Source organism: Marmota flaviventris, chromosome 17, assembly GCF_047511675.1.
Source record: "Marmota flaviventris isolate mMarFla1 chromosome 17, mMarFla1.hap1, whole genome shotgun sequence".
Taxonomy (NCBI): Eukaryota; Metazoa; Chordata; class Mammalia; order Rodentia; family Sciuridae; genus Marmota; species Marmota flaviventris.
This window is the reverse complement of record NC_092514.1, coordinates 67,396,974-67,541,152: the sequence shown is the minus strand read 5'-3', so window position 1 is coordinate 67,541,152 and position 144,179 is coordinate 67,396,974. Positions and strand designations below refer to the sequence as shown.

Sequence of the window (144,179 nt, the reverse complement as noted above, 5' to 3'; positions counted from 1 at the left end):
TGCATGCAAGGTGTGAAACTGCAGGCTTTACAGACAGTTAATTCTCACGACCTCCGTGATACTGACATAGCACTCATTTTGAGCAGGAAATGGTCTGAAACGTGTTAAGCAACTTGCCTAAGATCATTACTAGTCTGTGCCAGAGCCAGCGTGTGGACCCCCCCCCCCCAGGGCTCTTGAGCAGGTGCTCCCAACCCCCAGGCCCTATTTCACTGCCACCCTTCTCTGCCCCCTAGGAGATGTGAAGGCTGGTGTTTCCCCGAGATGTGCCCATGAGCTCTGACGCACAGAGAGTGGGTCCTTCGTCCCTCAAAGACATCAGACTCCAAGATTTACCCCTGTCTTCCACAGAGCTGGGCTTGGGGAAGGATGACAAGCCCCATGAGAGGGAGAAACCAGTAAACCACACTAAAACACCTCTATTTCCCCCGATAGTCAAAGCAACAAAATATAACGACATGAAATAAAAATTACAAAACCGCGTTCTGACCCCTTGCTGCGAGACTTCGCATCAAAGCAGCTAGTGCATAGGAACCCAGGAATGCTGACATGCTCTCACACCTGACATGGTGCCCCCCGTGTGAATACCTTGGGGAGGGCACAGCCATCAGGAACTGCCTCGCGCAACTAGACCTGCATCCTCAATGAGAACCCTTTCTCAGAAACCTGAAAATGAACTGGGCATTTTGGCAGATGCCTGAAATCCTAGTGACGTAGGAGGCTGAGGCAGGAGGATCTCAAGTTCAAGGACGGCCTCAGAAACTTAGTAAGACCCTCTGCAATTTAGCAAGACCCTGTGTCAAATTAAAAAAAAAAATTCTGGGGAATGTAACTCAGTGGTAAAGCACCTCCGGGTTCAATCCCCAGTACAAAGAGAGAGAGACAGAGAGAGAGAGAGAGAGAGAGAAAGGAAGGAAGGAAGGAAAAGAGGGAGGGAGGGGAGGAGGGAGAGAAGGAGGGAAGGAGAGAGGGAGGAAGAGGGGGAGGGAAAAAGCCTGAAGATATTTGACAGTTCAATGAATCAAAGACCCTTCTTTTAATTTTTCTGTTCTGTTCAGGTTACCATCCCCCCAAGTATGGGATAGTAACCTGAGGCTTAGCTCCCCATGGTCACAAAGTGCCTGTCATTGTGCCAAACACCACATTCTCATAGAGCATGCCCGTTCGTTGACACATGCTTTTGTACCTTTGTGCTACAGAGGACAGAGACCCTGTTAGCCCACGAGGCCAAAAGCATTTAGTATCCTGTCCTTTACGGAAGAGCCTGCTGAACTATCTTAAGCCAAATTCCCCTCCACCATTTCTACCTGGCTTAGCTCTGAATATTTTAATTAGAAATTATTAAATTTTTCAAAAAAAATCAATTTTAATTTTTGAAAAATTTCCCTCATGTCTAAGGTCCATGACTATGTCCGTCCAAACTTCCCATCATAAATCTTGTTACAAGACTATATTCGTGGATTATTTCCCATGTGCTAAGTGTATTGATTCATTTCACATCTGCAGCCACCTTAGGCAGGAGGGAGTGTTATTATCCCCATTTTACAGGTAGAAAACGAAGGCCCAGCAAGGTGAAGGGGCAAAGCTAACAAACAGCACAACCAGGTCTTGCACCAGAAGACGTGACCTCAGTACCTGTGTTCTCACCACTGCCTCGTCCTGCCTGCCCAATGGCGCTGTTCTTCCCCAAAGCATCTAGGCTTCTGTGTGGTCACCTTCTTGGAGATTAAATGACCAGCACAGGAAGTCAAGAGCTTACCCTTCCTGGAGACACCTAACAGTAGACGTCTTCCTGTTGGGTTGGGAAGAGAAGATTCCTTACAGGGGGACAAGCTCCAAACAGGTGCAGGTGGGCTGTCTAGTGAGGACTTCACATCAGTGTCCCCCACCTGGGTGGGCTTTCTCTTCCAAGGCACAGCCTCATACCTAGACCCCCTTCAGAGTTAACTGTGGACAATCAAGGGAATGCAGGGGAGAGACTCCGGCACTCCAACCGCACGCCCAAGGTTACAAAGAAGAACGGTCGATTTGGTTCACGAAGGACAATAAATCTGATTTATATACAGCTTTGCAGGAGCTCACTAATTACACAAAGCAAGAGCGACATGAAAAAAAAACACCCTGTCTTGTTCTCATAGGACTTTGGTAAGGCAGGACTGAGAGGTAAGAGGGAATAATAGTTGGGTCAGCCAACACTTCCTGGGTAATTGCTTTTTCCAAGTACTGCACTAAAAGCTTTGGGGATCTATCTCATTTAACCCACACTGCTGTTCCACTCTAAGACTCCATGATTATTAAAGATCAGAAAATTGAATTTTTGACAGATTGCACCAGGGCCACCGCATGCCATCCTCCCTCTCTCATTTAGGCAGTTGACCCAGCAACTCCTGCAGCCCGGACCTGTTCTCCCAGGCTCCCCCCACCCCATGCACAAGGTCATCCTCCACACTTGTTGAGAAAGAGCAAATGCATTCTTACCCTGTCCTACCTGCCGTTTATTTCTTCTATGCTCTTCCACGAATTTACAGTAGTCCCCCCTCTTTACCCTGGGTTTCACTTCCTGAGGTCTCAGTTACCCAAAGTCAACCAGTCTGAAAATACTAAATGGAAAATTCCAGATAAAAAAAACAGTTCATGATTTTTAAATTGAGCACCATTCAGAGTAGCACAATGAGATCTCACACAGCCCCACTTCTTCCCTCCTGAGACATAAATCATCCCTTTGTCCAGTGTGTCCACACTGTATGTCCTACCCTCATATAATAAGTCACGTAGTAGCCATCTTTTTATGAGATCAACTGTCCTAGTATTATGCTACTTAAGTTCAAGTAGTCTTGATTTTAATTCATAATGGTCCCAAAGTGCAAGAACAGTGAAGCTGGCAATTTTAAGCCAGTATGTTGGTATAATCGCTCTAATTTATTATTAGTTATTGTTGTTGACCTTTTAGGGCCTACTATATAAATTAAACTTCAGCATAGCTATTTATGTATTAAAAAATAGTATAAATATAGGTTTTGATAGTACCAGGTTTCAGGCATCCTCTGGATTCTTGGAATATAACCTTGGATAAGAGGGGACAACCTGATATCAAATGCTAATGATTCGTCTGACACTGCTTCTCGGGAATGTCTACTAGTTTTGCCTGCCACCTTCTAGAGCTACTGTGTGAAAATCAGGACATCAGCCTCCTGGCGGCTGAGCAGGGCAGGCAGCTCCCACAGCCAGGGCCCTGGAAGGGAGACACTCGAGCTTCGGCAGTTTGCAGGCTCCATCAGAGGGAGACAAGGAGGATGGGAGGGGAGCAAGAGGTTCGCCCAGAGCAGTGGAGTCCAAGGTGAGGGAGACTCTGCTCCATAACAACCCTGGGGCCGTGGGCAAGAGCCTGGCTCCTCCTTAGATGCCTGGGTGTGGTTTTCAGGCCTGACCACAGCAGGTAACAGGCTGAGCCTGGGAGGACACACAGGAGAGAGCTGCCCGCCCTGCCCAGGCCTGCTGAGGCTGCCCGTGCGGGGGAAGGAGAGGGAACCAGGACATGCGGTTCCTCCAGGGCTCAGCACCCAGCTCCTGTTGCTCCTGGCCCTTCCCCCGCCTCCCCCAACCTCAGGGCCCACGAACTGCTGGAGACAGCCTGCTTCCACGGTGGGAAGCAAACCAGGGGCATCTGCCCTTTCTCGGTTCTACCATAGCAGGCTCAACTCTTCCATCTGCCCTGGTGACTTGAATCACTTGGTTGCTCCAACACACACCTGCCCAGCTCCCCGTGCCCCCAGCCCCACTGAGCTCCTGCCAGGAGACGTCAAGGCTGCTCTGGCGAAAGGCAAAGCTCACAACCGGCCAAGGCCTGGTGTCCGGCACATCAGGGCCTAATGTCAGCTATCACTGTTTCTCCCTTACCTTCTTCCAAGGCTTGGTTCTAAGGGTCAAGTCCAAACTTCTGTGCACACCAGCATGGTGATCAACTCTGTGTGTGTGTGTGTGTGTGTGTGTGTGTGTGTGTGTGATGAATTCAGGAAAGACTTGGCTGAGGCAACCTCTTATTCAAGGACACACCCTCACACCCACCTGGGAACCAAGGCTCCCTCCAAGATGCCTCCCTTTCCCTGACGGCAAGCAAGCCCCCTCCAGCCCTGAAGGGCACACCCTCCCTGCTCCCCACAGCCCTGGCCAGGGGAGAGCTGCTGTTAGCCAGCTGCCCAGAGCCAGGCCTGGGGGCCATTTGGGATAGACGGGGAGAACTGCCTGGAACAAAGCCCCTACGGTTTACTGTGGGCAAAGAAGGAAGCAAGACTGAAGTCCAGAGAAATGGGGTTCTTTTATTTGTGATTCTAGAAATGATAACTCTCTTATTGTCTGTTAATTAAATGTCCCCGTCTGTTTTCCCACTGTGACCTCCCGATATGATGCATGCCCCCTGTACCTAGGAAGGGCCCTCAGAACCCCTGCCCAAAGGCTCAGAGGGGACAGGAGAAGGAGAAGCCGGTGATCCCGGGGAGACGGGGCAGGCCTGGGCCAGAGAGAGCTCCGCTGTTGGGAAGCTGCAGCAGGGACAACGGACAGAGAGGGCCTTCCCTGTCCCTGGGGTTACACCTGCAGGGGATCCCGGGTCCTGGGCAGGGAGGGAAGGGAGAGGGGCAGGGCTTTGGGGATGGAGGAAGCTCAACAGTGGTGCCCGTGGCTCCAGACCCTGCATGTCCCTCTCCATCCATCTTCACACGTTTCCTGGGCACCCTCTACTTCTGGGCTTGAGCCAGGCTCAAGCATAAACAGTGAGTGCCACAGCGCCCTGTTCACCAGGTCTCCTTGGCCTGCTGTCCCCAAGTCCAGCCAGCCCTGGTCACCTCCCGGCTCCCTCTGCACTGGCCCCTGCCCTGCTGGATGGAGCATCTGTTCCTGACCATAGGGTCACTACCCAAAACCTGGCCTGAAGCCATCTCTGCCCTGAAGGTCCACCCTCTGTTGTGGCTATGGGGAGGGACCATCCTGCTGCCATGTGGGGTGGCAATCCGAGTGCTTCTCCCAGGGACCTGCCATTGTGATATGCGGTGGGAGGGGTCTCAACCTCGGACACGTGCATGCATTTGGCAAATATCTGAGTGAGTGACTGAAACGTTCAGCAGCTGGACTGGGGTTGGAGGCGCCTCTAGGAGCAAGACAGATGTGGTCTCTGCCCACTTACCCACCCCCACCCTCGAGCATGAGGTCAATGGGGAGGACAGACACAGGATCTCCAGGGGGAAGCCAGGGATTCTACAGGGGCATGTTGGCAGGGGGCTTGGTTGTGCCTGAGATATCCTGGAAGGCTTCCCTGAGGAAGTGACATTTAAATTGGAGACAAGGATGAGTCCACTGTGGAGGGGGCATCTTCCAGGCATGGAGAACCAAATTGGAGAGATGGCAAGGGACCCCAGACGTGGTTTGGAGGCAGACTGGCAAATGTGCTGGAGTAGATGGGATCAGGATGTTTCCAAACAGCTTTCAAGTTTCTGGCTTGAGCCACTGGGGCGGGGGATGACGGGGGTGTTTGTTGGGACAGGCTTCTTTCCCCAAGAAGCCTGGAGACCTGCCCACCACCATCTCTGAGCAAAACCGACTTCCAAGTCTCAAACCACAGATCCAGCAACAAACTTTTGAAACGAGACCCATATACAAATTGCAAATAGCCTTTGCTTTTCTCATTTTATTAATAGCAGGTATTTTCCAACCAAGTTGGCTCCTGATAACCACGCCTGGGTCTCAGATATCCACACACTCGAGAAGCAAAACAAAATAAGGGGGAAAAATACCTCGCTCCCAGCTCTGCTTTGTTTTGTTTTGTTCCTAGTTCTTGCTGACTAAAACTAAACGCTGCCATATGTTCAGAAAATGTCCGACGTTTGCATGTTTGGGGTTTCTTTTTTTTTTTTAGTTAGTTAGTTTTATCTGGGCGAGTCACAGAGCCCTCAGCTAAGTCACCCTGTAATCTGCACTTCATGAATAACTGTGTATTTGAGCAATTGCAGTCATTGCTAAGGGCTGCTGGGTAGACAAGAGGTTTGGGGGCTTTTTCCAAATTGTTTTTTCTGGAATGCTGGGAAAGTGACTATGTGAGTTGACTCATGGGACCCAGTGTCTTTTGGAAACTGTAACTTTCCTTCCAGAATAATTAAAGATGAGAAAGGAAGCCACTGGTAAGCAATGTGAATCCCAGCACCCACAGCCTGGGTGCATCTTCTGAAATGATCTGGTTGGTTGGTTTTTTAATTGAAAAACTTGGGAAGACCTAAATCTGCATGGAGCCTACTCAGGCACTTAGGACTCTGCACTGTGTCACTTACTATTTATAGTGTCTTGCTGGGTTGGTGCATTATCACAAAGTCACTGCAGCTGGTTAATACTGTTCCCCACTTTTCACTTGTGACCGCCGACTGGTAGCTGTGGCCATCTACCAAATCTGCCATCAACCATGCTATTGGAACTGGAAACCTCGGGGTCAACCTCGAGATCTCACTGTCTACATGCCACCTGTCCCTCCTGCCTGGGCCACCATCTATTCCTCCCCCCTTCTCAGCACCTTCCATATTAATCCTGTCCCTCATCTCTGTGTCCCTTCCACTGCCTGAGCATCGTTGCCTCTTCTATGCATGTATAATAAATGGCCTGGCAACAATTTGCCTGTTGAAACACAAATGCGATTCTGTTTCCTGACTCCTTCAGTGGCTCCCCACTGCCTGTACAGAGTAAGAGCCAAACTCCCTAGCAAGACTCATGGCACCCTTCTCCATGGGTGCCAGCCCATCTCCTGCGCCTGCCCACGCACCTCCTTCAAATCTGACCCTCACGTCCACGATTCCCACTTCACACAAACACCTCTTCTACCCTGGACGCTGGCGCTCCCCCAGGCCTTTGCACATAATCTCCCCTCTGCTGCGACTTTCCTGCCTTTTCTTAACCCCTGGGAGCGCCTGATACCCTTTACCTTCTCTGGGAAGCATTCCCCAACTCACAGGCAGAATGAGCGCCTCTGTATTCCGCTCACTCTCATAACATTGATCACAATGGACTGTGGTTGTGTGTGGTCTGCCTCTGATTTCCTTGAGGGTGGAAATCACACAGGATTGACCACTGTGTTCCCCGACGCCCAGTTCAATACCTGGTCCTCACCGGCTGCTCGTTAACTCTCTGGCAAAGAAGTAGGTGAATTAAAAGGGGAAAAAAAATGACACTCGGGCTTTGGAACATCAGATGTGGTTTTGTGCTGATGCAGAAGCTGTTGCCAGGGATGGGAGAAGATGCTAGAGAGAGCACAAGGTGACTCAGAGGTGAATGTGCCCGTGACAGAGGCAAATGGGGTGTTTGGAAGCTGCAGCAAGCAGAAGGGAACGTCAGCAGCCTACCCTGCAATTGGCAGGCATCTTCCCTGGGCAGCACTGTGTGATTTGGGTAATTGAAGCACCTCTGCCCATCTTGTAAATCACAGTCTGGAAATGGCCACATTGCAGCAGGCTGGCTGGGAATCAGGAGGAGAGCTGGGCTTGCAGGACTTCCCCAGTCAGGCTGGTCAGACCGTTTCCCAGGTCTCATTTTATTTTAGCATGAGTATATTGCCTGCCTGTTGGGTATCTGGCCTTTTGCTCTATGTTCTGATTAATTTTTTTAAGTATTAGATATTCTCCTTCCACTCAAGAAATTACTGTCATGCTGAGAAAGCAAACATATGCACCTGGAATTATTAGAAACTGCCAGACTGGAAAAATTCAACACTGGATTATGAAAAATCAGTTGGGAGTAAACATCAAGAGATCAGATGAATGGCTGGTTAGATGGATGGATGGATGGATGGATGAAGGAAAGATAGATGAAAGGAAGGAAGGATAAGTGGATGGATGGATGGATGGATGGAAAGAAGGAAGGGTGAATGAATGGATGAATAGAAGGAAGGAAGGATGGATGTTGGGTGAAATGATGGATGGATGGAAGGAAGGATGGATGAATAAATGGAAAAATGAATGGATGGATGGATGGATGGATGGAAGAAAGGATGGATGAATGAATTGAAGGATGGTCTGGGTAGAAGGATGGATGGATGGATGGAAGGATAGAAGGAAGGAAGTATGGGAGAGAAAAGGAGAGAGGAAGGGAAGGGGAAGAAAGAAAATGAATGGGAAGCTGGTGTGCTTAAGAAGAGTTTATGGTGTGCAGTGGTTGGTACAGAGCTAAACCATAGAAAAAGCATTAAGAATGCTTTTTGATTGTTGAATAAGAGACATAGAACATGACACAGGAAGTGGAAAGGCAGGGGGGGAAAAGGATAAAAGACATTGCAAAATGAAGGGAACTTTGACCAAAGTGACAATGAGCACAAGGTTGAGCAGAGAGTGTGGCTGGGGGAGAAGAGGAAGGTGGATACGTAAGCACCAGTGTAAGAAAGGACGTCTACGGAGCTATCGCCAGGTGCCAAGCGCCTTCCTTATGCTGTCTCCACCGTTCTTCACACACACCAGACACACAAACAGGTAAGTACTACGAACAACTCAAATCACTATCCCCAGCATTAGGCAGGGATGTGTGTGTGTGTGTGTGTGTGTGAGAGAGAGAGAGAGAGAGAGAGAGAGAGAGAGAGAAAGAGAGAGAGAGAGAATGTGCTACAGATAATGAGAGAGAGATAATCTCTCATATTAAAGAAGTGAAGCTCAGAGAAATTTAGTGACTTGCTCAAGGCCACCAAGCTAGTAGACAATGAGGATTGAGGATAGGATGAGAACCCCGACCTGCTGTGTTCTCACCACTGCACTGAACCAACTGGAAAAACTGAATAGATGAAGGAACATCTTGACCTCAATACTGTGGAAGTTTTTCAATATCCTTAGTCACTCTGCAACGTTAGAAATCTTACTCTTTTTCTACTTCCCTAAACCTTAGGTGACTCCATGCAGTTCACACACTCTGCAGTTATTCATCCAGCTGGACAGCCGGGACAGCCGGCGTACCTGGAAAACACCGAGTTCTGCTTTAAGAAATCCACACTTGCAAGTCTCCACAGAAGCTCTCTACTGCCCGGTGGTATCCCACCCTGTGCCAACCACCCCCAAACTGAGCTGATGAGGACATCTTCTTTCCAGTCTCCTCCTCCTCCTGCCCAGGTCTAGGGAGATTTTTCTCTCCCTTGTAGGTGACCTTTCTGGTCTTTAAATCTATTCTATGTGCCGATGGCTTCTGGGTGTCCATCTCCTGCCTGACCTCTCTCCTGAGCTCCAGTCTTACATGTTCTCCCGCCTACTGTTCACCTTCCCTCGGGAGATCCACAGATGCTGCCACCTAAATGTATAAACAGGACTCTTAGTCGGACCCCACTTCCCAAGTCTGACGGCTCCTCACGTCTCCTGTTCAGCCCGTGATGTCAACGTCTAGCCGACTGCTCGAGCCAAGCTCCTAAACACCATCATCACTTGCTGTCTTCCTCCATCTCTCAACTTCCTGTCTATCTTGACTCTGTTCCTTTTTATCCATCGGCACTGCCACCTCTCTTTGACCCCTGGCTTCTGACCTTGCCCTGATAAAGCCCCTTCTCCACACAGCAGCCAGAGTGATGCTTCTGAAATGTAAATTGCACCCCTGGGTTGAAACCCACCAATGGGTTGCCTCTGCACGGAGAGTAAAGTCATCAGAAGTCTTCACACATGGCCTGCAGGGACCCCACATCTGTCCCCCACATCTGACCCCCCTTTTCTGTCTCCTCCCCTCCTACCTCTTCTCTGCCTCTTCTCCCCACTCCTCACTTAGCTTCCGCTCAGTTACCCACCTTTTCTTCCTTAGAAACTCCACACTCATTGGCTGGGCGTGGTGGCCCACCCTTGTAATCCCAGCAACTCAAGAGGCTGAGGCAGGAGGATCACAAGTTCAAAGCCAGCCGCAACTTAGCAAGACCCTGCCTCAAAATAAAAAGTGAAAAGAACTGGGGATGCGCTCAGTGGTTAAATATCCCTGGATTCAATCCCTGGTGCAAAAAAAAAAAAAAAAGAAAAGAAACACCAAGCTTGTCCTTCCTCAGGGCCTTTGTCCCTGCTGTCCCCCAACACAGAGTAGTCACCGTCTTCTTACGTGGATGGACTGATAGGCAACTGAGTGTTCTCTGAACTTCGAATTTCTTCAGACTAAGTGGATATATTGAAGATCATGATGCTTCAAGATTTGATGCTTCATCCAATGCTCTGAGTGACCCGAGGCTTCAGCCCAGATTAAGACACTCGATATTATTTTAAGGACAGATAGTGATGAGGGAGAGGAGACAACTTTGGGAAGATTGTGGGTATTGATATTTTTGGTCCTCAAATGACACCTCTTGAGCCTGCACAAAATGTTAGTCCTGACGGGCAGTGACAACCCTCCTCACCACTTGAATGAAAATGAGATGGAAATACAGGAAGGAGGGGACGGGAATGCGAGGCAAACAGGAAACCAGGGTTATTTTTTACCGTAAATTAGCCAAACTCCCACACCTGTGCTGAGCACTTCCTCTGCTGGGTGTCGGGAGGTGCAGCAAGAAAGCAGCCCCGGGCCCTCCCTTTCTCCAAGAAGCTCATGGTCACCCTGCTGGACACTGGGTTGGAAAGATCGCAGAGGGGCACAGCAAGGCACAGAAAAACCATGCTTCATCCTCCACCCGGGATTCCTCAAGGGTCATCTTAAAACTCTAACAGGGAACCGTGTCACTCTTCAGCGGTGGCCACACTGGGAAGGAAAAGGCAGCCCTTGCTGCAAATCAAACCTGAGTCACAGGGCAAAACCGCTCTGACATGAAATGATGGGGGAGAGGACCACAGGACCACACCACCGGGCATGCTGCGTGTTCCTGAGCCTGGCACGGGCCGGCTGGCAAAGCTTCGGATGATCACTTTGCTCTCGAGTCCCTCCGTGAACTTTCTTTATCCAATGGAGACTCTTCTTGGGAGATGTTGAAAAGTGAATACCTGCTCAAATCCAGACTGCGTTTTTAACTTCATTTAAATCACTATCATTATGCCCCGTCTTCCATAATGATGTACCTGGGTAGGCCAAAATGGCTCACAGGTGCTGGCCTTTAATGAGGATCTTGGTCCCAGAGATGTAATTTGACCAGTCTGCCGGGAAGCTCTCCCCAGCCCAGCCGGCCCCGCCCCCACCCACACTGAACTCTTTGCCCCTCAGGACACACACTGCTGGGCTCTCCCCTTTGTCACCGCACTGTCCCCTGACTGCCTTTCTGCCTGGATCTACCAATAGCATCAGAGTCAGACAGTAGCAGGAAGACAGAACAAATATCTTTATTCATATTCACGTGAGCAAAAACCACATAAATCAAAGCCTCATAAGTCATTCAGTTGAGGAAACACATTGCTTTCGGATGGAGTGGCCCTGAGTTTCCACCACGTTGAAGAATCTGCACCTTCCTTCTGATCTCCTGCCACACACAGAGGAGCGTGAAAAACTCCCATTGTTCTCAGTGCAGCAAGGATCTAGAAGTGAGTGTAAGCTGTGTTTCCCTGTAGGCGTCCCCAGGGGCCAGGTGGCCACAGAAGATGAAGAGAATACAAAGGTCCCGATCACTGGGAAGTAAGAGGCAATTTTTGGCGAAGCATGAGGGTCTGTCACTCAGACAAACCCCCCATGGGCTTGTGCCTAGGTCCTAGGAAGAAAGGAGTGTTTTTTTCACATGACAGAGGCCAGGGGAAATTCAAAGATTTATTCATGAGCACATATGAATACCATTTTGGGGACACCCGGGAATAAAGGGTGGGATGTAATAGGCAGGGTGCTAAGCGGTAGACATCATAGTCGAGATGCTTTATCAGGATTATGAACATGAGCCCTTTCAAACCCCCAGGCAGGTTGGCTCAAAGATACCATCAGTTTCATTAAAGTTCTCAAATATGTCCTTTTTTTTAATTTGTTCTAATTAGTTAGACATGACAGTAGAATGCACTTTGACACGTCGTACATAAATGGAGTGTAACTTCTCATTCTTCTGGTTGGACATGGTGTGGAGTTACACTGGTCGTGTCGTCACATATACACATAGGGTAATAGTGTCTGATTCATCCTACCATCCTTCCTAGCCCCATGCCCCCTCCCGTCCCTTCACTCCCATCTGCCTAATCCAAAGTACCTCTATTTTTCCCTAGCCATCCCCCTCTTATTGTGAATTAGCATCCACACATCAGAGAAAACATTTGGCTGTTGGCTTTGGGGGGATTGGCTTATTTCACTTAGCATGATATTCTCCAGCTCCATCTATTTATCTGCAAATGCCATAATTTTATTCTTCTTTAAGGCTGAATAATATTTCCTGGAGCTCCCCATGTGGATAGGACACAGGAAAACAATGAAAGTGTGACAGTGAGGAGTGTGACACTTGCAGCCCAGGCAGGTGCAAGGGGGATGTGGTGCTCACCTGGACAGTGGGTAATCAGGAGGGTACAAAGGCTGACTATGAGGACTGGGAAGGAGGTGACAGAGATGGGAGAAGCGGGGAGAGTGGCAGGGCCACAATGTCAGCTCCCGTCACTCACTCTATGTCGAAGTAATTTGATGACATATTTGGGGCCTCATGGTTGCATTGTTGTTGAAAACATTTTCATTCTTCTTCCTAATACCCCCCCCAGCCCTCCCTGACGACTTCAAAACTTCTCTTTTTTCAACCAAACTTGCCCTCCAAGAGTGCCGCTGTCTACAGCTAAGCATCGAGTCGACAGCCAGGTTAAATTAACTGAATGCTAAGAGGAACGGGGATAAACCCATCTTCCAGATGAGCACTCCACACTCTGAATCCTAAGGGCCTTAGGTTCTTTTTTGGATAATGATAGCTGATAAGGAATTTATTTCTCCCTCTGCTGAGGAGAACTGAGAGGGAGAGGTCTTTGAGCCTGTGTCCCTTGGCCCTCCCAACCCAGCCTCGGTCCTTCTAGATCTCTCCTGACCTCACCCCAGAGCTCGTCTGCAAAGGATAGTCAACAGTGCAGGTCCACGGAGGACACCAGCCTTTCTCAGGACCTTTCCAGGAAAGGTCCTTGAAGAACACAAATAGAAAGTGTGCACCCGTGTATTCAAAGAGGCTCGCTCTGGGAACAGAGAGCTCCCAGCCTGGGACTGCAGACCCAGAAAGCCAGGAAGGCAGTGCCAGGTTTGGAAGAGGGTAGAGGAACCTGAGCTCCGACCTCAGCTAGAGACCACCTTGGGCCAGTCCCTTCCCCTCTCTGGGCTCTAGGGCTTCATTAGCAGCGGGGGAAGCTGCGTGAGTGAGTCTTCTCTGGGCCTGGAATTCATTCTTTGAAAGGTTCATCTGGGGCCTCCAGACTCTGGAAGTAGCTACGTGGCTGGACAGCGGTGCCCAGGGTCCTCAGGCGCAAGCTCGTCTCCCTGTGAATAAAGCCTCTGACCTGGGTCCCTTCTTACCTCTCTGGGCTTCTCTTTAAGGCAGAGCTCAGCATCTGGAATGTGAACAGGCAGGACTTCGGGAGAGTTCGCTGCCCTTTTCAGTTTGTCAGAATCATTACACCCCTTTCTCACTTGGCCTCTGGAAACTGCAAACAAAATATATTCGTGAGCTAAATGACAAACTGGTACAGTGAACTGGAGGTTTACGTCCACCTAAAACTCACAGGTTGGAAGGCTAGCCTTCAGTCCCATGGAATTGGGATGGGAGAGGGTAATTAGAACACGAGGGTGGAACCCTGGTGAATGGAACCAGTGTCCTTACAAAAGGGACCCCAGAGAGCTCACACTCTCTTTTTCTTCCAAGAGAAGTTGCAGTCAGTAAACCAAAAGATGGCCCTTGCCAGAACCTAATTATGCTGATACCCCATTTCACATTTCTAGCCTCCAGATTGTGAGAAATGAATTTCTATTGTTTTATAAAGCCACCCGGTCTTTGGTACTTTGTTATAGTACCTGGGCAGACTAACACTTCCTTCATTTAACCACCTCCCATTCTCAACACTACCCGGTCCAGAAATTAAAATATACATTAAGTATTTGGTTAATTGGGATGAACCTCCTGTGTGTTGTATGCCACTTGCCTTCTAATCCCTAAAAGCTAACTCCAGTCTCAAACCAAAAGAAATGCAGAATGGCACAGTGATGTGGCTGAACTTGACCCTGAACTGCTGTTTCCATCAGCTGGACGGGTCTACCCTTGATTGCACCGTTCTGCTGACTGGGGTCACTGCTCTTAGGTACTCACTTACATTTGAGTCTGGTCTGGTGTTGTTTTAAGAGAAGGAAATAAGTTACAAAACTTTATGGGCAAAGATAATTGAGCATGTCCTTCCTAACAAGTCTCTTCATCACTACTGGGTTCAAGGGGACTCCATCCCAACGTTCCCCACTACAGTCACATCCCTGCCCTCTTGGCCTTCAATGTGGCCAGCAGCTAAACTTTGAAATCCTCCTCTTCCACCTTCCACTAGAGAGTTTCTGAAGCCTGAATTTTCCTTTAGAACAACAACTTGAAGTCTATGTGGATGAAGGACAGGCTCTGCTATCTTTATGCGTGCTTCTGTTGGGAACTGGTCAAAGGGTCATGCACAACTCTTAGGTTCTTTTTTGGATAATGATAGCTGATGAGGAATTTATTTCTCTAACAATTTTCCTTCCAGACTTTTACAAAAATCAAATCTCAGACCAAATTGTCCTATCACATGGACATTTATTCAACAACACTTTATTGGCACCAAACTGTTCCTCTAGTCTGAAATGAAGTCCCAGGGCTCCAAATTTGGGCAGCTGTAAACATCCCATTTATAAGAAAGGTTTGGTCAAGACAGAATATTCCAGAAGCAGAATTCAGTTGTTCTCAGCTGAGGTGACCAGGAAGTTAGAGGCTGGACACAAGGCCATGCAGTGACCAGCCTCAGATGCCCACAAAAGGGTGTGCGTCACAACCTTGTATAATTTCCACTCCCTGGGTGTGCAATAAACAATGACCCTAAAGCATTTTAGCCAATAGGAAAACCTGAATACTTTCATTTCTCCAATGAGAGCTCATTTCTCATAACCATAATGCTGACCAACAGACTATTACTGTCACCAATAAAAGTGTTTCCAATATCACTCTGTTATCTAGCAAAGCATTTGATGCTGATCAAAGTCTGAGTTAATGGAGACACTGACCATAGCTGCCTTGGGTGGACCCTCTGATGTGGATAACTAAATACCCATGCATTTTGAGACCCCATTCAAATGGCATCCTTCCTATGAGAGGGTTATACCTAGACATGGGGGCTGGTTAAGTTAAAATATTAACTAGCGAGGTGACAAATACATATGTAAGTTATACTGACTAATTTAAAAAGTAAAATGATATAGAGGAAAGAACACATTTGAGGTGGAAGATGAAGAATGCTCTTGCACACATGTTGTGTCTAAGTGTCCCCATAGAATATGAAAGTAGTTGCGGAAATAGATAGTTGGATACATGGAGGCAGAATGTGTTATGATTGGGTAAATACATAAGTTTAAATGCCAAAAAAAAAAAAGCAGTCTGTAAAGAAGTTGAGCACTCAGAGGAAGTTGGGGGTGATGAATGGAGATTCCAGAGAACACAGGATAAGGTTGAGACGGGAGAGAGAGGAAGAGGGTCAAGGGGGAGCAGCAGTGTGGGAAGGAGGCCCAGCGGAGCTCAGCAGCCCTAAGGCAGAGATGAGGCGGGTGAGGAATGAGGCTTGGTTTCCAACAGAGCCAGGAGGTAGTCAACTTCACGCTAATGAGGGTGGGCTTGCTCAGGGGTGCACCAGCTTGCCCCCAAAGCCTATGTTTAAAGCCCTCAGGCAGGTGTAGTGGTGCATGTTCATAATCCGGGCAATTCAGGAGGCTGAGGCAAAAGGATCCCAAGTTCAAGGCCAGCCTCAGCAACTTAGCAAGACCCTGTCTCAAAATAAAAAAGACTAGGGATGTAGCTCAGTGGTAAAGTACCCGTGGGTTCAACCCCCGGTACCAAAAATAAAATAACAAAAGCCCTGTTCTCAGTCTGGACGCAGAATCCCCATAGTGTGACATATGCTCTTCTCTTTCCTAACCATGACACCTACCTTGTGGGTCTCTGTTACTCCTAACTTAGGGCTTGTTCCCACCTGGCCCAACTAAGAGCTCTGATTGCCAGAACCATTAGGCTTTCTCATCTCAAACTACAAATTACACCCCAGTTCACCATAAATAAGCACTCTCTCCTGGGATGTTCACCCATCCATCCCAGTGGACGACTGCGTCCCAGGAAAACTGGGAACACAAACCTACACACAGGGGCAACTTCTTTTTTTAGAAGCCTACTCACTGCCTTACTGCGTAGTCATCTGTGAAAAAAAAAATATTGGAAAATACTCAGAGAAGCACAAATAGAATTAAAATAGCCATAATTTGTATTCCTCCACCAGAAGTAGCCACCACATTAGCATGTTAAAATTTACTTCCAGACTTTTCCTGCACACGGATGACATCTTTTATGAAAATGTATCCATTAACATAATAATATACCCTGAATGCTTTTCCATGTCAGGAAATATTCTTCCGCTAAAATAGTTTCAATGACTGCATGATACAGATTAATTTTTCAATTTTTTCATTTTTATAAAAAAAAAACTGGGCTTATTATGCCTGCAAATACATCTGTGCAGTAATCTATTATTACTCCTCGATACAGAATCCACGACCAAAGCATATAAGCATTCATAAAGCTTCAAGACATTGCCAAATTGCCCTGCAGAAATTTTGGAATATTTTTTTTGCCTCACATCAGAGGTATATGAAAGAATGCTGCCCCTTGTTCCAAAATCATCCAGTATTGGGAAGTTCAGCCGCACCAACTGAGGCTGGCTATTTGCATTGCAGAGGAAATCATGATTACAGAGTTGTCAAGAGCATAGGCTTTAGAATCAGATAGTTCTGGACTTAAGCTTGTGGTTCTGCTACTTATCCTGTGCAAGAATTTCAGTAGGCTATTTAAAAAGAAAAGTTTTGTTGAGGCATGGGCTCCACATGATCAACTGTCCACATGTAAATCATACAACTTCAACCACAAGAAGGCTGACGGGCAACACTCATATCAGACAAGATATTGAAGGCCAAGTGTAGAGTTGGCGAGTTTTGACATATTTCCATTTACGAAACCATCACCACCATGAAGACTGTGAACATATCCATCACCCTCAAAAGTGTCCCCATGTCCTTTTGAAATTCCTCCCTCAAGGCTTTCCCCACCCCCACTCCCAAGCAGCCATTGTTCTTTCTATCACTTTAGATTAGATGGAATTTTCTAGAATTATAGGTGCAATAAAATAGGATGTACTCTTTTTCATCTTATTTCCTTCACTCAAAATGATTGTTCTGAGATCCATCTGTGTTGTCCTGCCTATCTGTTGCTGGGTAAAGTATCAGGGTATGACTCAGCCCATAATTGGGCTCCCATTCGTCTGCTGATGGACATTTAGATTGCTTCTAGTTTCTTCTTACTACGAATAAAGCTGTGATGAGCATGTACATAAAGCTCTCGATGTAAACACATAACCTCTTTCTTCTCAGGAGTTACCTAGAGATGGGATGGTTGGATGTACACTAAGAATATCTGACTTATTAAGAAGCTGCCAAACTGCTCCCCGGGGCAGCTTTACATTTCCACCAGGAGGGCAAGAGTGCTCCAGCTCTTCCTCAGATCCTTGTCCATATTCTTGCTGAGGCCAAACATTTTAATTTCAGCCATTCTAATGGGTGGGTGGTAGAATCCCTTGGTCTTGATTTGCATTTCCCTAATAACTAGTGTTGGATATCTTTTCATGTGCTTATTTGTGATCTATGGATTTTCTTGGGTGTGGTGTCTGTTCAGAATGTTTGCCCATTTTTAAAATAGGGTATTTTCTTATTATTGAAGTCCTGAGAGTTCCTTATATACCTGGATACACATCATTTGTCAGATTTGTTTTGCAAGATATTTTCTTCCAGTCTGTAGCTTAAATTTCCAATCTCAATGTTTAAAGAGACTGGAACATTTAGGAAGTGTTTAATATGTTTTTCTTTCTTTTTTTTTTCTTTTGAGAAAAAAAATCTGCACTTAATGGATTTATTGCAAAATATGCTTCACGAGCACAAGTTGATTGAGACAGTTTCCCTCTTCTGAGCCAGTTTTCAGGATGATGTCCACTTCAATGGCTCTGTTGCAGGCCTCCTCTTTCCCCCTTGTCCTCCTCAGGTCTTCTGAATAGAATAAACAGAAGCTTCCTTTTGCAACATAAATCAGACCCCGCCAATCCCCTGCTCTGCTCAGAACCATCTGATGACTTCTTAAGAATAAATTCCAAAGTTCTTTCATGGCCTGCTGAACCCTCTTCACTGGGTGCCCGCCTGCTTCTCCGCCATCCTGTCCCCAGCTCTTTCTGCCATGGCTCCACGGTCTCCCTGCTTGTCATCTGAGTACACCTGGAGCCAGTCCTGCCTTGGGGCTCTGCACTAGCTGGTCCTCTTCTTGGAATAGCCACATGGCTCCCTCCCTAGCTTCCTTCAGGTGTCCTCTCTAATGCCACCTTCTCAGAAAGGCCTTCCCTGACCACCACATTAGGAACAATGCCCCCTCTATGTCCCTCTGCCCCTCACCCTGCTTTGCCTTTCTTTCTAGAACCCGTCACCACCTGATACCTTCGATTTCACTGTTTGATTGTACAATGCCCATCCTTTGTCTCATGGCTGCAGCACTGCAGTCCTTCCGGCAGCGCGAGTCATGGAACTGATATTTAATTAATATTTGTTGAATGACTGAATGAACCACATAAAGGAAAAAGCACTATATTTCCAAAGTCTCTCCATTTCCAAGTTCAACTCTCTGAGTCCCTCCACCCAGCGAGCAAAAGGAGGAAAGCTCAGACCTTGTGCTCGGAGCCCAGGACTCGCACCTTCAAACTAGAGGTGAGCTGACCCCAGGGAAGGTGCTTATGGACAGAGGAGCTTAAGACACATTACCAGGATGAAGTAAAAGTCAGACATGCCCCCCGCACTCTGCCTCTGCAATCAGAGTTGATTGAGACAGTTTCCCTTTTCTGAGCCAGTTTTCAGGATGATGTCCACTTCAATGGCTCTCGTGCGGGCCTCCTCTTTCCCCCTTATCCTCCTCAGGTCTTCTCTCTGGAACAAACAGAAGCTTCCTTTTGCAACATAAATCAGGCCCCGCCATTTGCATTCCACTGTGCCTTACAGAGGTGAGAAAGGTGATTTGGGAAGCAGGAAAAAAAGATCAAATGCTCCTTTTTCCAAGTGGAGCAAAGCAGCCATCTTCCCTGGAGAGGCCACACTCTTTGGGGTACCTGCCATCAACACCGGACTCCACATCTTCATCTGGAAAAATGAGTCCCTGGAGCATTTCAGAGCTCTTTGCAGCAGTGCATAGGCAGCGGAGGCCATAACAGCCCCCAAGCACATCGTGGGCTCCCACACGTAGGGTCTGGCCACCTCCAAAGGAAAGGTAATTGGGATGATGTCCATTTCAGTGGCTCTCCTGCTGGCCTCCTCTTTCCCCCTTGGGTCTTCTCTATGCAGTAGTCAGAAGCTTCCTCATGCAACAAGAGTCAAGGGAAGTTCAAATGTTAAAAGATGTGGTGGCAGATGGTGGAGAGAGGGGAAGAGATGGCAGAGGATGGGCGGCCCTCAGTTTCCTTATCTAGACAATGGAAGGATGAAAGCCGCTAGATCTTCTTTAGCTAAAAACTGAAACTCAGTGAGGAAGGAATGCAGAATCTATTTCTGAACGTTCATTCCTGGAAGGAGCCTCAGCAGGAGGTTGCCTCTCAATGGCGTCCATTTGGGGTTCCTCTGAAGCAGACCCCAAATCAGGTATCCTGAGATAACTGGTTTATTTGAGGAGTGATGCTAAGAAGCTGGTGAGGGAGGAAGAGTGAGGCGGGTGGGAAGGAGGCTGCCAACTGTGTGTAATGAGCAGGTCATCACTCCTGGCACTGGGGGTGTTCTGAGAGCTGTTCTCAGAGAGGTGAGGAATCTGAGGATTGTTCCAGAAGATTTTTTTTCTTTTTTTACTCCCCAGCAGGTTGAGTCTGCTCTGCACTCAGAGATGCAGGAAACCGTAAGTATGTGGGAATGTGCTGTGATGTCCTTCCCGGCAGGCAGAGGGGACGTGGACAGACACAAGTCTGTTTTTGAGGGTCCCCTTCACTGTGAGACACTGGAGATTCCACATTATAAGATTCATTTCCTGGGAGGTTGCAAGGGAGACTGAAAGGAGACAAATTGGAAATTAAAACAAAGTGTGGCTTCTCAAGGGTACAGAGGGAGCTTATAACAGGGCGACTTTCCTGCTTCAGGGGGATCAGGGAAGGAAGGAAAGAGGAAGAGAGTTCAGGCTAGGAGTGGGAGAGTGGGCAGAGGTGGGCTAGGGGTTGATAGGCAGAGGGAAGACTGTGGTTTCAGATAGAGGAGCATATAAAGGAAGGCACCACATGTGCAAATGTCCAGAGGCAGGAAAGAACATGAAGCCTTAGAAAACCTGGCAATCTCAACTGGACCATGGAGCCAGAGGCAAGAAATAGTGAGAGACATAAGAGAAGAGGCAAAGGAGGAGAAGTCTTCCACTCCATTGAGAGATCTGGGCTTTTTAGCATTAAAGCAAAGGGAAAATACAGAAGGGTCCTGAGCCAAGGTGTGGTGCTGTGTAAGAGTGTTTGGAAGAGACCTCTTTGCCTCCAAGGTCAAGAGCAGGCTGGTGGAGAGCGGGGCCTGCTGCAGCTGATCAGTCGTCTGACACAGAGGTGGTGCGGCCTTGGGATGGTTTGGGCAGACGTTTAGCTCCAACTGATAGAACTTGACCTTGCTTGGATCAGGGAAGCAAGGAGACCAGAGAGTCAAGGAGGTCTCCCAGGTTGAAGGTCAAACAGCAGGGAGGATGGAGGTGTGTTTGCCGGTACAGGATCCCCGGATGGGGAATAAATTCAAGGGCAGAGGCTGAGCTCAGTTTGGGATAGTCGAACTTGAGGAAACTGAGAGATCTACACCGGGCTGCATGGCGTCTGCGAAAAATTCATTTCCAGGGCTGGGGATATAGCTCAGTTGGTACAGTGCTTGCCTCACATGCACAGGGCCCTGAGTTCAATCCCTAGCACACACACACACAAAAAAAATCATGTCCACTCAAAATCTGTGAACTTGGAAATCTGTGAATTTTGAAATCTATGAACTCTTAAATTAGTTCTTTGTAGATATAACCAAGTTAACATGAGGTCATGGTGCATTGGTGGCTAGTTCAAATGATTAGTTTCCTTATAAGAAAATAGAGACGTGGCTACAGACATCCACAAGAGAAGGTGGCTCTTTGAAGACAGAGGAGGAGACAATTTATGTTGTCACAAGCTACGGAATACCCAAGGATTTTTTGCAACCATATAAGCTTGAAGAACCAAGGAAGGATTTCCTAGAGGCTTCAGAGTGAACGTCGACCTGCAAACACCTTGATTTGGGGTACCTAACCTCCAGCCACGAGCAAAGTCAGTCTTACAGATGTGCACAGAGCACGCATTTCTGTTCTTCAGGCATCAGTCTGTAGTAATGGGCTACAAAGTTCCAGGAAACAGATACAACACGGAAGAGGAGACGCCAGGAGTTGGTTCACTATGGATCCAGAGCTCCGAGGATAGACCATGACGGGTCCAGGGACGGCAAGTCAATAACAAATGGATGGTCCCTAAGGTTCTGGAAAGGGGTGAGGTGGCCTGAGAAAGGACACACGGAGTGAGCAGAAGAGGGTGTCGACAGAACTCTAAGGAAGGCCAATATGCCTGGTCCGTGGAAGATAACAGCAAAGGAGAAGGAACTTGGGAAAGTGAGGAGGGAGAAAGGAATCCCTTAGCCCTGGGTGACCAGCATCAGGAAAGGGTCCTGTTTGGAAGAGGCAAGGGGGAAGGGAGAGGTTGGGTGAGGAGGAGTTTAGGGAATTGGTGGAATCAGGGTAGGACTGAGCATGGGAATCTCAAGAGTCTGAAGGATTGGAAGAGATCAGAGCCTGCGTGGGATGTGGGGAGAACTGCAGTCACCAGAGAGTTCAAGAAACGGTGGTAAGGGGTGGCAAGTAGGGGCTGGGAAGCAGAAGACAGGGCTGAAGACCAGACTTCACATCTCAGGACGTGTGGAATCTCTACGGGCTGCCCAGCCGCCATCATGAGCAGCAAATCAGACCAGCCTCAGGGCATCCAAAACAAGCCACGGCCTGCTCATGAGGGCTGGGTGATTCTCCAGCATGAGAACTCTTTGTGGACTTTCCAGGAGACCCTCCTAACACCCTGGTGTCCCCCTCCCTTCTTTTCAAGACGGACAGTCGACTTGACTGAGTTGGATTCACTGGCGTTATTTGTATTAACAAGCCCATACAGATTCGGGAGTTTCCGCCTTTTTCCAATTACAGCCTATAAAACACTCATCAGCATGGATTGGCTCAGTCTCCCGGCTATTACCGAAAAAGTAAAAATCCTCTGCAAACAGTTCTCACTGCATGTTGATGATGGTGTTTGGTGAGGATGATCCTAACACCTTCCCGCCCAGTGCCCCCAAAGTAATTACACACTGTTGGTTGGGGTGAAGAAATCTTGTTTTCTAATAATGGAACAGAGGTTTCCCAGAAGCAATTACCCCATGCCACTAGTAAAAAATAATCTAACAAATTGATATTTGATTTATGAAACTGCTGTGTGATTCTGTCACAACAAGTCCTTATTAGGGAGAAAAAAAAAAGAGGTGTCACTTATATGTACCAAATGTACTTCAGAGAAGCTTTTCCCTGAATTCTAAGATTCCTAGAAATGAGAGCATGTGTCTGTCACCGCTGGTTCTGTGAAAGCAATGGGGGCCCCGAGGGACATTTGTTTTGGCCCCAGGGGGATTTCATGGGTGCACGTCTGTTGGATCTCAGGACCTGGGTACATGTCCCACAGTGTCTCCTCTGTAAAGGTACTGATGACTTTCTGCAGGGTGGTTCTAACCAGTCCTTTTCTTCCTACTCAACTTTGCTGAGCATCTACAATCTCAGGCATGAGATCCCTGCTACTGTCATTTGAAGGTGTCTCTTGAAAGCTCCTGTGCTGGAAACTTATCCACAAATTCTTGTGTTTTTGGTGTTTGCAGATGAGGCCTTTGAGGTGTAATTAGGATTAGAGGAGGTTATGAAGGTGGTGGGTGCCACGACGGTATCAGTGGCTTTACACAAAAAGGAAGAGAGACCCAAGCTAACACGAGTGCTATTGTAGCCACGTGAGACCCGCCATGTTTGGATGCACCAGATGCTGAGCAGGTGAAGCACATGGTCTTGGACTTCCCAGCCTCCAGAACTCAAGAAATGAAGTTCTTGTCTTTATCCGTTCTCCGGTCTCCAGGATTAAGTTATAGCAAAAGAAAATGGACTACATTAATACATTAGTATTGCCAACTAAACTAAGCTAAGTTTCAGTGCCTCCCACCCCCGGGGATTGGAGACCCCCCCTGGAGGGCTCTGAGCATCCTACTCTAACCCCCTCTCCCCTGTTCTCCCCACAAGCTCTGAGCTTTCCTCCTCCTCTTCTTCACACAAGGTGACTTCCCAGCCAGAGCCAGACACATTTCATACCAAGAGTTCACTTCCTTGACTCTCCTGTCTCAGGACCCATTATCCTGCAGGAACATACATAATGGTAGGAGAATATGTTCTTGGAACACATAAAGCTCCAAGCAAAATTGTCCTTTCAGATGGGTAGCCATCAGTTCTCCCATTTTCGCCATGATTTTGTTCAATTACAGAATTTTTTGTGAGCCAAAGTGATACATACCCACCGTAAAGTACCCTGTTTCATTTTTTTTCTCCACATTAGCACTAATGTTCTACAGAGCACAGTCTTCTAAATAACCATTATCATGTACCATAAGCACTGTTTGGTCTCCTTCATAGCATTTTGCCACATCTAGCTTCATTCCAAAGTTATCAGGGTTTTTTAGGTCCATTTTTCTGTACCAGTCTGAGCACCAGTATGTAATAAAGGTTTAAACAATACTCTTACTAAATATATAAGATATTTTAGATTCAAATAACTGAAAATGTTAAAATAGTAGCATCATAATTGCCACAGTTATAGGATTTCCAATACCCATAAACGACAGATTGGTTTTGGAACTAAACAATAATGACATCATCATTAAGGATTTTTCCAGCAAAGGAGGCATCAACATTTGGCAATAATTGAAAAACCCTTACTATCCATTCAGCCTACTAGATTAGAATTACACTGCGAATTATATTTTTAATTTGGAGATGAGAGTAATTCCAAATTATGTGCAGTAAATGAGATTTTATCAAATACCATATATTCAAATTCCTATAATTCCAGCTCAAACAAAATAAAATAATTCTGAAATTTTCTCCTTCCTCTGACAATAATTTCCACCTGTAAGAATCTCAATGTTTAGGCCTTGATCAAATTCTACCTACCTCTTCTTAAAAAAAAAAAAAGATAAAACAACAACAAAAAAAAACTTTTCTAATCTTCCCAACATAATTCAATCTGCTTTTTGCTTAAATCCAGTAGCATTATTGGACCTATATTACAGTACAGTTTTATGTGAAAGTTTCTGCTTTTATTATATTATCCTAGTCCTCTTTACAGTAATTATTATAATTATTATTTACAGACAGGGACTGTTTTACCTTTATAGCTATTGAGTACCTAGCAAGACCTCACTCAACAGAGGAAGAGTTGAAAATAAGTTTGCTTTAAGTTGAACTAAATTATAAATCAATGTTAATCACTTGTTGTCTTCAAAAGACATGGACTCGAGGCTGGTTCTTTTGGTTCAGTCAGTCATAATTGAAAAATCAAATATTTTCCAAGAAATAAGATTCAGCACATATCATAATCCATTTTCTTTTCCTATAACAGAATATCTGAGACCGATTAATTTATAAAGAATAAAGGTTTATTTAATTCATGGTTCTGGAGACTGAAAGGTCCAAGGTCAAGAGGCTACATCGGGTGAGATCCTTCTTCCTAATGGGGACTCTCTAAAGTCCAGAGCCAGCTCAGGACATCATGGTCAGAGGGAGACATACAAGAGACCAAGCTAAGCTGATTTTAATAACAGACCCATGCACTCTTAAGATAACCTATCAACCCATTTAATCATTTATCTGTGAGTGCATTGATTGATTCTTGAGGGTTGAGCCTGCCTGACCTAAACATTTCCTAAAGGTCTCACCTGGTCCTACCTCTTAATATCTCACCATGGAAAGTAAATTCCAATAGGAGTTTTTGTGGGAATGCTCAAAACATAGCAGCACAATATTAGTTCCCTGTAAAAAGAGAAAACAGAAAAACCCGGGTTCACTTTCTGGGACAATGGAATGGTCTTATGAAATAAGGTGTCATATACATACATGGAGAGAGAGAGAGAGAGAGAGAGATTTATTGCAAGGACTTGACCTTCTATGAGATTGTGAGACCTGGCTAGGCATGTCCAATGGGGCAGCCTGGCACTTTGGCTGTGAACTCAAGCTGCCATCCACAGGTGGAATTTCTTTTTCTTAAGGGAAGCTTTCTGTTTTGCTTTTCCAGGCTTTCAACTGTTGACTTGGACCTCTCGGCCAGCCAGCCCCAGTTATACAGGGCAATCGACATTTATTCACGTCCATTTATTCATGTCCATTGCTTGAGGACTTGATTAACCAGTGTAAGAGACCTTCACCAGCAAAGTCTAGATTCAGGAGACTTCTTAAGAACTGGAGACTAGCGATCACCAGAAGCCATGCTGACTCTACAAAAACACCATCACAGTGTTCTAAGTGGGATGGCAAAAAAAAAAAAAAAAAAATGCTATTTGAACAACAGCTTGAAGAAAGAAAGAAGACAAGCAGAGGGAGAAACAATTACAGGGCCCCCTCCTGAACAGAGAGGGCCTGCTCAAGGTACCGCAGGGAAGCCCGCGTGCCTGGACTGACAGCAGCTGGGAAGAAGGAAGGGGAAGATTAAATGGGAGATGGAAAATTATATGGGTCCCAGAGGTCACATGAAAATGTACGGATGTTTATAATAACTAATAGAGGAAGCCATTAAAACTTTTAACTAGCGGAGCAACATAAATCGACATAAATTTTTTAAATAAATATCATTGTGCTGTGCAGGATGCTCAGCTAGAAAAAATATCTAAGGGAGAGTGGGCTGTGGTTTCACTGGGACACTGGTGGTGCAAATGAGAAACTTAGAGAGGTTTGAGAAACTCTTTGGAGATGGACTAAGGTAGGCATTCCTGCTTAACTGCAGGCATTCACTCTACCTTCTTACTTGTCTTGAGTCCTAGTTTTGCTAAGGTAGAATATGCCCCATGCCATTCATGGAGGTATAAGAAGTGTTTGCCCACAGCCTCTTTATAATGATGACTCTAGTGACGTGACTTTTTACCTTTGCCCCGCCCACCTTCTTCCTGCCTAAAATGGGAATGCAATTTTAGATACAGCAGTTACCCTTCAACCGTGGAGATACAGCATGTGTCTATGCATCGGGTGTGTATTTCTGCTGCAACAAGCGTGATCACATGCATATACATTGCAGTGAGAAGTGAAATCCTTTATACATGAACCGATTGTTAGGTCTGGACCTGACTTATTAGGAGCAAAAATCCCAGAAGTCCTTTCTCCTCTTCTCTTCAGTAAATAGCATCTATTCATCTTGTTTTTTTCAATAGGACCCAATTAGGCCTTGATGTAGAGATGGCAGATTAAAATAGTATGATCCATCCACCATGTTCACAATTCCTTTTGTGCATTTACATCTCTAAGGAACGAGATGAGAATAAACAAATTCCTGGCATTTTCTCAAATTTGGGCTCTGGCAACTATCTCCTAATAATTTCCAGAAGAGATGGTGGAAAATGAAGCAATGGTTCATTCTGGGTCAGCTTCCATGGCCAGTGATTGATGTTGGCATCAGAATCATTCCACCACAAGTGCCTTTAGAAGAGACACGAAGGTGTGGGTGTAACAGCATCATGCCCGTGCATTGGGAAAGCATGCAAGACACCAGAGAAGTTTGCAATTTGAAACTTTTTGCTTTTGCTTTCTTTCTTGTTTTGGCTTTGTGGGTTAGTCTTGTTCGAACGATATCTCCAGCTTGCTTCATTGAAATGAATGTCAACGTGGCCTGGGGAATTACACGACTCAAGAGTTTACGTATAGCATCTCTTGCTGTGAAACTAGGAACAGTAACCCAAGGGGACTGTTTGCTACACCAGATGTTTTGTTCTCAGAGCTCTGGTTGCCAAACTGTCCTTTCATATACCAAGAAATGACTGGCTTTCAGAAAGAGCAAAGCCCTCCTTTGGAAAAATTGCAGATTGCATGCAGGGCTAAACCTCAAACCAGCACATCAGGAACTTTAAGGATGGCACCTAGAACCCGTAGGCGGTTTTAAGGACTAGTGGCATCTTCTCACTCATTAGAGTCCATGATACTATTGTGGCTCCTGGAAGCCAACAAGAACAAGGCCTAAAGAGTGATCCAAAGGCAGCATCTGTTAACTTGATTAGTTCAGAGCTTCTCATAAAACCAAATTAAACTGTGGAAAATGCAAAGAAAGAAAAAAAACTGTCCATCCTATCCCCTTTTACTGGGGAAATCAAAACTATCCATATGGTAGAATGTTTTAGAAATAACACAGAGTAACATTCAATGGAAGAAAAAACATCAGCCATAAATTCTGAAGGTCTGAATGGCAATAAGAACAGAGTTGGGTGGGGTACAAGAGAGCTAGTTTGATTTTAATATTGGGAAACTGCACATCTGTGTAAGAAATAATGATTTGGCGACAGTTGAGCTAGAATTCTTTTCAGCCCCCAAACAGAAACGTGAATACAACAGCAGACAGTACAGGAAGTACCATTTTCAAAGTGGAGAGGGGGAATCAATATTTAATAGACCCTGTTGGGGTTTCCCACTTCAAAGAGTTGGTTCCTCCCTCACACCATATACAAAAACAAATTCCAAATAGATTAAATACGTAAAGGCACAAAACTACAAAAGCATTAGAAAAATATTTTTATACTTCTAATTCTAAGAAAGCATACCTCAGCAAGATATAAAATGGAGAAAGTAAAGATGAAAAGATTTGACAGATATGAATATACAAAGATGAAAATTCTGCACTACAAAAGATACCATAAGCAAAGTTTAAAAACAAATCAATTATAGAACAAGGAGAAAAATGTTTGCAGCAAAACATAATACATAAATAAATAATTACCTAGAGTATAGAATTGCTGCAGTCAATTTTTTTGTGTGTGGGGGAGGGTGTTAGGGATTGAACCACAGGGCACTTAACCACTGAGCCACATCCCCAGCCTTTTTAAATATTTTATTTAGAGACAGGGTCTCACTGGTTTGCTTAGGGCCTCACTAAGTTGCTGAGGTTGGCTTTGAACTTGCGATCCTCCTGCCTCAGCCTCCCAAGCCGCTGAGATCACAGGCATGTGCCATTACACCCCGCACTGCAGTTAGTTTTTAAAAATGGCCAAACATCTCAACAGTAACATAAAAGAAGATGCAGATTGTGAACAGACTAGAGGAAAAGAAACATGATCATGAGCAAACTTGAAAATAAGCTCAACTCATTTAAATTCTAAAGAGACAGCAAAAAATTACAGCAAAATAGTGCTAATGCCCAATGTTACAAAGAAAGCAGGAGAAAGAGCACTTTTACAATGCCAAAGTGATTATAAACACCTAAATATAGAGACACACAGATACCCCGATATCTGAAATCAGAAATTCTAAGAATCTATCCTCAGAAAATATTAGTGCCAGGATTACAAAGATGTGTCCAACAAGAATAAAAACTTCACTTCAAATTTGTTTGTAAAGGGCAAATAAAATAAAATAAATCTTAAATGTTCATTTAAAATAAGATAGATCTTAAATGTGCATTAACAAACTGGTTTAAGACTTTATGGTAAGGCCACACAATGAAACATGCCACCTCTTATAAATGAAGTGGGTTGACTTAGACACTCTTTAAATTGTATTATTAAATGCAAAGACAAGTTACAGGATATGACATATTGAATTACCTAAAAACCATAGGTCTGACTATGTACATGAAGACACACGTTTATAAAGAAGTCCAAAAGGATATACGTATTTAACATTTAACAAGGGTTTTTTCTGGGGAGAGGACGAGGTTGAGGGGAAGGACTGGAAAAGAATATTAAGATTACTTTATAATTCTAAACTTGAGAATTGTGACCAAAAAACACATCCCTGCATTACTCGTGTGCTTTTAAACTTAATTTTTTTACTCTTAGTCTTGAAACCAGAAAGTAATACGTGATCGTTGTTGCAATATTAGAAAATACACAAAATAATAAAGAAAAATGTTTTGAATCTTATGGACTTTCATTATTAGACCTTCTCAAGTCTTATTTTAATGAATATACATACACAGGTGCACACATATACACTATTTTTAATCCTAATTTTCCACTGTAAATATTCTTCACATATATAATTTCTGATAATTACATAATATTAGATTGGGTGAATTTTTCATAGTTTATTTAATCATTCTTCCATTGTTTGACAGAAATGTTAGCTTTTCATATATATTAAAATATGTGTATGTCAAACAATGGAAGAGAGAGAGAGAGAGAGAGAGCGAGAGAGAGTGTGTGTGTGTGTGTCTTTGATAAGATTCTACATCCATTAGTCTCTGACAACTCTGGCTCCTTTCCCTAGAAGTAGACTTCTTTTTTTAAAATTTATTTATTTATTCTAATTAGGTATATATGACAGCAGAATGCATTTTGATTCATTGTACACAATTGCAGCACGACTTTACATTTCTATGGTTACACACGATGTAGTGTCACACCATATGTGCAATCATACATGTACCTAGGGTAATGACGTCCATCTCTTGCCACCATCTTTTCTGCCCCCCAGACACCCTCCCTCCCCTCCCTCCCCTTTGCCCAATCAAAGTTCCTCCATCTTTCCCATGCCTCCCCAAATCCCGTTAAAAAACAAAAGGCCAAATGTTCTCTCCAAGAAGTAGACTTCTTTTAGTCAAAGGCAGAAAATTTTTAAGTTTTCTTTTTCTGTACTATTTCAAAGCACTCTGTATAATGTGCATGTAGGAGTACATCACAATGAATTTCACTCTCAAGTGCAACTATAATGCACCAATTTTTAAAAATAACTTTAAAAAGCAAAAGAAATACTCCATACATTTTCTACATATAATTTCGGATAAAAATAATTGAACAACCCTAAAATTATTTATTCAAAGACAAGCCCCACCGCCATACTAAGCTGCCTGAGAACCGAGCCTTGGCTAGCCCAGGCCTGGCGATTGTTACAGAATGGACGAAACCTTCTAAGCCTTCTTTCAAGCATCAAGTTCTGCAGAAATACATGGTTTCAGCTAATTATCAGAGAGTGAGATTCCTAACATGATCCTTCCCTGTACAGGGAAGATGACATCAAACTTAGAAAGTAGACAATTAAGTTAAATTGCGCCCATAACTCAGGTGACCTTAAACTCGTCATCTGACCTCTCTGAGCTCCAATTAACATGCTCGCAGAATGAGGCTAATCACTTCTGTCCTTCAACAGGGATTCTGGGAGGACCCAGGAACTAATCTTTGAGGTTGAGCTTGAGCACTGCAGACCGAAGACACTTCTTGCAATAAAATGTAAAAGGAAATGTGTTTGTGACCGTCAATGGCTTCCTTGAGGAATCAGCTTCATCAGACTCTTGGGAACACTTATCACTTTACCAACCATCTGGCACAGACATCCCAGCAAAGCCAAGAGTGACCAGAACGGAACCTTATTCTGAGTTCAAGGGACACAGGGCTACATTTTTGGAAAGGAAACACACACACACACACACACACACACACACACACACACACACGGTTTGGGGATTTAACATGCATCTCGTCTTCAGGCCGCCTCTTGAGGTTCTGTAGTGGAAGCTTATGGGAATGGAGGTCCAACAGCCCACGACCCCATCGCTGTGTCCTATTAATCGGGAGTCATCGATGTCTGAAAGTGGTTTTGTACAATGTGACCTCACCCCTGGTCACAGATGACTGGTCAGGAAATGGGCAGCTTACCCAGGCTGGTCAAGAATATTTCTCCAGGAACTTGTTTAAAGCCAGCCTCACTCTGGACTGAAGCTGTACCTTGAACCCCATGATGGAATAATAATCTTCCTCATTAGTTATTAAAAATGGGAATTTTTTTGTATTCCACTGACTTCTGTCCTCGCTCACAGAACAGAATTTACAAGTCATGGTAAGACTAAAATCATTGCCTATTACGTGTACCTGGCTCCTCTCTCTTTCCGGGTCTCTCTCCTCTGCTTTCCCTCCCTCGCTCTCTCTGGTCACTGTCTCTGTGATCAATCCCGTAAACAAAGGGTAGACACATTCACAAAACACTGATGCTTGTCATGAAGCATTTCCTCCCACTGTGGTGCAAATTTTAAAAAGTATGGATCAGTCTTTCTAATCCACATCCCCCACCCTCAACCAGCTCTTTAAATTTTGTAAGCCAAAAAAAACAAGCTTGTGGTTGAAGAAAGTGGCATGCAGAAGAGGTACACAGATCACATCCTAAGCCAACCGCTCCCTGGGACGCCGCGGAGAACACGCTGTGGGCGGCTTTTCCTGAACACTCGAAGCAGAGATCGGGTCTTTCTAGCTGCCACCCAGGCAACAGAAGCAGGACCTGTGGCAGTTCACCCTGTGTCACCAATGTGAAAAGCCCCCAAGTGAGTATTGTAAAATAATGATTTTCAGAGTTAAATATATGCAGATATTGTCCCTACCACCCAGTATCACCCCTCTACCCATTAGTATCTGAGAAGCTAATCTTGGGGAGTAGGCAGGTGGGATTCTCTGGAAAGAGAGTAGAGGAATGAGAGGGGACATCATTCTTCCTGGTCCCCTCCTGGGTTTCCTGCTCCAAGTTCCTGTTGTTCTGAAGTTACGTAAGACCTTCCAGCAGGCTTACAATAAATCACCCTTTGTTTTGTTATTGCTAAAGTCGGCTTGAAGGGAAGCTCTGATACTTTCAACAAAAGAAGTCTAAATCCTACTGATGGATGCCGTTACCCCGTTTTTCAATGAGAAAACAGAAAGTCGTTGACATTAAACAGCTTGCCCAAGATCAATTGTTTTCCTCCTCAGGTTTGTCTAACTCTGAAGTCCAGATTCTTTCTGCTGAGCTGAGGAGGGCGGGCTGTCATAGCTGATGGTGGCTGAATCGCCAGGGCGCACGTCTCTGCTGTCTTCAAGAAGTCATCTAATAAGAGAAACCCGCTTCTCATCCATTATTCCAATACTCTTGCCGTTCATTTGTCCTTTTATGTTTCTGGTCAGAACTTGAGCCCTGGCCCCAGGCATAGCCCCTGAAATCTCTGGCTGATGGCAGATCAGTGAGAGAAGGATTGGGGAACAGGAGCTTTTGTGTATCTCCTCTTGCATCTGAGGCCAAACAGGATGCCGGCTACTCACCCAGGTATGATTTGTGTACTTAGAGATTAAACAGCAAGTGGCTAACTTCAACCCGGCCCGTCCGCCAAAGACCAACACGCTCTATCTTCCCACCCATTTTTTCTCATGCACAGGAATTTCTGAAATGAAGGAAGTGTGCCTCGTCATTGAACAAAATTTATGTATTTAAATTTTATATATTTTTGTGAAAAGTGCAAGAAAGTATAGATCATCTGTAATCCTATAATCCTACCACTCCAAGTGTTAAGAATTTGGTACATTTTTTCCCCTGTCCTTTTTCTTATGTATCTGTTTCCTGCAAAGCTGTTATCAAAGTATCTAATTTTGTAACAAGTTCCTTCAAACATTATGTCATAACCATTTTCCACTTTACCCACACGTTATTTACACCCATTAAATTTCAGGGTAGGTCAGTTTTGAGACTGCAGCGTAATTAGGATGGACATTCTTTGCACACAGTTCCTCACTACCCTGTGACTACCCTTGCTTTCTCCAAAGGCCAATATGCTCATTATCAGGAGCTGAGCCAAGCATCCCCTGGAAACCAGGACAGGACCTAGGAGCAGGATAGAAATCCATACACAGCGCTTTGATCCTCGTAAAAGAAATGCAGGGTCACAGGAGGATGAGATCTGATCACCGTGCAGAGGCCACAGTTTGCTGTGTGACATGGTGAGGGTGTCAGGCCACGTCGGCACCAGACCTTGCCAGACCTTGGCTCTTTCCCCTTCTGTCCCCTTGGTCCCCACCATTTCCAGTCTAGTTCCTCCCTCCTCCCCAAAGTCGCAGAACTCTCCAGCACCTTCACACTCATTCCTCCTGCTAACGCTAGCCAGAAGAAACTTCCATGCCTCACAACCGGCCGCTCCGGCTCTTTCCCCAGGTTGCACATCAGAGTTCATCTATTCTGTTTAACCAACATTGATTAAGCCTCTACCTTGTGTTCTGTGAGGCTCAAAGAACTAGAAGTATCACAGTAAGAATTGGATTTTTTAAAAATTACCCTTCACATACCGCTTACCTCCTAGGAGAGTTCTCATGTACATTTATTGGAAGGTAAGGGTGTTTCCAAATACCGCTTTATTATTAAGGTGGGGTAAAACTTAAAGTGATGTAAATAGTTGAGGAGAGAAGCTTCTAGGTTCCAAATGGCTGAACTAGATCTAAACGCTAGTGGAGTCAAAAGTCGGCCTCATCTCTACTCAAGCTACCTTCCTCTCTCACAGAGTTTATGACACATAATAGCTGCTCATTGATGACTGCAAGTTAAGAGGGAATTGAACAGGGACTGTCTTCGTACCTTAGCCCAGAGCTGAGTAAGCTCTTGAAGCTATAGGTGTTCACACCAATAGAAAACCAACCCCAAATCCAATTTGTAAATAAGAAAGTGTTAGCTGAAAGAGAGAAACACTGGGGCCAGGCACTGGGGCACACGCTTGTAATCCCAGCAGTTTGGGAGGCTGAGGCAGGAGGCTCACAAGCTCAAAGCTAGCCTCAGCAAGGGCAAGGGCCTAAGCAAATCAGTGTGACCCTGTCTCTAAATAAAATACAAAATTTGGCTGGGGATGTGGCTCAGTGCCCTCAAGTTTAATCCCCACTACCAAAAAAATAAATAAATAAAAATAGAGAGAGAGAAGGAGAAACACTGGGTGGTGCAAAAGTGGTTCCATCATTCACCCAGAATCTGGTCATTTTCATTCAAGCCAATCCCTATTGTTCTTTTTATTTTATTTTATTTTATTTATTTGTTCTAATTAATTAAACATGACAGCAGAATGCACTTCGATACACAAATGGAGCACAATTTTTCATTTCTCTGGTTATACACAAAGGAGAGTCACACCATTCGTGTCTTCATACGTATACTTATGAAGTATACATTTGAAGTATACATTTTTCCTACCCTCATGTCCTCTCCCTCCCCTTTATTCCCCTTTGCTCTATCCAAAGTTCCTCCATTCCTCCTGTGCCCACCCCCCTTATGGATCAGCATCCACTTATCAGAGAAAATATTTGGCCTTTGGTTTTGGGGGATTGGCTAACTTCACTTAGCATGATAATCTCCAACTGCATCCATTTACTTACAAATGCCATGATTTTATTCTCTTTTAATGCTGAGTAATATTCCATGATGTATATATACAAAGTTTCCCTATCCATTCATCTATTGAAGGGCATCTCAGTGGGTTCCACAGTTTAGCTATTGTGAATTGTGCTGCTATAAATATTGATGTGGCTGTGTCCCTCTAGTAGCCTGTTTTTAAGTCCTTTGGGTATAGACCGAGGAGAGGGATAGCTGGGTCAAATGGTGGTTCCATTCCAAGTTTTCTGAGGAATCTCCATACTGCTTTCTGTATTGGATGCACCAATTTGCAGTCCCACCATCAATGTGTGAGTGTGCCTTTCCCCCCACATCCTCGCCAACACTTATTGTTGCTTGTATTGTTGATATCTGCCATTCTGACTGGCATGAGATGAAACCTTAGTTTTGGTTTGCATTTCTCTAATTACTAGAGAAGTTGTACATTATTTCATATATTTGTGGATCAATTGTAAATATTCTGAGAAGTATCTGTTCAGTTCCTTGGCCCATTTATTTATTGGGTTATTTGGTTGTTTTTTTGTTTGCTTATTTGTTTGTTTTGGGGGTTTTGTGGGTTTTTTTTTTTCTGGTGTTAAGTTTTTTGTGTTCTTTATATATCCTGAAGATTAGAGCTCTGTCTGATGTACATGTGGTAAAAATTTGCTCCCATTCTGTAGGCTCTCTCTTCACCTCCTTGATTGTTTCTTTGGCTGAGAAGTAGCTTTTTAGTTTGAATCCGTCTCGTTTATTAATTCTTGATTTGATTTCCTGTGCTTTAGGAGTCTTGTTAAGGAAATCGGGGCCTAATCCGACTTGATAAAGATTTTGGCCTACTTTTTCTTCTATTAGGTGCAGGGTGTCTGATCTAATTCCTAGGTCCTTGATCCACTTTGAGTTGATTTTTGTGCAGGGTGAGAGATAGGGGGTATAATTTCATGTTGCTACCTATGGATTTCCAGTTTTCCCAGCACCATTTGTTGAAGAGGATGTCTCTTCTCCAATATATGTTTTAGGTCTAGTATGAGATAACGGGTATATGTGTGTATAGATGGATAAATGAGTGTTTAATCCATGGAGATTAAATTTCAATATAAGTCTTGGTGGGTTATTGTCCACTTACCACTGAGCTACAAGAGTATTTTCCTCCAATATTTTTTATTGGTGCATGATAATTATACATGATGGTGGGATTCCTTGTCACATATTCTTACACACTCGCAATACAATAATGTAATTTGGCCAATATCATTCCCCAGGATCTTCTCTTTCCCTCCCTTCCTCCCTCCCTCCCCGGGTCCCTTTCCTCTATTCTACTGATCTCACTTCGGTTTTCATGAGATTCACCTTCCACTCATTATTTCCTTTTTCCTCCCTAGCTTCCACATAGGAGAGAAAACATACAACCCTTGACCTTCTGAGTTTGTCTTCTTTCACTTAACATTATGTCCTCAAGTTTCATCCATTTTCCGGCACATGACATAATTTCATTCTTCTTTATGGCTGCATAAAGCTCCATTGTGTATCTCTACACCTGGGCTGGTTCCATAGTTTGGCTGTTGTGAATTGTGCTGCTATAAACATGAATGTGTATGTATCACCGAGGTGTGATGACTTTATTTCTTTAGGGTAAATACTGAGGAGTGGTGTGTCTCCGTCATATGAGAGTCCCATTCTGACTCTTTTGAGGAAACTCCATACTGATTTCCATCATGGTTGTACTAATTTACAATCCCATGAACAGTGTGAAAGTGCTCCTTTTTCTCCACATCCTCTCCAGCATTTGTTATTGATTATATTCTTCATGGTTGCCATTTAACTGGAATGAGATGAAAATCTCAATGTAGTTTTGACTAAGCTGCAAGAGTTCTTTATAAACTATGGACACAAATCATTGATCACACATACTTGTTGCTAATACTTTTTTTTTTTTTTGCATCTGTAACTTGCTTCTTTAATTTGTTCACAGACTCTTTTGGAGAGGAAAATTTTAAATTTTGATGAAGTTTAATGCATTAATTTTTATAATAAATAATTAAATTTTATAATAAGTGGCTTTTGTGACCTGTTTAGGAAATCTTTGCTTCCTTCAGATTTTCTTCTGGTTTGGATTTGTGCTTTTTGCTGTTGTTCTTGTTTTTGTTTTTCTAATTATTTTTTATAGCTTTAAATTTAGTTCTACGATCTTAGTTCTTTTTAAAATATATAATGCAATATGCAGGTTGAGTTTCAATTTTTACATGCAGATGTGTGGTAATTCCATTTTAATTTGTTGTTACTGGTTTTTAAGTTAAAATTGTTTAGAAATCAAATACTGTATGATATGCATTCCATGAGCCTTCCTTCATTCCTGCAGATAGCGTTGATCAAATGAAATGTATATATATTCTCCATTGTTGGCTACAATGTTCTCTACATACCTTAGGTCAAATTCATTGATTATATTATTCAAATTTTGTGTATGATTGCTTATTTTTATTCACTTTTTTATCAGTTACTGACACAGATGTCATAGAAGTTTCCAACCATTGTGGTTCCACTTTTGTTTTGTATATTTTTATTTCACATTATTAGGTGCATGCAAATTTATAATTTTATATCTTTTTGGTAAATTGAACCTGCTATCCATATGAAACGTCCTTCCTAGCTAGATCTTATTAGTTTCTCTCAAGGCAGTATCTTTTGGTCTTTACATAGCTTCATCAAATTTCTTTTGTTAGATTTCTTATAGTATATGTTCCCTTCATACTTTTATTCTAATCTTCCTATATTGTGTTTTTATATGCCTGTTTTAACCAGCTTAAAGATAGGCCTTCCCAATTTAACAGTCTGTGTCTTTTAATTGGAGTATATAGTCCATTTACATTTGATGTAAATGACGAAAAACATCAGCAATCATATTCATTTTCTGGGGCTGCCGCAAATAGTATGTAAGCTGGATGACTTAGACCATAGATGTTTGTTTTCTCACATTCTAGAGACTAGAAGTCTGAGATCGAGGTGTTGGAAGAGTCGACTTTTCCTAAGTCACCTCTCCTTGGCTTACAGGTGTCCATCTTCTCCCTCTGTCTTCACATGGTTCCTCTTCTGAGTCGTGGTGTCTGGCATCCTCTCATTATAGAGAGACAAGTCATATTGGATCAGGGCCCACCCCAATGATCACATTTCACCTTTATGACTCCTTTAAAGGCCCTACCTCTATATATCATCAAGTTCTTAGACATTGGGAGTTAGAACTTCAACATATGAATTGGGGGGACACAATTCAGCCTATAATAGTAGTAAATATGCCATAAACTGGATTAAACTACCATCAGGTGCTATATATATAGGTTCCACGTATTTCTTTTTTGTCTTTTTTTAACCTTGTTTTGGATTGGCATTTTTTTATTATCCATCTTTTTTTCTAATAGCATGAAATCATACGTGCATTGACTACTCATATAGAATTTTTTGAGAAATTACAACAGGTACCCTTGACTTATTAAAGCATAACATTAGTTGATGCCTTTATCCCTTCTGGACAATACAAAGACTTTAGGACACCTTCTATTTTTTTTTTAATCTTATGTTTTTGCAGGCCTATATTTTAGTTCAAAATATTTTTCAACCCCACAATGCATTATTATTGCTTATACAATCAGTTTTAATTTACACTTACTCACATTTTTTCCCTAGAACAGAATTCTCTGCTTCACTTATTTTTCTATCTTTATGCAATGTGTAAAAACAGGTGAGTTTATCCTCTAGTGAGATGGATAGGGACAAGTCTGAAGTTCCAAACTCTTTCTAAAGTTTTAAGAAAGGAAATACAGAAGTCAGATGAAATGTTGGTATTAGGAAGTAAGTCTGGAAAAAGGTAAGTTATTAGAACACTCCTTAAAAACATACTTCCACCCTACAAGATGACACTGGTTAATTTCTATGATGTTTATTTTGCTGTGTTGGTAGAAGAAAGGTTGATGGTTAGCTGAGTAATGTAATAGCAACTGAACTCAGAAGTTTGTAGACACCTGTCATTCCCAAATCTAGGTTCCTGGATTAAAGGAGCCCATAAAAAATCAGAGCAGAGGCCCAGTAATCACACTAGTGATAGCAGAGCGCAGGTCCTCCATATTTATGAATTCTGAAATGATAAGATTCAGCTTCTAGTATTGTAAATAGTGTCAGCCCCTGCTCATGGGCTTGTGAAAACCTGTCAAGAGCTTTGCAACTTGTGAATATTCAGTCTCCATTAATGTAAATGAGCTGCATGTTGAGGGCAAAAATATCCCTTCCTCTGCCAACTCCAAGTCTTATGTCTCATTACTAATATGATTCTAGTAGTGATACCAACAGGTGCAGCCTGACACAGTCTTCCCACAACAAGCATTTGGGAACATTCTACAAGGGGCCATGCTCTAAGTCTGGGGTATTAAAACCAGGGTATCAATTTTGCTAAATCAGCATCAATCATGGTATTTTAGAGGCATAATTTCAGTGTGAAGGGAGGGAAGGCCAACTCACATCACGAGACTGGGCTGCCTTCAGGCTTTAAGATCAGTTAAATAAAAGGTCTTTGCCCATCTTCAGGTTTTTTCCTTCTTCCTAAATAATGACCAAACAAAAGACCTTCTCAAAGATACCTAAAATGAGGAAATTTTCAAAATGTCAAGCCTATTCATAGAATTATTATTATAAGTTAACATTTATTCTGTGATTTCCAAAGGCCAGACATTCATTGTATTCACTTAGTGTGCATTATATTATCTCATTCAACCATTGTAACAATCCTGCCATACTCACTCTGATTATCCCCATCCAAAGCCCTGCAAGGTTGACCTGCTCGCCCAAGGTCAACCATACAGAAAGTGCTAGAGCCAAGGATCAAACATGGCTCCCTACTCCAAAGTTGGTATCTTTAACCACTATGCCATGCAGCACATTAAGATGAGCTTCCGACCAGGATTATCTACATAATCAAATTAATTACGTAAGAAATTATTAATATTATTAATTATTTATTTAGTAAATTAATTCCCACTATTTTATCTCGTCTTACTACAAAGTTTTGTAGGACAGGCACTCAACATTTGCTGCATTTTCCGAACCAGGATCCAGGGAAGTTCTCAGATATGTCCCATGTTCTCCTTCCTTCTCCGCTAATGCTGTATCTCCCACCTCTCCTGACTTCTTTCAGAGACAGAGTCCACCTGAATGGAGAAGGACAAATATGAGGAATAGCTTTTAGGAGAATGATCCTATCATTAAAAAGTGTACAGGAGCCAGGCACAATGGTGCACACCTGTGATCCCATCAGCTTGGGAGGCTGAGACTGGAGGATCCTGAGTTCAAAGCCAGCCTCCACAAAAGTAAGGTGCTAAGCAACTCAGTGAGACCCCGTCTCTAAATAAAATACAAAATAGGGCTGGGGATGTGGCTCAGGGGTTGAGTTCAATCCCTGGTACCCCCCACACCCCCCAAAAATGTTTACAGGGTGGAAAAAAGTTGAGACACACTGAGATCTACTTAAATTGCCGGGCAATTCACCTGATGCATTAGTGTTTGTAGCAAAAGGACGTATTTCAAACATTGACCTTTTGGTCTTTCCTCCATTTTTAACAGCAAAGCTATTTTATGCTCATTCCTTTATGGAGGAGAAGGGTAAATGTAAAGAAGGAAATAGAGAAATAAATTATATTTTCCTGGCTCTAATGTTTTAAAAGCCTATGATGTTAGAGGCCTGGAAAGAATTCTCAGTTTGGACAAGATACTTTTTGTAAAACATCTTGAATAAGAGTAAGACTGTGCAGGATCCTGCAAACAGGAACAAGGAGGTCTATGGTGTCGTGCTCAGGCCCATGAGGGAGGGCCCAGATGTCATGTCCAATATCCGCATAACAATATTGTGCTCGCAGTAGGTAAATATCATCCCAGGAACAGGAAGTTAAATTAGCTGAGGTCAAATTTTTCCACCTTAGTGGGACAGGGACTTGAAACCGAAATTAGATTGAATTTCAAAAACATACTGTAGGTTGTTTACCTTGTACCTCAAGCTTCTGGGCTGAGAGTCTCACCTGTGACAGAACATGGAGGACACGGGGCACAGACTCCTGCCTCAAAGGAACTCTGGGGAACGAAGAGGCTGCAGGCCCCAAATGTGGGGGGACAGCCAAACAGACAGGTCATGCTTCACGGCGGACTCAGCCCAGATGAAAGGACAATTTGTCTCTTTATGAACATCTCAGAGTAGGGACGTCAAACAATTTCGAAACACTTCTTAAGCAAAAGGCCAAGATGTTACATAAAGTTCAAAACCAGTTTACAGCCGGAGGCCCAGGCCTGACACCAAACCCCTTTCCAAATGTACTGGGAACCTCGTGTCCCTGGAGATAAAAAGCTACGCTTTTGAGCCTTGGGGACTCAATGGCATTGTTCACTTTTCTCTCTGAGAGGAACTAGATGTGCTCCTGTCTTAGCCAACAAACTGAGAAGGGGCCAGACCCCCTGATGTCCCTGTGCTGAATCTGGTTCCCGCTGAGCGCACGGTCTGGCTGTACCGCTGTGAGTTTGCATCCTGCTTCAGGCACACCCTGAACTCGGCTGATGCTTTGGAGACGGGGGTAGGGGGTGTACGAGAGGCGCATCTTGCCTTCATAAGATGTTCTTGACCTTTCTGTGCAGAGCACCATCCAAGGATCAGCAGAAACAGCAACATCTGGGAGCTGGTTAGAAATGCCGGACCTCAGGCCCCAAGCCAGGTCTGCTTCACAGGACTCTGCGTTTCCACACAAGAGTCCCAGGTGCTTCAGAAAGCTAGTTAAAGCCCGAGAAGCACTGGTCTAGGGAACCAGTCTCAGGCTTCTGGAAAAACCCAGGCCTCCTCCATTGCTCCAACAGGAAGAAGTCCTCGTGGTGGGAGCTCTTGAGATCACATGATTGGCAGGGAGGAAAGAGCAGACCTGGAGTTAGTCGACTGAGTTCAAACTCTGTATTTATGTATTGGCTACTAACTGGAGCCTTAAGCAATGTGCCTTCTGGGCCTCGATTTTCTCATCTGTAAAATGGACAATGATGGTAATAGTGGATTTTAATCCCCAGGGTTGTGAGGATGAGATGAAACAGAATACATAAAGCATTTAGAATACTGTCAGGCACAACAAACCCTCAATAAATGTTAGCTGTTGGTATTTTTAGAAGATTTTTTTTTTCTGTTGTTGTTTTGTTTTGCTTTGTTTTGGGGTTTTAGTATTTTGGTGGTGGTGGTGAGGGGGGGTGGGGAGAGTCTTTCTGTTTTTGCTTTTGTCTTGTTTTGCTCTTTGCTCATTGGATGCCTCACAAAAGCACTGAAACCATCTTGGTGATTCCCTCCGTGTCCTTCCTTCTGAGGTGTGCAAGAGGCAATTTGGATGACTCCCTGCTTCTGCAAGGCCCTTGCTCCATGGTGGGCGGCAGGGCCGGCTGGAGGGAGGAACAGCATAAATCGCTCTTTCCCAAATTTAGTGGACTCCAGAGGCATCTTCATTTTTTTTCTTGACCATATTCATGTACACCCTTGTATATTATTTTTTATTTAAATCAATGTACAATGAAGTTGTTTTCAAAAGCCACATCCTAAAGCGACACATAATGCCTGTGACATCAGCAGTGTAACCTGCTAGCTGTATCTTTTTTCTAATCCACGTCAAAGTGAAACCATAACTATGGGGAAAAAAAAAAAAACATGTTCACATATGCCTAAAAATGGTACTAGAACTCCATAAGTTTCTCTGATCCTGTGTTAGCCCTCGGCTGTGGTCCTAAATGTCTTGACATCAAATCTCTCCACCCAAGTGATTTGAGCCAACCTTTTGCTCCCAGCTCATCCAACTCAGCAGAGGACCAGAGCCAGCAAGTGACTTGCCCAAGATAACACAGCCAGTGCCGGAGAGAAAGAAGCCCAGGTCCCTGCTCTCCCAGCAGTGTCCTACTCTCCAGAGAGCACAGAGACAACAGCTGTGTCCCTCTTCTGCTCCCTGCTTGGTGACGTCTGTCTCCTTACTGCTTAGATTCCTCCTCCTTTTCTATCTAATGCAATTGCTGAGTCCACCCAGCAGAGCTAGAAGCAATCGTCCCTCAATGTCACGGCTTTCACTTTGTGGCTTTCCCACCCTGGAGCCCAGCGGCTCCCAGTGTCCTGGAGGTTTTTCTCGTGTGACAGAAGCAGCAGCTTGATTGTCCTTCCACCCTGCTTGTCACAGAGCGCGTCCACACAGGAGCCCCTTAACCATCCCAAGCTCCCCCAAAGCCAAGGTGGGGACGAGCTCCAGAGAACGACGGCCCCCCGCCCAGGGTTTTCCTTTCCGTGTTTCCTCCTCTATGAATTATCTAGCGATCGTCTGGCGACTCTTGACAACATTAGTTAACATACGAGGAAAGAGAACAAATCAGCAGGATCCGTTCTGTTTCGTGGAGGGCATGATAATGTCCTAGGATGTTGTTATCGATATTCAACTCAGTCGATATTTTTGGAGGGCTCCAGACAAGCCACATATGCTGGAGCTACAAGGTCACAAGAGTCACATGTGACATCTTACAGCCCTTTCAAAAGAGGTGACCATAGGGTCACCCTGCAAAACAGTGCTCAGCTCATACTTATCTGAATTATATATTCTCAGTGGGCAATATTGTCTCTCTGGGGCAAAAATGAAATAAAAAATAATATATATATATATATATATATATATATATATATATATATATATTTCTTAAAAGCAAAAAAAATATTTTAGATGTTACAACCCTCCCCAACAAAAGCTCATTCCTTAGTATTTCATTTCTTTTATTGGGGCAAAATTTAATTGTAATTTGGCCAGGCGCAGTGGCATATGCCTGTAGTCCCAGCAGCTCAGCAGGCTGAGGCAGGAGGATCACAAGTTCAAAGCCAGCCTCAGCAATGGCGAGGCACTCAGCCACTCAGTGAGACCCTGTCTCTAAGTAAAATATAAAATAGGGCTGGGGATGTGGCTCAGAGACTGAGTGCCTCTGAGTTCAATCCCTGGCACAAAAAGAAAAAAATTAATTGTAATTTTAGTTGATTTAATAATTTAATTTTTTTGAGTGGGTAATAACACCAAAAAGACAAAGAAATGCTGGTCTAAATGAAATCCAAAGATGCTTTTCCTTTGTCCTAGAAATTCTGCTTCCATTGTCTATCCTAGAAAGAGTCCCTAAAAGAAGCAAAAGAGCAACGACTCTTTTGCAGTTCACAAGTGCATCATCGTTTTTAATAGTAAAACAACACCTAAATGTTCATCAAGCGTAAATGGTTCAATAAACTATGGAATAAACTACAGTGCATCTGTGTTGTGAAATACTGAAAGGAATGAGGTAGATCTGGAAAGAGAGGAATTGACAGAGGAAGGTTTCCAGATCACGTTATTGGCTGGAAAAAGCCATCTGCACGATTCAGTCTTTCCTGAAGCAATTGGTTCCAGAATACCCAAGGAGCTTCTCCTACCAAAGCCCCTGGATGCTCAAGTAGCTTCTACAAAATGATGTGTTTGTATGTGACCTGCACATATCCTTCCATTGACTCTAAATCACCTCTAGATTACTTATAATACCCAATACAATGTCAGTGCCATGTACCTGTGCAAATAGTTGAGGTTCTATATTGTTGAGGGGACAAGAAAAAACTCTCCAATGCTGATGCTTCATTATTTTTTCCAAATGTCTTCTACCTGCAGTTAAATCTGCCCATGGGAAACCCAGGGCTCCCTGGGCCGACTGTAGATCCACACCACACTTACATTAAAACAAACACACAACAGCACTAGGAGCTTCTATATGTACATGTGTAGATATAAATGCAAAAGGAAATCAGCGCAAGGTTTCACACCAAAGTGACAAACTCAGGTTCCCCTTGAGATAAGAAGGATTTGACAATTACCTTCAAATTGTACAAGGGTGGGGGGCTTTTTTTTTATCTCTTTCTATGGGCTTTGTTTTTGGTCTTCTGCACCAGAATAGCAATGAATAAATCCTATAAATAATAATAATAAATAAATATTTATGAAAAGAAGCCCTACACCACTCCCTTAGCATTAGGAAAGATTTCTCCACTTGAAGAAAGAAAATATTTCATCTGCACCAGAGAAAAGCTCTGCCGCTTGATTTCCAGCACATCTGGGGGTTGAAGCCTGGGTGCTTCAGATGGATTCAAGTTGTATCTTCTTAACCAAATTATAGAAAAGTGACACAAAGATATGCAGAATTTTTGAAAAAAATAATCTCCTTAGGTCTGAGGTAGTAAAGCACTCAACAAGTAAAGAGAAATGCATCTTACTACCAAAAAATGAAACACTGGTGGCCGTCCATTCTGGAAGGTGGTTTGCAATACGTAGGGATGTGTTAAGTGCTTACCTGTCGACAGGCCAACAAGTCATGGGGATTTTGCAAGGACACTTATTGTTGCTTGCTTCAACAGAGAGAGAAGTCAGAAATCACTGAAAAGTTTGTTCATAGGGGGTCAGATCTGCAAAATATGGCTGACATACGGCTGTCCCTCCCTTAGCCTCAGATTACATCTACTAAGACCTCCAGGTCGTACTAAGCCCTATGCACAAGCACTGCAATACTTTGACAGATAATCTGATAACAAGACGGCTACCAGGTGAATGACAGCAGGTAGCATATACAGCATGGAGACGCTGGACAGAGGGTGATTCACCTCCTGGGCTGGATACAGTGGGACACTGTGAGATCTCACTGTGATACGCAGCAAGGTGTGTGCTTTAAAACCCATCAATTGTTACTTCTGGAATTTCCCATTTAATATTTTCAGACTTGGGTTTGCCTCAGGTAACTGAAACCACAGAAAAATGGAACTGCAGATAAGGACGGCGAGTGAGATGGTGGCACTGTGCACAAAGGAACACACTGCATTCATTCCAGGGATGGTCTGCATTTACCAATATGGAAAGAGATCAGTGAGATATTACTATATTAAAAAGTAGGTTAGGGAAGTGCACAGAGAAAACCATTCAATTTAATTCACATCTATTAGAAAGGTACTTAATAAGGTATCAACAGAGTTTACCAAGTCATTTTGACTCCTTTTGTGCTGTCCTGTACAGCTTGAATTTAGAAGAGTCTGTGATTTTTGTAGGAAAAAAAACAAAAGATCCATTTTAAATAAAAATAACAAATAGATAACTACAATGAGACATAACAGATAGAAGAGGGAAAATGAGTATTTTCACCCAGTAGAACAGACCAAAGGCACGTCATGGAGCATCAATGATATAAATCCTGATCCTGGCTCCAACTTGAACGTGCTACGTGACTTGGACTCTCCCCAAGCCCCTCTTTCCTAAGTTGTAAAATGGTGATGTAATCCCAAAGGCTTTTAGTGAGGATTAGATAACTATTATAACAACAATAGCCTTACATCAAGGCACATCATCACAGAATTTTACAGACCATGGATAAAGAGAAGATCCTAAAAAGATTTCAGAGGAGAACAATAATGGTTGGAGGAATCATGATGATGTCGACCTCTCAGCCTAAAACTTGATGATAGAAAATAACAGAACAAGACAGCTCTTATGCAGCCATTACAAAGTTTGGAGAAGATGTTTATGTAGAATTATTAAAATATTTCCAAGATACATAATTTTTAGTGAGCAAGATGCAGAACAATGTGAATTAAAAAAAAAAACACGAAGAAAAGAGGAATGAATGGGAAGGCATAGATTATTCCTGGACAATATACAGAAACTGGTAAGAATAATACATGTACCTGTACTATTTGAAATTTTTTGCCCTGGTTGGTACTGCCTACTCAGATGAAAATGGATGGGGAAAAGGTTACATACAACCTGGGACAATATCCATAATAAATCACCCAGGAAAAAAAAATTACATAAAATTTATGAATGTGATGATTCCAACTACCATAGTGTCACTGATTCTAAGATGCACTGTTTCCCAGACATTAGCATCTCTGAAATCAGGCCATGTCCTACCATCCACGGTGTGTGATCCATCTTGTGATAGATCATATTGGCAGAAATGTTTCTTATTTAGAGTACATAAAATAGTGTATACTTTACAAGTAATACATCTTAGAGTTTATAATATATATGTATTTGTCATCCGCTGCTGCATAACAAATGACCCCACAACTTAATGTTTCAAAACACCACTGATTACTCCACAGTGTCTGTCTCTGGGTCAGGAATTCAAGCACAACTTGGACTCTCTCAGAGTCATCGAGACACCACAGTCCATCTGCTACCTGGGACAGGACCGGTGTCATCTCAAGGCTTGACTGGGGGAGAATCCATTTCCAAGCTCACTGGTAGTTCACAGTTTGCTTGGCTGAGAGCCCCAGGGCTTCTCTGGCCATTGGATGGAAGTGACCCTCATTTCCTTGCCACGCAGGGGGTCCCTGCATAGGACAGCTCACCACAAAACAAGAGAGGGAAAAAGAGACAGAAGTCACAATTTTCATGTCCCAATCTCAGAAGTGACATCCCATCACTTCTCCCATTTTTCTTCCCATTAGCTGTAGGTCGCTAGATTCAGACACACTTCATGACACATGGGAACCAGCAGGCAGAGGTCTCGGAAGTCCTTGTAGAAGCCACCTGCCACAAGATCCTATGTATATGGACAAAAAATAAAGATTAAAAAGTATCTTTTCCATGTTGTTAGTGAAAACCTAACACAAAGGGGGAGAGGCCAATGTTCATACGTCACTAGTTACAGGCAAATCTAGCCGTGTGCTTCCTCGAGGGACTGAGAGAAATCCCAGGGACCCTGGAGCCTCTGTCCAGAGCCAGGCCACACTCCCCACACTGACTTGGGGTTGGAAGGAGCAGTCACATCCTCGGGTCTGTGGGTGACCCTGTGCAGTCACGGGGACAATAGGCAGCCAACGGGAAAGCATCACGGATGGAGCCACCAAGCCCTCCCTAAGCCCTTGTGTGAATTGTGCTTTGAGATGGAGGCAGAGAACACTTGAAATCCTCACACCTTCCAACCTCTTGATTCTCTGCCACAAATCCCTGACTCTGAATGAAGCCAGCCATTCATTTTCTCTGTTCCTGCTCCCTGGCTGCCAGAGATTACTGGAAGAACTTCTGAGACCCTGCTAATTGGTTCCTCCACAAATCAGGCTTCCCAGCCTGAGCGGGGCACAGTCTGAGGCTCCTCGAGTGAACTTCCACTCTTCTCCCCTGCAACAGCAAAAAGACATGTGTGTGTGTGTTTGTGTGTGTGTGTGTGTGTGTGTGTGTGTTCAGGTAGATGGTGGATGGACGGACGGATGGATGGATGGATGGATGGATGGATGGATGGGTACAGTTAACAACAGAGAATAGATAGACTATGTTCCTTGTGATATACAGACGAACACTATGTATGTCAATATATCTATCAATGTACAAAGTCAATATGAATATGTAGATATAAAATCAGATAATAAGTGTCCAGAAATACAATAAATGCCTCAAATACTCCATATTCCTTCATGAACAAGACTTCCTCAAAACTATTGCTACAGCCTGGCACGGGGGGGGGGGGGGGGGGGCGGGGGGGGGGGGCACGCCTGTAATCCCAGTGGCTTGAGAGGCTGAAGCAGGAGGATCATGGGTTCAAAGCCAGCCTCAGCAAAAGGGAGTTCTAAGCAACTCAGTGAGACCCTGTCTCTAAATAAAATATAAAATAGGGCTGGGCATGGGGCTCAGTGGTCAAGTGCCCTTAAGTTCAACCTCTGGTACCTCGCCCACCCCCCCGAAAATAAACTGTCCTTGCTCTGTTTGGAAGGCCCCTGCAGGAGCCCTCACTGCCTGGACCGGTCTTTCGTTGTTGCTGTCTCCATCCAGCCGCCTTTCCCTCCAAAGATCTTCTTTGAGGCCCTCAAGGTATTGAGGTGCCCCAGGGCAGCGTGGTGAACTCGGAGTGTTCCGGAATATTTTCATATCTCCAGGGAAACTCGAGGAGAGTTGACATCTGTTGGGCACTGAGGATTTCTAGTTGGAGGTAGTTTACAGCTTCAGCATGAGGTCACTGCATTCCTTTAGATGACATTCTGTTTTGGCAAAGTTGGGTTTGGGGACAGCTGATGTGACTTTTAAAATAAATAAATAAGCAGGCGCCACATGGAAATCAACACAGAAAAGGAAATGAGGGTGGCGATGTCCAACCTGGCTCTAATGTTGGAGAAGTTGTGGAATACAAGACAGTGACACATGTCACTGGGAAGTACCCTCGGGGTTTAAGAATTAAATTAAAATATATTTTCTTTCTATTTGTATGTATTTTTAAAACAGTTACTAAGGCCGGGCACAGTGGCACATGCCTGTAACCCCCGAGGCTCAGGAGGCTGAGGCAGGAGTTCAAAACCAGCCGCGGCAAAAGCGGGGCTCTAAGCAACTCAGTGAGACCCTGTCTCTAAATAAAATACCAAATAGGGCTGGGGCTGGGGCTCAGTGATTGAGTGCCCCCAAGTTCAGTCCCGAGTACCTCCCCCCCCACCCGCCGCCAATAAAAAACAGTTACTAAGTTGTTAGGATGTGAATACTTATTATGTTTTTTTGAGCTAACTTCTTACTAAACAGAACTGATTTTTTCCTCCCTCGGGATACTTTGAAATAATGACTAAGACACTAAAGGCTCTGGTCTCTGGGATTCCTCTAATATCTGGGACTACTGGATGAGGGTTGAGGCCTCATGAGGACTCAGGAGGACAAGAACCTGGACTGCTCGTTAGTCCCACGGTCGGGGCTCACCATAGAGCAGATGCTCATTAACTGCTTCAGTGTCTGTGGGCGTCTCTGTTTATTTCTAACTCTTTGCACAGAGATTTCCAACCTACCCAACTCCACCTATCTCAAAACAAACACGTGGACTTCTCCTTTGTCCTGGAATGTCCTTTAACGTTATATATCCTTCGTGTTTTGGTTTGGTTTGGTTTGGTTTGGTTGAGATGGGGTCTTGCTATGGTGCCCAGACTGATGTCAAATTCAGGGGTTTGAGGGACGCTCCCACCTCAGCCTCCACAGTGGCTGGAACTCCAGGCATGTGCCACCATGCCTGCCTCTCGCACGTGCTTGGGGCCTTACCCCTGGCATCCAGGAGGCTGAGCCACACGGAGATGATGGGTGCAAGATGGAGCTGCCTTCTGTCCTCTGCTGCCCCCTGGAACTCCAAGCCACCACCACTTCCCCATGTCCAGTCCTCACACTGTTCCCGTCTCGGCATTTCTACTGAACACTGCCTGGTTCAGGCCTTGGCTGCCTCCATCCAACCTACCCTATACACCCTGCTTCCTAAAACCCAGCTGTGTCAGAAAATTTCCACAGCCTCCCACGACTCTCTCCAGTAACAGCCAGCCTCCTTGGCAGGGCTGGTGAAGGCTCCGCTGACGGACTTCCTCCAACTTCAGCTTCTTCCATTTCTTCCTGAGGACCACCTGCCCTCCCCTTTGCACATATTTCTGCTCCCGGGACACACCATTCCTCCTCTCTCGGGCGACACCGTGAGTTCCTGGGAGACTCAGGTTTGTGATTTGCCTTTATGTAAAAAGCATCCCACGCCCAACACAGTGCCTTGTCTCTGGATGGGGTACTTCATTTCTACCCCACGGAAAGGGTTCAGTTCCGGTTCTACCTTGGGACTCTCTGCCTTCCCCCAGGACTCCCCAGGGGAAGAGGAGGTGACTTACCTGATTGATGAGTTTGGCAAAGGAGTTTGCTCAGGGCAGCACCCGGGCCCTCTCTTGGAAGAACCAGCCACCTGGAGGAAACCTGTGTTCCCTGTGTGTTCTCCTCTGTTCTTGGCCTTCCAGAAAGATTATTGGGACAGGATCCTTTGTGCAAGGGAGGCCTCCGGTTTGGGTGAGTGATGCAAGTTTGATCCCAGGGACCATGAATAAGCCCGTTGGCCAGATCTGAGCCATGCCCCATGACACAGAGCTTTATGAGTAACAAAGGCAATGTTTTTATCTCCATCTGTTTGATTCTTGAGTCTATTTTTAACTCTTTACAACTAAGGCAGCTTAGAGGGGTGTTGTTCTTTTTGGGTCACCTCAAAACCCAACCTGTCATAGACACTCCATGTGCCCTTTCTGTGTCTTGGTTTAACTGACTTGAATTCCATTCCAGAGACTGATTCTCCATTGGCCCATCCTGAGTGAGGCTGGACATCAAAGCCTTCCTTTATGAATAGTGGAACAGTAACGTGGCATCTTTCAACAGAGAGAAGTTCAACATGGGAGTGAGAAGCATCATTTGTTATCTCACAAACAGCAGGAGATTGGGAAGAAAAACAAAAATAGATGCTCTATGTCAAATTCTTCTTCGTCTATAAACTCTTCCCATCTCAAGAAAATTTATAAGTCTCTAGCTTTCTTTCCCTTTAGTCATCAAATTTAACTTCCTAAGAGTCTGTTTTTGTCTTTGTCTTGTTTTGTTTTGTAACTATTCTAAATTTGAAAAAAAAAAAAATCGTCCTTATTCTTCATGTTCCAATCGCTCAATTTAAGCCACCGCTTCTAATTTATTCCTTTCTTCTACTCTAAACTTTTATCTGGGTCAATTCCATAGATGACTAGATCTCCTGCTTCTCCAAGAGCCACTCGGGGATTCTGTGTTTCATCTGAAAACACGCACCAACTTTTCTCATTCTTCCCTGAAGCTTCTTCTCTGAAAACAAACCTTTCCCTTCTGCCCTCCAGAGTGCCCAGGAGACCCACATTTCTCCATTCTTCTCATATCCTGTCCATCTCTTTCCTCCGCTGACCCCTTCCCACCTCCCAGTGAACAGCTCACCCTCTCAGCTTTAAAGAACCTCTCCCCATCAATCTCCAGGATAGGCAAAGAACTCAAAAACCCTAACACCAAAACAACAAATAACCCAACCAATAAATGGGCAAAAGAACTCAACAGGCACTTCACAGATGAAGAAATACGAAGGGTCAACAAATATATGGAAAAAAAAAATGTTCCACATCTCTAGCAATTAGAGAAATGCAAATTAAAACTACAGGGAGATTCCATCTCACTCCAGTCAGAATGGCAGCTATTAAGAATACAAGCAACAGGGAGGAAGAGCATGAGGAAAAGATTAACATTAAACAAAGATGAGTGGGGGGAGAGAAAGGGAGAGAGAAGGGAAAGCATATGGAAATGGTAGGAGACCCTCAATGTTACACAAAATTACATAGAAGAGGATGTGAGGGGAAAGGGGGGGGAAACAAGGGAGAGAATTGAACAATAGCAGATGAGGTAGAGAGGGATGATGGGAGGGGAGGGGAGGGGGGGTAGTAGGGGAAAGGAAAGGTAGCAGAATACAACAGTCACTAATATGGCATTATGTAAAAATGTGAGTGTGTAACCGATGTGATTCTGCAATTTGTATTTGGGGTAAAAATGGGAGTTCATAACCCAATTGAGTCAAATGTATGAAAGATGATATGTCATGAGCTTTGTAATGTTTTGAACAACCAATAAAAAAATAAAAAGACTACAAGCAACAATAAATGTTGGTGAGGATGTGGGGAAAAGGCACACTCTACATTGCTGGTGGGACTACAAATTGGTGCTACCACTCTGGAAAGCAGTATGCAGATTCCTCAGAAAACTGGGAATGGAACCACCATTTGACCCAGCTATCCCACTCTTCTGTATATATCCAAAGGACTTACAATCAGCATACTATAGTGACATGGCCACATCAATGTTTAAAGCAGCTCGATTCAAAATAGCTAAGCCATGAAACCAACCCAGATGTCCTTTGACAGATGAATGGATAAAGAAAATTTGGTATATATACACAATGGAATATTACTCAGCCATAAAGGAGAATGAAATTCTGGCATTTGCTAGTAAATGTATGGAAGTGGAGACTGTCATGTAAGTGAAATAAGCCAGTCCCAAAAAACCAAAGGCCAAATGTTCTCTCTGATATGTGGATACTAACACACAATAAGGGGGGAAGGGAAGAATAGAAGCTCATTGGATCAGACAAAGGGAAATGAAGGGAAGGGAGGAGGATGGGAATAGGAAAGAGAGTGGAATGAATCGGACATAACTTTCCTGTGTCCACATATGAACACACGACCAGTGTAGCTCCAATTGTGTTCAACCACAAGAATGGGAAGTTGTACTCTATGTATGTATGATATGTCAGAATGCATTCTACTGTCATGTAGAACTAAAAACAACAGATTGAAAAATAAAGAACCTCTCTGTTCTCACTCATTCTGTGGCCCACCTGAGCTACCTTCCCTTCCCACCACAAACCCACATTCCACCCATTGCCCCACATCCGGGGACTGCTCCTGAGCTCCATGGCCTTCTGCTTGCAACCCAGCCACTCCGCGGAGGGAGCTGCTCTGGGACTTCACCAGCAATTTCTTCACCATTACACTCTCAAGTCTCTTTATTTCAGTCCTTGTTCTTTTTTGACGTCTTTGCAACATTTGACCCTGCCAATCACTTTCTGACCCTTAGCTTCCTGTTCTCCTTTCTCTCAGTGTTGAGGTTCAGTCTGGGGCCTCCACGAACCCTGGGTTCTGCTTGGCATCCTTCCTTCTGCATTACTGACAGAAGAAGTGCCCAGGCCCTACCATGCGCAGCAAGGGGTTCCCCTCTGATAGCAATTGATATTCTGGGAGTAGCTGAGTCTACTACTGAGATGGGGTGATTTATCAAGAAGAGAGATTTACTTTCAATTCACAGTTCTGGAGGCTGGAAGCCCAAGGTCAGGCAGCTACACAACGTGTTGGCCTCAGGCTGCATGGTAACGTGGCAGAAAGGAAAAGGGTCGGCAGGTTTGTGTGGGAGGAAGGAGGAGCTGGGCTCACCTTATAACAACCCCCTCCCACCAGAATGACCCACTAGTGCCTCTGAGGGACCTCATCACCTCTTAACCCTTCCCCCTCTTCCAAACTACCACAGTGGCCATCAGACTTCAACACGAGTTTCTGGGAGGAAAAACCACATTCAAGCCACACCAGACAGGCATCTTATCCATCCCTGATCCGTGGTAACGGAAGACCTCCAGGGGGATCTAAGAAATACCTTGACTTGCTATAAAAGAGGTACGTACTAAGAATACCATCTCCTCCTGACCCTTCCTTTCTTCTTGGGATGTTGTCACTTAAGAATAAGCAGCACTGAGCTGTGCCATCTTGCCATCATGAGGGAGAGCCAAGAGCCAGGAGGCCCACACTGAGCTGTGGCTTCAGAAGCTGGTCTTGCACCTCCACAGACTTGAATGACAGCGGGTCTGCTTGGAAGTGTGCCAGGACTGGTTACGTTTCTATTACTTGCAGCCAAACACGTGGAAGTATCCCCCCTACAGCCCTCTACCTCATCCCCTTCCCTGAAAGCATCGTGCATTCCGTGCTGACCTCAACAAAGTTCTTATTGTCCCATCTCCCCACCCCCAGCCTCCTCAGGCACCAGACCTTTCCACCTGGATTTCACACCATCCTCCTCACATGACATGTTCACATCCAGACTCACCAGCTCTCCCCTAGAGTCAACAAGCTCGGAGTCGTCTTCTCAAAGAGGAAGAACTCCTTTGAGATTTGCCGGAAGAGTGTGGATTCCAAGAGCTTCCAGGTGGGGGTGTAATGCAGAAAGGTAAAACAGAATTTAAGATTTACATCTTCACATGGCTCAGCTCTGCCTGGGTGTGCTACGTATTTCACAATAGGTTTAACACAACGTGGAGAAGACGCAAGGTGCCCAGCAAGTAGCCAAAGAGAAAGACGAGAGAGGACAGTCAGCAGACCATGGATGACGCCTCCCGAAAGAGTTGGGCCTCTAGTATGTAAGGAGTGGAGGTCCTCAACTAAAAAGTGCACCTTCAGATGCACACTTTGCAAAATTAGCTTCAGCAACAGCATGAAGAATGAACCAGGGGTGTAAGATTCAGGTGAGTAAAGCAATATCAAAACCCTCTAGTCGGAAAATAATGAGGGCAGAATATGTGGAGACTCTGTGGGAAGTAACGGGGAAGAGAATTAAAAAATAATTAGGAGAGAATTCGCAAGACCGCAGGACAGATCGAATATGGAAAGTGAGGGAAAGAGTCTAAAATGAGAGATTGGGGTTTAAAGAGTTGTTAATGGCATAGTCGTAGAGGAGGAAATGTTGGGATTATTGTGGAGTGTTCTCAGCTTTCCCTGTAGCTAGGTGCAGTCACATGACTCTGTTCCCACGGAGAATATGTGTGAGACTTCTAAGAAACCTACTTAAGCTTGTGTGCCTCAAAGGGAGGTAGACTCTCTTTACTCTTTCACTTTGCTACTTTTATTCTGCCAAGGCCAGGGATGTGATGGCCAGAGCTCCAACAGCCATTTTGTCCACGTGTGAGCTTGAAGATGGAAGCCATTCAGGAGGATGGCAGAGCAGTAACATAGATGGATCCTAATCACTACAGACCAGACCATCCCTAGACTGGGAACCTGCAGGCTCATTTTACATCAAAACCATTGTTGGGGTTTTTTGGTTTTTATGCCCCTAAGTATAGTCCGAATTGATATAACAAATCATTATCCATGTATAGGTGATGCCTGCCACAAAAGATCCCCTCTTATTAAATAGGCTACATTAGACCGTGAAAGTGGTGAAGATCTTCCAGAAAGCGTCAATAGAATAAGGAAAGGGGAATAAGCCCAGATGTCTGGGGAACCTCAATGCAAAGAGCAGATGAAGAAAAACCCGCCAGGAGATTTGGATTGATACCTGCAGCCACTTCTACTACATCATAAAAAGGCAAGATCAAAACCACCGACCAATCCGGAGGCCGAAGCACACCAACTGGAAAAAGAATTGCACTGAGCAGGAAGAACGTGTCAAACTTGGAGTCGTGCCACTCCAGGGAGTGTGATTCAAGAGCGTACCGGCCGCCTAGCAGCAGGAGTGTGAGTGGTGGACAGCCTCCAGCCTGAACCTCATTATGGTGCTCCTCCGCCTTTAAGGCTAGAACTTCCTTGGACTCTCCCAAGAAGAAGTGAGTCATGGTAGTGGTAGCCAAGATCACTTCCTCCCGTGGCCGCCCTTCCAGGGATTAGGGAAAGCCCAGCACAAATGTCCCACCCTGCGCAGGACTCCTCCAGCAGACTCCCTGCTCCCATGAGGCGCTCAGTCACATCACGTGGCTCCTTCTTGCTCTCCTTATTCTATTCCAGCATCTGCTCACCAGAGAACTCCCCTAGCGCAGGGAATAGTAAGGAGCTACATGAGTGGATGTATATTATATGATTTGGTTAAATAAGCGTTGAATCATTTGATTTCAAAATGAAGAGGTGGGAGGTGAGCCATTTCCTCGACCAACAAAAAAAACTATCAAATACAGGTCATCTCACTCAACGCGTGTCCTTCAGGTAATGTGCTCGGTCCTCCCTGGTTGTTGTTGCTTTGTTCTTTGTGGTTTTTGATCTGTTCTATTTCGTTTCAGTCTCAGTTGACCCCAAAATAAAACTATATTCCATCAACGTTTCTTCCAAAATATTGTTCATTTCTACTCTCTTACTGTTAAGGTTTGTTCATGAGGTGTCTCCCCAAAGCTCCTGTGTTAATGCAGGAATATTCAGAGGTGAAATGATTACACCTCTACATGTGTGACCTAATCAATCCATCCTCGTTCCAATGGACTACCTGTCGGCTTGGGGGAGAGGGAGGAGCATGCCCAGGTAGGTGCAGCCCCCTCCCCTCCCTCTCCCTGCTTCCTGCTCACCAGGAGTGGAGATTTCCTCAGCCTCGTCCTTCCACCCTACTGTTCTGCCTCACCTTGGGCCCAGAGCAATGGAGTCAGCCAACCATGCACTGGACCTCAGAGACCCTAAGCCAAAAATGAACTTTTTCTCCTCTAAGTTGCTCTGGTCGCTATTTTGGTAACAGCAATGGAAACATGATACACTTTCCTCTCGAATTTTATCTTGCAGTCAAATATTCCATAGGGAAGACAAATAAGTTTGAATCAATGACGTCACAAACCCAGGAAGTCATTCAAACCCCTTTGGTGGGTCATCACTACCTACAGACCCAGCCACGTAATGGTATAGAGAACACATGGCTCCACACAACTCCATAGGATTAAAGCTCCATGGGATAAGACGGACCTAAAATACAGGTACTAAACCTGTGCCCAGAATAAGTGTCCATCTGAAGTCAGGACGATGCTTGTTAAATACAGAGTCCAGAAAGATTGTCAATAGGATTCTTGTCTCTGAGATTCCAACCATTTATTTCACAAAGACAGAGGTTCCTGTTCTCTTTCTCCCTTTCATGTCAATCATCATTTAGCTCAAATTACTCTCCCAAGAAAAGCACATATAACTGCAAATCTGTTGCCATTTCCTTCTTACCAGAAAGTCACAGAACAAGAAAAAAAATCTGCTGTCCCCAATTCCAGAAAGCCACTCTTCCTGGTACACTCTGGAGACTGGTGTTCTCTTCCAGTGGACTCAGCAAAATCCCACCCCTAGACTCAACCTGGCCTCCCACCTGTTTTTACAAATAAAGCTTTATTGGAACACGGCCACTGCCACGGATTTACATACCGTCTCTGGCTGCTTTTGTACACAATGACAGAGATGAGTCAGTACCACAGAAACAAGCCAGCCTACGAGGCCGAAAATATTTACTATCTGGCCCTGGACAGAAAAGATCTTCCAACCTCTGTTCTGGTTATAAAAAATCTGTGTGTGCGCTTACATTTCAGGTGTGTATCCATTTCACTGACATTTTAACACGTCCACATCACTATTGATCAGTGTCCATCTGAAGTCAGACGATGCTTGTTAAAGATCATAGCACACACTCGCCTTTTCCTTGGATGAACAAGGGATTATTGTTTTTTTTTTAATTCGTCTGATTTTAAAACATTACTTTCTACCCAGATGACACAGAAGCTTGAGTCCAACCCTTGATGTGCAGCTGCTTTATAAGCTCAGACATCAAGCTTCAGAACAAAAATGAGTCCCCCAAAGAGACAGAAATTGAACCCCTACAGCCTTAAGAGAAATGAGAGAGAGAATTGTGTCCTGACGCCCATGTTTTCTGTCCTTTCCTCCTCTCTAAATAAAAGAAGATGACAGCCTTTTGAAACGCCTTCCATCCTCCGATCGTTTGACGTCACAGATCTTCCTATTTTTAATAGAACAACATCTTCTAAGAATTCCCCAGTGAATCATAGCAGGGGGAGGAGGCCGCACTGTCAGAAAGGGAAGCTGGGCGTCCACCGCCCCGGTGGGCCAGGGCAGCGGGCAGGTTGACGAGAGGCCAAAGAAAGTGCCCAGGGATGAAACGCAAGACCCGTGACTCACTGGGGAAAGCAGGCGAGAGGCCAGGGACTGCTCCAGGGCAGTCCAGTGGTGACAAGCTGGCAGACAGCACCTCTGTCCCTCAAGGTGCTTCACCAGGCAGGGCCCCCCACCTCATGGTGTTCTCTGCAGCAGCGGCCACCTGGACATTTCACGTATCCTCCCCACTGGGCCCTCAGTTCCACGCCTGTCCCCACTCTCTTGGGCTGCAGAAGCTGTGACAGCATCAGCATCGGCCTGTCTGGATGGCCAGCATCCCGGGAGCAACTGTCCCGGCTGCCTTCTACAGAGGACATGACCTTGCCCTAGTTCCCAGTGTGCGGGAAGGAGAGCCAGTGCCCTTCAAGACAATAGGCACCCAGACCTCCCAGAGCAGCCTGCTCTCGTGTTCCCTTAACCAGGTGGTTTCAGGGAACAGAACAGGGGGATTCGGGGACATGTGTTTTACTGTCCCCCTTTTCTTTAAGGACAATCCACAGGGAGAGTCCAATTTCAATCTGTTGCCCTAGCCGGTGAGTGAGGGCAGAAGGTGGATTTCTGGTGACCAGCTGCCCTGGGCCGGCTCTCAGCAGGGAGCTCTTTAATTTTCCATAGAGCGTAAATGGGCACAGGTCTCTTTCTAGAGGAGTTCCCCCTCTGTCTGAGCCGCCTTCTCGGACTCCTTCCTTCTCTAAGTGGATAAAATCACTTGAGTTTTGTGAACCCCAAGTTCAGCCGTATCTTCAAGATGATGAGTTTGGCACTTGACAAAATGGTCTCTCATTCTTCATCTGCCAAATACTTTTTCACTTTCCTCTTACTTCAAAGTAGTGTGAAGATTTTTGCATGAAAAGCATTAAAAATACTTGCAATGAAGAGAGAAAGGGAGAAAAAGAAAACAGAATCTCCATAAGTCCTAAAATCCAAAGAAGCCACTGTAAGATGTTGCCGTGTGTTTATTTTTACACACAGGGGTTTGGTGGTACTCACCCCCCATCCCACCCTCCCAAAGATGTGTCCACCCAGAATCCATAAGTATGACTTTATTTGGAAAAAAAGGATTTGCAAAGACAAATGTAGTTAAATGAAGGCCCTCCTGTCAGTCGGTTTCCATTGCTGGGAAACACGTGAGAGAGTCAACCTAGGAGGAGAAGGTCTCCTTGGGGTCATGATTTCAGGGGTTCCAGCCACAGTCGCTGGGTCCCCTCACTGGGGGCCTGCACTGAGGCACAACGTCATGAAGGGGGCGCTGTGGCAGAGCAAAACTGCTCCCCTTATGGAAGCCTGGAAGCAGAGGGAGGAAGGAAGGGGTCAGCAACATAACATAACATACCCTTGAGGGCATGCCCCCAGCAACCCACCTCTGCCAAGGAGGCCCCACCCCCTAGAGTTCCCACACCTCCCCAAGAGCACCACCAGGGGGGACAGAGCCTTTGGGGTCAACCCAACAGGTATCAAACGAGATGATTCTGGATTATCCATTAGGCCCTAAATCCAATGACACATGTCCTTACCAGAAGAGGAAAACCTTGAGACAAAAGAGAAGGCCACCTGAAGAGAGAAGCAGAGTAATTGGGGTGATTCTGCCACATACTAAGAATGTCCTAAGCCTTCAATGGCGGGAAGAAGCCAGGAAGGTCCTCCCCCAGAGCTTCCAAAGGGAACTTGGTGCTCAATTCAGATGTCCAGTGTCCAGAATCACGAGAGAACCGATCTCTGTTCTTTGTGGCCAGTTAGTAGCATTTTGTTACAATAGCCTTAGGAAACTAATATAATACACTTGTTCATTAAAGATACTGAACAATTATGAGCTAGATATTAGACCAAGGAGCTGGGGAATAAGATGCCAAACTCTTCACAGATGTATGAATATGTTTTTAATGGGCCACCACAATTGTTATCATTAACATTTTCCCCATATAATAATATAAACATGCTTCATGATAATAAATAAATACAGCTTTGTCTTACAGATAAACCACTAATTTCTCAAGCAGTTCTTAATTTTCCAAACCTTGAGTTTGTTTCAATTTCTCTTGCTATACAGCAACCACCATTCTTTATCTAAATGATTATGTACACCTTTAACCATTTTCTTAGTTTTTGGAAATGAAATTCAGTGGTCAAAGTTTGTTCCAGTTATCTGCCCAGCTCTTAATCTCCCAGTTCCAACTCCACCCTTCTTGACCCTGCCTGGTTAAACCAGAGCCAGACCCTGGAGCCTTTCTCCCTGACTATTGGCACAGTGACAGGCTTTGTCACTAGAGGGCACCAGAGGGCAGGAAGACCCAACACCCCCCCCACACCCCCTCCCCAATCCTCCATTTTATGGGAGCCCAGCCCCAACCACACTCTTGAGCCACACTCCCTCCCTCACACTTCCACCCTGGGCCTGTGTCCACTGTAGCTGGGTCATGGCCACAGGTCTCTCTCCCCGTCCCACCTACACATCAACATGGCCTGCCGTGGTAGACTCATTCTTCTACAAAAGGTCTAAATTTAAGCCTTGGGTTCCGGTGGGTGCAGCTTCCCAGAACTCAGTTCCTTCACGGTCCACTCTTCCTCAGCCTGGATTTCTATTTCTGTTGCTGTTCTTGCAGCTGCTACTTCTTCTAGACTCCTTAGAAGCCCCTTATCACATTCACTAGTTAACCATTTATTAAATTTTTCCTTCTCAAATAATTGGTGGGCGTTCAGTCCCCTAACTGAGCCCCGACTGATATAAAGTCCCATACCCATTTACATGACCAAATTAACTTCCGGAACTGTTGCTCCAATTTATAAGTTCTTCCCCAAGTCCTAATCATTTCTGGATAGTTTCATTCTTCTTGTTTGTTTGTTTTTTTGTTTGTTTTTACAGTGGAAAGAAAAGGGAAAAAATGTCCCTCATCAGTTGCCTTAATTTGCATTTCTCTGATTTATTGGTAGGGAAGACGAACAACAAAAGCGACTGGAGTGTATATTGCATTGAAAGGAGTCACATCAAACCAACAATGGTTACTTTCTTAGGAAAGACATTGGCATAGAGGAGAGAAGGCAGGAACTGGCAGCTACTCTAAATCCTGTACAGTGACCAAATGTGTTACAAGGGGAAAGTACTCATGGGTCTTTTGTGTATAATTAAAAATAAATACATCATGAAAATAAGCCACCGCTGGGCTCCCTGCAGCTACACATGGCTCGTCCCCCATCAGATCTGCTGCCTTCTGCTGTGGTTAGATCCAGGTTGTCCCCACCTCAACTCAGGCTGTGGCTTAATTGCCCATTGTCCCTGTGTTGAGGTGGGGCAGGGGCTTCGGAGGCCTTAGGGGTCATGAGGGATCCTCTCTCAGGAGATTAATGTTTTTCTAGAGAGTCTGGGTTGGTTTTCTCTAGACTGGAGGCAGGTTTGGCAGGACTGGATTAGAGCAAGAGGAGGTGGTTAAGAAATGAGTTCAGCTTCCTCGGCTCCCTCTCTCGCTTCCACTTACGCCACCATCTCTCCCCACAGCTCCTCCCTCCTTTCTACTCCACCATGTATGGAGGAGTAGGTGGCCCTCCCCAGCAGAGGACCAGATATGGCCGCAGATCACGGATAGGATAGAATGTGAACGGAGATAAGCATCTTTTCCCTAGGACTCACACAGACTCAGGTAAATGGAGTAAACTTTGGCAAGGGCTTATCCAGACACCAGAGGCTTCCGTGGCGGCCGGTGACTTGTCCCTCTAGAACCCCAAAGGGAAGTGAAGGCTCAGCATGTGCACCTGTTGTGGTAGCTACACTCCCTGTATTTTCTCGGATAAGAGAGCCATGGTTTCTAACACCCTGCCTCACTGTAAGACCACATGGAAAGTCAGGAAGTGGACCCTAAATCCAGATCGTTATTCACAACGTGTGGCCACACATCTAGGGAGGAACACAGGGAGCACATAGAGGCCGTCAGGTTCTCTGCCTTTCCTGGCTACCAGGTGGACACAGAGGAAGTGAAAGGTAGGACGTGGCCTAATTCTCGAGAAGAGCCTGGCTCGTCAGCACAGGCTTGGCTGCAGGCACTGTCTGTACGTAGAGGACTGATCACCTCTCACTTTTCAACCTGCGTCCAAAATAAAGAAACAAGAATAGCACTAAGAGAGTTAAGATGATCAGTTAAAATTTTTTTTTTAATTTTAAAAAATGAGAATTAAGATGATGTTATGGCACTCATACCAATTATAATTGATAATTTTATGATTCTCCATGAGACAGAATCAAATTAATGCAACCAATTAACCAGGTGTGGTGGCACATGCCTGTAATCCCAGCTACTCTGGAGGCTGAGGCAGGAAGATCTGAAGTTTGAGGCCAGCCTCAGCAACTTAGTGAAACCCTATGGGGGGTGGGGGGGTGGGGAGGAGGTACTGGGGATTGAACTCAGGGGCACTCAACCACTGAGCCCCATCCCCAGCCCTATTTTGTATTTTATTTAGAGACAGGGTCTCACTGAGTTGCTGAGCGCCTTGCTTTTGCTGAGGCTGGTTTTGAACTTGCGATTCCCCTGCCTCAGCCTCCCAAGTTGCTGGGATTATGGGCATGCACCACTGCGCCTGGCTCGAAATAAATTTGTAAAGTGTTGGTTGTGTAGCTCAGTGGTGGAGAGCCCCATAGGTTCAAATGCCTAGTCCCACAATAAAAACAAACAAAGTCAGTTTAATTTGATAAATATTACATTATCATATAGTATATACTTGACGTTCTTCCGGGCAGGTAACAGAACTCTGTTGGGCTGAACTGCGTAGGGAGTGAGGAACATGGCAACTGGTGGGCACAGAGAGATTGTCCCCCAAGGTGGAAGGATTGGAGGGGCGGTGAAATAAGGGAACAAGCATGGTGGGTGGCGTTTGTGGGAGTCTGGACCAGGGTGCAGAGGGAGAAAAGGAGACCACAGGTGCAGGCTTTGTGACGAGCAGGACCCATGGACCTTTAGGGAGCAGGAGGACTGCTGGCTGCAGACCTGGACAATGTGATTCTCGCCTCTCCGTCAAAAGTCAGCGAATGAAGACCTGTGCTCATGCCAAGGCTTTCTGGAGTCGTGTCTGTTTATTTTAGCTGCATTGATGTTCTGAGACTGAACTTCGAGCCACATCAAAGGTATTTATTTGTGTTACGTTTGTTGGATGTTTGCCTCACGCACTTGCTGTGAATTCACATCATGGATTAGGAGTTGCTGAGCCACAGCTAATGGACTTTAGGATGATTTTCTAGAGACCCCAAAACGTCCCCACTTCGCACCGTCTCAGAATAGCTGTGCTGTCAAGGTGGCAAAAGCCGAAACAGGAACACAATGTTGTCACCAGCCTGGCAGCCAACACTCTCGTGGCACAGACACGGGCACGGGCGCTGCTCAGAGCGTGGATCTCTTCCCCTTCTGAAATATAAATTCAGTTCATTGTTCTTACTCATATTCTTTGTCCTTTATCATATTCTTGTTCTCTAAAAAGGAATAGCCAGGGCACGGTGGCACACGCCTGTAATCCCAGCAGCTCCAGAGGCTGAGGAAGCAGGAGGATTGCAGTTCAAAGCCAGTCTCAGCAACTTAGCAAGACCCTCTTGTCTCAAAATAAAAAGTAAAAATTTATAAAAGGGCTGGAAGGGGGCTGGGATTGTGGCTCAGAGGTAGAACACTCACCTAGCACGGGCAGGACCCGGGTTGGATCCTCAGCACCACATAAAAATAAAAGGGCACTGTGTTGTGTCCATCTACACCTAAAAAATAAATAAATAAATTTTAAAAAATAAAAGAGCTGGAGGTGTGGCTCAGTGGTTAAGCACCTCTGGGTTCAATCCCTTTTTAAAATTATTAACAGAAACATAGAAATTAAATAACTTAAAAAATCAAATAATAAAAAATGTTAGTTGATTCTTATTAAATTAAATTAATTAAATACTAAAATAATTGATTAAACAATAAAAAATAGAGCATTTTTTGAACCTAGTCTGGAAATTGAATCCAGGCCCTCACACATACCAAGCAAGCACTCTGCCATTGAGTTACATCCACAGTCTCTTACTTTTTTAATCTGTATTTTTAAAACAGGGTCTCACTAAGCTGCCCAGGCTGGACCCAAACTTGCAATCCTCCTGCCTCAGCCTCCTGAGTAGTTGTGATTTTTGGCATGCACCATCAGGCTCAGATAGAATGAGTTTACTGCCGGTTGACCCTTATTAACCTGTTTCATCTTAACATCAAGACCCCTACCCCATCTCAACTGTCTCTTTAAGATAATAAAATATGAAAAATGTTTGAGAAAATAGAGGTGTTTAACCTGATTTAAATATTATACAATGTATACATGTATCAAGACATCACATGGAATCCCATAAACATGCACAATTCTTACATTTCTATGTTTCTATTAATAATTTCAATTTTAAACAAGAAACTAAAATAGCCCAGAATATGATACCATGAAGTCAAATTTTTAAGGAAATGTCGTAAGAATACAATATAATAGAACATGCCCAACATCTGTAGATCACCACCCAACTTGGTCACATTTTAACATCACGTGATATATTCTTCAGATCTGTTTTTTTAAGAAAGAGATCATTCCAGATTCTCTCACTTGGATCCCATAGATAACCACAATGCTGAATCCGTTGCTTCCTAGACTGACTGTTCGTGTTCCTCTCAATCTCATAAGTTGATGCCAAAATCCCTAACAAGAGGATATTTGGAGGTGAGGGCTTTGTGGGGTAACTAGAGCATGAGGGTGAACCCCTCATGAATAGGATTAGTGCCTGTTAAGAGGATGAAGAGACCAGCGCTCCTTCCCACCCTGTGAGCATACAACAAGAAGATGGTCATCTGAAAACCAGGGAGAGGGTCCTCACCAGACTGAATCTGCCTGCACCTTGATCTTGGACTTTCCAGCCTCCAGAACTGTGAGAAATTTCCCATCCAATGGTATATTTGTTATAGCAGCCCAAATGGACTGAGACGGTGTTCATCATTCTCATGCATATATTTACAGTTTTACTACATACTCATCTATTAATACCAAGAATCATTTTGCCAGCTTTGATGCTGATCTACATGGGTCCGCACTGCTATGCATACTCATAGACATGCACACGTCACAAATAAGTCTTTATATCCTCATATAGCTTGAGGATGTATCCATGTCAAAAACCAGAGTTATACTTCTTTCATTTTAACTTCTGCATCCAATTATGTGACCATACCATAATTTACTATTTGGTGGACGAACATCTACTTTCTTTCTGCAATTCTTTGCTAGTCGTAGCCAGACTGAGGGAAAAAATTCTTTTGGATGGAAGTACGCATCTTTTTGTTTTCTATTTCATTTTGTTTTTAACATAGTTAATTGAATACTAATAATGAGGTCAATAAAGCTGATCGCTTTTTTTAATGTACAGGTCTGTCGGTCATAACACCTGCATAGACTCTCGTGACCACCACCATGAGGGTATACAACAGTTCTCTCACCCCAAAACTCCCATAATGTTCCTCCTTTGTGGTCACGCCTGGGTCACTGTCCCCACTGCCAGGCAACCAGAGTTCCATGTCTAGGATGTCACATAAAGGTAACCATAAACCATGTCACCTTTTGAAACTTCTTTCTGTCACAGCGTAAAGCCTTTCAGATGTATCCATACTGCTGTGTCTATCAGTATTCTGCTCCTTGTCATTGCCAAGTCACACTCCATTTTATGATGTGTGACAGTTTATCTATGTGTCCATGAAAAGACATTATTTCTTATTTTGTCAACTATTAATAAATCTTCTATCAAACCTTCCTGGGGCAGGCTTTTGTGCATGGATGAGTTCTTGGTTCACTCGAGTAAATACCTACTAATGGGCCACCAGGTCACATACAAGAATATATTTATCTTCCAAAATGACTGCAGCTTATCAGTCATCCTTCTGTCATTGGCTTCTAGTCTAATTCTAGTGTGAACAGAGAGCATGATTTGTATGACAATGATTCTTTTACCCTTCTTTAATGCTTGCTTTACACCCCCAGTTAACAGTCTACACTGGTAAATGTCGTGTACGCTTGGGAATAACGTGCATTATGAAGCTTTGAGTGGAGTGTCCTGTAAATGTTATGAGCTGCAGTTGCCCAATGGTGTCCCTCAGTTCTCCTATGTCACTGCTGACTCTCTGTCCATTTGCTCTATTAATTGCTAAGAAAACAACCTCGATGTCTTCAGCTGTTACATGTTGGGATTTGTCCATCTGTACTTTCAGTTTCATGAGCCTTACTTCGTGTACTCTGAAGTTCTGTTGTTAAAAGATAGACACACTTAGGGTTAGTATGTCCTGTTGGCAAATCGTCCGTGTTTTGTCCCTGGTCTATTCCTTTTTCTAAAAAAATCTCTTTTTTTCTGATTTTAATATACTCATCCTGTATTTGTTTTGGTCAGTGTTTGCTTAGCATATCTATCCTTTTACTTTTAAGCAACCTATAGAAATATGCAAATATGTTATATTAATATTATAATTTTATATAATTACAAATTACCATATACAATCCATATCAGTTTCTTGTAGGCTGCATACTTTTTAATTGATTCATTTTGACAATCTTTGTCTTTTTTATTAGATCTTTATAGTTATACATATAAACTCATGCATACATGGAATTCAATTTCAGTTGATCATCTCTGATAATCTCTGACTTTCAATTGGTTTGTTTTAGACCATTTACATTTAATGTAATTATTGGTTGCATGTAGGTCTACGGATTTATCATTTATTTTGTTGGTTCCCTATTTTTTGGTGTTCCACTTCAACAGATTTATTGTTTTTATTATGTCTTAGTTTATTTGTTTGTTTTTAGTGGTTGCTCTGGGGGATCACAATATACAAACTTCATGTTTCTGTCTACTTAGCACTAATGTTTTTACCAAATCAGGTGGAATTTAAAACCCTTACCAACATATAGGTCCCTTTACTTTCCACCCTTTATGTTGCAGCGATTATATGTATGTAGGTACATATACATACACACACACACACACACACACACACACATGCACACGTACACACAGAAACATACATATGTAGGTAGAAACTCCATGAGACAATGCTATAATTTTTGCTTTCAATAATTGTATGTATTTTAAAGAACTTAGGAAGAGAAAAATAATCAGTTATATTTACCTAGATATCTACCAACAGATATTAGATTGCTCCTCCCTCATTCCTGAGATCCCAGATTTCCCTCTGGTGGGTGGCATCTGCCTTCCATCGGGAAACTTCTGTAACATTCTTTTAACATTTCACTAGTGACAAATTCTCTTCATTTTTTTTCATCTAAAAAAAATGTCCTATTTCATCTTCATTCCTAAAAGAAATAGATGCTGAAAGGGAACTTTGAAACTGTCTAACTCAAAGTGCTAATTTGCACATAAGGAAAGTGGGGCCCAGAGACATTAAACAATCTGTCCCGTGTCGTCATGGTAATTAACGATTGAGCCAGGACCACAGTCTAAGCTCCCTCACTCCCAGTCCTGTGCTCTTCCTCTTTCTAATCAATGTCCTGCTTTGCTACCCCAATTATTTGGTTTATACTGGGAATAAAAGAGCTTGTGCAAAAAGAGCTTGATTATTACATGCTTATAAAGGGAAAGTAAAATTATCATTTTTTTAGAACTAAAGGGAACCTTAGAGATTATTGACTTTGGCTTTTCATGTTTCAGAAGAGAAAAATGAGGCCCAGAGGAGTTACTTCAGTCTTCCAAAGGAAACTTATTAATAAGTACAGCTACAAGTTTTTGTAACAAGATACCCACCATCCCTAAAGAATAGGCAATAGAGGTATTTGTTCACTTGTGGTCTGCAGTAGTGATAGGTTGTGCTGTGCCCAACACACACGCACACTCTAGCCCCCTTATAATGTTAGGATTACAAGTTGGGTGACTAGCATAAACGGAGTATCCTAAACAGACAATTTGGCAGCAGATATATGACTCTGTTCTCATTAGCACTGTCTTTTCAACCAGGGATTCCTGAAATTCAGTGTGTATCAGATGCTTTATAAGGTGACAAAAAGCAGTTTATTGACCCAGGTGCATACCTGTAATCCTAGCAACTCAGGAGGCCAAGGAAGGAGCATCACAAGTTTGAGGCCAGACTCAGCAACTTAGTGAGACCCTATCTTAAAATTTAAAAATACCAAAAGGGCTGGGGATATAGCTCAGTGGTAGAGCACCCTGGTTCAGTCCCCAGCACCAAAAAAATAAATAAATAAAAAATAAAAATAAAAAGTCAGCCTATTAAAAATACACAATCTTGGCCCCACTTCCAAAGATTTTGATTCATTTGATCTAGGGTACAGGCCTGTAATTTGCATCTTATAAACAAACCAGGTAACTTCTATCCAATTATCTGCTTCAGATTCAGAAATATTTGGTCTATGTTAAGGCATTATATTTTGGTGATCACAGAAAATTCTGGACTTTCTCACTTAGAATAAGAAAATTGTACTTTCTAACTCAGAATAAGGTGTTAGATGCAACATCAGACCAGCCAGTCCTAGGTGTCTTAAGCTCACTCTCCTCTGGTCCTGCCATTCACAGTTATTGAGTTGCCTCTCTCCTCGGGCTGCTTGCTAAGACAGCTAGCAGGTGCAGGTAACAATGTCCTCACACTCATCTGCACTGCAATAAAAACTCCAAGGAACACAGAAGTTTACATGTGGCTTTGCTATTTCTCGGTGAGTCTCTTACCTACAACTCCTTTAACAGCTCCATTGAGATTCTGCTTGGTTTTCTAACCAAATATAACGGTTACTTATCTGGGGCCAGATTTTATAAATCCAAGTTCTTATTTTAAATAACTCTCTTTTCCAAACCACTCCCTGCCTCCCACAGAGGAATACACTTGCACAGACCCACAAACACCATTTCTTCTATGGGATTTTGTCATTCCTCATCTGTGTACCCTGCTGTGTGTGAGAACCCGTGAAGACAGGAAAGGGAAGAGAAAATTGTGCTCGTGGAGTTATAGTATGGTGCAGAAAATCAACCACGCAACAAAAAAACAACTAGTCGTGTTTTAAGCAGCACGTGAACATATGCAAGATAAAAAATAGAATCTAACCTTCACAGACGGAGGAACTCTTGTGTTTAAATGTTGACTTTGTTGTTTTCATGATTTAATTCCTAGAAGTAGAGGGCTTGGTATTTAGCGAGACCGAAAAGAAACACAAGTGCCCTTTGCATTTGCTTCTCTTAAAGCAGGCAGTGGTACGCACTCCCTGATCTGCTTCCTGCGCTGCCTCATTCTTTTTCTTAATTGGCTCATAGGTACAGACAAATCTTGTCTCTCTAATGATCGTAGAAGATGCTCAAAGGGAGGAAGTAACCGTGTCAAATATTTCTTCTGTGTCTCCTACAGGGTCCAAAACAATGTCATTTTTTTATAACCAAGAGTGACACCCTTACCGTGTACTAGGCTCTGTATGAGATGCCAGTGTCAGAGATGGCCAGTATCTCTGCCCTGGCTCAGCAAGCATTTCTCAAACTTTTTCCAAATTAGATCTGTGCATGCATTGATGGTAGCCCCCTTCCCCTGCACACCAGTGGTGGTGCTCCATCAGGGACACCGACAGGTGTGCTGTATTAGCTAGCAAGGGCTGCTGGGACAAAGCACCACACACACCAGGTGACTCAAGCAACAGAAACTGACTGTCCCACAGTTCTAGAGGTTGTCAACCCAAGGTCAAGGTGTCAGCCATGTTGGTCTCAGGGCTGACAGAGAGAAATCCATCCCATGCCTCTTTCCCAACTCGTAGGAGCACTGCCCGATGATTTCTGTCTTCCTCTTCACCTGGTGTTTTCCCTGCATCCTATCTCTGGGTCCAAATCCCCTCCTCCACCTTTTAAGGGCACATCTACTCAAGTATGACCTCATGTTAACTAATTATATCTGCAATGACCCTATTTCCAAATAAGGTGACATTCTTTCAGATATTGGAAGTAAACATTTTAGCATTCAAACTTGAGTGAGGTTATAATTCGATGCATAATTCATATAAATAACTAGATACGATGGCCAATGCTATAGGGGAGCATATGAGGAGCTATAGGGGCACGTGAGAGGTCATGGCACCAAGGACAAGCATCCGAGAAAATGAGTCAAGTGGCAAAATGCTGAGTGGACAATGGATGTTCTCCAAGTGGGGACAGAGGAAGGGACATTTGATTAAAGAAATGTCTGTGGGAGAATTCAGAAAATATTATGGGATGAAGACTGGGAGAGGGGTGTCTAAAGAGAGGGGAGATGGGACTGGAAAGGAAGGTAGAAGCCAGACCATGAAGAGCCGTGCCACAGTGAGTGACCAGATCCAGAGGCATGAGAAGCTACAGGGGACTTTCAACAGGAAATATTCTGATTATTTCTGCATGCTTGAAAATGGCTGGTGAGAGTATGAGTGGGCACCAAGTAGGGTCATGCTGGAAGCCCATTTGCAAGTCCGAGCAAGAAACTATGGGGCTCTGGATACATTTAAGAGCAATAGAAATGGAAGAGGGGCGATGCATTTCCCGTGGGAAGTTTTAAAGAAACGATGAATTCCAAACAAACAGCAGTTTAGAATAGTTTTCGTGTGGACTGAGAGAATGTAGATGAAGTTGGTGAGGAAGCCAGGGGCCAAGATATGGAGGTGCAGAAGAAAACTCTGGGAGGGAGAAAGATTTGGGGCAAATCCTGAGGATAACGGCATCTGATTGGCCCACGCTACCTGAAGGATTTCCACTCACCTACCCCATCATCATTCACACACTTCTGCTTGCAGTGTTGCCCTTGATCCTCAAAGGGCAGGAAATCTATGTTCAGATAATCTCTAAGCAAGTTAGAAATATTATTCCCTAATAAGGCTTCAAAGGGAGCATGACACCATGGTTTGAGAAGAACAGAAATCATAAGGCTTGTGATGTTTTCAGGTCCCGTGTCTTTATCAATGGAGAGAAATGCAAAGCAGTTCATCATCACAGATGTAGCACCACCATTCAGCACCTGAGTGCCTACTGTGCACCAGGCATGTGGCATTATTTATTATCACAGATATGGCACCACGGCTCATTACCTGTTTTCTTCTTCTTTTATTTTTTCTTTAAATTATTTTATTTTTGTGTCAGCTAAAAGGAAATTGACACAATGAAATCTCAAAAGACCTTAGTGACTTTTTTATCTACTGGTCATGATGCAGTTAGTCTCCCCAGAAGTTGCAGAGTTTCTCAGAAACTGAACACCAGTGAAAATTAAATTCTAGGTAAAAAGGAGATGGGCATTGAGGCCATCCTGTTGTACTCCTCAAGATGGGCCTTTTCAGGTATCTTCCTTTTCCAGGATTTTTTATTCTTGTCGATGAACAATCTGCAACCTAACCTACAGCACTACAGGAGGTTAAGAAGTAACATTTCTGTAGCAAATGCATATTTCATACTTACTTAGCAGGAACCAGGGGCTGCTATGAGCCGTTTATATACTCTCAACTTTCTTAAATCTGATAACAATCCTAGGAGGTATGTTCTATGATTATCTTCATTTCCAGATTAAGAAGATGTCAGAGGACCCCAGGAAATATCCCACTGAACCATGAGGGGAAAGAAATCTGGTTCCTCAAGTCATTGTAAGTCGCAAGTTTGTGACTCCAGCAAGGGAAAGGGAGGCTACTCCAAGCAGAAAGAGAAGATTCCCTGAAGGTTCAGCAAGTTGGGGTCACCTCCTCAGTCGGATTTGCATTTTACTGTACTCCCTGACATGAACTAGAGGAGCTAGGAGTTCAGGGCTCCTTCCTTCTTCTTTAAAAGGAAAATGGAGAAGCAAAAATTACTTTACTGGACATCAAGAGAAAGCCTAACTGTGCCCTCCGGGGATTCATTTGGGTGGACTACTTTCACACCAAGCTAAACTCCGGAGTTCGGAGTGGGGTCATGGGGACCCCGCCCTCATTCAATGCAAGAGCCATTTCCTCTTTTTAAAGTACAAGCAAAGATGAAGTCGAACTCCATCCAAACAGGAAATCACCAAGAATCTAGGTAAAACTGGCGCCTCATATCTAAAGGTCAACTTATTTTATTCGCCCACCGGGTATTTCCCGAGTGCCTACTATGTGCCAGACACTTGGCATGTCTTTGTTACGAATCTAGTGTGTTCTCGGAGAAAGGATAAGAACACACACACACACACACACACACACACACACACACACATATACACACACACACACCTAACAAAGCTTACAAGAGAAAGGTTTTTTAGGGAACTTAAGTCTTTCTAAAAATAAAAAATAAAAAAAAATAGAAATAGAAATAAAAACCTTCACACACACCCCAACCCACCTGGTTTGGGTGCCTCCAAATGTGCGGATTGAGCCCTGAGCAAGGAAGGGGGATGGGCGCGAGAAGTGGTTGGTGACAAAGTGGAGGGCAGAGCCGGCAGAGGCATCGGGAGTTGGCTGGAGAGCTGCGCCAGAGGCAGGTGCCAGCTGAGAGTGGGCGGAGGTGCGGGCGCCTGGCCAGGCGGGTGGAGGCCCGGGTTACCTCTGCCTCTAGGAGTCCGGGCGCGCGTAGACAACGCCCCGAGGCGCCCCTGCTTCTCCAACTCCCCACTCCCGCCGCCAGTGCCAGCCGGGGACACGAGCTTCCCTGCCACCCGCAGAAGGAGCCGCAGGAGCAGTCGCGGCCGCCGCCGAACGACAGCATCCTCAGGAGAGCCGCCCCAGGCTCCGCAGCCGCCTGCCTCGGCCCGCTCTCTGCGCTCCTCCGGGCCGTCGCCGCTGCCTGGCCGCTGGAGGGACACCGGGGCCCTTCACCTGCCCAGGGCGGGCGGGCACAGGGTAGAGAAGGCGTTAGAAGCGGGCGCCCAGGAGACCCCTTCCCAGCGTCTCAGCGCGTTGAGGAAAAGAGACAGCCGCGAGCCCCGGCGCTCCCTGCACCGGGTCCCCAAGTTCAGGGCGACACCCCTCAAAGGGGGTCTGTCCCGCACGGTGAGCTCTCCGGCCGCATCGGCCCCAGCCGGCCCTCAGGACTCCAGGCGCCTCTGGTGCCTGCGCCCCGGACGCCCTCCCGGGTCCCCGGAGACGGCCCGCCCGCCCCCCGGCGCCCACCGTCGCCCGCGCGCCCCGGCTGGGCCATGCCCGGGCTGCGCCGGGACCGCCTGCTGACCCTGCTGCTGCTGGGCGCGCTGTTCTCCGCCGACCTCTACTTCCACCTCTGGCCCCAAGTGCAGCGCCAGCTGCGGCCCCGGGGGCGCCCGCCCGGCTGCCCGTGCTCGGGTCGCGCCTCCTCCGCGGCGTCCGCCGCCTCCTCGAATCCTGGCACCGTCGCGCACAACTTTTCCCAAGCCGGGCCCGGGGCTGAGCAGGACCGCGGCGGCCGCAGCAGCCCGCGCTCCAAGCTGCAGGCCCTCTTCGCCCACCCGCTGTACAACGTCCTGGAGGAGCCGCCTCTCCTCGGTCCCGAAGACTCGCTCCTGGCCAGCCAGGAGGCGCTGCGGTATTACCGGAGGAAGGTGGCCCGCTGGAACAGGTGAGGACCCCGCCCGGGAGACCCGAGCACCGGCGCGTCAGCCCGGCCTCCCAGTCTCATTCTCCCCCGCCGCCCGGGCCCTGGGCTGTGGCGACGTCGCCCAGTCCTGAAGCCCTGTCACGGCGCTCGGAGTATGGCCCCCGCGCAGACCCCACCAGCAGTTGCGGACCCCAGAGTTCAGACCCGAAGTAAAATATCTGTGGCAGAAAAAGTTTCTGGGCAGCGGCGCCAGGAAGAAATGCTCTCAGCCACTCCCCTTGAGCTCCCTGTTGTTGGCCGCCTAGCCCCACTCCTGCTCCCCGGTGCCTTCCTCCCCCTTTCTCTTTGTCCTGGTCTGGAAAGCCGCTGCTGGACTTCGGGTTTTCAGAATGAGGTTTCCAAACAGAGCAGCTCCAGAGCTGGTTCAGATTCAGCACTTGCCTCTGCTCTTTGAGCAGACCTGGGCACTTTCCGGAAAGCATGCTTACTCCCCCCAAGACGCAGCTCTTTCCCTTCCTTAGCCCTCTGCCCAGTGTCCCAGAGGACAGGATGTCAACTGGAGCAGTTCCCTAACACGGCCACCCCACTGTTTGTACTTAAACGTGGTTTGACCCTGTCTAAACTGAAGCGCTCTAAACTGAAGGCAGTTTATTATCTTTTATTATCGTGATGATTTGGGTTAACTTGGATCTGAAGGTTGATGCTTTTGCAGAGAACAACAACAACAAAAAATTTGCCTTAGATTTTTTTTTTTAACCCAAGCAAAATTTAGAGGGGGAGGGAGACTGGGGGAGGGCTCCCAAACATATTTAAGATAAATTTAAAAAGGGTGTTTTTGTGAGAGGGTGGGAAGTATTAGAGAAAGCAGAGTAGTTATCCCTGAGATCCCCAGCTCATGACAGAAAGCCTTTGTAGGAGTTAAGGACTGTTTTGAAGTACGAAACTTGTCTAAATATCACTTGTATCCAGAATTCACTTTCACACCACACCCATCTCTTTTCTCAATACAAGAGATTTCAAGATATGAGATGTCATCAGTAGTTTTATAGCTCCTCTGGAAGATGAGTAGACCATAAATCTTGGTTGAAACTCGGAGCTAGCCCAATTTAACTGTTTGCTCATTATTCTGTAGTGCTTAAAAACGAAGGGAGGGGGCGGGAATCAAACCCTTCCGAAAGAGGAAGAAGTTGAGAGTTATTGGCTGAAATCACTGTGGTGAATTTCAATTGCAACTCTGTGGCTAATGATTTTATATTAGAAAGAAAGTGGTTCTCAATTTCATTGTTAATTGCATGCAATAAAAAGACAGTTTGAGATTGCTTTTCAGACACTGTCACTTTCAATATTACCTTTATTTCATCAATAACATGGGACTCTGGATCAGTGAACTAGGAAATTTTGCCCTTGGAAACATTATCTACACATTTAATACAGATTTGAGAACGAGGGACTATGGGAAGTCATTAGCTTTTGTAAATGTGGATCAGTGCTCACTCATTTAGTCACATTTTTGTGGCCTTAAATTTCCCCTATGATACTTTGGTCCTAGAGGAAAGTCCAAAGACACATGCACAAACATTCATACACACACACACACACACACACACACACACACACACTTTCTGACCAGAATTTATGTTGATCATTTAACAGGGAATCAAAGGGACCTGGTGACCTTGCTGTATTCAGAGGTCACAGAGTAGTTTTATGTGAATGGTTGAATGTGACCATTTCCCAAGCAAGGTTTGTGGGCTACCACAGAGGATCGACTGCACCGATAAATGTGCAGATGGGTGGTGCACACCTATAATCCCAGCTACTTTGGAGGCTGAGGCAGGAGGATGGAAAATTCAAGGCCAGCCTGGGCAACTTAGCAAGACCCTGTCTCAAAATATAATTTTTTAAAGAAGAAAAAGAAACTGGGGACATGGCTCAGTGATAGAGTGTTTATCCAGCATGTGCAAGGCCCTGTGTCCAATCCCCAGTACTTCACCTCAGAGTCAGAGAACACCTTCCCTTCACCCAAACTGTACTGTAAACATCAACAGGATAATATTAATAAGCAGATGTGTAGTGACTTATACCAGTGCTCAAAATGGAAGCAAGAAGATTCCTTAGCCAGTGTGGATTTGAACCACGCCCAGAGTTCTCTTGTAAGATGTAGTAAGTATGAATACTACTCCCTTTAGCCTGGGGGTACCCTCACTTAGGCACATGACCATGAGGACATGAGGAAGTGTGGTGCACAGGGCCAGAGGAGCCACCGCATCCCCCTGCGGACACATAATCGGAATAGACAGCAAAGGAAGAACCAATGTATGGCCTGGCTAATTGTTTGTCTCTTGCACAGACAGACAAGCCCTCCTTGTCCATAGCCCCAACCCTGCCAATATGTAAAATGCAGTGATTTATAAACATATGTGGATACCATATGTATGCCAGTAATTACCTAACACTAACTACCATCCAAAATAAGCATATCAGCAAACTGTCTGCCCCGCCAAGAAAGGTGCATGTGATAAAATAAGCCAAATCAGCATCCTTTGCCACTTGCCCAGAAGAGACCATTAGTCTAAGTGGTTTCTCTTCTTTTTTTTTTTTTAATTTTTATTTTTACCACCATACTAATAAGTTATGGTATGAAGTCAGAGAGTGTCTTTCTTCACCTCCAGCTCATTACTGACAGGAGGTAGGTGATGGCTTGTCTCCCCACACAGCACAGGATGAAGCTCACCTACTGTTGTGAATGATTAGGCTCTCGATCGATATTTGTTAGTTGGATGTCAATATTTAGTCATGTTGGAATGCAGAAGGCGGTACGCTGGGTGCAGGTGGGCTGTCCGTGTGCTCCCTGGCCCCCAGCCTTCAGCAAACCTGCTTAACCCTCATTTCCTCTCTCCCTCCATCCCTCCCTCCCTCCTTCCCTTTCTCCCCACGAATGTAACCAAGTGTGGCAAGTCCAAGTTTAAAATGTAATCAGGGAAAGTGTTTCTGTCAGGTCGTCAGCCGCTGATCACAGCGGGCAAGCCAACGCCAGGCTCCATCAGGCCCCCTGACGCCTCTGGCACCTGTCTGGAATAATAGCGAAGAGGCAGGAGCGCAGGGAGCAGAGAGATGTCATTTCCACTATTCCTGGCCAGGAACTAACAAGCCAGAATTGGGCTGCTCTCAGTTTGGGTCCTTAATGGGCAATGATGGCAGCCGGCCTCACCTGGAGCTCAGGTAATCGGTTCATGTTGTTGCTATACCGACATCCTTAAAGGCTGAGTCTGGGGTTTCTACTCTGGCCCAGAAGCTGCCCAAGCCAGACAACATCCTTGGACATATCAAAACTAGTCATCTTGGCCTGGCCTTCTGCCAACACATTTTTGGTCGGTTCTTCTATAACCCTTGGTCTTGACCAAAGGCAAGGTCAAATAGGGTCGTGTCTCCCTGTGCAGAAACTCCAGCAGCTACAAAGCAAATGTGAGTTTCCTGCTCTCTGCTTTCCTTCCTGAACGTCTTGGTCAGCTATCAACAAGGTGTCGCTGTCCTGCGATTGGAGAGTCAGCGTCTCTCAGACTCATGCACGCCTGTGTGTCCCCCACCACCGGAAGCCCTTGCCGCCCCCTCTCCTACCTCTTTGCCATCACTGGAAGGAAGCCTGGCCCCCGAGTCTCTGAAAAATCACAGCAAAGAGACTGGGCAGCTTCTCAAAAGTGACAGTTGTTCAAGGGGAGGAAATTGGCTGAAGTTTTCCTGGGGGAAACTTTGAGAAGATCCAGAAGCCAAGGCAGATAGGGGAGGGAGGGGGACAGAAAGCCAGGATCTGAGATGAAAAAGAGAATTCAGCTGGAAATAAGAATGGTGTAGAGGAGGAGTTTTTGAAGGATAAGCTCCTGCCCCTATCGCATCCATGACATGAACTCTTCACTCTCCATCCTTGTTGCTCTCTGCAGTTCATCTCATAACTGCCCAGGGCTTTTGAACCGTAGCTTCCTGGTGAGCAGTTCAACCCTCAAGGTGGACCAAACACTACTGACTTACGAAGGGTGACCACTTTCCTTTCTCACAGCAGCAACAGGGCCTAGGCCCCTTTTCTGATTCCGAAGTGGTCAGGCATGGCCTCCTGCAATTTGAAAATGTTCCTGAGCCACACCAGCTGTGTGTGTTCAGCAGAGGGCTGGGGATCCATTCCCATTCCTCCAATTAGAGCCTGGCTTGGCGGGTTTTGGAAAAGCTATTATTTTAGTGGTTTCTGAAACCCCGGACTTTTGTAGCTGAAAAAAAACCTCTTCGCTCTTTTCAGAATTGAAAAATCTCCCTGCAGATAGTTCCTGAGGGGGACAGTCTAAAAGGCCATTTCCAGGTTTCTTCTGCCTCGTTCCAAACCCTGGTCCTCACTGCCACAGCAAAGACCTAAATCAGGGAGAGCATCCATTTTCTCCTTTCAAGGAGGACAGCACTTCCTATTCCAGCCCCCCCCCCAAAAAAAAACCCAGAATTTGTCTTATTGTTCCCAAGTCCTAACAACCTCCTTCTACCCCAACCCCAGATCTCATCCATCCTGGGAACCCAAGTGGCTAATTTTTCTCGTGGAAATCCTCCTACCTGGAACTTGCTTGCTGTGTGCTGGGTATTTCCCATACACTTGTTCATTTGGGCCTCTCAGCTTCTCCACAAGTAGGTGCATGAGGTCAGAGTTCCAAGGTGGTCTCCCTGGGTTTCCAGCCCCCCCATGTACACACACTCTCCCTGTTATTCAAACCAGTAGTGATTTAGATACTGATGCAAGGTGTTTTATGGATGTAATTAAAATTCCACGTTCATTGCCCTTGGAAATGACCTGGTAAGCCTAATCCAATCACATGCACCCTTAAAGCAGAGAGTTTTCCTGAGCTAACGGAACATAAGGAAGCAGATATTAAGAGTACATTGTGCCATTGCTGACTTAAAAGGGAGGGGACCATGGGGCAAAGCAAATGAGTGATCTTAGGAGCTAAGATTACCCCTAACCTAGAGCCAGCAAAAAAAAAAAAAACACAAAAAACAGAGACTTCAGTCCTACAACCACAAGAAAGTGAATTCTGCCACCAACAAGAATGAGCTTGGAAGCAGATATTTTTTTCCCTTAGAGCCTCCAGATGAGAACTTGACCTGGCTAGCTCCTTAACATCAGTCTTCAGAGAGAGCGTGGCCACAGCAAGTTGGGCTTCTGACCTCCAAACCCGGGAGCCACGGGATGCTAAAGGAATGTTGTTTTAAGCTATTAGGATTGTGGTAATTTGTCACAGTAGAATGTGAATACGGAGGAAACAGGATGAGAAGGTTTACAACCTGCCCAGAGTCGGGCAGCTAGCATACCAATACCACAGGCAGGCTTTGTCCCAGAGGGTCAGCTCCACAACCCATGTTCTCATACACCAACTCTGCCACCCTGTGTCCCTCTGTGTCCTTTCCTCTTTGGGAAAGTCTTTCCTGACAACCCTCACCCACTCGGATCCCTCTTGAGCTCTATACATCCTTTCCACATAGACCATACTTTTTAATGCCTATATCCAGCTGTAACTTCATGGAGCTTTGAAAGAGAATAAACAGCCACTTGCTCTTGGCATGAAAGGCCCCAAACTTGCACATGGTCGCCATGATACATCTGTTTCATGGTTTGCCACAGGGTAGAGCCAGAATAAATATCTCAGGAATGCCAAATTGGTAACAGATGACACCAGGGTTTAGGAGCTTTTGGTGAATGGCCTGTTATCTCCCATGAAAAAGGCCTGGAACAAAAGCCATTCCAATGTAACCCTCCCCCTAGAACTCGTCTGCCCCTCCCTGTAAACGTCTAGAGCAAAACCACTCCGCCAAGACCCTACGAAATGTGTATCTGGGGTGCCCTTCCTCTTTCTGAGTAAACTCCATTTCAGAAGTGGGCAGGGGGAGTACCAAGGAAAGTTGGGAACGTGTCGTTGCCAAGATGAGGGAATTTCTTCGGCTTCCTGTGCTTTCGGAGGAAGAGCAGCTAAGAAGTCTTGCACCAAAGAAAAAATGGGAAACGCAAAGAACTTGACTTAGCCAAAGCAATCCCTGCCCTGCCCACTGGCAGGTGCTGACCTGTATTTTTCTCGTGATTATTCATTAAGCCAGAGGCCGATGAGAGCCTGCAGATTCTGCTGAAGTAGGCTTGCAGGTGGCTGGAAGCCGAGTGGGGATACCATTCTAAACAGCTGTGGTTTTAGCAGGGCAGAAGTTACTACCTGTTATTATAGGCAGACACACACACGCGCGCGCACACACACACACACACACACACGCCTAATGAAAACCACAGTGTGGAAAAAGGCTTAGCTCTTTTTTTGGTGCCCTGTCACTTGGCAGAATGTCCTCTGGTTGAAATGTGAAATCAGGACAGAACTGAGCTTGAGTGCTTGGGAGATGCTAGCATCCAGCATTTCCATCCCTGGAGCCTGGCTTTGGAAGCCAAGCGCCGGGGGCAGCCAGGAGAATTTGGCTTGAGCGAGAGGCAAAATGGAGTCCCAGAAAAGGGCTTATTTTGTTGGATTCACTAGTAATCAACCAGATAATAAATTTGGGAAGCATCAGGAAGCAGAGCATAGTGAAGGACTATGGTTCCCTTGCAGCCAAGTGCCTTAAGTAAAGTCAGCAAAATGTGGAGAGGGAAAGAGGAACTTAAGGAATGCAGGTACAGGGACACATGACTAAGAAACTGGACCCTTTAAAAAAAAATGGTGGAGTTTTAAGACTTAGGAGAGATCGATGGTGCAGAAAGACGTCCGCTAAAGAACAGCAGAGCTATTCAGCCCTTGGAAACCAAGCAAATTGGCCTCAGCCAACTTGCCTTCTTCGATCACCAACATCTGGGTCAAGCTCCATGGGTCATAGGTCAAGGTTTTGATGATGCTAACCAAAAATGAAATCTACACAGAAAAACAGATCCTCTCTCCTGGCCAAGTCACGTGTCCCATGGGGTTGGTTTTGTCAATTGAAATGGGATTTTGTACGTCTGATTCATTTTTCTTCAGTATCTGGAAAGTCACAAATCCTGCAGGGAATGTGTGTCTATCCGCTTTCAAAGCTCAGCTCATGTTCTCTATTATCCTGAGTTAAGGATTACGCCTAACGAGTAGCTGCTTATCTCTGCATTCTGTGCTCCCCTGAGCACTCAGCGATACTAGAGAAAGTCAGATTGACCAACTAAAATTCCATAATCACACTCAACCTCTTATCATCCAAAATTTCACTGCAGGAATTTTTAAAAATTTTTTTCATTTGTTCTTTTTCAGTTATACATGACAGTAGAATGTATTTTGACATCATACGTACATGGAGTATAACTTCCCATTCTTGTTGTTTTACATGATGTGGAGCTACACTGGTCGTGTATTCATATATGAACATAGGAAAGTTATGTCTGATTTTTTCTACTGTCTTTCCCATTCCCATCCTGCCTCCCTTCCCTTCATTCACCTTTGTCTAATCCAATGAGCTTCTATACTTCCCTCTTCCTCTTATTGTGCATTAATATCCACATATCAGAGAGAACATTTGGCCTTTGGTTCTTAGGAACTGGCTTATTTCACTTAGCATGATAGCCTCCAGTTCCATCCATTTACTGGCATAATTTCACTCTTCTTTATGGCTGAGTAATTTCCATGGTGTAAATGTACCACATTTTCTTTATCCATTCATCTGTTGAAGGGCACCTAGGTCGGTTCGTTCATATTGTGAAATGAGCTGCTATAAACATTGATGTGGTTTTGACACTACAGTAGGCTGATTTTAAGTCCTTTGGACATATGCTGAGGAGTGAGATCACTGGGTCAAATGGTGGTTCCATTCCCAGTTTTCGGAGGAATCTCCATACTGCTTTCCAGAGTGGTAGCACCAATTTGCAGTCCCACTAGCAATATATGTCACTGCAGGAATTTTTTAACTGGGCTCATTGAATCCCATTGAGTTCAGGTGAGACCCATAGTTCCCTTAAGTTATGCAAAATTTGCACTGTGTACACGTTCACTTTCCTGGGAAAATAGTTCATTCTATTTGCAGAGTCAACCCTGTATTCATGGAGATAGTTTGGTTTCACAAGGCAAAAACCCAATCACACTAGACTAAGCAGAAATAGGAAATGTAGCGACTCAAGCAAGGGCGGAGGGCTGGCCTCTCACAACTAGAAACAGGCTTGGGCCTCTGCATCTGCTCTCCCTCTCTGTCACCCGTCTATCTGCCTGTCTTCATCCCTTCCTGTGACTCACATCCCAACAGCCCAGGAGCAGAGGCTTCTTGGCCTTCCTCCTTCAGCCCCTTCATCCTCTGTGCCTCCCAGAAGAGTTAGCCTCAACACCCCTCCTTAAAGCAAGGTGTCTTTATATATTCTCTTTTTAAAATGTTTGTTTATGGATAAAGTTTTCTGGAACCCATTTTTAGAGGTCAAAAGTTGGAAACTGACTCAGCATTTCTTCTACAATAATCCTAATCCTCACCAAAGCTAACAGACGCTGAGGTTGAGTGGACCAAGAACACGATATCATCCTCTTCCCATATTAACCCAAATATTTAGAAATAATAATGACTTGCTTCACTTTATCAAGTTCATTAAAACTTGTATTTTAGAAGTGTATCTCCAAAGACCATTACTTATCCATTCATCTATAGGGTATTTTCTATGTAGGTTAAGTATCTCTTATTTGAAATGCTTGGGACCAGACACTTTTGGGATTTCAGATTTTTTTTTTAATTTTGGAATATTTGCATACCTACTGAGATATTTCAGGGCTGATAACCAAGTCTAAACATGAAATTTATCTGCATTTCATATGCACCTTATACACATAGCCTGAAGGTAATTTTACACAATATCTTTAGTGCCCCTAAAATGTTTTGAACTATTGTGTCCCATGAGCTCGGGTGTGGAATATTCCACTTGTAACATCATTTCAGCATGCAGAAAGTTGGATTTTGGAGCATTTAGATTTTGGACTGTTGTGTTAGAGATGTTCAACTTATAATCATCGTTAACATTAGTCTCATGAACGTAGAGTCATTTCTTCTTCCTGAAGCTCTTTGAAATCATCTGTAAGGCATTCAACAGTGAAAGCACTAGTCTATACACCAGTAAGAGGTTGACCTGAATGTCCCCAAGGGAAGACATCTGGTCCGTTCATAGTTTATCATAAACCAGCTCCACCCACTGCCCCAGGTTGGCTGGCCTTCAGCTGTCCACAGCAGACTCTGGGTGGGGCTTGGGGAAGGCATTTGGTAGGAGTCAAGGGTACTGCCCTGGTAGCGACCCTGGAGGCCAAACCTCTAAGTGCACTCTCCACTGAAATGCATGAAAACCTGCCCACGTGGGGGTAGCTCTGCTGGGAACCACCCTCCACACAACTCAAGGGCACCAAAGCACACAGTGGGAGATTTGTGTTCCCCATAATTATCCATAATTATAATCATTATGCTATCATGGTATAATGATGAGAAATTGAGAAAGGATCTTCTAGTAGAATCTTCTATCAGAAAGTTTAAAATATCATCGAGGATAGGTTTTCTGCCACGGACTCTTCAGCCCCACTGTCCTGGACCTTTTGGAAGAGAAGAGCCCTTATGAGCGGCGTGCAGGGCCACAGCTGGGTGTCAGAGATGTCACACTCCCAGGAAGTTGGAAGTCAGGACTCTAAGCCAGGGGATCACTCAGCATTTCCTGAGCAACTTCTGGAAAGGGGATTAGTCACTATATTTGTTTCCTAGAGCTGCCGTAAGAAATTGTCACTAAGCCGTGGATGGTGGCTTAAAAGAACAGACTTCTTTCCGGGTTCTGGAAGCTGGAAACCGGATGTCAGCAGACCAGTGCTCCCTCCAGCGGCTCTGGGGGATAATCCAGCCTTTGCCTCTTCCACCTTCTAGTAACAGATCGCATTCTTTGACTTGCGGCCACTGCAGTCCTGTCTCTGCCTCTGTGGTCACACTGCCTCCGGCTCTGGCGTCTGGTGTCTGTGTCTCTCTCCTGTCAGAACATTTGTCATTGAACCATCTCAAGATCCTTAACTGAGTTGTATTTGCAAAGACTCATTTTCCAAACAAGAACCCATTCCCAGGTTCTGGGGCGCAGGTCAGGGACATGTCATTTGGGGACCACCCCTTAGTCTATGACACCCGCATGTCATTACAAACACAAAGGCCCTGCAGTAACTTTAAAACAATGTTTTTTTAATCTTATAGATAAAAGAGAATCAAAGATTATATGTTAGACAGTCTTTTAGATAGATCATAAAATAATCATGAAATGCTGCAATATAAAATAAATGTAAAATGGTTGAAAAATTGGGGCCAAAAGGAAAATAAGGATACATAAGACAATAGGGCCGGGAGTGAGGATTCTCTCGGAATGTTTGCCATGAAAACCTGCCCCACCAGCTGCGTCTATTAGGTCAAAACCAGCGAGGGGCACACAAGAATGTGGTGATTCCCAGTGGAGACTCAGAAAAGTCTTCTGCAGTCTTCCCCACACCAGAGAGGACCAGTGCGGTCGGTGGAAGGACTGGCATCCTCCACCACATCCCTAAGGGAGTTTCCCAGTGGAGGCTCTTAGTGCATCCCTCAGCATAGCAGATGGCGCTGTGCCCCAGAGCGTAAAACCACATCCATAGATAGAGGCTCCACAACCAGGCCTGGTCCTTGTGCCTGCTGGATTGTCTCACTGGAGGAAAGAATTTAAAGCCTTGAGGTTCCAGAGCAGTGGCAGCAGTTGGATCTCTTGGGCTGTCCTGCACAAGCCTCACCTTTATCTCACGGCCTCTGGTCAGCATTGAGTGACAGTGCATTTAGCATAAAACTCCCGGCAGCATCTGAACGGCGCTTTCCCGGGTAGTCACTCAATGCAGAGGAACAGACTTGGTAACTAGCTGGACTTGGAGTCAGGAACAACAGGCTCTTGATGTAGGTTGTGGAGTCACATGGAATAGACTTGCAGACTCAAAGCCACTGACCACTGTCCAGAAAAGGGCCAAAGGTCCAAAGGCCAGCCTGGATTCTCCTTGGATTATACTTTTGGATCTGCTATGACGAGCCGAAGGGTAATCAATCATCAATACACCATGGAACGTGTCTGCAAGTTTGGGAGCTGGAAAAATATTCAAATGGATTATAACCAAATGGAAATCATCCATAAAGCAGCCATTGGATGGTTAATTTATCAGTGGCCCCTCCAGTTGATTGCATTGCAAACTGAACACCCCAGTTCACGGTGAGGCGGCATTCTGCTCTCTTATTAACCATGAACCCATTAAAAGGTGGGAGAAATCAGCCAAAAACGATGAGCTTGGATTTAGAGCAGTTGATCGGCAGCCCTTGTTTTTTGGCAGTCACAGAGCCAGTGGGCTGTTAAGGCCTCCTGTGGTTTGTGATAGTAAAGCCATTTTTATCTGCATGCGTTAAAAAAAAAAAAAAATGTCTTTGCTCTTCATGCGTCAGGCAGGGGCTGCTGTGCCCAACTCATCCAGAAGAATTATTTACTCATGAAGGTATAGATTCAGAGGCTGCTGAGTCAGGGTAGTTGGGGCCCACTGGAAAGGATTAGCCGGCTCCTTCTGGTTCTCTGGCTCTTCCTGTCCAATCCCCCAGCCAAAGGGGCAGACAGCGGCGCTCTCTCTCTCTCCAAGCCCATCAGGGATCCTAACGCCACTTGATGCCCTCTTGTTTATTGATTTGCTTCATAATAACGTCACTAGATCATAAGCTCCGTAAGGATTTTGGGGGGGTTGAAAGATGACTCTAAATAAATAAATAAATAAGATGTATCCATGTCCTAATCCCCAGGTGCTGTGACTATGATCTATTTGGGGAGAAGTTCTTTGTTAATATAATTACCTTGAGAATGGATTAATTGACTCAGGTTGAGAGAGGAATTATTCGGGTGGTTCCCCAAATTCTACACCAAGTGTCCCTAGAAGAGAAAGGCAGAGGAAGATCAGACACAGACAGAAGAGGAGACCAGGTCATCGAGAAGGCAGAGGCTGGAGTGAGGGGGCCACAAGCTAAAGGGGGCACCAACAGCCACCAGAAGCCGGAAGAAGCAAAAATGGATTCTCTGTCAGGGTCCTCAGAAGGAGCACAGCGCTGCCCAAACCTTGATTTCAAACTCTCCGACTCCAGAACTGTGAAAGAACACATTTATTTTAAGCTACAGGTGTGTGGTCATTTCTTGCATCAGTCACGACATTAACAGAAGAAAGGAAGCGTGTTTGCCCTGGTATCTAAAAATATAGTAATAGGCCCTCGATAAATGTTCAGTAAATGAATAAAGAGAAGTGCTTAAACTCTGGGTTTGAATCCTGGCTCTTCCTCATAAGTACTACGATGCATGAAGCTTGTTTCCTCAAGCCTCAGTTTCCTGGTCTGTGAAGTGGGATACCTACCCCGAGGTATGACTGGGAAGCAGAGTCAGAGTTTGTAGATAATGCACAGAGCTGGATTCCTCATTCATTTGATGCTGAACCACCAGCAGATGAAGGATCACTTGTTGGTTATTCTCTTGTATCCTGTTAGTCAGCTTTTTATCACTGTGACAAATAACCTGAGAAAAACAACTTAAAGAAGGAAAAAATTATTTGGGCTCATGGTGTCATAGGGTTAGATCATGGTTGACTGGCTCCATTGCTTTGGACCTGAGGTGAGGCAGAACGTCATGGCGGAAGGATGTGGAGGAGCAAAGCTGCTCACTTTGTGGCAGCCAGGAAACAGAGAGAGAGAGGAATGGACCAGGAAAAGACAATAATCCCAAGGCCATGTCCCTAGTGACCTTCTTCCTCCAACCATGCCCACTGCCTACAGTTTCCACCATCTCCCATTAGTCCACAGAGCAATTGATGGGTTGACTCACTGAGGAGGTTAGAGCCCTCATGAGCCAACCACTTCCCCCAAAGCCCCACCTCTGAACATTGCTTCCATGGGGACCAAGCCTTCAACACGTGAGTCTTTGAGGGATACTTCACATGCAGACCATAATAGTTCCCTGAGTTACATGATTCCTATTGATATCCAGGCCCCTGCATTTACATTCGATGCTCTAGCTGCTGATGGAGAAGCAGCATCCGTGGTCTCCCAAGGCCAGGGAAAAGCACTAGTGCTTCCCGCCTGGTCATTGCCCTCCCTTGACCTAAATGCAGCTGGTCTTTCCAGACAGAAAACACAAGTTGATCTCCCCTCCATCACTGTGATGTCAGATACCTGGTGATTCCAGGTGGGGAGAAAACAGCATCAGTCTGCAGTCAGGGCACCTGTTTCAGAAACTATGCACCCCCACACAATGCACACACGCACATAAGCACGCACACACATATGCACACGCACACACACATTGCAGATTCTAGGTCTCCTCTGTTTTGTTTTGTTTTTTTTTTCCTTGCAACAAAGCATGTATTAAACGGGCTGCTGTCTGTTCTTGGGAGACCTTTCCCCTCTAACCGTGCTTCTGGAGGGTTGGTGACATGGCTGGCAGCTGACCCTTGTCCCGCACTTTGTGCTCAACACAGTTTTTACCCACTATCTCATTTGATCCTCATGACAACCCCCTAAGTAGTTACCGTCATTATCCTCATATTCAGATAAAGGAAGTGGCTCCAAGGGGCTGGGGTACACAGGAATTGAGATTTCAACATCACATCTTTGGGACTCCAGAGCTGAAATTTAACACTGAGTTTAACTTCATCTTGTGTCTTAAGCCGGGTCCTGGAAACATATAGGAGACAAGACTTGCGCTCAGGAGGTTTAGTGGGCAGTGCTGTGAGGGGTCCAGAGATTAGTGAGGCAGCATTCTTCCAGAACCTTCTATATGATAAGGTAGGCGGCTGTGGCCTTTCTGGAAGGCAAGTTGGCAATAATCATCAGAAGATTTAAAAATGGTCCAAATCATGAATCTTTCTATCCTATACACAAATTTTTTAATACCAAAAAAAAGTGTTTGGCTTCTTATAATCAGAAGGAAAATCGTTATAGGTGGAATCTCTCACCCATAGTCTGATTTCACGCTTGGGTTTGATCACGGTGCAGCCACTTACTAGGAGTGCCACCTTGAATGAGTCATCCGTGCCTTCACCTGACCCCCTGTCTTTACCATGGCAGGGATAACGATGACATTACTGACCTCGTAAGGAGTTTCTGTGAGGGTTAAATGAGCTGAATTTACCAAGTGCTGAAAACAGTGCCTGGTGCAGGATGAGGCTATGCTGTCAGCCCGCTGTCCTCCCTGTTGTCACCTGGAGGCCCCTCTTGGTCTTCTTCCTCTGCAATCCGATTTTTGCTCACTGGGACAGAAACCCCTGTGTCCCCCCACCCTGGAAGGGTGCGTGATAAGCCCCATCTTGTTCAAATCCTTCCCAGCCCACTGGAGCTCAGAAGCCCCACATCACCATCTGGAGGTCTCACTCAACTGCGGGGCCAGCAGGGCTCTGGCCCTGTGAGGGCAGTATGGGGTCAGCACCCAGTTAGACCAGAGTGGAAACAAGGGGTCCATTGCAACACAGCATGAAGCCATCTCTGAGAAGGAGAAATAATTGTATTTTTTACCAGAAGGGAAGTGCATGTTGGGAAACTAGCCCATTTGGCAAAACCTCACAAAATCTTGGTACAGTCATTGCTTTCTCAACAGCAAACAAATAAGCAGGTTCAGCGATTCTCCCACCACACCACCATCACGCTCTTTAAGGAGTCACAATCAAAATTAAAATTTATGACAAAGCATCACTTGCTCTGTGGCCACTAGGGAAGAGCATAAAAGGGTCAGGTCAAAAACTTAGCTTTGAGTCCTTCTTCTCTTGCTCTATTTTATTTCATGAATCTTAATTTCCTTAGTTTGCAGGGCCCCAGGGGGATTGGAATAAGGGACAAACCCCTCAAAATACCTTTGGATTAAGCTCTGCACACATGCACATTAATAGTATTAAATAAAAAGACATATCATGTGTGTTTAAGCACCAAGAGGCTGTAACAGAGGCATTACAGAAGTGTCTCCGGACACTGTCAAATGTCCCCAAAGGTGCATTACAGCTCAACAAAATCCATGTTCCCTTATGGAGTCCCAGCCCCCTTGTAGTTAGGTGGGGTCACATGACCAGCTGTAGCCAATGGGATGCCAGCTGAAATGAGGTACATCACTTCCTTTGAAAGAATTCAGAGCCAGTACTGAACCCTCCAGTTCCTCTCTCTTCTTTCCCTGATGACCGTGAAGGTTACAAGTCGGGATCTTGGTATGTCCATCAAGCACGGTCCCTGAGTCACTCTGTAGAGCAGAAGCCCTACTGACCTTCATTAGACAAGTAGCATAGTCGACAAATAAGCCTATGTTGTGTGAAGTCACTGAGATTTCAGGATTGAGTTGTTACTGTAGCAGAACCTCACCTACCCTGACTAACACAGCAGGTAAATAGTACAGATGGATTTTGCTCTAGTAACTCAAGCAAGAAAGAAATATAACACTGATTTATCTTTCAAAAATCGAATCAAATGGGATCCTAAGCCCCCTTTTAGTTTAGATTGGGTGGAAATTCAATCTCAGTCACTACCAGAGCTCCTTTCCCCAAGCCCCTTTAGAGTAATTATCTGAGGTCTGGGCAGCATGACATTGGAAGGAGCCCATCCCTGTTCCATCACTGGGGCTCATGCAGGTGGGTAGCTCTGTTGCTTCTGTGTCAAGCTCCAGCACAAGATTAATTTGCTGAGGCTGGATTTCTGAGACCTAAAATGTGTCTTCCTAGGCATTCGCCAGGCATTCTCCATCACCACAGGTCATGTCCAGGAAACAGGCCAGACAAGGACCCCAGCCAACTTTCCTTCCCTAATCTGAGAATCTTCATGCTTCCCCCAAATGTTATGTTTCTTTATGCACTTCCTGCTTTCTGCCAAATCCCCCTGCCTGACACTCCTTCCCTGGCTGTCCCTGAATCATAAACACCATCTGAGACAAGGAAACAGGCCCAGCTACCCTCTGAGGATCGGAATGGGGAAAATTCTGGAGGAACAAAAAAAATACATTAATATCTCAATTAATTACCTTACCATATGGTTGACTGCTCATGCTGAGAAGAAAAATAAGCCAGAAAAATCCACAATTATTCTGTTTGTAAATCAAGTGGAAAAAAAAATAATATCATTCAAATTAGTACTAGCTCACAGGCCAAGGACTTGGAAGAATTTAATCTGGGTGAACCACAAGGAAATCTGCTGATAAACTATGAAAATATGTGCCCCTAGCCGAACACCCTTTTGCGATCGCCCACATTCAGATTCCCCACATTCAAATCTTTATCTCCTTCCAATGCCCATGCCTGTGTGGTAGGGAGTGAGGCAGAGTTCCAACACTTTTAAAAACAGACGTATTCTGGTAAATTATTGATCATTAGAGGACCCAGGGTGTGGGTTTTTAGACCTCCTGAATTCTCTTGGTCCACTCCCAGTACTCAGGAAAATGGTAGAGGAGATTCATGTCCCTCCAATGATTCAATGTTGATGGCGTCTACTAATTGTGTGTGTGTGTGTGTGTGTGTGTGTGTGTGTGTGAGAGAGAGAGAGAGAGAGAGAGAGAGATTGATTTTAGAATTGTACAGTGAGTGGATGAAAAGTACCAAAATTGTGACATGTAAATAGATCGACGCCGCATCTCTTACAAGTCACACGTGTGTTCATGTCTTATCAATGTGCATCTTAGGTGGGTTATGAGTCTAAAAAGTAAATGCCTGCTGACTCAAATGTGTGTGTCTTTCTCTTAACAATGAAGTCACATTTTTAATTTTTGCTGTGTCGAAGATATGGAAGGAGTCTCGGAGGCCCCGAGGAAGGCTTTTATGCTGTCTATGGAAAATATTAAATAGCATGGAGTCCAAAATCCATCATAGCAATTTTCAGTTGTCATCGGAGGATTAAGTGCTTAATTTGCTCATGAGTCTGTGGCGCTAGCCCAGGGTTTCTAACCTCAGAGTTACTGACATTTGGGGCCGGGCAATTTGATGTTGTGTGGATTTGTCCTTTGCATTATAGGATATTTACAGCACCCCTTAGCACTTCCCCCATCAACTGTGACAACCAGAAGTGTCTCCGGACACTGCCAAATGTCCCCAAAGGTGCGAAATCACCCCTCGTTGAGGACCACAGGTTTACACTGCCCAGTTAACAGTCCTATGAAAAGACATAGACTGTGGCCCGGAGGCTTCTGCTCTGTGAATCATCCCTTCACAATCCGCTGCTCAGTCTGGTGGTAACATCTCCTGTTTCTGGAAATGGGTGCGTGCAACAGAGAATCCGGGGGTGGCCCTGTGCCGTGCACGGCAACGATGTAAGAAAGCCCCTCTGAACTGTGGCCCCTCTCTGAGCCCTGACTATCTTTTTTTTAATATTTATTTTTTAGTTATAGGGTGGACACATATCTTTATTTTTTTAATGTCATGCTGAGGATTGAACCCAGGGCCTCATGCGTGCTAGGTGAGCACTCTACCTCTGAGCCACAATCTCAAGCCCCAAGCCCCGACCATCTTTACGTGCAGCACCCCCAGAGCCTGCAGCTCCTTCCGTACTTACTTCTGCTGAGCCTGTGGTGTCTGTAACCATTTCGATTCTTAGCTCTACGGCCAGAGAATAGAATAGAGTGGGCTAGAATCCCGGGAACATTGCCCGGCTAAAAGGAAGCTTCCGGATCCCTGGCGTGCCTGTGGGCATCATTCTTTTGCTCTCCCCGAGGAAGTCCAGTCTACCCCCAACTTCAGCACTTGGTTGGAAAGTTGCTGTGGAGGGAGAGATGGAGGTTTCTCACTGAAGTCACAGTCCCAGCCCCTGGAATGTCCCTTCTAGCTTGCCATAGTCATCTAGCTCAACTGGGGGCCATCTAGACTCAGATCTGTCAGGCCATCCAAAGTCAGCAGGGGCTGAGCCAAATGGGTGACCCTGCCACCTTGACAAGACCATGAAAACAAAAAAGGCCCCATTTTGAGTCTTGAGGAACCAGGTCTCCTAACCTTATCTCCTATTTCTGCATCAGTTAAGCAAGTTCCTTTATCCCTGGTCCCCAGCGACCTGTAACTAACATTTCTACAATCCCCCCTGGCAAGTGTCCGACAGGCATGTACGAGGAGGCTGTCCCTACCTGGATGGCTTCTCCACGCACCATTTATGGACCTACAAGTCCCTCTCGTGGGGAGAAGGCTGGGACAGGCAGCAAGGGAGCCCAGGCTGGTAACTTCCGCCTGAGGAGCCTGAGGGGTCAAGGAGCAAGGGCCATGGTGGGTCGCAGGGAGGTGAAGAGCTTGTCCTGAAAGCCAGTCACCTCTCGCCAGCCAGGGGACCTTGAGCGAGCCAGGTCAGTCTCCGCATCTGTGAGACGGCCAACAGCGGACCTGCTTCGCGGGATGTTTGGAAGGAATGATGGATCAATACAGGTGAAGGGCTTCACCACGGGTCCCTGCGCAGAGCGGGGGGGCCCACAGACATCCTGAGCCAGTAAGAGCCCGAGGGGGAGAGTGAGAGCCCTGGGGACAGGCAGGCAGGGGAGGGGTGGAGCCCTCAGGCAGGACCCCTGAGTATTTGTTCCCTGTCACTGTGTGTCCTTACGGGAGCCGTCTATTGACTGGCCATCCACTCACAGAGCTCACTGTCCATCCCTGTTTCAGAATTTGGGATGAGATGGAGAGGCAACCACCCCTCCCCAGCCTGCCACCACCCACCTCCCCCAGCGAGAGTCCCCAGGCTCAGGAATGGTGGCTCTTAGGGGATGCCCTTTGAACTTGGTCTCAGGAGCAGCAGCGCCCAGGGTCCACGTCATGCCTGGTGGCTTCCCCCAGCTCCACCAGCTACAGCGCCAATAGGTGCTGGTCTTGGTCCTCTACCACCGCCATCACACATGGCCACAGGCTGGATGGCTTAAAACAACCAAAGTTTATTCTTCTACGTTTCTGGAGGCCAGAGTCCAAACTCAAAAAGTATGCAAGACTGTGCTCCCTCCTAAGGCTCCAGGGGAGGACCCATTTCTTGTCTCATCCAGCTTCTGGTGACTCCAGGTATTTCTTGACTGTTCTCACTTCAAACCTTTCTCTGCCACTGGGGTCACATTGCTCCTTTTCTTCTATGTCCTCTTCTCTGTACACATCTATTAACCCAGGGACACTTTACCACTGAGCTACATCCCCGATCCTTTTTACTTTTTATTTTGAGACAGGGTCTCACCAACTTCTTTAGGGCCTCCCTAAGTTACTGAGGCTGGCCTCTGAACTTCTGAACCTCCTGCCTCAACCTCCTGAGTCACTGGGATTTACAGGTGTGTGCACCTGTGCCCAGCTTATAAGTGTCTATCTTATGAGGGTACTTATGATTTCATTTAGGGCACACCCAGATAATCTAGGATCATCTCACCATCGCAAGATCCTCAGCATAATCATATCTTCAATTCCCTTTGGCCATATAAGATAACATTCACAGTTTCCAAGGATTAGGGCATGAGTATCGCTTTGGGAGTCATTATTGAGCCTCTGGTAGGGCAATACTAGGGAATGCAAATTAGAACTCTTGTTCTCACCAGATAAGCAGAACTCAGGCAAATGGGACATTAAGCAGAAATTTCAAGTATTTCTTCACAGTCCTCTTTCCCCACATGAGGCACAGAGGTACCTATGTCAATGGAGAAATCATAGTAATAATAACTCACATAATCAATTATCAATCCATGTAATCCTCACTAAAATCCCATGAGGCAGGTACAATTATTCTCCTTTTCAAATGGGATAAGGCACAGAGAGATCAGATAACCTGCCCTGGGTCACGCAGCTATGAACGGTCAACTAAACCAGACTTAGGTACCTGTCCCACCCTCCCTATCTCTAGATTTGCAAACTCATCAGTAATAGTGACTCTGATTTACAGACACAGTAGTTCTGCCCCCATCACCTCCTCCTAGAGATCAAGCTGACTCACGAGCTAGCTGGGCAGAGACCCCTTCGGGGCTGTAGGGCAGATTCCCAAGGGTGGGCACACCTTTGTCCTGCCCGCCTCAGCGGTCGTGACATCCACTCCACGTTACTGCTCTGACGTTCTCTTACTCAGGAACTGGCTGGAGAATCAAGACGGTCTGTTAGATAAAGCCCCTGACTTTCCTAAAATAAGGTGCCTGAAAGTGACATGCCAGGTGTTCAGGAAATATTTCTGGAACACAAATCGCAGTCGCCCATCCGAGGCAGATTCGTCCCGAAGCTGACAAAGCTTCATCCCTTGCTTCCCCCGAGGGTGCTGGGAGCAGCGGAGTTGGGATTGAGAAGTATTTCTACTAAGTATGAGATCTCAGAAGTAAGGGCAACTTGATGATCTACTTCTTATTCTACATGCAGTCAATTCTTACTAATTCATCATCTTGTACGCTTCCTAAGGATGTCCTCCCATATCATAGGAGCTACAGGTCCCCAAAAACCTGAATCCTACTTTTTTTTTGTCCTGGAGAGACAGAACAGTTCGTCTCAGCCAGGAGGGAAGCAAAAACAACTCTGAGAAAATGATTTTTCTAACACCAAAGTCAAGGATAAGAACATTGAACTAGACATATGGATCAAAGAGATGTAATATTTAACTGAAAGCTAAGCACCGTAGAAACCCACCATAATGCTTTTATAATCTCCTTTATAACAGAATACGTCTGGAAGTTCATAAAATGAGGACGACCCACCTTAGGAACTCTAGGCTAACACAGAGGGAATTCTGGTACAATTTCTGTGCTCAAGAGATTTCCCCCACCCCCAGCATAACTTTTGATACTGGTGTTTTGGAATGTGATGGAACTTTCTACAGCAGGAAACTTGTCTGGGCGGCTAATAATCAGTTATTTATAGAGCATTGATTGTCTGCAGAGCACTTTGCCAAATACCAAGGAGGATGCGAAAGAAATTCAAGTTAGAGCCTTGCCTTCAAGAGTTTAGAGCTTAGTTAAGAAGAAAATATACGACCCTGAGCCTTTCACTCTTTGTCTTCCAATGTCACATGACCAGCAAACTGAGCTTACAACATGAAGAATTTTGCCTCCGTGCCTGACAGTCCCATCTTCCTGCTCAGGGTCCCAGGCCGCAGTGACCAAGGTTCCACGAAGTTCTGCAGGTCATCCATCCTCAGCCAGGTGATGGGGCAGGAATACCCATCCCAGCTCTCCATCTGGTGCAGCACTTCCTAGAATTACTCAGGAACGAACATCTCCAGGAAGTGAACTGTGATTCAAACAATTAAGAAATAGTTCAGAGATTATCACCAAATTCCTCCCCAGGGAACCTCAGTGTGAGCTCTCAAAGTAAAGAATGTTCCCCTAACAGCTTGGTAGCCAGTGAGTCTAGCAAAATATAATTTCTGCAGCATGCAACTTAAAGAGCAGTGCTCGGGAGAATTTGGCACCATTGCTCTTGAAAGAGAGGTTTGTAGCCAGATGCCAAAGGCAGACTAGTTATGTCAACAGAAAGGACAGAAGCTATTTCCTATTATCAGGTTAGTCCACCCTGAATCAGGAGACCTGGGAGGTTTAAGAGAAGGCATAGTGGAAAGAAATAAGGAAAGGTAAGATTTCCGGATACTTTAATATAGCCAACATCTGATATCCAAAAAGCTTGCAAGGCTACTTCTCTTATTCTGGGGATTGGAGTAAGCCTGTGATTCCCACTAGTGTCTTTTCAGAAAAATACAGAGGATAGTTCTCACAGAGCTGTGCATCCATGGGGAGTGAGATAAGGAGCACATTCCTCCACCCAAATGAGTTTTGAGCCAAATGCTAAGGAGCCAGCGTCAAGCAAAAACAGAAATAGACTCTGCCCTTTGGGTGCTTGGGGTGGATAAGCACATCCAGTGAGAAATGGTAATGAAGAATGTCTGCAGGAGGAACACACCACACACTGGAGCCCAGAAACAGGGACAAGGGACCTCATGCAGACTTCCAAGAACCTGAGACTCAGGCTGGTAGGCAGAAGAGAAATGTATAAGAGGGGAGGAAAGCGTGACCCAGGCTAAGGAGAGAGCATGTTCCCATGAAGGGATCACTGCCTTTGTAGCTGAAGTAGAGGAACAGGGTCCAGACCAGTGAGTCCAGTAGAACTTTCCACAATGAGGGACGTGTTCTACGATGACACTGCAGCGACACTTGGCTCTATAAGCAGTTCAGATATGGCTACCATGCTGAATGAACCAAATGGTTGATTTCATTTCATTTTAATGAGTTTCAGTGGAAACAGCCACATGAGGCTGGTGGTTCTCACATTGGCCAGTCCAAGCCCTGCAAGTGATGTGAGAGAAGCTTGTCTTTTTGACGGTACAATGAGTGGCTTCTGAGCAGCTGACTGGGTTAGGATTGCGTTATTGAAAAAGCCAGCATTTTGATTACAATCAGAACTGATTAACAGGGATCTCAATGGGCATATTCAGGTAGGAGGCTCTTGGAGGAGTCCAAGTAACTGGGGTGACGATGGTAGCCATGAGATGGGTGCACAGATCCAAGAGCTATTAAAGAAGTAACATCTACCTGATCTGTTGATGGAATGGACATTGTGGGAAGAGAGAGAAATTTCAGGGGAACTCCTGGGATTCTGGCTCAGCCACCCAGATGGATAGTGGTGTGCATCAGCACCTTGAATCCCTTCCAAGCTCAGTCCCCATCCTCCAGCTTGGGTATGATTGGCTGCTAGTGGCTAAGACACTGGCTTCACCCTGGAGGAGATCCAGAAGTACCTGGGAGTTTTGCTTTTTTTTTCACATTTAGGAGAAAAATAGCCATGGAAAAGAAGTCCCTGAAACCTATGGGGGAAAAGAGTCTTTGTAGATGTGATTAAGGATCTTGGGATGAAGAGATGATTCTGATTGTCTGGGTGGACTTGAGCAAGAAGAGGGAAGATTGAGGCAATCACAGGGGCAGAGATTCCTGATGCAGCCACCAGCCAGGGAGCACCTGGAGCTACCAAATGCAGGAAGGATTAAAGAACAGATCCTCCCCGGAGCCTTCAGCAAGTGAGCACTCCTGGCAATACCTTGATTTGGGATTTCTGGCCCTCAGAAGTGTGATAACAAATTCCTGTTGTTTTAAGCTACTAACCTGGTGGCGATTTGTCTTGGTGATACTGAAAGCTCACTCCCTGTCCCCAGTGCTTATCCCAAAATGAGGACAAAGTTTTGAGAAAAAGGAGAAAGAAGTTCTGAGGCTTTCCTAGCAAAGGAGAGACACAGGGGACTCCCATGGCAGAGGCTGTGATTCTGTCAGGGGAACAGGGGGCTTTTAAAGAGGTGATTCAAAGGCTACACTCCAGCTGTGCCCTGTTGGGAGTCACATTTGCATTTGCAGCCTGAGTGACAGCTGTTTCTTAGATTCACAGATGTCAATTTCCAAGTCCAGACTCCTCCATTCCTGTGGTCTGTGAGCCAAAGGATGGATAACTCAGCCTAGGATTGGAAGAAAGTTAATATTGTTCCCTCTCCCCCATGATTAGGGAAGGAGAGAGCAAGAAGAAAAAAGAAAAAATATATATATCTGTTTTAAAGGGCTGGGGATATAGCTCAGTTGGTAGAGTGCTTTCCTCACATGCACAAGGCCCTGGGTTCAATCCCAGCACCACAAAAAAAAAATTGTATATATATATATATCCATTTTTAAAATAAGCCACAGTGGCAGAGAATCAAGGCTTATATTCAAAGCATGAAATGAACAGGACCCCTGAAAAGTGGTAGCCACAGAAAACTAATACATTCCCCACTACCCCTTCCCCCAAGGACAATCATAACCAATGACTGACCAGAGTCCCCAGGTCTTGGGTCTCAACGTAGGGCAAACTTTTAGGTACAACAAGTTCCCGTACAAACCAGACCAAGTCTGGGACTTTGCCTGAAATGACTCCTTCATCTGGTTTCTTCCACCTGTCCTGCTTCTCTCTTTCTTATCAGTTTCTCCATGCCATGACTTCCTAATAAAGCCTGCTCCTAAACCCAAAGCCCAGGGTCAGCTCAGGGGGAAGCTGACCTAAAATGGGGGATGGGGGTGGGGGGTAGGGGCCCTCCACTGGGCAAAACCCACAGCTGAGGCCCAGGCTTGAAGGGAAGAACGTGAGTTCGGTTTTCAGCATTTGAATACCAGAGCTTCTAAAACAGGTGATGCAAGACTGTGACCCAGGCTGGCCCGCGACCACCTGTTTTGGAACACAGCTGTATTGCAACCTGCTCCACCGGTCATTCACAGATTGTCTAAGGCTCTTCCTGAGGCAGCAATGACAGACTTGAATAGTTGAAACAGAGATTGTAAGGCCCAGGAAAATATTTGTTACATTGTCCTTCAGAGAAATAAGCAACTGGATATTTGCATCCAGAGCTCCCAGGGCTGGAGGGATAAATCTGAGTGTCGCACATACAGGTGGTAATGCAAGCCGTGAGTGTGTGTGCAATCGTGGCAGAAGCGAGGCTAAGGGAGGAAGGGAGAGAGTCAGAACAGAGCCTCAGGAATTCTAGCATTTCATGATGAAGCCAGGAAAACTGAAAGAAAAAGAGAAACCACGCATCCAGAGATTGCAGAAAGAAAATCAAGTGAGTTCCTTAACATTTATGAGACCAGCATACTGCCCACTCATTTTTATGTCTTAGGACAAAGTTTTTCTTTTCTCCTGGAGAATCAACATTTCAAATTATCCCTCAAAAGAAATATGTTACCTCCAGGACATTGGAAGTGATTTTTACATTAACTTATTTAAAAGTTACTTTGTCCTGATGCAACTAAAAATGTAGCGATATACCATATACCTATGCCACGTCCTCTTCAGAATGATCTGGTGATGTTCAAATCATAAAGGGATACCTAGTCCTCCCTAATTCTTCTGATCTTTGCCGCCTCATCTCATAAGAGTTCTCTTATGTAGAAAGTCCTCTTTGTAGACAACTTGAAGTGAAATGATCCAAAAAAGACCAGATTTATATGGGAAAAAGTTGATGAATCCATCCCAAGTTATAGTCAGGAGTAAGAAGTTCTGCTTGCTGTTGCTCAGCAGGTGGTTGCAGATAACAATACTGTATTGCATATTTCAAAAATCTGGGAGGATTTTGTGTGATTTCATTATAGAGAAAATGCTAAACGTTTGAGGAGACAGATCTGGCTACCCTGATTTGAACATCACACAATGTGTACATGAAGCATCACGTGGTACCATAAAGATACATTTTTTTGGTTTTACGTCAGTTTAAAAAAACTAATTTTGAGAAGAGAAAATGAAAACCAGTTTTGTCTTGAATTATAAACTACCAAAACCCTGAAATATTTTCTAGCCCCCAATACCAAAAATACATTGAAAACACAGTAGCAGCATATGTTTGGTACACAGCTCTATTGGAACTCGGTGAGTTGAGCGCTTCCAACTTCTTTCCATAAGAAATATAAGTACCTTCTGTGTGCAAGGTGCTGGGTTCTGTTTCGTAAGGGGTGCAAAGATAAGACATTGCCTCTGCCCGCCGTCTGTTAGAAGGAACGAGAAACATGTCTAAATCACTGCTGCTCAGAATGTGGCAAGAGCGACAGAAGACATGGGAGTTGCATTGGAATTTGAGGGAGCAGGAGAGAAAGATCCTATCCGGTTGGAGATTGGAAAAGGTTCAGAGAAAAGTTCCAGGGGAGTTTGGCCCTGAAGGTGGGGAAGGATTTCTGGAGATGAAAATGTGGGAGAAGGCATTCCAGCATAAGACAGGATGAGAACAGGAAGCGGAACTTAGGCAGGAGGAGAATGGATGGAGGGAGACGGAGAAGCAGAAGAGGATAATCTGGGGGATGCTAGAGCAGGGGCTTGGGGCCAGTGCTCATGACCTGCTGAAGGACTGTATGGGAGGCTCGTGCTGGAAGCTGGGCCTTGGATAGTTAATCTGGCAGTGATGAGACCCAGAGTGGGGAAGGAAAAAGGACCACGGTCACAAATGTCAGTTAAAAGGATATTCTGCTATCCAGGTAAGAGGGCTGCAATAGGGCATAAGCAACAGGAAGAAAAGGAAAAATCCAGAGGCTGTGCATGGAAAACTACAAGATTTGGAAAGAAAAGAAGTCAAAGATGTCTGCACCTTGCAGCTGGGGAACCTCAACAATGAACCAGAAGAGAATGCACAGAGGCCTGGCTTTCCCTCTGGCTCTGATCCGGGGTCTCCACGGTACCAGCCATTAAAAAAGTATTGTTGTGTCTGTATTTTCCTCGTCTGGTACCAAAGTTATTCCAAAGGGCCTGCCCCCAACCCACAAGGGACACGTGAATATAATAAAAGCATCCATGCCCCAAACCAAGTGGGGGAGGGGATGTCAACCCTAGTCCTTGTAAGACAAGGCAATGTCTTGTCAGGGAGGTTTTCCACATCTGAAGCCATGGGCTCAGTGACTAGGAGTGTGGGGAGTCCGCCCAAATCTCTGAACACCTTCCAGATCCCTCCTGAGCCCTCTGAGTCACAGCTGTCTCCCCTCCACCTCGCACAGCACCTGGCTGGTTAATACCGCACCCCGGTGATTCTGCCCTCAGGAACCTGGAAGGAAACAGGATACAGGTTGGCACCTCTCACTCCCCATATTCCAGGAAGAATAGGAGAACCCAGGCTTCCTCTTGGTTGGTCCAAGCTTCTCCGGGCTTCCCACCTCTCCCCAAACCAGCAGATGCCCCCTCCTAAGTCCCAAAGCCAGACCCACCTGGGTTTTCCCCGCTCATGCCTTGAACTTGGCTAATGCTTCCCTTGCACACAGAGAGACCGCAGACAAGCTGCGGCAGGACTCACAGGTCCGTTGTATGAGATGTGCCAAGACATGCAAATGTGGTATCTAGTGCAACCCGATGACATAGAGGTTGTTCCCTCGCTTATGAAATGTTCCAAGGGATTTTTTTTTTTTCTGGCTTGCAACACTGGTTGGTTTCTATTTACCTGGTAAACTGTGTTTTTGAAAACTTGACATCCCTCTGGTTTCTAGTCTTTATAAGAATTAAATAGCAACCGTTCTGGGAGGGCTCCCACACGGTTAGTTGGTACTGCGCTTACTTCTTACGGCATACATGGAGGTAGCTATCAGAATCCCCATTTTTCAGAGTAGGCAAACTGAAACTCAGAGGCTGGAAACCACTTCTTAAGACTAAACCTTGTTGTCAGCCTTCTCATTTGCAAATTGTGGGGAAGAACACATCCTGGAGCAGTGGCTATAGGACCATGGGAGACACTGTGTACAGAGGCAGGGCCCGCCCATCCTCAAGGTCGCTCTGCCTGTCAGAGGCAGAACCAGGACTTCCTGACACCCACCCCGAGTCCCTTTCGATCATTACACTCTTAATTAGTTCTTGCTCCACTTGCTGTGCACCCGTGACTTGCTCACCTCATTCCATCAGGGGTGGGACCAGGTCACTGTCATCAAAAATAGACCTCGTGTTTTGCTTTCGTGCTGTTTATTTTTCATTTAGGGGAATCGGAGAAAGGTCCACGCTGGAGATGGCCCTAGGAGAGGTTTGGAAGTGAAGACGGGTATAAAAATGGACCCGAGTCTTAGAAGCATCCCAAGAAAAAGATGGAGGGAGATTTAGAGAGAGGAAGAAAGCAACAGTAACTAACGCAGCCTGGAGATGAAGCAAGGGTTCAACGGGACACTGGGTGATGGCGTGGCTGCTGAGCACGGCAGCTGTCACGTCTGCTGTCATGACAGATGAGATTAGGGTAGTGGTTTTGTTGAAGGAAAAAAGAAAATCTCTAATGAATTTCAGAGAATTTCTTAGACGCTGTGGGGTGCTGTCCCTCCACAGCCTGGGTGGCCTTATAGAAGGGGAGCTGCTGCCATCTCCCAAACGCCAGCACAAGTGTGGGATACATTGTCATCTTTCAGAGGGCCCTTCCAGGCCACCAGAGGAAGGGTGCTCCATTCAGGTAGCTGGAAAGGCCACACATGGGGGCCAACTTGAGGCACCCACACGGTGTCAGTCAGGCCACCCTGCCCCCTTGTTCTCGTACCTCACCTGTCAGTTCTGTTTCCTCAATGGCACCCGGAGGAGGCAGGTTTGTGGCCACCAGAAGCTCCTCTGTTAGCCTCTTTATAGCTGCACATCCCAGAAAAAAAAAAAAAAAAACAATATAAGTAAAGTCAAAAGCAGCCAACAGAAAATCTATTTGCAATTCATAGAGAAAGAGTAATTATTCTAATTGTAGAAATTCAATAGAAAAAAAAAAAAAAGAATGAACAACCCAGCACAAATGTGGTCAAAAGAAAAACAAACAACTCAGGAACTTATGAAAAGATGGTGCAGCTTCACTCCTAGCAAAACAGAGGCCAATGGAAAGTACACAGAGATACCACTTTTCACCCATTAGATTGACAAAGATCACAGAGTACAGTAACACTTCCTGTCTCATACCATGCCCAGCCCCAGGGCTCAGGGTTGGCCCTGGTGGAGGGCAGTGGGCAGTTTGGCAATATCTGTAACAATTAAGAATGTACTTAGGGCTGGGGATGTGGCTCAAGCAGTAACTCACTCGCCTGGCATGCGCAGGGCGCTGGATTCGATCCTCAGCACCACATACAAATAATAATAAAGATGTTGTGTCCACCGAAAACTAAAAAATATTCTCTCTCTCTCTCTAAAAAAAAAAAGAATGTACTTACCTTATATTGTGCTATGTGCATGTATAGATATATCCCAGTGAATTCCACCTTCATGTATATCTATTAAAGCACCAATCAAAATAAATAAATGAGTGAAAGGAAGACCAACCGGTATAGGAAGGGAGGGAGAGAGGGAGGGAGGGTAAGGAAAGGGGACATCAGAGACTGAAATGGAGAGAAATAATCCCCATGCATGTATGATTTTGTCAAAATAAACCCAAATGTTATGTAAAATTATAACACACTAATAAAAGAGAAAAGAATAAACCCATCAATTACACTTCTAGGAATTTATCATACAGATTCACCCTCACACTTGGGAAATATCATGCATATAGGCTACATGCCACACCATTGCTTGTCATAACAAAAGTCTTTCTCCTCTCTCTCTCTCTCTCTCTCTCTCTCTCTCTCTCTCTCTCTCTCTCTCTCTCTCTCTCTTTCACCAAGCATTAAGCCCAGTGCCTCACATATACTAGGCAAGCACTCTACCACTGAGCAACCTTAATTACCCAGGTTGCCAGAAAATTGTAATCCTCCTGCCTCAATTCCCTAATAGCTGAGATTTCAGGCACGTGTCACAGTGTCTAGCTGTGATCTCTTCTGTAACAGCACTCGTCCCAGCCATGAGGGCTACACTGTCATGACCTAATCATTTCCCAAAGGTCTCACCTCCTAATACTATCACCTTGGAATTTGGTTTCAACGTGTCAATTTTGTGGGGACAAACGTTCAGACCATAGCAGCTTAATTATTATGTGATTTGCATATACCAGAATATTATGCAGCCTTTACAAAGAATAGCATTCTGTATACTGAGTTGTAAGACTGCCAAACTTACTCACAAAAGAATAAAGCCAGCTTCAGGATACTTTTATATTATCATACACGTAAAAATAAAGCTGGAAAGAAACAATGAAAAAAAACTTTGCAACATGAGTGGCCTCTGGAGAGAAGTAGATTCATGGGAAGAGAGATGGAAAAATTTCTGAGATTTAAAATTTTGAATCATGTAACTGTTTTTATTCAAAGACAAATAAGTAAAATCAAACATTTTTCAATGCTCTCTTTTTTCTAAAAGAGGTGCTGCTCCTTTCAGGGAACAATTTCCAAGGAAAACCTCAGCGCGGCAGCAAGTAAGAGCAGAGGGAGTTTTACTTCTTCCCTTAAGGTCACAGGACTTAGAGCTAGGGGTTCATTTTTATTGATGCATCAGTCATCAAAACTTTGTGCTTTTTTATGGTATATACTACCTCTTTAACTTTAAAAGTAAGGTTATCTTAAAAACCAGGATTATCTTGGCTGATATTGTACCTAACTACATAGACATTTATCTTCTATAAATGGGTTTTTATATATTGTTTTAAAGTATGATGCTATTTACTGTTTTCATATTGATTTGCTGTTTTAGAATTCTATTTCTTTTTTTCCTTAAGCATAAAAAACAGGTTGAGAAAGAAAGAAAGAAAGACAAATTCTCTATATGTCACCATTTTTATTCCCTGTAGGCAGGCAGCCATGTCAGACAGGACAGAGCTGGAAAACAGTTTTCCTGAGAAATAACAAAAGCTCTAATTTGAAACATTTGCAGTTACCATGGTGTAAATACTCCAACCATGGCCGTTTCTTTTGGGGTTTTGTTGTTGTTGATGTTGTTGTTTCTTTTTGTCAGACTGGGGAGTGAACCCCGGGGGCACTTGACCACATGCATGCCCAGTCCTTTCTGATTTTAAGTTACCTGGGTGGGCAACACCTCCTCGCAGGTTGCCCGCCCAGAGGCAAAGAGCATTCAAGCAAAGCTTCACAAGAAATCAATCCCTCTTGCGAGATCTGCCTTGACCATCTAAAAAAGAAAAGCAGAAGACACAGTGAAACTCCTTCTTCCCTCTCCACACTCCCACCCCGAAAGAGGTGACCCCAACTCTAGCAAGGGCAGAATAGCAAACCAGAGAGTCATGTGTCCCCACCCAACAATTAATGTGAATGTTTTTAGAAGCAGTACAAACTAGTCCAGAATTTACCATCAATTTGACACCCTTTTTAAAAAAATTTTTAATTTGGATCATGTGTCCCCCACTGGTGGCTATAACTAGAATCCATTAGGTATCGGCTCCACTGCAGAAAAACCCACCTCCTCCCAGCCCTTTCCCAAAACCGGGCTCGGGCCGCATAGTTGTTTTTCTTCCCTTTCCTCCCCGTGTTCTGTGCTGCTGTGGTTCAGGGTGACTAACTTGGCTAAGGACTTTCCACTCTTTACAGCAAATTCCCGAGAGACTTTTGCAGTCATACAACCTCAGCTTCCAAGTCGCCCTGGGAAGCAGAGCTTGGCCAGACGATTTGTTAAAATAAAAATAAATGTTAACAAAGTCAGGAAAAGTTGGCTGGAGGCCCGCAGACCTGGTCAAGAATTCACCCCTTCCCTTGATTTTTCATAAAATTCTATCTCTGCCCAAGTTTAGCATCAGTCACTTTAAATGATTATATGAACAGTAAAAATCGCTTCTCTGCCTGGGTGGGGAGGGGGCAGCTGGACTCTTGGGCCTGCTGTCGACCTTTAGGGGCTGTGTAAGCCACCGTTCCCCTTGTGGGAGAGAAGGTCCAGCCATCTTTCCTTCTACTGCTCTCAGAGACCAAAACCTTAAAATAACCGATGGCTCCGTTGCTTGCCCTGTGCCCTTGTTTGCACACGAACCCAGAGCTACATGTGGGGGAGGGGCCTTAATATTTCTGTCTTGTTGACAGGCCTGGCTTTGCAATTGCTGTAACAGAATGGAGCAGATAACACACTGGCTGTGGAGCTCTGTAACTGTTTTGGCCCAAGCAGGATATTTTTAAATTTGAGTCAACATGGGTTTTTGGGTTTTTTTTAAAGGAAGTTTCAAATTCTGATCAAAATCTGGGTTTCTAACTCCTGTTGTAAACTCAGAATAAGTGATTTTCCTGGAATATGCTTCATGAGAAAAAGACCTCATTGTGTACACAGCTCTAGTTCCAAAATATAGATCAGTGTCCAACTGGAAACACATGTTTGATGAATGAATGAATGAGTAATGTCAGGGCATGATTCCTGGGAGCTGAGAGTTGGCAGTGGCTGTCCCCCTTGAGGTGAGGCCTGTGCGCTCCAGTTTGACACACTCTCCACCCCTCCTTGTGGCCTTCGGCCTGCACTCTTTGCTCATTTCTGCTCCCTGCCTGGCTCCTCGAGGCATTTAAATCTGTTCATCTTCTCCTCATGGTGATTCTGCAATCTACATCTCTCTTGTTATATGACCCTGGAGAACTCATAAATTTTATCCAAAATTGATGAACCCCTTCCCTGACCAATTAACATTCTAAAACTTATTTGCACAATAGTTTCCTACATTAAAGAAAAAAATATATTACTTAGAAGCCCGGCAAGGTGGTGCATGCCTGTAATCTCAGTGACTCGGGAAGCTGAGACATGAGGATCGCTAGTTGGAGGCCAGCCTCAGCAACTTAGTAAGATCCTCAGCGACTTAACAAGATCTTGCCTCAAAATGAAAAAACAAAAAGAGCTGGAGATGCAGCTCCATAGTTAAGGGTGTTTAGTTAATATTACACACACACACACACACACACACCCACACACACTCACTACTTAGGGTGTTTTCTTAAATAAAAACATTTGCTTAAAATAAAGGTATTTGGTTTTTTAGCCTCTTTGTGAACAGAATATGTGTGTTTTGTGCTACTCTGTACAGATTGCCACAGACTTAGAGACTTAAAGAAATACCCATTTGTTCTTTAGCTTAGAAGTCCAGGGCAGCAGGACTCATTCTCCCCTAGAGTCTCACGAGACCCTAAAATCAAGGCATCTGTTGGTCATATCTTCATCTGGAGCTCAGGGGTCCTCCTTCGGGCTCATGTCTGTTGGTAGAATTCTATTCCTTGCAGTTGTCAGACTCGTCCCCAAGAAGCAGTCCCAGCTCTTTCTAGCTACTCCTTGGTCCCTGCCCTTGGCTCACTCTACCTTCAAGGTCAACAAGAGTTTGTCAAATCTTTCTAAGGTTTTCTCATTTCTCTGCCTTCTCTTTTTGCTAGGGGAGACTTCGGCTTTTAAGGGCTCCTGTGGTTAATTCAGGCCCAGCTGGATAATCTCCCCACATTCCACGGTGGTGGAATGGGCGTAATCATGGGCGTGAGGGCTCATCACAGCCACAGGTTCCGGGAATGAGGTCATGGAGTCTTGGAGGCCGATTTTGGATTCATAGTCTTTTTAGAAATATGAGATGTAGTTTCCCCAAAATTATTCGGTCTGCCACAACATTAGTAGAAAGAAAGCATGTATAATGCAAGTCGTGATCATTCTGTTCTCCTCTGCCCTGGCAATCCACAGCCGAGGCATTACATTTTGTTCTGCGTGTCAGAAATTGGAGGGAAGTAAATAAATATAACTCAGTCCTTACAAGCTGCTATAACAAAATCCCATAGGCTGAGTGGCTTCCAAACAATAGAAATCCATTTGTCACGTTCCTGAAGACTGGAATTTCCAAGATGAGGTATCCATGGGTCAGAGTGGGCTGCTGAGGTGTCTGATTGAAGCTGAAAGACTGAAATCCAATTCCTTGGCTTCAGATCTGGTGTCTGATGAGGTCCCTTTTCCATGACACCTGACTTCTTTCTAGAACATGGCATGTCAGAAGATGCAAGAGATCTCTTGGGGCTCTCTTTCCTAAGGCCACTAATCTGATTCAGGAGGCCCTATCCTTCAACACCTAATCACCTCCCAAAGACTCCTCATCCTGATGCTACCAGAATGGGTTAGGGTTTCAACATGTGAATTTGAGGGGGTCATGAACACTCAGTCCATTGCAATGACTAAGACTCCACCCCCAGGTCTGTGAAGGGAGTCAGAAACTTAGGCTTAAGATGGAAGGATGCCAAGGTCATTATGAGAACTATCTCTGAATATTTTAAATGGTGTAATATAAGAGGGGGATCCTAAATCTGGAGGGTAAAATCAAAACTCACTGGAGGAAGCAACGGAGGGAAGTTGGGCTTATTGTTGGAAAGTGCTTTCTAATAGAGCTAGACAGATCGACTGCACTAGGCTGGACAGGGCATGTCCCTTCACTGGAGCTGGTCCAAGATAAGAGACGACTTCTTGGAAGGAATGCTATGAGGAGGAAGGGAAGCTGGGTTAATAGTCTCTTAGGTTTGTTCCAGCCCTGAGGTCATTGCTCAATGATGGCCTCGTGATTTTCTTTGCAATTGCTCCTGGAGTCCAGTTCTCTGTCTCCAGCCCCTCTACCTGGTGTATTCGTGTTTGCTCTCAGTCATGACGTCAGATGCCACAGTTTGAAACTTAGCTCCACCAGGTTTTCCCTCCCATGGGCCCTTTTCAGAATCAAGTTTGAGTCATTAAGCAAAGGGCTGAAAGAAAAGAAGAAATGGTTGTCCCAGGAAGACTCGGCAGATTACGCAAATCCACAGGTCCACTGCCAAAGGAGCGCTCTCTCTAGGAAAGACCATTGGGGGTAAGACCTGGAAGGAAAAGATAAAACCAAGGATAAATAGAAGGAAAAAACACAGGCAGGAGAGAGGGGACCTATTTGGGATCATGCCATCAAATTAGGTCCATCTATAGGGTCCTCGATACCAGTGAGATTAAAACAGGAGGAATAAGGTCAACGAAACAGACTCGCGGTTAGAAATTCCGTGGAAGTTAAGAACCTGGTCTTGGTACGATGGCAAAACTTCCAGGGTGTGAAGTAGGTAGCCTGACGTGGCTCTGGGTGGGAGGCAACTTGCCTTCAAATGAACTATGGCTCAGTGGTAGAGCACACGCCTCGCATGCTCGAGGACCTGGGTTCCATCCCCAGCACCCCACAAAGCAAAAAACACCAAAGGTGGTCATGGAGATCCAGAGGGGTACAGGGGCAAGAACCTCATCACCAAACTCAGGAAAGCCCCAGCTGACATCAACAAGCTGAGATTCGGTCTCTGAACAGGGACGCCCAGAGAAACCAAGTCTGGGTATTGAAAGGCAGGTTCCTGGTCACAGTGTGCTGAGGAGAAGTCTGATAGAAACTGGAAGATGGAACCCAAATCCCGTTGTGTAGTGTTTCCCTCAATGAAGACAGAATCCAGAAGGCCTGCCAACTCCAAAGAGTTGGGGCAAGAGGTGGAAGGTAACTAGGTTCCTGATGACCAGGGTGAATTGTCCCTGGCAGCTCAAAAGACTAATGGAAACAGAATTTGTAATTGCTCTCTTATGTATAAAAGATAATGAGGGACTCCTTCTTTGTCTCTGCAACCTCCCTTTGAACTGGGGAGTTACCTGTGCAGGTACAGAAAGCATAGATAGGTGTCTTATAGACAACTCTTGGCACCTCTGCTCATGCTACTCTGCTCTTCACCCTCCCTGGCTGAAGAAGTGCTCTAGTACCTAGGCCAAGAAAGGGACTAGGAGAAACCCACTCAGTCAGGCATCGTCAAGCATGCCTGTAATCCCAGTGGCTTGGGAGGCTGAGGCAGGAGGATCACAAGTTCAAGGCCAGCCTCAGCAAATTAGTGAGGCTCTAAGCAACTTAGAAAGACCCTGTCTCAAATATAAAAAGTAAAAAGGTCTGAGGCTGTGGCTCAATCCCCAATACCAAAAAAAAAAAGAAGCCCACTCTCTGAAAATGATGTCAAATGCCATATTTCTTTTTAAGAAGAAATATCCTCACCCATTTCTAAAATAACAAAAATCGGAGCTGGGTTTGTGGCTCAGAGGTAGAGTGCTCACCTAGCATGCAGGAGGCACTGGGTTCGATCCTCAGCATCACATAAAGTAACAGAAAGATATTGTGGCCACCTATAACTAAGAAATAAATATTTTAATATATCATAAAATAAAATAACTAAAATCAATAGCTGCTCAGCGTTTGTTCACAGGTTGAGCGAGTGTCCTCTATTGACCAGCTGGGGGTGCAGAACTAACATGTATCTTGCTATGGACTTAAGGCTTGTGTGTCCCCAGTGTACTGGTACTTGGAAGGGAGGCCTTCTGCTTTGCTCCAATTATTTCATAGATGTACAATTTGTCTCCCATGCTAGACTCTAAATGGAAACACCATTGTTGTCGCTTTTTTCTTTTTATCCTTGCAAAAAAAAAAAATAGGCTACCAAGAAGAACAATCAATAAATGGCTAATTAATTCTTCTTTTCCTTGATGCCATATTGATTTCTCCAACTCAGCATCCAGCCCCTCCAAAGGACCTTCCCTGTATTCCCCTTCATTCTCACCAATCACCTTCTCCCCTCCCTCCCGACTCCCTGGGTCATAAAGTATTGGGACTTTTTCATGGAAAGGGCACAGGGGTGTGTCCTTGAGAGCCCGGGTTACATGAGTCCCCTCGTTCTTCTCTCAGCCATCTGCCTTTGTCCTTCACAGGATCTGTCATGGCTTCTAGGTCAGCTTTGGTGTATTTGCATACATGAATGTGTCATTGTGCACGTGTCACGGTGCATGTGTCACGGTGCATGTGGCATTGTGCAACTGTCTGTGTTACCAGCTAGCTTATAGGCTCTCTGAGGACCAGGAGGGACCAGGGGCTCTTTGTTCCCCATGGCGCCCTGAGCACAGCACAAGGCCTGGCCCGCAGGAGGTGCTCAACGCACTTGTTGAGTCCGTGAAGGAATACGTGGAGCTCCAGAGGAGCTGCTCCGGTGATGGCCCCACGTTCTTTCTTCTTCCAATTTAAAAACATAACCAAAAATGCTCTGTGGCTCTTTCAGACGACACAAGATTTACAGAGAGCAGTTGAACCTCACCTCCCTGGAGCCCCCGCTGCAGCTCCGAACCGAGGCCAGCTGGGTCCAGTTCCACCTGGGAATCAACCGCCACGGACTGTACTCCAGGTCCAGTCCTTTCGTCAGCAAACTCCTGCACGACATGAGGCACTTTCCCACCATCAGTGCCGGTGAGGGTCATGAGACAGGGCAGGAGTGATTGACACTCTCCCGGAGGGGCTGGATTAAGCCATCTCAGGCTGGGACCCAGGGTGGAATGTTAAAGGGTTGCCACTGTCACATGATAGACAGGTTAATAAGCAGAAAAACACTTTCCTCTTGAAAGAGATCTTCTAACCTTAATCTCATCACCCTCCTATAATGGAGGTATGAGAATGTGTTCTGCACACATAATAAAGAAGGGCGATTCCTGCCGTTTTATTGAGTGCTCCTTTGGAACCAGGCAATGTATTTGCTCTTCTGCAATGACCTGATGACATAGACATTATCATTGGAACTTTACAGGCAGGAAAACTGAGACTCAGAGAGGTGCAGTAACCTGACCAAGGACCCAGTGCTGGAGCTGGGATTCAAACACAGGTCTTCTGACCGCAAGTCTGTGCCCTCAAGCACTATGACAGTCTATGTGATGCAGCAAATTATTAGCAGAGACCAAATCAGACTGGGTCTTCCAGCCAGCTGTGGATGGTTTGTGCACTAGAGATGACAGGGACCAGGATGGAGCAGGGGGGGAAACTGTGGGTTCTGGGAGATCCCTTCAGAACAGTCAAGGCTAAGACCTCCAAGCTGCATCCCCTCCTGGTATTGAGGGTCTGTCCCTAGGTGGTCACTCTCCCAGGATCCTGGCTAGAAGCCCTCACTGCCCTTCTCCTTTGCAGATTACAGCCAGGACGAGAAAGCCTTGCTGGGGGCGTGCGACTGCACCCAGAGTAAGTTCCTGCCTCTCCCAGCCACATCCAGCCCCCTCCCTGTCACAGCCACTGGAACCCCAGCATCCGCTCCAATGAGGGCTGTCCCTGCCTAATCCTAAGAAGTCAACATTTCTGCCCACCCACCCACAGAAAGAAAGGCATTTACGGGGCACTCTGGTGCAGGATCTGACTGATCCAAATGCCAGCCAGGGACAAGCTTCACCGGCATCACCGGGGAGCTTGTAAGAAAAACAGAATCTCGGTTTCCAATCTGATTTATTGAATCAGAATTTGAATTCTAACAAAATCCCCGATTGGGGGCTGTTTTCGAATTTAAAAGGGGGTCGTGCCTGACAGTGGTTCGTGATGCTGGCAACATATCCGAATCACTGGGGAAACTTCTCCTCCTCCGGAGGTTTGGGTTCCACTGCAGAGGGTGAGGCCCAGGCATTTCTGTTTTAAAAGCTCCAGGTGGTTCTAATGCAGCCAAGGCTGAGCCCCCTGGGGTAAATGATTAACAGAACGGAAAAGCCAGGAGCGTAGCAGCGTTTCCCTCTGGGGAGGCTGGGACCTGGTTCCAGGTGGGCCTGGACACTGAACCGCAGGCCAGCCACCTCTGGCTGCAAGTGGCCTCTTCTTCCTACCTCAACTTGATGAACACGCGTCAGACATTTCTCCATGTGACATGATGTGTCAAAGGTTAGAAGACAAGTCCCAACCCCCATGGGGCTTGCAGCAGAGCTGGCCCAGAGTGGGGCAGGTGAGGTGAGGCAGGCTGCAGCACAAGGGAGCAGTTCCCCCTGCACCGGAGGCGCATGGATTTGCCACGCCCTAGACCCTGCCCAGCGGAGAGTCCTCAATAGGAAGAATGCATCTCAGTTATTGTCACAGATGGCAGGATCAGAATCCACAGGGGGCAGCTGAAACAGAGGAGAGGGTCGGTTCTTCTTAGGGTAACATTTTTGGGGTTTTTCACTAGTGTCTTTCTGGGGAACCCTGACACCTGCTCCACTGCTTGGGAAGCAAATGCTCATCCTTAAGTTCTTATTAAATAAAAGAGAAGAAATTGGCTGGGCCTTCGGAACGAACAGTCAGAGCTCCGACCTAGGCCCAAATGCGTCCTTCACTGGCCCTTCCACCCTCCACAGTTGTGAAGCCCAGTGGCGTCCACCTGAAGCTGGTGCTGAGGTTCTCGGACTTCGGGAAGGCTATGTTCAAACCCATGAGGTAAGTGGAGTCTTTCCCACCGCTGCGCCCAGGGTGGCAGCCCTGGGGGAGCTCTAACTAAAAGCAGTAAAAGTGACCTAATGCCCACCTTTAATCCCACTCACTCAGGAGGCTGGGGTAGGAGGATCACAAGTTTAAGGCCAGCCTCAGCAATTTAGCAAGACCCTGTCTTAAAATTTAAAAAATAAAAACTGAAAAAGGACAAGGATGTAGTTCAGTGAGAGCGCACCCTTGGGTTCAATCTCCAGTACTACCAAAAAAATAAAAAATAAAAAGTGACCCAGTATCTTTATACCAGTGATCGGGAGACCTGTTTTGGACATCCTACCCCAAGCACATGACTATTTTTTTGTGAGAATGATAGCAATTAAAATAGTAAGAGTCCCTTGCTAGCATCTGAGCCACACACCCCACATGAATTGGGTCTTTGGATCATCAACATCCTCATGAGCCAAGTGCCATTATGATGTCCACTGTAAGGTGAAGATACTGAGGCCACAAGAGGCCTGCACATCCCAAGCTCCCAGCTGTAACAGTGGACCCAGGATTGGACACCAGGCGGTGGGACTGTTAAGTGTGCTAGCACCCTTCCTTGGACATCAAAAGTTTACAGATCTCTGCGTGACAGTACTTGCTTTTTTTTATTTTTTATTTTTTAGCAATGGTAGAGTTGAAGCCAAGGCCTCGTACATGCAAGTGCTCTACCATGGACTACACCCCCAGCCCTACAATACTTGTTTTGATTGAAAAACTAGACAACCTAGAAAGGGTACTATGAAGTCTGTCACATGTTCACACTTTATATATAAATATATACACATATACACACACATGTATTATATATAATATGTACATTATATATAATTTAATTTAATTTTCTTATTGGAGATTGAACCCAGGGGCATTCTACCACTGAACTGCTTCCCCAGTCCTTTTTACTTTTTTATTTTGAGACAGAGTCTCACTGAGTTGTCCAGGTTGGCCTCGAACTTGCCATCCTCCTGCCTCAGCCTCCAGAGTCATTGGGATTAGAGGTAGGTACCACCACACCCAACTACACTGATTCATATTTTGTTCATAAAACAAGTAACCTAACAGCCAGGCCTGGTGGCACACACCTATAATCCCAGCAACTCAGGAGGCTGAGACAGGAATATCACAAATTCCAGTCCATGGTGGATAACTTTATTCTTTTAAATCTTAAAATTTAAAAGAATAAAAATAAAGGGCTGAGAATATAGCCCAGGGTAGAGTGTCCCTGGCTTCAATCCCTACTGCCACCTTAAAAAAAAAAAAAAAAAAAAAAAAAAACTTACATGCCCTTGAAGTTCATATATATTGGTGAAATATAATCACACATCTAGTCTGTGCGCACAACTCGGTGTATGAATGGGTGTCTGGCTCCAAGACGCTGCAGGTGGGGGTCTCCTGAAGTAGGACTCGAATGCCTTATCCTAGTAGATTGCTTCCCCTGGGGATGCCACACTCACTCCCATTACCCAAGTCACATGTTTTCCAAAAATGCACTGTCTTTCCGTGGAATCCACGTGGACCGGCCAGGATTCCAACCGTCAGCCAGGTGAGGAGAGGCCCCATGGACCGTCTGGTCACTGGTTCTAGAGGTGGGGCCTAGTAAAATGTGTACCAGATAAAGAGTCAGCACCACCTTAAGGAGGGATTTGGAGTAGGTCAGCTGTCCTGGGGAGCCTTAAACAACTCTGTGCCCAAGTCCCATGCTCATGGAGTCCAGTGGACTGGCTCTGGGGGCCTACCCTGTGACCCCAAGGCCCAGGCAACCTTTAGAAGCCTGCTTTTAAGGAGAGTTCCTCATTTTTCTTCTGTGGAAATGTAAAAACCTAGTCGTCTGGTCAATTTAAATATATAGCTTTCAAAGGTGTATATGAAACAATTGAATATCTTCTTACATTTTTTGATTTAAAAATTCTCATCCTATAAAACAATATATAAATTTAGAGATACTGCTCCCCCCGCCCCCCACTCTCATGTTCCACTTGCCAAGGATTGTGGGTGTTGGTCAACATCATTGCAGAGTCAAGTTTAGGATCAGTGTTAACCTGAGGTGAAGTCTTTCCCACTTTTCTTTCTCGTGATGCCCAACGACCTGCCCTAACCACTTGTCAGGCAGCAAAAACCAGCTCAGAGGGACATCACCAGCTCAAACAAAATAAAGTAATTGAGAGGGGTTCCATCATTTGAGAAAATACATAAGAATTTGAACATGAAAAGAATCCTTTTCCAAGGGACAATTTTCAGAGGGATCATATAGTCAGGCATATAAAATACTGAAGGGACAATTTCAGGGACATTCAATCACTGAGCCACGTCCCCAGGCCCTATCTTGTACTTCATTTAGAGACAAGGTCTCACTGAGTTTCTCAGGGCCTCGCTTTTGCGGAGGCTGGCTTTGAACTAGCAATCCTCCTGCCTCAGCCTCCGGAGCCACTGGGATTACAAGCGTGGGCCACCACACCCATCAGCTAGAGGTGATGTTCTTAATGGCATATATTCAAGGCTTGCACAATAAGTGCACTCGTGCTTCTCAAAACAAGGGAAGCATTCACATCAAGTCAAAGTAGTTTTCAAGTTTCCGGTCACTTCACTCATATGCCAGACAATGAAGAAATGATGTTTTAGAAATCCCAAAGGAGAGACCGAATGTTCATACGGATGAAATTCAGGAAGTAAGACCAGGGACAGGGACTGTCTGTCATCTGGGGCAGAGTGTGGTGATGCTCATGAGAAGGGCCAGGCAGGGCTTGGAGCTGTCCTGGAGGTGCGGTGGCACTTTCTGGAATAGCTCCTCTCCGTGGGCAGCACCTTGCAGCAGGTTTCAGGACCAGCCTGTGTTTCTCTGGCCAACAGCACAGAACCCTTTCGGTTGCAGGCTGGTTCCTGAGGGCTTTCTGCACCACCACGTTTCTTTACATTGTGCATGTTTTTGCTGCCTTCAGACACAGTGGACTTAAAACTATTTGAAGATCCCCATTCTTTCATGTTTGTTAGCATCAAGGCAGAGGTGACCTAGCAGCTGGAGGTGGCCCCACCATGCCTTAGGGATCAGGAGGCACTTTCCTGAACACACACACCCGGGGGCAGGATGGAGCTTTTCAGGAATCCATTGGAGAGTTTAATATGCACAGAAATCAATGTCCTCTTCACCAGCCTCCCGCAATCCTGTGGCTGGGTCCATTCTCCTGACCCACCTGAGTTTCTCTGAGGGGATTGTCCCATGTGTTTCTCCCAAACCACCCCAAAATCCAGAACTTTCCATCTCTTCAAAACCTCAATCATACTAGACGTCTCTAGGGAACTTTCTATGACCAAGTTCTGGATCACACCCACCTTTCCTAATCCCTGGGCATCTGGGTCTGCCCTGCTAATGGATCCTAGCTCCTCCTTCTACACCTTCCCTGTACTTCTTCCTTCACGTCGGTTGGATTTTTAAGGACTCGGCCACTGTGGTCAAAGCTTCTCAAGTAGGGAACTTGATGTTGATGGCAATACAGGACAGTGTCTTCCAGAAGCCGGACTCTTCCTACCTTGCATGTCTCTTCCTAGCCCAGGGAGCCACTGGCCATTCCTGATTGGTGGCTCCATCATCCCTGTGTACGTGAGAAGCACAGAAGCATGTCCCCCCTCCTCTTCCTCACAGCCCCCTCCTCAGCCTCCCAGCTGAAGTCTGAGTCCAGGGCGTGACTCCTTCCTTCTCTCTAGACAGCAGCGAGATGAGGAGACGCCCGCAGACTTCTTCTATTTCATTGACTTTCAGAGACACAACGCCGAGATCGCAGCTTTCCACCTGGACAGGTAAGTCCGACCCCTGGAGGTGGTGTCCCCTACAAAGGCTGATTGCCTGGAGGAAATGCTGGAAAGACCCTCGGGGGACTCTTCTGGCTGTCCACCTCTTCCATACCTCAGGGCGGTGCCTTTAAACCCAACAAACCCATGGTCTTTTAACATAATGAAATAAACAATTAATAAAGAAAACTAACCCTGCTGTACTGCGCACGTTGCCTTCTTGGGCACAATACTGCCCTTTCCTCTAGTTCCTGATCTGAAAACAAAAAGATGCCCAAGGAACCATAAGGTGATGATATTAGAAGACAAAACACATTCCTAAACTCCCAGGTTCCTATCCACTCAGTCACTGCCCCTCAAAGTGTGCTCTATGGATTTGCAACATGGACACCACACAAGAGCTTTTTAGAAATGCAGAATCTCAGCCTCACCCAGGACCCACAAAATCAGAACCTGCACTTGAACAAGATCCCAGCACGCACACCTGAGCTGAAAAGCACTAGAGAAGAACACAGCTTGGATGGTAGGAAGGCTTGCCCAGGAGGCTTGATGGAACAGGGGCTCCTTCTCCACCCCTCAGCAGTGACCCTGCCACCGCAGCTCAGCACCACAGACACACCCCCAGTGGCCGCCCTGCAGGGTGTGGTCAGGAACACCAGGCGATTTCTAACATTTTTTGGCCTGGGGACAGGACCTCTCCCCATTCCCTGACCATCCCTAACCTGGACTCCCTCTTTCAGGATTCTGGACTTTCGACGGGTGCCGCCAACAGTGGGGAGGCTAGTGAATGTCACCAAGGAAATCCTAGAGGTCACCAAGAATGAAATCCTGCAGAGCGTTTTCTTTGTCTCTCCAGGTACAGTGCTGGCCAGAGCCTGCCTGCCTACGCGGTAAAGCAGGTGCCCACTGTCACGTTCACAGTGGCATGGCTCCTTGTCACTAGCACCGCATTACTGCGATGGGCAGATGCTGCCCTCAGACACTCCCATCGGATGAATTTTGTATGGGAAAAGGTGGTGTGTGAGATGCTAAGAGGCTAGTGTGGTCGCTAAAACCCACAATGCTGGCCTTCCTGGGGCCAGAGGTTATCCTTCCAGGGTAACAAAGAATGTCCCAATCATATGGATGAGATGCAGAGAGACTGGATCCCACTTTCTCTGCTCAGAGACATTTGAAAATTGGTCCCCATGATGCTCAGTTCTGTAGCTGCTATGTCCCAAAATGGCCATGTTTCCTTCTCCCATCTTCCCAAGACACGGGTTCAGGGTTCCCCATCTAATCCCCAGGGGTTTCTTGGTGCAGGAAGACGGCCTGCCTCCAAGTCCTCCTCTTCCTGCTCCTCTCTTCTTCCCCGTCCTGCAGCCAGCAATGTGTGCTTCTTCGCCAAGTGTCCATACATGTGCAAGACGGAGTACGCGGTCTGCGGCAACCCGCACCTGCTGGAGGGCTCCCTCTCTGCCTTCCTGCCGTCCCTCAACTTGGCCCCCAGGCTGTCGGTGCCCAACCCCTGGATCCGCTCCTACACACTGGCAGGAAAAGAGGAGTGAGTCAGCCCCTGGCTGCAAATCCACATCCACAGTCCTGCAGTCCAGTTCTTAAGAGTGGTCCCGGTTGGACCCCAAAAGCTTCCTTGGTCCTCCTCTGCCCCATTTACCTTGATCCTGTGACTAGCTGGTCTGGGTCTGTTCTCTTGCTTGCATTCATTTACTGGGTGATGGAGAGCCTGTTAAATGCTAGGGGACACAGGAGGGACATAGGCTCTCCCTCGGGAGGCTTCTTGAGTGGACAGACAAACAGCCAGACTGTGGAAGCCTAGTGTAGTGTTCCTATAACAGAGAAGCACGAGAGAAGCCGTAGGAGGGACACCAGTTAGCCTGAGAAAAGTCCACGAGGCCAAGAGCCTCCTGGCTGTATCCCCAGGCCCAGCACCCCTCCTGGCACGTGGCAGTACTCAGTTCTAGTTGAGTAGGTCCATCTTCAGGCCACCTTGACTGTGGGGGTAAAGAAGCAATGGAAGAATTTCTAGAGGACATGAGTGATGGGTTAGAAGGGACTTTGGAAGTTTGAGCGGCACACGGTACAATGTAGGCAGAAGCACAAATGTGACAGCCATAACAAGGTGGCCCATGGGGGGTTGTGAACAGTGCAGGAGCCCTGGAGGGCCAGTGTCCAAGAGGCTTGGTGAGGGATGCTGAGGAAGCAGGTGAGAGACATGGCACCATCTTGCCCTGCCTGCCCTGGTCTCTGAACGTGGTACCCCAGCCCTCAGCTTAGCATCCAGCGGTTAGGTTAAATGACTCAGAACCTTTTACCAGGTGGAATCTACGGGCTCCTTTCCCGAGTCCTTGGCCAGGGTCCTCCTGAGGGTATGCTACCACCAGCCACCAGCATCCTGAGAAGTTGCCCCCAGCCCAGGGCGGGATCAGGGAGGCAGGGATTTGGGAGTGGGCTGCAGGTGTGGGGAGGGCCCCAACACCTTGCCACCTTGGCTTTTCCAGCCCCAGGACTTCTTCTCACCCCCAGGTGGGAGCTCAATCCCCTTTACTGTGACACTGTGAGACAGATCTACCCGTACAACAGCAGCAACCGGCTCCTCAACATCATCGACATGGCCATCTTTGACTTCTTGATAGGTAGGTCCCCATGCTCAGGGCACCTGGCGAAGTGGTTGTGACCTTGGCACACAACTATATCCGGGTTCATGAGGACTGAACAACCCCGCACCACCCAGCCTCAGAAGTGGCAAAGGCCCAAGAGGACAGAAGTTAGCAGGTGCCCTCTTCAAAGAACTGGGGAAGGGGCCCTCGGGGGCAGGCACAGCACCCTGCCATAGGGCCCGAGTGGGCGTCAGATTGACGTTACGTGTTCCCTGCACCCATCAAGGGGACAGCAGGTAGGAAGGTGAGAAAGTGAGGGTTGAAGGCAAGGTCCCAGCCAGAAACTGGGAATTCTGCCTTCCTGGTAATTCCACAGGGACCAGGAAAGGTCAGGCAGGACAGCAGAGTAACAAAGGCAGCCATGGCACACGTGCTCAGACGTTAAGCAAAGCAGACAGAGGGCTCACTGTCACTCCCTTCAGGAAGGTAGCTTTTCACTCTCAGCTGGGGGTGCCTGGGCTGAAAACCCCATCCATATGGACAGGAGGGACGAAGGCACACTTCTGTACAACAGAACCCCTGGGCAGGGGTGGGGGCAGAGGAAGCGGTGGAAACTGGGCAACGCCAGCTGTGGCCCGGGTCCAGGCCTCTACTCCTGGACAGAACTGAGGTCAGAGGCGCCTGTCCCCCTGACCTACCAGCCCCTCTCCCTTTCTTTACAGGAAACATGGACCGTCACCATTATGAGATGTTCACCAAATTCGGGGAGGATGGCTTCCTTATTCATCTCGACAACGCCAGAGGGTGAGGGTCCTGCCAGTTGCAGCTCTTTGCCTCCAGACACACACCTTCCTGCAGCTGCTGGCCACAGGAGCCTGCCCAGACCCGCCTGCACACTCCGCCCGCCCCCATCGCGCTGGGCTTTCCCACTTGCTTTTTTTCTTGCTCTTAACTGAGCGCCCTTGATCCTCTGCCAGCCCAGGAGCGCTCCGTGAATCAAGCTCCGTGGGTTTCTTTTAGTGGGTCCCTTTTCTCAGGCACAGAATGAGGATCCCCAGAGGCTGGGCCTCCCTAGCTGGGCCTGAGGGAAGGAGAGGTTGCTTGGTTCTAGCAAGGAGGCTGCTATGCCCAGAGGAGAGGGGGGCTGGGGAGGCGGCTGCCATGGTCCCTGGCTTTTTACCCCAACCACAGATTTTAAAAGAAGAAGAGAGAAAGCCCCAAGGGAATAAGGATGCTGCTCACTGAAGTCTGTCTTCTCCTAGGTTTGGACGACACTCCCATGATGAGATCTCCATCCTCTCGCCTCTCTCCCAGTGCTGCATGTAAGTTTGCATGCAGCAGGCACCAAGGGCAGGTGGCCGCCAGGACAGTTCATCCTGCTTGCCACTGAGCTCTGAGGGCCTTCATCAGTTTTCACTGGTCTAGGACATGGGCAGGTAAAACGAGGCGAATTGCCTCATTTCTTAGACAATTATCACATCTTCTCAAGCAACATCTCACTTTTTCATCCTTTGGCCTAAGATGAATTCAGACTTTTTTTTTTTTTTTTTTTGGTACTGGGGATTGAACTCAGGGGCACTCGACCACTGAACCACATCCCAGCCCTATTTTGTTTTTGTTTTTTTTAATTTAAAGACAGGGTCTCACTGAGTTTCTTAGCACCTTGCTTTTGCTGAGGCTGACTTTGAACTCACAATCCTCCTGCCTCAGCTTCCCAAGCTGCTAGGATTACAGGCGTGTGCCGCCGCACTCAGCTGGACATAATCTTTTAAACTTCTCAGTTGCCAACTTTAATCTCTAACCCACTTAGATAATTTCCCACTTTTGCGGGGGCTGATGACCTTTGACATTACTAATCATACCTCTGCTTTGTCCAGGAGTCAGATAGTCTCATATTACTATTTGATCACCATGTAAGCAAAGTCCTGATTAGAGTGCCCTTTAAACAGCCTGTGCCCAGAGTTCAGTTCACCCAACCACACTTCTCTGGAGGATGTCTAACCTACTTCCAGGCCTTTCTGGCATCTTAGCCAGGCTTGTGAAACTGTCCACCTGCTCAGCAACAGCATCTGGAGCTAATTATAAATATGTGGTTCGCACCTAGCAAAACCACCCCATTTGTCTCCAGCGGGAAACTCTGAGTATGAATGTTCTTAATCAGCTTCTTAGATTAATTCCAACATGTCTCCCTTCTTGCTTCCTCCCTCCCTTCCTGAGGAGGCCAGGCAATAGCTGCTTGTGACAAAAATAAGACAATTAAGCTGCCTGCCCAGAAGTCCAAGTCAGATTCCTGCATAAAAAGAGATAAAACTCCTGAGGATGGTCCCACCCCATTTTCATCCCTCTGATTTTAGAATCTGAGAAATAGTTAGCATGACCCATCTTGGAGGCTAGCTCTTGAAATGGCAGACACCTTCATCATTTCACCTACTAGAAGCTTCTCCCATCAGCTTTAAGTCTCTTTAAAAAATCCTGTCACTTCAGTTTTGATTCCTTTAGCAACCTCAGCGCAAATGCGCACGGTCCAGCGTCAGCACGGGCGGCATTATGATTGTTAGAGGCTGTTGACCAAAAGGCAATTGGGCAAAGGCGGACACCTTTTCTTCATTCCCTTTTGATGCGGTTTTCATTAACATGCTTGAGAAGGCACTGGGGGTGAAGGCTCTCAGAATATCAGCTGCAACAGCTATTCGGGGAATGGGCAGGTACAGACAAGGTATTTTCTTTGCCCTGACTTATTTGGCTCCTATGACTTTGCCTTTTCAGGATCAAAAAGAAAACACTCTTGCATCTGCAGCTGCTGGCCCAGGCCGACTACAGACTCAGCGATGTGATGCGGGAGTCTCTACTAGAAGACCAGCTGGCCCCCATCCTCACTGAACCGCACCTCCTGGCCCTGGACCGCAGACTCCAAATCATCCTCAAGACAGTGGGGGACTGCATAGAGGCCCATGGACAGCAGCATGTCATAGCCGATGTCCCAGCACAGCAATCAGCCCGAGACTCTGGCCAGGCTAACCTGACAAGCTAAGGGCTGGAGAAGCACAAGCCAGCGGAGGGCTCTGGAGTGCAGACCACTGCGTCCTTACTTCCCTCTCCTCGTGCTGGAGGGCAAGTCTCAAGCTCAGGAAGAGGCAGGGCATGTTCTGAAACAGCAAGAGGGATCCACTGACCTGCTCTATAAGGTCACTTAAAATCCCTTCTATAGTGAATCGCCTTGGCTCCATCTTTCCCAGAAATCTCTAGCTCCATCAAGCCACAGACTATCTCCCCAGTGCTCTGGGCAACCTGCATATGACTCAGATCTGGAAGGTTTCTAGGCCCTGTTCCCAGGAAAGTTTTAACTGTACCAAGTCAAATAAAAGGACATCAAAGTGGATACCTGTCCTCCAGGTCCTTATTCTATCTACAAGTAAAGGATAATTCCTGGTCCAGACAAAACATCTTGCAGATCTCAAGCAGCCTCAAAATCTTCAGATAAGTAAGCCTCAAACCGGTTCAAACTAGACTTTACACCTTCTACTTACATTGTAGTCACTGTCCCTACTGAGCAGTCTTAGAGTAACTTCTCAGAATACTGTCACAAAAAGTAGAGTAAGAATTTGCTCTAAATACCAGAAAGAAGGTATTCCAGTGAGAGTATTCATTGTCAACTGAAATAACAATGTCAAGACTAGCAGGCAGTAACAATAGGAGGAATTGTGATGGAGGGAAAAGAGAGGTCTCCAAGGTCAGCATGGCATGGTCGGCTAGTCAGGTACTAGAGGAAGTCCTGGAGAGAGGAAGGACAAAGGCCAGGGCCTGCTGGACTGTCAGCTACAACCCTCCTCCTTATGTCCCAGAACTGTCACCTATGAGACTCCCACAGGAACAGGGAGCCATCTGGAGGGATGAGGTCCTCTAGATACCCTCTCCTCCTGTACTGACTAAAAAAGAACTAAATCAAGTTTCTATCCCAAACCTCCTTGAAAGGATAGTAGGGATTCCCCGTCTCCTCCAATTCCCCCTATTGACTTGTTGACATCTCAAACTCCTGGAACTGGAGACATGTTTCTTATTCCATAATAACTGAAACCACAAATGACAGGAATGTATGCATTCTGCGGAGTGATTAGTCAACAAGCAAAATAAATGATTCAGCAGATCAAATTCTCTTCTAATAAAGGTTGGAGGCTCAAACAGTCGAAGGGTGAGGGGAGTAGAGAACAAGATCAAGACTGCAATGTCCAAAGACAGCCCAACAAAAAGTCACAACAGGTACCACTGGCCCACGCTGATATTGCATACTGGTACCCTGCCCCTGAGCCTGTGGTTCCCCAAGTCCCCCCACATTACAGAAACAACACACAGGCTTCCCAACATACACACAACTCCTAGCCCCTCAGGAAAGAGAACCAAGGCTCAGAGAGATAACCACCCAGTTCGATGGCGTAGACCTATCCCATGTCTTCTTTCCACTGTAACACAAAACCCCAAATGCATCACAACCCATTTATGAAGTTGTGCTTAAAAAAATAGAAAAATAGCTCTTTTTTTTCTCCTTTTGTGGTGCTGGGGATCTTAATCCCAGAGACTGCCTCACGTGGGGTAGCCAAATGCAGCACAGGACTTCCCACTCCATCAGCTGTTTCTCCTACTTCAAGTCATTTTTTTCCCTAAGGAGGGACCAGGAATACATGAAAATATTCGGGGAAAGACAAAGAACAGCACAAAATGGTTGGGACTTCCAAACCAGAGGCTTAGGAAGGGTGAGTTTCAGCTCCATCCAATTCAGCTACTACTCTGACTACAAGTTAATTTTTGAAGGGTGTAGGATTTTGTGACCTACTATTCAAATTGAAAGTAGCAGAATTGAATTTGACCTTGATGAGGAGCTCTATGCCTTATTATTTACTCATCGTTAACATTCCATTGTTCCTTTTTTTTTTTTTTTTTTTGGTACCAGGGATTGAACTCATGTTCACTCATCTACTGAGCCACATCCCCAGCCCTATTTTGCATTTTATTGAGAGGCTGGGCCTCACTCGGTTGGTTAGCACCTTTTGCAATTGCAGAGGCTGGCTTTGAATTTGATTCTCATGTCTCAGCCTCCCAAGCCACTGGGATTACAGGTGTGCGCCACCACACCCAGCTTCATTGTGTTTTTAACAACAAAATTAAGATCATTCATCAAAAATACCTAGAAATTCTATCAAATGGTATAAAAATGTCTCCACAGTATTAGTATTACTAGTATAGCTGAAGGCTGTGATAAGTTTTTTTTAGAAACCAGTGAGTCCTTCCCACTTGTTAGTTTGAACCACTGCTCAAGGCCCCATGAAACACTGTGAAAACTTGCCCTGTCACCACTGACAGAAGGATTGAAGATGGCCGTACAGTACAGGACTTGGTGATATAGGGGCTGGAGGCACCCTCTGCAGCCTTCTCAAAAACCAGGACAATCTGAGTCTGAAAATTACAAAACAGTCAATTCTCTTTATGTCCTATAAAGCCACCTCTGATATAAATTAGCAAATACTGAAATCCTTCATTGCTCTACTGAGTTAGGTTTCCAGAGTTTACGTTCACACAGTTTTCAATGAATCAACTTATGATCTTGTTTTCTTGTTCAAGACACTTTATTCTGCTGAACTCTTTAACACTGCTTCACGGCCAACATCACTGCAACTCAGGCATGAACAAAGCTCATCTAATACACAGTATTTTCTAAGACACAGCACAGCCTTCTTGCCCTTAGGAACACTGGTCAGTCCAACAGCACTGCACTTGGGACCATTTCAAATAGGAAAGTCATCAAGGAAAAGCACAAAACTGCAAAATGGCACTAAAAGGACCGACCAAACAAACAAACAAAAAGACACAGCGTGACAACTGAAAGACTGAGCGTCCCCTTGTTCACCTTAGGGTGGGAAAATATTCACTGGAGATTCCAACTCTCCACTGCACTGCACAAGTCCTCAAATGACTGCAAAAGCACCGTGTACAGTGGCGGGTTACAAATAAATTTTAGCAGCTAGGCATATCTGCAAACACAGAATCCATAAATGACTAAGAACAACTCATTTGGGATTAACAAAGATGATAAAAAAAAGCTCTCCATCTAGTGGAAACTTTTAGAAGCACAGAGCTACTTAGGCAAAATTGGTAGAACTTTCATTCAGAAAACAAGGAAAAAAAATTAGTGATTTTAGCTTTAGATGGAGTCATGATGCAGTCAAGAGTTCTGAAGTTATGTCAAGAAACAAATTTTAGCTATGTATACAACAATGCTGACTTCTATGGTAAAATCCCACAGTGTGAGAAGAGAGAAATTAGGATTCCCCCTTTTTAATTCATGTAACTACAGCCTTTACTGATAGCTATTATGACAGACATCTTTGGGGACAAACTCAGTGGTTATCTAGCCATTGTTTGTTCCTTAATGTTGTTTCAGCTCATATAAAAATACATTGCCAGAGTCTAAACAAAGTACAAAAAAGGCCCAGCTATCAGTGGTTAGATATAAAGCAAAATTTAAAACAATCTGACATCATGCTACTTCAATTTTAAAATGTCAACACTTTAATATATTAAACAAAATGTGAGTCACCATGGGCCACTGTTACAGAGGGAAAATTAATCTATAACAAGGACAATCAACCCAAGCAAATTTTCTTTAGTTCTACTGTTGTGGCTCTGAAAGTTTCAACTCCAGCAGACTGGAAGAAGTGGGTATTGAACCTATACAAAGAGCACAGTGTTCTTCTGGGGCTGGGGATGTAGCTCAGCAGTAGAGTACTTGTCTAGTATGTGCAAGGCCCCAAGTTCAATCCCCAGCACTGCAAAAAATAATAATAAAAAAACCGAGTTCCTGAGTGTGTTAGCTAGAAAAAGTTCTTCTAGGGGCTGAGGTTGTGGCTCAGCAATAGAGTGCTCACCTAGCACGTGCGAGGCCCTGGGTTCGATCCTCAGCACCATTTTTGTTTAAAAAAATCATAATAAAAATAAACTGTTGGGTATCATTAGAATATTATAACATATAAAAATAAAGGTATTTAAAAAAAGTTCTTCTAGCACATCTCCAGCTTCACAGGATGTGAAGAGATAAGCACATTATACTAGTAAGTACAACTTAATCACCTCACTCCTCAAAAATCTAAGCTATAAGACTTTCTATAAAAACATCTCTAAGCAACTGCATATCTTAAATACAAACCAAAGATATGGTAATCCAGAAATGGTATTTCCCCCTTAGGTATGGGAAAGTTCTAAGGCCACAAAACTGATACTATCTTCAATAAACAGGAAATCTTTAATTTTTGATTGAATCTTTTCCTTCCATAACTTGGTGGGTAAATCTGTTACGTATCTGCTACCCTTTAAGCAAAGTTGAGATCCATTCTTTGATAGTCAAACTGAATTGGAAAGCTTGGAAAATAAACATGTTACTCTTTAAAAATAACGATCCCATAATTCACTTCCCCTTCTCATTCTCACCCACCAGAAACAGAGACTCTGGGGAAGGGACAGAGGAAGAAAAAAAGGAGAAAGTGAAGAAAAACTGATTCATTTAAGAATTTAAATTATTTAATCTCTTTTTATTACTTGACCTACTGTTAAGACAATCTATAACAAAAAGAATAGCATATATTAGCACACACAGTATCATCAGACAGGCAACCAGGAGGCAATACGAAATGGTCCTTTGGCCATCTATACTTCTAGAGCAGTAGATCTCATAAATTCACTCACCAAATCCTGAAATAATGATTCCTAAAACCCTGAATATCAACTACAACAAAATTATGCCAACTGTGATTTCTCACATACACTTAGATTGCACAAAGATAAAGCTTTAAATGTGAAAATTTTTCAATTCAGACTTATCTTAAAATGTCTAAGATCAAAAACTACAAAAGGGAGTAAACAGCAAGCCAAATGATTTGAGTAAAACTCACTTAGCAGTATCCATACCTAAATATACATGAACATGATTATGTACATATAAGAAACTGATTTTATGGCATTCTACATAATTCATTTAAGTACATTTTGGGCTTTTAAACAAAGATCAAAATCAAGCTTAAAGCTAATAAGAACATAATTTTTATTTTTAGTTTTTTTAAGTATAAAAAAGATAGCTAAACATAAAGTACAGAGCAGAAAACCTTCATTTAATACAGATTTTGGAAATTAAAAAATTTGTAACAAGGTGGCTTTCTATCCCACACTAACAAGTAAATAAAATTTCTTTCCCAGATTTATATTCCAAAGTTAGTAACAACCTAAAATCTGCAAAAAAACCAAAAAAAATCGATCATGTCCAATTTAAATTACCTGGGAAAAGGTAGGTGAAAGGATTATTAATCAAAACCAGTTGCACACAGATGGAAAACTGCTTGCAGTCACTCCCAAATATTACCCTACAATATACATAAATCACAATGAAAATAAAAGTGCCTACATTACAGAACTGTGAAATTTTGTTTAAAAAAATCATAATAAAAATAAACTGTTGGGTATCATTGGAATATTATAACACATAAGGCAGGAAAATACTGAGTTACAGGTAAGACTCAAAACACAAGTTGACTTAAAGTAAAAATAAAAGGCTGCCAGAGAAATACAGGACAGGAAAGCAGGTCTTCCAGCAGAATGGCCTTTTAGACACACAGACATATCCCACCCCATCCCACCCCACCCAAAGTTCTAGCCAACATAAAAAGGAGGGGGTAAATGTGAAACTGAAGTACAAAACTTATTCTTAAACCTCACGCCCCAATGAATTTAGTGGGGGAAAATTCTCGACACTGAAATCTGTCCACCTGGTTCTTCTCTTTAGCAACGTCACTTCATATTTCTGTGTGACATTATTTCCACCTGTATCTACTCTCAGCAAATCCAATCTCCTAGAATCAAGAGTCTACTGAACATAGGATATCATACTGGAGTCAAATGAAGAACATGTATTAACCAAAAACTCTTAAGTTAACAACTGAAAGTGTAGACCTCAAATTCTTATTTTCAATTCAGCATCTGATGTCAGTATTTGGCACTAGCTGGATAAATAAAATCTGTGAGCTGAGGCAGATGTAGTTAAATCATAACCCAATATTTGTAGTCTATGGTTTGGTTTCAAACTTAAAAGGCTGGTATAGACAGCCACACCTAAAAGTATTTCAGAGTTGGAAAAGAAACAGTAACAGGACACAAACAAAACCAGGCAAATTAGCTTGGCAAACAAAAATTCAGGTTAAGGGTGGGGGTCTGAACCAACTGTATCCATCTGATAATTAGCAAAAATGGGCATTTTTTCACCTTAAACTAGTTTTAATTACAGGCAGATGTCTTTCTACGCTACTAAGATTTTTCTATATCCATTGTTCCTAATCCTTACAGCTTAATGAGAAACCATTTATTCTATAAAGAAATATAGCATATATGGCCACAGTCTAAATATGCTTGACTGGAAAATTATGTCACAAAAAAATCTTGCACTGTTACATCATTACTCTATGGTAATTCATTGGTGCTGGGATCTGCCCTCACCAAAAAGCATGGCACTCACTGCCCAGTTTGAACACTAACACTGCACAGAGAGAAGCAGTAACAGCAAAGTCCACAGAACTCTTTCTATTTATTTGTGTTCGAGCATTCACTTAATGCTCCAAATTGAGAACGGTGCAATAAAAGCAATTTTTAATATAAAGAGACAAGAAGCTGCAATGCCAGTGGCCACTTGGCGCTGCAAATAGGGAAAATTAAGCAGTCTGCGTGAGTGAAGCATGAACTGGGGAAAGGAGAAAGGGAGGCACAGGAGGCAGGTTTCAGACAGACAGTGACACGAAACTGTTGTACTGCTGGATGTTTCGTTTGAGAATATCTGAGCATGGGCCAAGGACACGTTCAAATCGAGGTCGATCCAGCTTCACACACTTCAAGGGGCCACGTGCAACCACTGTAGCAGCACGAGGACGATTCATCAGTAGTGCAATTTCACCTGGAAGACAGAAAAGAGAAGGATAAAAGCAGGTTAACTTCTACAGAAAAACAAAACAAAAAAATCCTTTAAAAAGTACATTAATTAAAACAAATTTTAAAAAAATGTTTAAAGTGCACTTCTGAGAAAGAAAACAAAGATTTTGTTTTCCATTCAATTAAAAGCAGACACACATCTGCACATTATATAGATACACACACACACATATACATATACATACACACACACCAATAATAGGTATGGGACAATAATTACTCAATTATTAACTGAGTAAAGAGCAAAATCTCACACTATTTCTCCAACAGGCAAAAGACTGCAATTTTAAAAGTTCAGGAGAAGACAAAATTATGAAATACTACACGTCTCACTGAAAGGTAACTCTAATTGTGAAGGAATCCAACATACCAAAATAATCAGAAGGCCCCAATCTTCCCACTTCAACAAACTCTTCATTTTCTGACCGACGTTGCAGCACAGCAGCCGACCCCTATAATACAATCACCAAAAAGCTAAGCAAATACTTTCTAACCCAGAGTGGGATCTTAAACACCCTGTGCAACTTTAGCTATTTTGCAAAACAGAGGGGAGAAAAGGATTTAGAGATAATCCAACTCATCTGTGTTCATAAGGTAAAAGATGACAGAAAAGTCAGTCACCATATGAACTTTGATTTCTATTTAACCATTATCCCCTGCTCAGAGCAAGGTACTGATCAAACTAAAATACTTAGGAATTCAGACTCTGGCAAACTGTAGTTTCACAAACTGTAGACAAACTCACTATTTTGTAAATAAGATTTTTTGGAATGCCACATCCACTCATTCACATTTCTAAGGCTGCTTTTGCACCATGACTACAGAGTTGAGCCTTTGAATCTGCTATTTGGATCTGTCTAGCAGGCAAGATTAACTGCTATATATTTCCCAGATTGTAAAGATATAAAACATATAAACTTTAGGAATTTAAATAATTACCTTTGATCCTTCTTTGTCAAATAGCCCAAACACTTGCATTTTAACAAGAGCCACCCAGAGTTTTCAATTTGTTTTGCTAACTGTTGTAAGTTTTCAGTTTTTTATTTTTTAGGGTTTTCTTGGCTTGCATGGTAAAGAACAATTTGAGTAACCCTGGATTTGGCCACTCGAGTCTTGGGCCTTTCTAGAATTTTCCGACTCAAACTCTTAAAATGTAGTGGCCTTAAACAGAAATCAAACAACTGCATTCCAAATAAAAATTTAAAAATAATTTTTAAAAAATGATCTTCACACCTGGGCTAGTTAGGCCTCACAAACCACAATGAAACCATATACTACTTTATTTTTTGCAGTGCTGGGGATGGAACCCAGGGTCTCAGTCTCATAGATACTAGGCAAACACTCTACCACTGAGCTATATCTCAAGCCCCAAAAGATAATTTTTAAATAAAACTATCTGGTATTCTTAAAATCCAAAGGATAAACAAGAATTAATCCCCAGTTTCCCCTTTATGGCATACAACTTGGTAAGGAATCAAATGCAGAGTTCTTTACCTCTAAAATAATGAAGAACTCATCTCCTGGTTCTCCCTGCACCACAATCTTCTGTCCATCTTCAAACTGGACTGGTTCCAGTGCATCAGCTACAGTGAGACGTTCCCATTTGTCCAAAGACTCTGAAAGACAAGAATCAAAAAAATTCTACATTATTTGGTATTGCTAAATTTTTTGAAACAAAAACCAAGTGTACAGATATTCAAGCAAATATCCATGCCCATTCAACACCCCAGCAGTGTTTCAGATTAAACATGACAATGGCACATATCTTCAATTGCCTCTAGTCTCAGCAGGATTCTCATATACCTGCATATGACTCTTAGATTCTTACTTTTGTAATCATATTAATTTATATCAACACTATATCAAATGGCAAAGGAATAAGAAAAATGTGATCAGAAAGCAGTCCTTCATACTGCCATCAATGCAAATCAAACTTTCAATAGCAGTACCCAAATGTTTCACTATGCATAATTTTCCAAATTCAAATAACTTATCCATTAATTTTCCAAAGTTCAAACAACTTAACAGTTGAATTTGTTTATGAAACCAACAAAGGGAGCCAGAAAATAACTTTTGCTCCCAAAGGTCAAACCAATATCCAAGATAAGAAGTAATATAATTATTTTAGAGGTCAAATAAGGAGGGAAAAAAAGTCAAATCCCTATAACAAAACAATGGCAAAGTCACCATTGCCTTTCCTAAAGACTAGGGTCTAACATCTCCCAGTCCACATAACAAAACTCAGGTAATATCTCCAGTTAATTTGCTTTACTCTAAATTTCAAATCTGTCATGTTTTCAGAGGATACCAACAAATGATACCTCATATTTCCACAAAGCAAATGCCTTCTTGGAAGTACATTCCAGAACCAATAAGCTCAATAACAAAATAAGAAGGAAGTCAGAGTGGGAATAACTAAATGTTCACATTCAGAAGGAGGACACCTTCAGCTTTTTCAGTTAGGAGGAAAGAGCCACATCCTTATTTTCAGAAAGCTTTTCCCACGTCTGATCATTTCCAATAAAGGAGTTTGTCATACATTAGCAAATTCAACACACATTAGACTTTAATTTAGTCAAATCTTTGACACAAATAAAAATCTCACGTGCTTTCCCTTTCTGCTAGTAAAAAAAACATGAGTTAACTAGATTACTTTTTCTGAAATGTAATAGGTTCTGCTAAATATCTGACAGTACTCCATGCAATTTTAAAAACTCACCTAAAATAGACACTTTACTAAGGAACTCCTCATACATCTTTCGCTTTCTCAGTGTGCTGCCCTAAAAAAAAAAAAGAAAAAGGAGTCATATCCCCAAAACATGAAGTCATCACACAATGTTGTGGAATAATATTGTTTAAAATATACTAAAAAGAAAAAAAAAAGCTTGCAGCAGTTGCCTCTTGATTTATGATCACTTCTCTGCATGCTGAAAACAGTAAGTGTTCAGTTACATTAAAAAGCTCAAAAAGCTCTTCATAGCTTGCTCCTAAAAGCCACAGGAGGTACACAGCACCACTAAGTAATGAAATGTCAAGTAAGCAAAAGCTCAGCTCTCCAAAAAACAACCAAGTGATATGAAAAACTATATCTGACTACACTCCCAGCCCAGAATCCTTCCCCACAGCTCCAATCTTGTAAACTGTGTTATTTATAGAGCAAAAATGAGAGAATGTCCCATAGCCCCAAATCAAGTTGTCTTATCTTAAAATTTGTTAAATATATCTGGAGGAAAGAGAAAAGGAAACACACTGTCCTTTATAACAAATTTTCCTAACGAGGCCAATTGCCTCAGCCCTACAACCTCCACCTATCAGAAAACATACATCTTGCACACACACACACACACACACACACACATATACATATACACACAGTCTGTCCCTCCATGTTATCCACAGGTACTAAACCCAGAAATCCAACAAACTACAGATCCAACAAAAACCAGAATTATTTCTTGTCAATATTCCCTTAACAATACAGTATAACAACTACTCACACAGCTTTTATTTTGCATTAGGTATTATCTAATCAAGAGATGACTTAGAGTGTTAGGGTGTGCATGTTTTATGCAAACACTATGCCATTTTATAAAAAGGTACTTGAGTATTCGTCAATTCTGGTATCCACAGCGGGAAAATAGAAACACAAAGTATATTTCAAAGTACATGAACATATCCCAAACATACAAAAAAACTTCAAAGTACACAAGACTGCAAACTTTCAAATAGCCAGATGAACACTACAGAAATTTAAGAAAACTATTTAGAACAGCCAATGCTATTAGCTGAGACTTAACCACCAAAACTACTCTACAAACTTATCACAAAGTTCTCAAAAACTCATTAACTGTATCAGCAGACTGTCCCAATGGTTTTATTACTTTGTTCTCTCCAAGAGGAGACATGTCACATGCATTTCTGATAACCAACTTTCAGTTTAGAGAAGCTACTTATTTCTGAATGGCCTAATTTTATGCATTTCAAAGCAGCCAATCTATGGTGGGCAAGATCAGGTAAATCAAGAAGCATCTGTTGGCAAATGGGCAGATTTCTAAATATGAGAAGACCATTACATATACATCACATTCTGATTCCCGTGTGATTTCTGGCCTTAATTTATTTTTGTTCTAAAAAATGACTGCCTCAAAAGGCATAATGAGTGATGCTAAACTGGGATTAATACAAAACATTCAATCATTAAAAGAAAAGAACATCTCATTTTTAACTTTGTGACATTATGCAAACATTAGTTACATAGATCAGAATTCTAAATCACACTCCAAAAACCATCATTTCTTACCATAAGGATTCTTCTATAGCTGTCTCGGTCAATACCCCAGAGTTTCACATTTGTCTTTGCTTTGACAGTGGCTGCTCTAGGTGTTCCATAAATCAAAGCAAGTTCTCCAAAGCTCCCTCCTTCACCAACACTGGTTGCCCATTCATTGTTGACATAGACCTAAAATGCAAATGACTATTAAATTTTCTCTTTGTATAGATACAAACATGTTAAAACTTTTAGACCTTTTTAAAAGGTCAGAATCCCAAATTTATTTTTAAAACAGAATATTTTATTTCTCAGAACACAGCACAGCAAAATAGATGACCTCTGACAACGAGTTAAATGAGCTACTATGTGGTATGAAAAAGATATTCCATAGAGATGATGATGAAATAAGGTCAGTCAAGCATTAATACCAATGACACACGTTTACTAAGTACTAGGCTGAGCACTGCATTAAGCATTTTACTTCTATTAAGTCACTGAATTTTCTAATAAAACTACAAGGTTCGATGCTTTTTTTATTGCTATTTCATTTATAAAGAAAACTTACAGAATTAAGAAAGCTGTGTTAAGTTTTATAGCTAATGGCTAGGTTTAGACTCCTTTACATCCATCTACCCTTCCACAGCATGCACAGACTTATTAATCACTAACCCAGAAGTCAGGAACTGCATATCTAGTCAGAAAAATTACCCTTAAAGATACTGTATCAGGGATAGAGCTCAGTGACAGAGCACTTGCCTAGCACATGAGGCACTGGGTTGTATCCTTAGAATGGCATACAAAAATAAGTAAATAAAATAAGAGCATATTAAAAAAAAAAAGTTACTGTGTCAAAAAATACTTGGTAAAAGGTAATGGAATTTAATACACAATACAAGCCCTTGAGAAACACTATGCTTAGTGCTTAGAAGTAATAATACAAGATTATTAAGGTAAGATTATCAACATAGTTTTGCCATTATTAAATCTTACATCCATCTCTCCTTGATCAATCACATAGAAATTATCCCCTTCATCGCCTAAAAGAGAGTAAAAGATTCAGAATCATATCCCAAATTAAAAAAACAAATTGAAACGATCAAATTAATATAAAATAAACTCATTTTATAAATGAGGCTATAAAAACAGTATGTTAAATTTAACACGATCTTTTAGGAAAAAAATTCAGCAACAGAAGCCATAAAATTAAAAATCATAGAACTGATCAATTTTGTTTAGTCTAATTTTATGGTGAAGAATACCTTCTAAAAAGGTAACTAGAGAAAGCCACATATGTGTACAAAGTTATTAACTTTTATGTTATCTATATCACAAGAAACAACACAAATAGTTAACAGAACATATCAAGACTGTCATGAAACGGGAAAATATATGGTTTATGAAGACCCATGAAACTATCAAGAATAAATAAAAATATAAGTGGTTTTGTTCCATTTTTTACTATAAAAGTGCCTAATAATCAGCATAAAGGACATAGGAGATATATATATTGTTCTAAAGTTCCATGACATTCAAAATAAAACAGCATTTCCTTTAACAATTATTATAAATAAAATTATACCTGAAATATTAATGCCTTAGAGAAAGCTTTCTGTTTAGCTTAAATTTTTATCAAAAAAAAGAGAAGAAAAAGGGTAAAGAATAATCTAACAACATAACGGGGGGAAATGGTAGGCACAAAGAGGGAAACAAACTCAAAATAAACAAAACCAATTCTCCAGTCTCTCCTATCCTCCCATAACCATACTGCATGTCACAAAAACAGCAGTCCTTACCTTGCTGAATAACAGTTTCTCCAGCAATAAAGGAGACTGGAAACATGGCATCAAAAATATCACTGCAAGAGAGAGAAGTCCTAGTGTAAGATTTCACAGGTCTCTTCCATGATTTCCAATGTTAACCTTAGAATTAAAGCTTCCAGATTTTCAGCCCTGATTGTCATTTGGCCTTAAAACTTACAATGATAAGAGTTTGGGACATATGAGATAAATGACATACTGAAAAAATATTCTTAACAAAGAAGATATACCTACCTTCTCTCATTATCATCAAGATGTGAAAACAGCACATTCTTTTCAATGGCTTTAGCTAAAGCAGCCATTGTCTTATAATCTTTTGGTATAACCTAGAAAAGAGTCAAAGGACAAATAACAATTTCATAAACAAAAAAACACTTAATGTTTGCAACTTACATTTCAATTAAATGTCAAGCCACATTAGAGTATTTAAACAAGACAGTTTTGAGTTAAATATTTTCACTGTGGGCACATTCTTACTATCTTTGATTCAGGAAGTACTCAACAAATATTGACTACTTAATCCCCTTGCCTACAGCCAGGCTTGGATTTAAAAGCCAGTACTTGGTTCCTAGTTAAAAACTAAACAAACCAAAATTACCTTGACCGAGGTCATTATTCTAAGACAAAACTAAGTATCCTATAACAATCATTGTGTTTCACAAGGCCCAAGCACATGCAATTGTTCCCACTGGAGACTAATAGCATAATACAAAATGGCTGGCTGGCTGTGAGAACGAAAAGATTAGGACAAATGAAGCTTGTTGGATACAAGGTTAAAAGCTACAATATGAATTATGGAGTATCAGAAAACTGAGAACATGATTCAAGAGAAAAAGGAATACCTCTTGATTCGACTGCAAAACAACTGCATGGAAATGACTAACCCCCAAATGTAATTATTCCTTGGGTTATAATCACTGGTTATTTCCTTTGACAGCAGACTATTATAGAAACCTGTTCTCTGGTACCAAGTAACTGTATTTTTGTAATTAACTATTTGAAAATGTACATTCACGCATCAAAGGAAACTAGATGACCACCAAGTGGACCCCCAAAACATTTCCCTAATGTTTAGATATCAAAAACTACCTTTCTAACATAAGACGCAGCATCTTCCTCTGTGTAGACTTCAGCACTGATAGCCCCACGTCGCCGCCGACCTTTAACCACTGGATTGGGGGGAGGAGGAGAGATTTCTTCCTCCCTTGAGTCTGTGCGGGTGCCTGCTTTCTGCAGATTCTGAATCTGTTTTGCCTCCTCCTGAAAGAAATGAGGGTTTATAAAATGAGACACTTCAGCATATAAAGTTGGTATTCTTATAATCCAGTGTCAGTCCATCTCAGGGACATCAAGTCTCTTCTTGTACCAATGTAAATTAAGAGGAAATGGTCAATTCCAAATAGGAAAAAAACAAAGTTTAAAAAGAAAAACTTTCCACAGACTGTTTCTCAGATGATAATAGATGGCATGCTTTATTAATGGACAAAAGCCATATGTTCAAGGACATATAGAAGTAAAAAATTAGATCTCCAAGATTACTGATTCATGATGAACATAAAAGCAATGTATCAGAAAACAAAATCCTGGGAATTAGGCTTTTTGTTTTCTACTGCAAACAGTAAGAAATAACTTCCCCTTTCCAAGCATGTTATCCAGTAACAATAATTCTGGCTCACCAAAGTAACCCAAGAATGTCTAGACTACTATTTCATTAATTCTGCATTTTCTGGATCTGCCATACCACACCCTATACAAAGCAATGGGATACACAAACCAACTGGAGAGGGTCCTGAGCCTGCAGAATTCACATCTAGCCTGGGTCCCAAATATAAACAAATAATGAGAGGGTTGTGATGGTAACAAGAATTTAAATAAGAACCAGCCCAGCGATACTTCTCCAGCAGAGCTAGAAGCACTCTTTATTAGCAGAGTTTATATTTGATTATCTGCTTGTAAAAACTACTTATTGAACCAATTCATGTAAAACTGAAATCAACAATTAAACGTTTTTTTCAAATCTAGAACCTTAATAAGAAATTCCTCAGTAGAGAATTATTATGCCTGAAATAAGAGTAAAAGAATGTGTTATCTTATACTTTCTCATTCATTTGACCAATTCTACATTGTTTTTCTAAACCATCTTAAAAATTCTAAGAGAACTTTGCATTTAATGATTACTGTAGGAAAAAAATTTGATTAAAAAAATCCATTTTTGTTGTTGTTGCTATTGTTTTTTGTTGTTTTTGTGCACAGTCCTCACCCAAATGTTCGCATCGAGATAAATACAAGAATCCTAAATGTGCAGCAAGCAAATCTAGAACCATATCCATGAAGGGGTTAGTAGTGTTCATTTCTATTAGTAGAGCCATGTCTGTTTTTTATAGCAAAATTTTATCCTTATCTTCTCACTTCTTGGATTTTCTAATTTTCCGAGAGAGAAAAAAACAATATTTTTGTTCATAATTATAAATATATTTACCTTTTGACTCAGCAATCTAGTAATTCTGCTTCCAGAAATTTATTCTAAGATATACACATGTGAAAAAATGATACATACATTATTTAATTAGTTTTTTTAAGAGTGAAACACTGGAAACAACCAAAATAGTTATAACCAGGGATGAGTAAACATAATAGCCAGACAGTGGCTCATTCCACATGTGTTGGAAAAGATGTTCCTTTCATGTATAAATTTGTCTATAAATGCCATATATTACCTCCAGAACACTGGCCACACCCAAGAAAGGCAATGGTGTGGGAAGCAGACCTCTTATTGCTGTGCCTTTTTATTGTGAACTGCATGTGAACATGTGACCTATTTATGTATTTTTTAGAAAACTCACTTCATTTTCATTCTGGAACTTCCAGTGACTAATAAGGCTTTCCTATTCCATATCAACATAGAACTATGAAACTCAGGTCCCAAGTGTAAAGAGTATAAACGAAAACATAAATTCAACTTCCCCAAATCTGTCATTGACATTACACAAAAGTTTAATGAAAAAATTCACAAAGGACATCTTATTAGGATGTATCCTACTTAAATAAATTTTTAAGATAATTCTGAAGTAACCAAAAACAATTTGATTTTAATACTGCCTTGGATTCTAGTGAACTATAAAACAGCAATCTGAATATAACCTATTTTGTTTGACAAGTCAGAGCCGTTACTGGAATCATCAATTTCTAGCATGTACTGTGATACAATTTTATATCCTTACCCTTGCTGTTATTCACAGCTTGTTAGCTCTTTAGCTTATTAAAACAAAAAATAAAAAACTCCCAGCCTACTTTCTGGTTAATCTTGTTGACTCTTCTGCATTATATTCTGCATTATGTTTTTAACTCCAACCACTTAATGTTTTCACAACTGTTTGTCTTCTCCCTGCCCTTGCCATTCTTCTCTGTAGATTAAGTAAACTTGCCACCCCACACACTTGAGGCTAGGCCATATGACTTGCTTTAGTCATGGAATGTAAGTGGACATGCCATAGCATGCACGCTAATGTGGTTTGGCTCAGCCCACCTTGAGCTTCTGTCCCTTCTCTGCCTTGAGAACGGAATGCCCTATATAGTGACTGTTTCTTCCACTCAGCCCCAGAACAAAATACACGAAGTAGAGAAGACAAGACAGGCTGAGCCCAAAAGAGCTACACATGACCGATATATACAGTCTGTTGTAGTAAGCCACTGAAATTTGGGGATTTTATGTTGCTGCAGCAAAAGCTGACCACTACACTGTATGATCACAACCAAGTTTTACCAGCTGTCTCTATAAAATGGTAATGCTCATATATATCACACATTTGCGATAATGAATATTTATGTATATAAAATGTTTCACACAGTATCTGGCACACAGGAGGCCCTCAAAAGGCAATAGTTTAATTCCTCTTATCAACAAGACAGGGAAGTTCTATAATAAATACAAACATGAAAGAGAACTCAAATTCCAGACAATAGTCTGAATTAAAACGCAGAAGCTTTCAATAGGCCCAAACTGTGGGAGTTTTTTGGTACATTTCTTATGGAAGAGCTGGAAGATTCCAGAAACATAACTCCTGGGTAACTGGGAAGGAGGTGAAGAGAATGTGACTAGTATTTTAAGACATAAAAATTAACATGATATATGGAACAATGGACTATTAAAAAGTGGATAATCTAGGTACTTGAAAGTCTAGGAAAATATATTTAACCCTGGGTAAAAGAATGCATGTTAGTCAAAGACCCTTGAGTTACAGGAAGAAAAGTGTTAAAATGTAACTTTTATTAGATTTTTTTTAAAGACCAATACATAGCAAAGCTAAAAATCCCAAAGAAAGTACCCTAATAATTACTTGTTTCTTCCTTCCACCTTGATTAGTCCTTAAAGAGTCCTGTGGTAAATACAGGCTTTGTACCTAGCACCACACATTCAACACTCCCTAAAAAAAGATACACACTTAATGTCTCACTAACTTAATCCCCTCATTTCATGATTTCTATTGATGTCCAAAGAAGAGGGGATCGCCTTACAGTGACCCATTTCAGAACCAGATCTCCAGGAACGCACTTGATTTCAAAACAGGGAACATTTGTGACCTGGCTCCACAGTAGTTTCATTATTTGGAAATTTCTCTTATTTAATAAGAGCAAACCAGAATTTCTATTACAATTTCAAGTTAGCAGGGCTACATTCATAGTGACTGGTTAATAGTTGTGTTCTGTTTAATTAAAAATGATTAGAATAATTAAAGTCTAATCATGGTATTAAACATCAACCTGTTAGATTTAAGGAGTGTAGAAAATACTTGTTCACTGAACTACCCAAACATGTTTTAAATCTTAAAACATGAATTACACTGGTAAAAAATGGCCCAAACAAATAAGGCAGATATTTCTATTATACAGTTAAGTAATTATACATATTTAAAAAATCACAATTGATTCATGACCATTATGAACCACTTCAAAACTTCAATATGCATAAGAAAACCTGTAAATTTATCCCAGAGTTAAAAATGCAAATCAAATAAAATACTCAAAACATTTGGTAATACAGACTTTTTTTCATTCATCATCTTGAAGAAAGTGAACTGAAGCACTGTCCTTGATGCAAAATTATTTTGATAAGAAAAGCATCTATCATATACATAGGTCACAATAACATACACACAAGAGTAAACAACCAAGAAATAACTAGAATATTTTTTCCAGAAAAAGAAGTCCTAATCAAAACTATAAAGGAATAAACTTTTGACAACCTTCCATCTTGTATCTGCATTCTAGTTAATTCATCCAACATATACTCTATAGTAAACCAAACCATTAATTTAGAATTTCTGATAAATCTATCACAAACTAGACTCAATCAATTTATTACCTGAGTTCTAAAATGTGGGGTAAGGTTTATTAAGGTTACCTGCTTTGCTGAAGAAAAATATTGACTGCCTTCGAGTACTTCAGAATTTCTCAAGTCATAATAATTGCTGTACTAAAGATTGGTTCTGTTACAGTCAGAACTACTAATTAAACCAGGTTACAAGGAACGAAGTTTGGAAATCCTTTACCATTCAAATAAACAGCAAAAGATTCATTTTCTGATTAAACTCTACCAGTTACGAATTTAAAACTTACTACAAATGTCTTCACTGCATTTCTTAATTTTAGACTTATTCGGTCAAACTTCCTTTTCTTCCAAAAGGTACAAATGAGCAACATTCTTAAGCATTATAACATTTAACATTTATTAGACTCATCATAGCAACTCCCATATTTTTACCTTCTCCAATTTCTCAAAGTATTCCCTAAGGAATGCCATGGGTCTCTCAGGTCGAGCAGTACACAACTGCACAATAGAATCCTTGAGCAGCGCCTGAATGTTGTGCTTCTGCACGTAGAGTTCACATTCCCGGAGACTACGCTCCTCCTCACTGGCAGTAGTACTACCAGACGCCATGATTTTCTGCAACAAAAAGCACACACATGCTTGGGTAAACTATGAAGCACAAACACCAGTTTGGCCTTTGATTTCTTAAATCCATTAGGCAACTGATTGATTCATGGAAACTTTTTCTCCTCACTAGATTGTTTTTAAACAGGGACTAGGGTACAAAATATGTACAGAATTTGTATTCTTCCAAATAAGTATTTCATTTAGTTGCTGCTGTAGTATCTGGGCTCTATAGGCCACAATGAAAGGCAATATTCTCAAGCTCCCCGGAGGGGGTATGAGCCACTATCCCCTGCAGAGGCAGGCTGCTGAGAAGCCAGTCCCTTCAGGGAATTTCATTCAGTTCTCTCCCTGCAAAGAAATCATGATGACGTGGGAAATGTGTAAATGGTAAACAGGACAGAGAATTACAAGGGCATTGCTGACATTACAAGCTGACAAGAGTTAGCTGTAAGTGAAAACAAGGAAGCACAATAAAGAACATCTGATAATGTCTTTATGGTAGCTCCCATCTAGTTCCTATCCCATGGAGAAATATGTCCTGATGTCACACAGCAAACCACTAGAGGGAAGGATCTGATTAACTATTAGTGTAATCAAAATTTTTTAAAACACAGAAGAAACCTCAGTTAGGTTTTAAAAGCAGTCTTTCATTATAGAATATTTTACCAGATTCCAGTCCTATATAATATATTTGGCAGTGGTAAAAAGGGGAAAATCCTTAGTTGGGGGGTGGAAAATTCTTACCAAGTATACTATAAAAAGTTTGGACAGAAAATTGTCAAAACGTTTTCTTTATCTGAATAAAAAATATAAAAACAGTTAAGATTTTCAAGCTTACATGATGATTCAATATATAAAACTGCATTTAATGGATTTCAGAGGACTCAATCTGCCTTGATGTGAAGAAAATAGAAATGTAATAATGACTAGGTAACCTTACCCTAGAATTAAAAACAGTAATTTAACAGTGTCATTCACACAGTTTTCCCTCCAACTACTAATCTTGAAGCAATTAAGACTGTTCCCCTCTACTCTGTAACTAAATACAATACTAATCAAACTTTTCAAATTATAATGCACACAAAACAACCAAGATAAAACTATAAGTTTAAAAGAAATACCAGAGGAAGAGCTATTCTAAAGTGCCAGTGTTACTCATTTTGTTTTGACAACTTATGTGATAAGTCATTACAAGTAGACTAATTAACAGACCATGAGAAAGTTTGTGGCTCCATGACAAGCATACAGCTTAGAAGCCACGGGGAAAGAATCATGCTGCTACTTCAGAAATAAACACACAAAAAAAAATGTTTACTTACTATAGAATATATTTATACTGGCTACTTTTCCAGATCAAGTAATCATAAGAGTGGAAAATCCACTTCAGTAGAATTCTCTGCTTTTCAAATGGTACTGAAGGCCACCAAGAACAATAATAAATCAGATCTTTTACATTTCAAAGTAGTCTTCAGTCATATTAATACACACATTCAAGTCAACAGAGAAATCCTTCTAAGATCTGGTAAAAACGACAGAATTGTGCCTAGAGAGTGAAAGTGTCTTTGTTTGAAACAAACTAATGTTTATCACAAAGACCAAAAGGAAGAATCTGGTGACGGATAGTACGTGAACAAAACTGACCCAACACTAATACGGTCGCCCTGTGACCTCCGAATACCCAAATTCCAAGGCCTTTTAACATATTTCATCAACTCTACCTGGATTAATTCTGTCTTTGTACTTATTTATCCAAGAGTCCAGGAACTTAGTTTCTTCCCGTCCCCAAAAATTATTTAACCATTTAAAACTGTCAAGAACCTTACAGCTGTTCACAAGAAAATACTCAGATTCTTTCTTTAGGAAAGTGGACTGTGTTAAGATTCTGTTTCGGAAGGATCACATGTAAGCAGAGGCTGTTCCCCACTCCGGGCGCTGCCCGGGGGCTGCCAGGAAATACCTCCTTGGGGTCTGGCTTTTCCCTGCTGGCTGGAACCGTGGGCTGGCTTTTCCCTGCTGGCTCGGGAACCCCTGCGGGTCACAGGCCCTGGCTGCAGGGGTTAACAGGCACCGCGCATTTTCGAGAGGACAGCAAAGTGCCCTTCAATCCCTCAGGCCACGGTCATGACCACACAACGAAGGGAGTCGACCCCCATCCTGGGCTGGTGGGAAGGCCTCCGCGATGGCAAGGAGGCCTGGGGTGGGAGGATCGGGGAAGGAGAGGCAGTGACAGGGACAAAGGGAAGCTGAGGAGCCAGACCCAGATCGCCGCGCGGGGGCGGGGGGACGACAGCCCCGCCGAAGAGAGGGAAACGGATCGCTGGAAACGGCTACAAGGGAAGGGTGGACACGAGAATTCCTGCCGGGGCTCGAGATCGGCCGAAACCGGCGGGGAAAACGACGGCGGATTCCGGTAAAACCGAGCTGTTGTCCTTCAGGAAATGGGGGAGGGCGTGCGAGAAGGCCGCGGCGCGCGGGGGCGGGGACGGCAGGGCCGCCGAGGACCTGATCCGCGGACGGCCGCGGCGGGAGGGCAGCGGCTGGACGCCCCACACTAAGCGGACAAAGGGCCGCCTGGGGCCTCCCGGGTGCAGAACAGGGGCCGGGGGCGCGGCCTGAGGCCGGCCGGGAGGCGCCGGGGCCGGGGAGGGGCAGGGGGTGCGGCCGTCCCCCTGCAGGTCGCTCCCCGTGACGCCATCTTGGATCGGTCCAGCGCCCCCAAACGCGCGGCGGGGCGACGAAGCTCGCCGCGGCGGGGCCCCGGGCAGACGCCACTCACCTGGGACGCGCGGCGGCGGACGCGGAACTGTCGGTGCTAGACTACGGCGGTGCCCTGCTCCCTCAGCGCTGCGCTCGTAGCCCAGCTCCACTCTGCGATAGCGGCTCGGCTGCGGCTCCACCGGAAACGACCGGCTGCAGCCAATCAGCACTCGGCTGCTGACGTCAATGCGCCTCGCTTTGGCCAGAACCGTCGCCTTGGCAACCTTAAAGGCGCAGGGGCCGCAGTGCCTCCCCCACTCCTCGTCGAAGAGCCCTAGCCCTTCGTCACCCTAGAATCTTCTCCTCCTGCCCTTCCTTCCACCTCATCTCCTCCCTGTGCGTAGACCTTTTTCACTCCCGACTCTTTACTCCCTCTCTCCGGACTGGTTCGTCTTTCCTTCTTTCGCCTGCCCCTCCTTACCTGTCCCTCTCGTAGGTCTCGGGTCCTCTTTATTCTTTCTTCTGCTCCTAGCTCTTCCACACCGCCTTCGTGGGCTCCGCTTTCCTCTCCTCCGGTCCTCTCTCCTCCCCACTCTCACTCCCGCCTCCTTCGACGCCTCTGCCTTTTCTCCCTCTCTACAACCCCTCCCCACGGCCGGCCCACGTGGGGCGTCTCGGATGACAGGTGGGCGACTCCGCCCCAGGCCCCAGCAGGGGGAGGGCGCTGGGCCGGGCCGGGGAGGTTCCTGCGGTTTCCCGGCCCCGGAGGAGGCGGCGGCCCGGGCGGATTTGCAGCAGCTGCGCCGCTGGCCCCGTGCGGGCGGATGCCCGGGATGCGCACTGAGGGCCGCGCATCCTGTGTCGGGCCTGCGCTGCGCGGGGCTCGGGCTCGGGTCTGTCATCCGGTCCAGGAAATCTGAGCCCTGCCGAGGCTCTGCTGGGCTCTGGTCAGTGGGGGCCACACCGTCCCTCAGGGCCCGAGACTCGGGAAAAGACTTTGTCCGGGTCCAAGAGGAGGCCCGAGTCCTTATAGACCCTGAAAGGCCCCCCACCCCGCCAGCCAGCGTGCCTGGCCCTCCAGGGTGAGAGGTGCGGGGCGTGTGCAGCGACACTAACGCTGTGGCCGC

At 44.5% G+C, this 144,179-nt stretch overlaps 2 protein-coding genes across 3 annotated transcripts; one reads left to right on the top strand and one right to left on the bottom strand.

The window, feature by feature from the left end:
- Positions 1–72,238: 72,238 nt before the first annotated feature.
- Positions 72,239–121,698, top strand: Fam20a (FAM20A golgi associated secretory pathway pseudokinase). The gene is made up of 11 exons (XM_027946311.2): positions 72,239–73,407; positions 109,751–109,935; positions 110,644–110,694; positions 111,825–111,903; positions 115,639–115,731; positions 116,463–116,578; positions 117,085–117,265; positions 118,246–118,355; positions 119,042–119,123; positions 119,582–119,641; positions 121,086–121,698. The coding sequence occupies exons 1-11, from the start codon at positions 73,013–73,015 to the stop codon at positions 121,348–121,350; spliced, it is 1,617 nt and encodes a 538-aa protein (XP_027802112.2). The 5' UTR covers positions 72,239–73,012; the 3' UTR covers positions 121,351–121,698.
- Positions 121,699–125,875: 4,177 nt separating this feature from the next.
- Prkar1a (protein kinase cAMP-dependent type I regulatory subunit alpha) lies at positions 125,876–143,649 on the bottom strand. 2 transcript variants are annotated; one of them, XM_027946236.3, is made up of 11 exons: positions 143,534–143,649; positions 140,182–140,364; positions 135,510–135,680; positions 134,655–134,746; positions 134,397–134,458; positions 133,594–133,640; positions 132,634–132,792; positions 131,053–131,113; positions 129,828–129,949; positions 128,704–128,785; positions 125,876–128,298 (listed from the first exon to the last, which is right to left on the bottom strand). In XM_027946236.3, the coding sequence occupies exons 2-11, from the start codon at positions 140,356–140,358 to the stop codon at positions 128,126–128,128; spliced, it is 1,146 nt and encodes a 381-aa protein (XP_027802037.1). In that variant the 5' UTR covers positions 140,359–140,364; positions 143,534–143,649; the 3' UTR covers positions 125,876–128,125. The 2 variants fall into 2 exon arrangements, with proteins under 2 accessions (XP_027802037.1, XP_027802035.1); XM_027946234.2 differs by lacking the exon at positions 143,534–143,649 and adding an exon at positions 143,132–143,271.
- Positions 143,650–144,179: the final 530 nt, after the last annotated feature.

What these genes read in the sequence shown, in the direction of transcription:
- Fam20a (XM_027946311.2), top strand. Translation starts at nt 73,013, where the DNA reads ATGCCCGGGCTGCGCCGGGACCGCCTGCTGACCCTGCTGCTGCTGGGC. An exon ending in AAGGTGGCCCGCTGGAACAG is followed by an intron (nt 73,408 to 109,750) that starts GTGAGGACCCCG and finishes TGGCTCTTTCAG; the next exon opens with ACGACACAAGATTTACAGAG. An exon ending in CCTCTCTCCCAGTGCTGCAT is followed by an intron (nt 119,642 to 121,085) that starts GTAAGTTTGCAT and finishes TTGCCTTTTCAG; the next exon opens with GATCAAAAAGAAAACACTCT.
- Prkar1a (XM_027946236.3), bottom strand. Translation starts at nt 140,358, where the DNA reads ATGGCGTCTGGTAGTACTACTGCCAGTGAGGAGGAGCGTAGTCTCCGG. An exon ending in CTGCGTCTTATGTTAGAAAG is followed by an intron (nt 134,747 to 135,509) that starts GTAGTTTTTGAT and finishes ACTCTTTTCTAG; the next exon opens with GTTATACCAAAAGATTATAA. An exon ending in GCTATAGAAGAATCCTTATG is followed by an intron (nt 131,114 to 132,633) that starts GTAAGAAATGAT and finishes TTTTTTTTTTAG; the next exon opens with GGCAGCACACTGAGAAAGCG.